This window comes from Lygodium microphyllum, chromosome 18 (genome assembly GCF_053477565.2).
Source record: "Lygodium microphyllum isolate KBCC chromosome 18, Lygodium_microphyllum_v1.1.10, whole genome shotgun sequence".
NCBI classification, from domain to species: domain Eukaryota; kingdom Viridiplantae; phylum Streptophyta; class Polypodiopsida; order Schizaeales; family Lygodiaceae; genus Lygodium; species Lygodium microphyllum.
In genome coordinates, this window is record NC_141152.1 from 6,334,358 (window position 1) to 6,478,536 (window position 144,179).

A 144,179-nucleotide genomic window follows, 5' to 3' on the forward strand; every position below is an offset into this window, starting at 1 on the left:
ACTTGATGACCTTCATAAATCATCTTCTTCAAAGCCTACAATCCTTGTGCATTTAATGTTGGTCCACACATAGAGCCACCATGGTAGTTGCTTATTTCAAGACTTGTATAGTTTAAAGCTTAGCACATCATATTTGGAAAAATTAATAAACTATGGCTAATTAACATGTCTATTTAGTCATCAATACGGCTTGTGATATATGTATGAGCATTCTTTGTACCCAAGAAAGTCATGCATTGTTCATATTAACATCATTCGAACTAATATATTTAACTAACGACTAGAATACTTGCTCATATCAATTATCGAAATACCTATCCATAATAGTTGTAGTTCCTTAACTAGAGGTTGAAGATAGACATCCATATTCTTCACCTTGTTCTAATCAAGAATCAACAAGATAAGAATGAGATGGTCCTTCTTGGTTGCAAATCATGGATGAACATTATAGTTCATTCACTAAGACAATGGGCCAATCATTGTATGTGGCCGCCCATTGGCCAAAGGGTTTGACCCCATCCATCACAAGGCCTAGTATCATGTATCGAGGCTCCTCCTCAAATTCACGCTACTAAATATTTTTTCAAGCTTTGCAATCCACATGGAAGCACAACACAGTGTTTGAAGAATGATTTTTTAAGTGCCAAGACATAAGAGTTGCTAGACTCTTCAAACTGAATATATGCTAGATCATTTTGCACCACATTTTGGACATGCAATCAACTTTTCATATTCATTTTTGAAGAGAATGCAGTCTCATTAGGGTAGGTTTGGATACTGTCGTAGTCAACACCCAACAATTGTATGATCTTTTTTGCCTCATCACGAGTATCAAGCATTATATTTGTTGCTAGTAAAATATAAATGTTTAATAACTTGCAACAAAATTAGTTAATAACTTTATGGCCTTGAACCACACAATATTATCAGATATGCTACAAAATTTAAATTGTATACTTGAATAAGGCCATTGCACTTGCATCACTCAATCTATAAAGACTTTGTAAGTTTAGTCATGATAGTGATACATTTAGCTTGGACATGCTTGTGACCTCGTAGAGTGGTGTATTTGCCTCCTTTTTCAAGGCATGCACAAAATCATCGTCATCAAGAAGATTATCTATCATTTCATCCATCTTTACCTTGATTGGAGTTGTCTCTACCTCAAGGGATTCATTCTCATTAGCGCTTGTACTAGATGGCTCCTTTGGTGGCTATCCTACTTGAGCATTTCTCTTGGAAGTTGATTGTGCATAGATCTTTATCCACCGTCATGTCTATCATCAAGATTGACCTCCACTCTTCTTGGCATGGTAACAAGTTGAGTATAGAATGACTTATAAAAGGAATCACATCCAAGCTCATCTTCATCCACTCGTGTAGTCTCTTCATGCTTTGAGTCATTCTTTTGGCTATATCAAGATCTAGATTTATTCTTGGGCTAATATATGTCTCTATATTTAAGGCCAAAACTTTTTCCAATGCCAAATTTGTGGCCAAAATCAAGCAACTACATCCCAAGGAAAAGTTGTTGGTGTGACCTTCAAGGGAATAGAAGAAGATGAAGACCCTACTTTAGGAGCTGACATGGAAAGAGCAAGAGTACATGCCTCCCTCAACAAGAAATGACTAGATCGCTAGTTTTCCATGATTCAAATACCAATGACTTACCAAGGTAGGGCTTTCAAGATTTTAATTGATTGTGGAAGCACCCACTCATTCATCTCACTAAAGTGTGCTAGAAGGTTAGGAATAGACATTGTACCTACATCAAAGTTGTGTTGAGAAACACAGACCTAGAGCTAGTTATCTATGGTGGACGCAAATCAAACACATGATACATTATCAGGATGAGAGATTGTAACTCAAGTGAATTAGGTTCCAAGATAGATTAGCTTGGACTCATAAAGACAATCTTGAGTAACTCAAACTGGTAGTTCCATTACATTGAAATGAGTGTCAAGTACATGCCTTTATAGCTTTTTGGATAATACCACTCTTCCTCAATGGCATCTCTCATAGAGCCTCTTTTCGGGCACACATCTAGTATCATTTGCTTTCTCAACACCCCCCCTCAAATGATGAGTTCCTACACCTGCTGGCATTTGCCCCCTACATGCGGACATGGACCGGGAGACTAGATCTTTGGCAGCCTTAGTCAAGTCAACCTTGAAACTTTACATTTTTGGTAGGGTTTGTTACATCCACTATGGGAAGCAGATCTACTAAGGGAATTCGAGATCCACTATGGGAAGGTTTTTGTTGTCAGCAGCGGAAAGTATCTTCTTCATCTTCATTATGCTTCTTTCTTTTGCTTGATCTTCTTGGTCTTCTTTTTCTTTAGGCTCTTTTCCTTTGTTGTGCTCTTTATCCCTTTTGTTGATGCGTGGTATGTGCGTTTTTCTCTAGTTTTCTTGACACATTTTTTTTTGCTCAATGAGATAGATATAATTTGATACATTGCTTTGACATAGCAGATTCTTTTTGACATACATGACTTGGTGATCCATTACATAGGTCTTGAAATACATAGAATTGGTTTTTGGCTTAGCATGTGCATTGCAATGCTTTAGGTATTCAAGATGGATATATATCTCTTTGAATAGCTCTTGGGCTTGTTGGGATATGTGGCTTGATATTACATTGATGTTGGATCTTCTTTTACCCTTTTGATCTTTTTGAAAATTACAATTTACAAGTATGAAAACACCTCTTAAGGTGATTACACAAATCGGTTCAAGGCAAAGGATAGTGTGAATAAGGGTTGAAGATAAATGCTTCTTTAAGCCTTAGTAGTAGGATTATAAGGCATTAATTTAAAGATGCTTATCTATACCTGTCAACCTGCACCTATGATTGTGTACTTGATGGCGTTGACTATCCATCAGATTCTCTTGTGAGCAGGGAACTTGTGACCCAAGCCAAAACTATGATCTTTTTGCTACAAGCTGGAGAATAAGGAGCTCGTGTTGCAATCGATGGTATCAATAGCTGGAGATGCTTACACTAAGCGCAAGCTACTTAGGATCTTTTTGTGCTTGACGGACAAAGCTTCGAAGCTTTTCACCATAGTTGCATGGGCTGGCAGAGAAGGAACAGATATTGTTTGTACCCTCTAATGTGCAGGCATTCGTCTTCTTCTTTTCCTCGACCTGCAGAGATGGGGGTGATGGCAAAGGTTGTGCCACTGGAAACTCCTCGAAAGTAGATTTCTACTCTTCCTAGTGGGAGACCACTATGGAGAACGCTTCACGAAGGGCAGAAAACTCTTTCATAGCCAGAGAACAGAAAGAAGACGTTGGAACGATCAACCCAACACCAGCTCTAGCCATTGCTAAGCATTAAAAATGCATGCGGAGTGTCTGCCGAGTGTCCAGCACAAATCCTTGATATCACCAAAAATTTTTAGTAGAAAATGGCAATGATAGATCTCTTCTTCATTCTCTTCCTTTGCTGCACATAATAAATCTCTAATTTGGATCACAATTTACTAGGCTTTGAAGGTCCCCCGAGAGTGTGATGTGCCACAACTGGCTCTAAGATAAAGTTGTTGACTGTGATCAAACTCATTTGGAGTAGAAGCCCTCTTCTTCTTTCTCTTCTGTGGTGGCTGAAACAAAGTAGCAACACCAATAGTCTTAAGCCTTGTCTCTTACTAGCGGCCTTACTGAGTCATTTGCAAGCCTGACCTATCTTTTGAAGTACCAAAACTTATGCTGGAGCAATGGACCGTTATAATGTTTGTAGATCAACCTCAGTGATGGGTTCAAAGCAAGGCGACTTCAAGCTTGAAGTAGATCCCTCAACTTGCCCCCTTGCTTGATAATAGCCACCAACCAATTTTAGCTAAAGACTAGCCTTCCTGTCTTGAGCTCTATGACCTTGGGCTGTTATAATGTTTGCAGATCAACCTCAGTGATGGCTTCAAAGCAAGGCGACTTCAAGCCTGAAGTAGATCCCTCAACTTGCCCCCTTGCTTGATAATAGCCACCAACCAATTTTAGCTAAAGACCAGCCTTCCTGTCTTGAGCTCTATGACCTTGGACCTCTTGAGCTACGTTACTTCATATGCAATGGTAGATGGCTTTGAGAGATATAGGAGATGATAAAAAAGGAGTTTGAGAAAGGACACACACTAGCTAACTAACTCAACCATGGCTCTGATACCATATTGAGAAACACAGACCTAGAGCTAGTTATCTATGGTGGACGCAAATCAAACACATGATACATTATCAGTATGAGAGATTGTAACTCAAGTGAATTAGGTTCCAAGATAGATTAGGTTGGACTCATAAAGACAGTCTTGAGTAACTCAAACTAATAGTTCCATTACATTGAAATGAGTGTCAAGTACATGTATTTATAGCTTTTTGGATAGTACCACTCTTCCTCACTGCATCTCTCATAGAGCCTCTTTTTGGGCACACATCTAGTATCATTTTCTTTCTCAACAAGTTGATTGTGGAATTGGAAAATGGAAAATAATTTCTATTTACTCAAAAGACTAGCAAAGTGGAGCTTAGCCTAGGAGGCAATCTTTCCAACATGGGATTTAGAATTATGAACTTGGGATATCCTACAAATGCTTGTTGGGAATGGACTAGTTGATTTCCAATGATGCTCATATTGATTGTGCAAAAGGACAAGTCCCATTTTAGAACTTAAAAGAAGAGCAAGTAACTACTTAGAGAGGCGCAGAAAAGCTAAAAATCCATTTGACAAAAGCTTCTTACATAGTAAAAGATTAAGAAAGGGACTGCTTGTCTATTTAATTTAACTCAATAAAGTTGAGTAGGATAATGAAACCGAGGGAAGAGCCATCTTGGCTAAAGGAATATGTATACATATTCCTAAAAGAGCTAACTAAACTCCCACTGCAGAGGGAAGTTGATCATGAGATCAAGCTTGTGCCAAGGGCCACTCCAATCCACAAAAGATCCTACCAAATGCTTATCCCTAAAGCTATTGAGGTGAAGGAGCAACTCAAGAAGCTATTGGATCAAGGTTACATTAGACCAAGTAACTCACCACGGGGAGCCATAGTGTTATTTCAAAATAAGAAGGATGGAACTCTCCATCTCTAGATCGATTATTGCGGGTTGAACTAGTAACAATAAAGAATAAGTACCCAAACCCAAGGATACTTGAGCTACTTAATCGATTTCAAGGGGCAATGATATTCTCCAAGATTGATTACAAATCAAGTTACTAATAGATAAGGATCAAGGATGAAGACTTTCCAAAGACTTTTTTTAACAAGAGATATGGCCATGTCAAGCTCATTGTAATGTCTTTCAAATTAACCAATGCTCTTGCTACCTTTAATAGATTAATACAAGATATTTTTTGTCCCTACCTTGATGATTTTCTCCTCTTCTTTGATGACATTCTGACATCCTCCAAGGAAGAAGAAAGACAATGAGCTGCAACTCTGCATCGTCCTTGAAACCATGAGACCACCTAAACTCTATGCAAAGAAGAAGAAATTTGCCTTCTTCAAGAGGCAAATTGAGTACATTGGATTCATAATATCCACGAAGGGAATCTCAGTAGACCCTGTCCAAGGTCAAGTGTTCAAGAGTGGGCACCTCCAATGTTTGTGAAAGATGTGCAAAGCTTTTTGGGGCTAACTAGATGGTATAGAATTTTTATCAAAGATTATGCCGTGATTGCTGCACCCCTCATTAATTTTCTCAAGAAGCAAATTGCCACAGTGCGGTCTCCCATGGAGTAGACTAGCTTTGAGAAGCTCAAGCATAGCTTGGTAACATCACCCATCTTGAAAATACTTGACCTAAGCCAAGTTTTTGAGTTTGTAACAAATGCTAGCTCTCTTGCATTAGGTTGTGTACTCATGTAGAAAGGTCATGTGGTGGCTTATTTTTCAAGAAAGTAAAGACTCGTGAGAAGAATTATATTGCTCATGATCTGGAGCTATTAGCTGTGATCCATGCTCTTAAGTTGTGGAGGCACAATCTGCTTGGAAATAAGTTATCTTATCCATTGACCACAAAAGTCTTAAATGGATATTTATTCAGCTAGATCTAAACATGAGACAATGTCGATGGATTGAAGTCTCACAAGAATTTAACTTTGAGATTAAGTACAAACCGGATAAAGAGAATGTGGTTGCAGATGCTTTGTGCTGCAAAGCATTTCTCAATGCTCTTATCCTAGAGGAAACCTTTAGAGGAGTAGATTCTCTAATTGGCATGGTGTCAATGACTAGCAATCCTATCATTGAGATGGCCAAAGAGGAAGCAACTAAAGACTCAAGGTATCAACAAATGCTAAGGGAAATCCTAGTCAAGGAGACACACCCTAAGTTCAAAAATTCTCTATTTAGTAAGGACTTGTATACTTCAAGATGAGGCTGTGCATTTCTTTGAGTTAAGTACTCAAGAAAAATATACTTTGGAAAGCTCATGATTCTCCTTTCTCAGGACACCTTGGCTACACTAAGACTCTCAATGTTGTCAAGAAGAATTACTATTGGGAGAAGCTCAAAGGTGGTGTACTTAAGTGAGTTACCAAATGCTTAACTTGTGAATGAGTGAAAGCTGAGGATGTTAAGATGCTAGGCAAGCTCTAGCCCCTTGACATCCCTCAAATGAAATGGGAATTCATTGGCATGGATTTTGTAGTTGGGTTACCTTCTGTGCAAGGAGGACGCAACTCAATCATGGAGATTATGGATATGCTAACAAAAGTTGCTCACCTTATCCTAGTCAAGAAAAATTACAAGTCTTTAGATATTGCAAGGATCTTTGTTAAAGAGATCTTTAGGCTTCATATATTACCCAAGAGGATTGTTAGTGATCGGGATTCACTTTTCACTTCTCATTTTTTGAAAGAGCTTATTTGAGGCTAGTGGAACCTAGCTTTGTTTCAACATGGCTTATCATCCCCAAAATAATGATCAAACAAAGTGGGTTAATCAAGTCATTGAGGAAATACTTAGAACTTGATATTACAAAGAGCCTAAGTAGTGGATATAATATCTACATTTAGTTCAGTTTGACATTCCTATCATCAAAGAACTTAGATGACTCCATTTTGTGCACTGTATAGGTAAAGAGTGTCCTGTGCCACTCAAATTTTTTGATCCTATCCTAAAGGTGGAAGCTTCTAAAAACATGTTAGAAGAAATGGATGATCAAGTCAAAGCTATCAAGCGAGACATTCAAGCTGCCAAGGATCGACAAAAGGCATATGCTGATCTAGGGAGGCAAGAATGGATCTTCAAGGAAGGAGACATGGTTTTTGTCCATGTCCATCCAAAGAAGAGTTTCTTATCTTTGGGAGAATTCAAGAAGTTGAGCCCAAGGTATTGTGGGCCATACAAGACACTCAACTATCTAGGATTGAATGTATATAAGCTTCAACTCCCTAAACACTTGAAAGTTCATAATATATTTCATATTAGCTTATTGAAAGCTTATGTAGTAAACCTTGACCATGCTCTTGATTATCAACAAGTTGTAATGACAAGCCAAGGAGTCCTTGATCTCTAGCCTAATATGATACTTAATGTACGTGAGAGGATCTTGAGAAGCAAAACCCTTGAGAATATCTCATCTAGTTGAAGGATTACCTTAAAGAGGATGAAACTTGGATTTATGAAGATTAATTATGTAAATAGTATCCCTAAATTCTTTCAAGATGAGGATATATTGATTCCTCTAAGGGGAAGAGGATGTAATGTCTCGGATTCGTAAAGGCTTTTCTCTCTTACATCGTGTATATCTAGGACTTTTTAAAACAATCTCAAGTTCTCTCATCCTTATTGCATGTACTTTGGATTTTATCCTTCTCAAAAACATGTGAACTAATATCTCAAAGCTCCATCCCATATGAGAATCCCCTAACCCTTAAATTCTTTCATTTTCCATCCTTGTAGAAGAACAAGGCTCATAATTAATAACCAAGGTTACAAATGAAAAGTTAAAACGTTTAAATATTTAATTAAACTAAAACTTACATTTCACTTATACGTAAGCTAATGCTGATTGATCACTACCATCCTCCTCTCTCCACGTCAACAATGATCATCTCATCATTGTCATCACCTTGATGATAACTTGCACTCAAAGCTTCTTCCTTTCCTGGTTGCAAACATGGCGGCCATGAAGATTGTCATTGATCATCTAGTGACATAAATGAGAAGATGTTGAGAGAGAGAGAGAGAGAGAGAGAGAGAGAGAGAGAGAGAGAGAGAGAGAGAGAGAGAGAGAGAGAGAGAGAGAGAGAGAGAGAGAGAGAGAGAGAGAGAGAGAGAGAGAGAGAGAGAGAGAGAGAGAGAGAGAGAGAGAGAGAGAGAGAGAGAGAGAGAGAGAGAGAGAGAGAGAGAGAGAGAGAACCCCACATCTTCCATGGCTCCTAAGAGAAGAAGTTCAAGAGTTGCAAGAGCCACGAGAGCTATTGGAGCTGCAATAGAAAACATGGGCAAAGATAATGTCCCAACCCCACCATGCAAACCCAAATTCCCCTAATCTCTATAAGTTGCTAAAATTAAATTCATTTTTATTGCTCAAAAGATTAGTTAGCTTGTGTATATAAAAATTAGTGTTAGTATATGATATTAATTTGAACGGTTGCATGTTAGACTTAAATTAGTAGACAACACTCATCCTTAGGTGTGAAGAAAAGGAAATGAGAACCAATAGGTGAAAAATCCTTTGTAAGTCACATTGTAGATGAAAAAGTCTAATACTTTTGCATCCCATTAGATGATGATTGAAAAATATTATTTTTTATTACATTCCATTATACAGATTCTAAGTCTAAATTTTCATTGCAATGCACTAAGAAGGATAAAGTCTAAAATTGTATCACAATGCCTAGAGGAAAAAGAAGTTCGAATTTGCATCGCACAACATTAGGGAAAGACAAGGGAACCTATTACTTGATTTTATGTCACACTACACGATAATTGAGACATAGCGAAGTGAAACTCCTAGGACCATCTTTAGAGGTAATGAGTATTCCAAATTTAAGGAAAATAACGAGTTAGGTTTTTTTCTCATGAAATGATTAAGAAAATATAAAAAAATCTCACTAAGTTAGGGAAATCTAATAAATAATTGATGGCATGATTTCTCCTAAAAGGGAGGGATCCAATTATCATCCTTTGCATCAATATGGATTTGAATAGCAATCCTTAGTAAGGTGAAACAATCACATTAATGTTAGAGATGTGAGTCATTGATTATCTTTAAATTACCCATGTGTCGAGAGACCTCAAGATCTTAGAGTTTTAAAATCAAGCAAGTAAAGGACTAGTTTTAAATAAGTTATGCTAAAACACGAGCGATACTAACCTAAATGGACCATCTCTCCAAGATGGATCTCGACTTGAATGTAGGTCAAACTAGGAAAGAAAAATCCTAATACATGAAATGTTTAATTACTAACACTTGAGAATGCAAGTGTTAGAAGGAAAACCCTCATTCAAAACTCTTAACCCTAAGCAAACTGTAAGGGGAATAGTGAATCCAAGCTTGTTAAGAAATTGCCTTCCAAGGTAAAACCACCTTAGAGTAAATGCTAATTGTGATTTTGATTGTGCATGCAATGGGATTGCCAATGCACCAATAAAATAAATGCTTGTGATTGTAAGATTAGGACTATGATTGGATTTGATCTTAATAGGATAAAATGAATGATATGTGCTAGACCTCCCCCCTGCTAGTTGCAAGAACCCTACTCCAAGGAGAGTTGATTCATTGCTTTGGAGAGCTCGAATGCCCCATTGCAAGAGGTCACTCCATAGGGAAATCATCAGATAAGAGGAGGCGAGGGTGCTAGGGTGGCTCTGGCTAGTAAATCCCTTATATTCTTAGGAACTACCTAACCCCTATGTGACCCAAGATGGACTTTTTAGGAGCCATGATATTGGTTTATGGGTGAAATCTTAGAGGATACCAAACCTTCGAGTTGAGGTCACACTTTCATATGGGTAGAAGAGAGATGGTAATAAGAATCCTTCAAAATAACAAAAGATTTGCAAGAGATTGCTCCGTAGGGAAGTCATTGGGTAAGAGGAGGTGAGGGTGCTAGTGTGGCTCTGGCTAGTAAATGCCTTATATTCCTAGGAACTACCTAACCCCTATGTGACCCAAGACAGACTTTTTGGGGACCTTAACGCTGGTTTATGGGTGGAATCTTGGATACCAAACCTTCAGGTTGAGGTTATACTTTCATATGGGTAGAAGAGAAATTGTATTAAAAATCCTTCAAAATAATAAAAGAGTTGTTTGACAATGATTGTTTGATCTTGTTTTTGTGTCATGCTCTAAGTTACATGAACAAACCCTGTGCTATAAAAGGCTAATTAATGAAGCTAATTTTAAGTGTCAAATATAAATGCGATAGTAATAAGATAACTAAAGATGTCCATAGAGGGAAGCGAGAGGGCATGACCCTTGAGTCCCCATCCTATGGCAGGATGGTCTCGATTAGCCGAGAGCTTCTTTCAAGAACATTACGTTAACAAAAAATTTTATGTTAACCAAATCAAAAATTTAATTAAACACTTGACTTTATGTCATTTTAGGGGGCTAGAGTGAGACCATGCCTTATTTGCAAAGGGGTCGATGTACTACACTCCCCCTCGTTTCTCACTCTCGTTGAATCAAGTTTGAATCAAGTATGACACGATTCCACTTTAGTTTGGGTAATTCTATGCAAAGTGGACACTTAAAGACCAATGCTTGCAATCTGAAAGGTGACCTTAGCTACTCTAGGAACTTGATTTTAGGTCAATCCTAGTGTATTCAACTAAAACCTTTTGTTGCAATGTGGACTTATGTGAACCTATGTGATAAGCCCCATGCCATTCTATGGAGTGTTGGGCGATGTCACTTAGGAATGCCTCTTGATGGGCCACAAAAATCGTGCCCTAAAAGCAATTTAGGCGAGCGCATTACACTAGTTGACTTGATAAGGGAAAATGGAAGAAGATTAGGGATGATATAAAGGAAAACCATGGCATGTGGAAGTAACAAAATGAGGTAGCATGTGCTCATGTTAAAGCAAGCTCATCATCACATCTTCGAATTGGTTGGATGGGCCTCCTTCAAGATAGACTTTGTAAGTTTTACGCTTTGATCACATTGTTTACATTCTAGTTTTTGGATTCAATATGTCATTTAATACTTTATCTATTTCTTTTAACATTCAATGCTATATGTCTATGTTTTCTAGCATGGCTATGCTGGTCATTCGGCAACCAACTTTAAGAAAGATTATCTAGGGGCCATGGGATTATGTGGCTTGTGGATAAGCTATTTTTGTGGAGAGGAGAGATAACAGTTATTATATACCAATAATCTTGCAATTTATGTTTCATTCTGGAATTCTTATTATCTATGTTTGATGTTTGTTTCTTCTTGTAGCATTAGGTTGATGAGGGATTGTGTGAGGATGAGATCTTTGATTATAGGGATTGCTTCTAGCATTACGAGTTATTACTTTATGGAGATGTCTTTTTGTGTCTTGTTATACTTGTCTCATTTGGACATACACTTTCATTTGCTACTATATAATGAGAACATCAATGTGTTTTCTTCCCACTTTCATGTATTTTGGAGTGTCTTTCATACTTTATGCTTAGTGTTATATCATAGTTCTTCATACTTGTTTATATAGGTTTCAATGATAATCAATGTTTGACAAGATAGTAGATATGAACAATAAGGTTCTGGTCCTGAAAGACCAAACCCTTGCATTTGTATTTTCCTTTAGACACATGAGGATAAGAATTGGTAAATTTTTCCTATAATTGTTATTATATTTATCGATATATATGTGTTTTCTTCCCGCTTTCATGTATTTTGGAGTGTCTTTCATACTTTATGCTTAGTGTTATATCATAGTTCTTCATACTTGTTTATATAGGTTTCAATGATAATCAATGTTTGACAAGATAGTAGATATGAACAATAAGGTTCTGGTCCTAAAAGATCAAACCCTTGCATTTGTATTTTCCTTTAGACACATGAGGATAAGAATTGGTAAATTTTTACTATAATTGTTATTATATTTATCGATATATGCTTGGTATAGTTTCTTACAATCACCAGAATAGTATGCCAATACAATCATCAAAATAATTGTTGGTATATGTTTATATTTTGCAACACATATTCTACTAATTTTATCAATGTACTAAATCGTAGCTTATACAGATGATTATTTTGATGGTAGGGCCAACATCTACATCAAGTTTCTTCTTGTCTTTATGTTGGAATAATGTTCAAAAAATACCTCATCTATTGTAGTGTAAATGAGAATGAGATATATATATATGGAAATATATGATTAAGATATCTTGGCCCTTCATGCAGTCAATAAATCAAGGACTTCCTCTCTCATTCTTATTCATAAGCAAAGAAATTGGTTTGGCCATTCCAAACCTTTGATGTTGATGTATCACAGGCAAAGGGGAAGGACATGTAATAGTATAGCATTATCAAGAATATGTACTTGCCCCCTAGTTGATGTTGGTAACAACTTAACCCCAAAAAATTACAAAAAATGTGTTGTTGTAGACCAACCATATAGATAGAAAAGATTATAATCATTTGTGCCTTGTAAGAAGCCAACTATTTTTTTCATAACTTGATAGTTCAAAGCATGAACTATGCTTAAGTTCTAGTCTAGTGTAACAAACATTAAAAGAAGACATACAAAAACCTATTCAAGGCACAAATAGCCAAATATTAGGTCCTTACATTAATAGTTTTGAGCTTGAGCTATGCTTAAGTTCAAGCCTAGTCAGTGAACGTTAAGCAGACACACAATAATCTATTCATGTTAAGATGCATCAAAAGGATCACTTGGATCTTGGGGCCTGAGATAGTTAAAATTTCGTGGAAGTAGCCATGGGTTTCACTGAGGTAAATTGGTCCCATGGTGATGAGGTTGTGGATGATTATTTTGCATTTGAGAGATGGATCCATTGTTGCAAGCTGAACTGAAGCTCCCTAGGTGTGAATGACACTTGAGGATCCAATTGGTGAAGACGTGAGGTATGGTGCAATGAATCTAGGGGTTTAAATCTACTGGTAATCTTGGGGGTGTCCAACCCTTCAAGTGCCCTAGATAGTGCGTAGAGGAGGCACTAGGGGGTTAGTGAAGGAGGTACCACCATCTTAGGCAATTGCATTCATTAAGAGGAATATGTTGTAAAGTATATCATTTCTTGTGAAACATTCAAAGGAATTGTTTTGGATTTAACAGAAATATTTATATATACATTTTGTTATTATGGAAGAGAAATATTTTCCAAGTTGAATAGCAAGTGATATGAAGGCCACCACAAAAGGCAAGATTTGCTTCTACAATAATATTCGGGTCAAGAAGGCTCTAGACACCCCATGCTAGGCCTATGACGGAGATAGAAAACCTCCATGGCTTAACACATGCAAACGTTGGAAGATCCTATTTATCCTATTCTAGATAAAGGTTGGATTATTTGTATTTATGGGGCTTGGACACAAGTATCCAAGTTCTTTGCATATGGGCCATGGTGTAAGGGATGAAGTGTTGGATTAATATTGCACCTTGGGAAAGGTGTGAATGAATATATTTTTACTACTGTTTTCTAAAGATTGTTTGATATTATCTTTGTATTGGTGCTTAAATTACATAAATGATCCTTGTATTAATGGGCTAATTAAAGAGGCTATTTTTATATGTTAAATTAATTGTGCTAGAAAATTAGAAAATTAAGAAAATCTATCATAAAAGAGAAGACAACAAGGGTAGATATCCAACAAATCCATCCTATGGTTTGATGGCCTTGGTGAACCAAGAGTCTAAGACTTAGGAGGCTTTAGAAAAGAGCTAGATGATGACTATTCTAGGCAATATTAGAGCATGACCTCATATCATTTTAGGGGTCAATTGTAAGACTTTCCCTTATAGATGGAGGAATCAATATGTTATCTCCCCCCCTCCCCCCCCCCCCCCCCCCTCTTTGATACCATGTCCAATGTGCCCTATCAAAATGCTCACTTCACAACATGATTTTGGTAGCCCATCAAGAGACAAACATAGGCAAGACTATTTGGAATTCCCTTCGAATATTGCAAACTTTGCTACCTAGGATCACTTGAGTCTACCTCATAGGGGAATCTCCACTCCATCCCCATGATGATTGACCTAAAAATAAGATTTGTAATTAATAGTAGAGTCGCCTAATGGTTTATCTAGTGTCGATCATGGGTAGCTACTTGTGCAAGTCAACCAAAACCAAAGCAAACTTATGCCACACTTGGTTCAAAGAGGGTTAGAAATGAGGGGGAGCTAGCATGTCAACTCCTCTATGCATAAGGCAAAGTCTCACCCTAGCCACCTAAAAAGACATGAGGTCAACTCTATAATATTTTGTAGAAGTCACCACAAGCTCTTTCTTAAAATATTGTACATCTAATGCTTTTGAAGGAAAATTCTCCAAAACCATCCGACCATTAGATGTTGAATCCATTGAACATTTCACCATAAAAGTTTTAGAACCACTGGTTTCTATTAGTCTCATGTGTTGACTTCTCTTTTCCCTTTAGCATTTCTAACCATTATTTAGTCAATGGTTCCAATAACTCATTTCCTATTTATAAATTTTCATGCCATTATGTTTCTGATGGGCAATCCATCCCATCTCTTCAAGAAGGTTGCATGTTATAATTCTCTTCTAAATGCAAAATAATTTCAAATTATTCAAAAGTGTTATTTGAAGTACCTGTTTTTCTTTAACCCTAGAAGGTCTCATAAGCTCAATCTATTTCATGCTAGCTAATGTTTAATCAATCATCTTAGTCCTTTGGTATTCTCTTCGAGATACAAGCCTCTAGTAATTGTATATGTAATCAAGGACTAAGTGGATACTTCAGTAAGTCATGTTATTAACCATAAAAATATTCTGGGGATACTAACCTAACCCTTTGCCCTTGCTAGTCACAATAGCTTTTAGTCATGCTAACCTAACCATTAAACATTTTTACGGATACTAACCTAACCTTTGCCCTTGTAATAGTTTATCTCTAACTTTTAGATTACTTATTCTTTTAAGCATTTGCTTAGGTAAAAGAAATCTCAACTTTGTAAGAAGCACGTGGAAGGCTTGCATTGTGACAAGGTAAGTTGTTACCATGTTGGATGCTCTAAACCCAAAGGTCTCTGTTTGGGCACCATCTCATCCTCCTTACATTGATGCTTTTGTCCCTTTGCAAATTCCACATGAATGGCTTTAGATCATCTTGGTAGCTTCCAGAATCTGCAAGAGTGGCATACCCAAGTAAGCTCCCTTAGATAGCATTCTCTTCCCTTTACTTTACTAATCTCATATGCTCTCAGCACTACTTTTCATTGCTTTAGTGGTGATAGACACTTTTGGTACTTGGGTACCCACCATGCAATAGTAGAATAAGAGTCGTGTAATATAGTGTTTAAGAGGAGGGTTGAAAATACACCGGCTTCATGAGCCAAGGCCTCCCTTCTCTATGCAAGTTAATGGCTCTCTCTCTCTCTCTCTCTCTCTCTCTCTCTCTCTCTCTCTCTCTCTCTCTCTCTCTCTCTCTCTCTCTCTCTCTCTCTCTCTCTCTCTCTCTCTCTCTCTCTCTCTCTCTCTCTCTCTCTCTCTCTCTCTCTCTCTCTCTCTCTCTCTCTGTATGCTTGAGAAAGAAATTAAGGTTGATGAAGATCCTAAAAGCCTTTAATACTGAGTTTTATATAGCCTTAATAGAGGCTCACTCTCTTGTAATCATTGGACTTTCTCTCCTTGAGCTTGATGATTTTCTTTGATTCCATTTGCAAATGATGATTATGATGCTGGTGACAATCCCAAAGTGGTAACTCCATTTGGGTTTGCAATCCCAAAGTGGTAACTCCATTTGGGTTTGATGTGATATATGCTATTCTTTTAATGTCAACAATTCATAGCTTGATCCAACTGGAGTTGGTGACTATGAGTGATGATGATGATGCTTGTGAGGATGATGGCTATATGATCGCAAGATGAGGATTTATTCACTATAGTTGATTATGGGGACCATAATGATGATCAATACATGAATGCCTTCAAGGATGATGATATATTTGTACCCTCAGTGATGACAATGACATTCATTTTCCCTCGAGGTGATCACCAGTCATATGAATGGTGGCTCCAATTTCATTAGTTTCTTTTTAAGCATTTCAAATATTTGCTTTCATCCCATCCTTCATAAGCATAGATTCACACATGGAGGGGGTAGGAATACTAAATCCTCTCCCTCTTAAAGGAATCAAGATATCCTCATATTGAGAAAAACGTAGTGGTTATCATCGTCTATGATGTTATTTCATCATAGGAATTGTGGATTAGGACTCACTATGCTTCAACTGTGCTACTCTTATTCTATACATGCACTCAAACCTCAAAGCAATATAATGAACTCAAAGACAAGTTCATTGCAGCCTTCATCACTATCATACTCTTGGAATAAACCAAATGCTGAACTTGTACTGCTTTGCTTCTCTACTACTACTTCATCTTCTTGATGTGCTTTGGTTCCATTTATAGATGTTGATTATGATGCTAGTGACAATCCCAAAGTGGTAACTCGATTTTTGTTTGATGTGATATATGCTATTCTCTTAATGTCAATTCATGGCTTGATCCAACTGGAACTGGAGTTGTGACAATGAGTGATGATGACATGCTTGTGAGGATGGTGACTAGATGACCACAAGATCAAGATTTATTCATTGTAGTTGATGATGGGGACCATAATGATGATCAATCCATGAATGCCTTCAAGGATGATGATATATTTGTACCCTCAGTGATGACAATGACATTCAGTTCATTCGAAGCGATGATCACCAATCAATATAAATGGTGGCTCCAATTTCATTAGTTTCTTTTTCAGAATTTCAAATCTTTGCTTTCATCCCATTCTTCATAAGCACAAATTCACACATGTACGGGGCGGGAATATTAAATCCTCTCCCTCTTAGAGGAATCGAGATATCCTCATCTCGAGAAAAACTTAATGCTTATCATCCTCTATGGTAAGTTGTTATTGCATCATAGGACTTGTGGATTAGGACTCACTATGCTGCTTTAACTACACTACTCTGATTCTATACATGCACTCAAGCTTCAACGTGATACAATGAGCTCAAGGACAAGTTCATTGCAACTTTTTTTGGTCTATCGGCCATTGCAAGGTAATGTTTATTACAAGTCTTATTGCATTTGATGAAGATATTTTTAGGGTTTCTAATTATCCTCAAAGGTTAAAGTGGGCAGTAAGCCTTCATCACTATTTGACTCTTGGAATAAACCAAATGCTGAACTTGTACTACTTTGCTTCTCTACTGGTACCTCATCTTCTTGATTCAATTTAGGGCAATTAGCTTGGATATTCCCTTTTTGCAATTGAAGCATCAATAATTTGGTTATCTCTTTCAAATATGCCCTATCTCACCACACTTGTGACACCTTTTCCTTGGTCATTTTAGTCATCATGGTCTTCTTTGGTGCTCTCTAAGAGAGGTAGCTATGACTAAGAATTTCGTCTCCATTTGGCTCAATCAAGAATTTGGCTCGTATGAGCACATCTTACAAGTTAATCACCATGTGTTGGATAGTATTCATTGGTGGTTCATATTTTTGAAGTGCCATGAATCGAGAATAATAGGCCTCCAAGCTTAATTCTAGCGAGCACAAGGTGAAGAAATCATTCATCTTGATAGAATGATAGGAAGGTGGCAAGTATCTCTACCTTACAGCCTTCTTGATATCTTTGCAGCTTACAAGGGCTTCTATGATAGTGTTGTCCCAGCACCACTACTTCCACCATAAGCATGCCTCACTTACCGGTCATATCTTTGTAATCATGGCCTTGTTAGCTACACTCATTCTTGCTACATAAAAATAATCTTCAAGGGTCTCAATCCAAACTTAAACATCAATCTTGATATCAAATCCTTTCCCTATACATTCAAGTGACTTGATTGCTTCAAGAGAAATTTCTTTTCTTGGAGCTCAACATTCATGGTTGTAGAAGATGTTTAGCAATCAAAGATCATATCATTTAGACTGTTTCTTTTAGGATATTTTCAACTCTTTTACTCATAAACTTGCAAGTCAAAATGTTAAGGTTTTTTGTTAACTTGTGTTTATTGTTTTACTTTCATACCACATATAATATGCTCGCCAAATACTCCCTAGAGGGCACATTTTGGTAGTCCAATAGACCTAGGTAATGCTATTCGTAACTCCTCAAAAGATCACAAAATTTAGGATCGCAATCTACCAGTCATAGGGAAAGTTCCATCCCATTCCCATGAGGATTGACCTAAAAATAAGGTTATTTATTAATACTATGATCACATAATAGTTTATTTAGCATTGATCATGGGCAATTGCTTTCACAAATCAATCTGAACCAAAGCAGACCTCTATTATGCTTAGTTCAAAAAGGATGAGAAATGAGGGGAAGATAATGCATCAATCCCTTTTTTGATAAGGTTTGTTAATGTAATTTGGGCACAAACACAAAGACAAGATCCAATAATCCTTCGAAAGCAATAGTAATAATGTATTCACCTAGACTTTCTTCAATGTGCAACACTAATCCAACATTCTAACTAAGATCCATATCAAAAGCACATGGATACCCATGACCAAGCCACATAAATACAATCCATAATCCACCCTTTTTCTAGAACAACGACTTCCAATGTCCATAAATGTTAGGCCACAAAGGATTTCCATTTCCATCCTAGGCCTAGTGTTGGCTGTCTAGAGACTCCCTAACTCACATGCTACTGTAGGAGAGACCCTACCTTCTATGATGGTCTTCAATCTACTCGATCTTCAACTAGTGTATTGAGAAATGCCCATCTGGGTCTCTTAGGTCTCTTGTCTTTACTAGGATATTTTCTTGCAGCGCAATCATAGAGGTGATCCACCCATGCATCAAAGCCTCATCTGATAAACCCTTGGAACAAATATAATTCTTCCCCTTAGGGGATCCTTAAGGTTCAACAAAAGCAAGACAAGAAGCCTACATTCAACTTGGAAAATTTTTCTTTTCCATAATAATAAAATGTATCTTAAAACATTTCTATTAAAGACAAAACAATTCCTTTGAATGTTTCACATGGAATGATATACTTTACAACATATTCCTCTTAAGCAATGCAATTGCCTAAGATGGTGGTACTTCATATTTTGATATATACGTTGTATAATCACTAGTTTCTATATGTGGATCTACTTTATTCTCATGTGTTTTCCCTTCCCAAATTACATCTCAAGACTTGCTCAACATGGAAACATCCTTTGCAAATTGACACTTTGCTTTTGTACTCTCTTGTAAAATTTCAAATATGAAGCAATGTAAAATGTGTAGTCCAAAAGAGACACACTATAAAATATTGTTTAGAAAAGGAAAGGTCAAATTCTTTTGTCTCATGCTAAAAATGAAAGGTCCTTACACCTTAGTCTATGTATGCAAATTTGAATTTTATAATATCAAGAAAAGAAAAGGAATAGGTTTCTCGGGTGATTTGAGGAGGTGGGAGGTTGAGGTGGTTACACCCTCTCTCTTCCTTTATCTTCTCCTCTTATGCTTCATTTCCTCCTCTCACGTTTTGGCACAACTCTCATCTTTCTTGTTTTTGCTCCTCTCTCTTGTGCTCCTTTGCAAAATCTAATGGAGAGTGAGGAAGAGGAAGAGGGTGAGGATGGAAGAATTGTCCAATTTCTTGTGAGCCTTCCTCTTGTGTGTCTTGAGGATATGGATTCTTGTGAGAAGAAGGAGAGTTTTCTTGCAGGTTTTTGTGGCCAGCAAGTGTGCTTGCAGCCTCTCTTGGCCGGTTCGTGGTTCTCATGGTGCCGTGGCAGGGTGCTCTTCATTCGGTGCACTGGTCGGGAAAGAGGTGGCTATGGAGCTTGCAAGAAACACAAATTTTGAGATTCAGCTACGGAAGGTTTCAGATAGTTTCTGTCTTCAACAATGAATGATGATATTTAGAAGAAAGAATAAGAAGATGATATTCTCCCTCTCCCCTTCTTGGTTGTATCTTTACAAAAATAAGATTCATTGTGTCTAATCAAAAGAACAAAACATTTCAATAAGAAGAAGATGGGTTGCTGGACCCTATTCCCATTGTGTAAAAGAATAGTTCAAACAATTCAAACCACATGCGGCGGCCAACAACCTCTGGACTTGGAAGGTGTGCCAATAGTGACTCCCTTCCTTTAACCCATTCTCAGAAACACTATGCCTCTCAATTGCCATGCTCTTAACTTCCATCTAGCCTTCCAAATTCCATCTCCTTCTTGCGGCAATACTCAGGCTTTTCTCCTCTCATCCCAATCTTCTTTAATTTGTTAATTTGTGCCATGTTTTGTACATCTTGTTTGCTCCTTTTGCCTCGTCCATTTCTATCTGTCACTTCCTCTTCAATCCTTCGCATCGTGCCATGTCCAATGCCCCGCCCTCCATACCTTGTCTTGGCCTATCCTCGTTCACCAACCCTACGCGTGTCTCCAAATGCTTGTAACTTTCGACAGCCATTCTCAGCAAATCGTTAACTCGCCCTCTTCTTCTACTCACTACCGACACTACTCCTGTACAACGCCTTGCTATCCCCTATCTACACAAAAAGTCGATATCTCTAGCGGTTAGTCGTCATGGTGTTTTGTGATCACAAATTGATTTATCCTGAGGCGGGTTATTTTTCCTTATCCTCTCACAATGAAATCTATTTTTCTCATATAAATTTGTGAACCTTAATGCATTAACCTTATGAAAGTACACTTATTAAAGCCTATTCATATGCAATATCTATCCTAACGTAACTTTCCTCAACAAGACATGCCTTCCTCAAATATACATACCAATTTTTATCCTTTTATTCATGAATTTTATTTTTTGTTGTTTCTCTTTTTAACATTTGCAATAAAACTCGTCTCTCTTTTCTTTCCAATATGAGTCGGGTGGGAGAGCTCCAAAGCATTATGTCTTGGAAGGGTGTGCTATATAGTGATATCTTTTTTAGAGTATTTATATGCTTCATGTTTGGTTGTCTTTCGCTCCATGTTAAGTGTGTAGCCATTTCTTGTGTTCAATTTGTTGAAGAGCTCTATCTTTTGGGTTTTACTTATGATGCTAATTTGGTGTGCCTTATAACCTAGGCTCAACATCCTAGTTGTGTATTTCTATTTTGTGTATTATTCCCTTCCTTATCCAATGGAAATTCAAAGATCCAAGAAGAAAATGAAGATTGAAGAAAGAAGATGAAGTTTGTTCAAGTGTTGATCGTGGTTCTTCTTCAAATTGGTTCGTGAGGACACTTCACACTTAAACATGGGAGGAATGATAACCAAGAAATATGTGCAAATAAAGGCACCAAAATGTGCTCAACATGGAAACATCCTTTACAAATTGACACTTTGCTTTTGTACTCTCTTGTAAAATTTCAAATATGAAGCAATGTAAAATATGTAGTCCAAAAGAGACACACTATAAAATATTGTTAGGAAAAGGAAAGGTCAAACCCTTTTGTCTCATGCTAAAAATGAAAGGTCCTTACAGCTTAGTCAATGTATGCAAATTTGAATTTTATAATATCAAGAAAAGAAAAGGAAGAGGTTTGTCGGGTGATTTGAGGAGGTGGGAGGTTGAGGTGGTTACACCCTCTCTCTTCCTTTATCTTCTCCTCTCACGCTTCATTTCCTCCTCTCCCATTTTGGCACAACTCTCATCTTTCTTGTTTTTGCTCCTCTCTGCTCCTTTGCAAAATCTAATGGAGAGCGAGGAAGAGGAAGAGGGTGAGGATGGAAGAATTGTCCAATTTCTTGTGTGCCTTCCTCTTGTGTGTCTTGAGGATATGGATTCTTGGTGAGAAGAAGGAGAGTTTTCTTGCAGGTTTTTGTGGCCAACAAGTGTGCTTGCAGCCTCTCTTAGCCGGTTCGTGGTTCTCATGGTGCCGTGGCAGGATGCTCTTCATATGCACATCTCCATGTCTTTGGATGTGAGACATTTTGCCATGTGCCCAGGGACAAGAGAAGTAAGCTGGATCCTAAAAGTGTCAAATGCATTTTCCTTGGTTATGGGGATGCAGGCAAGATGGGTTACCATCTCTGGGATCCGTAGGCACGGAAAGTCATCCGCAGTCATGATGTAGTCTTCCATGAAGACAAGATGCATCGGCAGCCTGAGAGAGTTGTTGAGATCCGTAGGGTCATATTTCAAGAGGAGCCGAGAGCTCCCGCACAGCTAGTTGGATAGCCTATAGGTGCAGCAGATGCTCATGGTCAGGGTGTTGGACAGACAATTGGGCAAGCAGAAGAGCCTGTCGTGAGACAGTCTACTAGAGACAGACGTCCACCTGATAGATTTCAGCCCTCGATGCATTATGTCTTGGTTACAGATGTAGGAGAGGCTTTCACTTATGATGAGGCTATGCGCAGAGGGCTATGTAGTCTAAGATAGACTCCTTGCATAAGAATGATACTTGGGATTTGGTTTCCTTGCCTATAGGCAAGAAGTCTTTGCCATGCAAGTGGGTGTACAAGCTGAAAAGTACCCCTAAACACCCCAAGCCAGCATACAAGGCTAGATTGGTAGCAAAGGGTTTTAAGCAAGAGAATGGTGTGGACTTTGATGAGGTCTTTTCTCCTGTGGTTAAGATGACCACCCTACGCTTAGTCTTAGATTTGGTTGCTCAGCTTGACTTGGATTTATACCAGATGGATGTCAAGATGGCTTTCTTACATGGGGACTTGCATGATGAAATTTATATGGAGCAGCCTAAGGGCTATGCAAAACCTGGCAGGGAGCACCTAGTGTGCAAATTGAAGAAAATTCTTTATGGCTTGAAACAAGCACCTAGGGAGTGGTATCATAAGTTTGATGCCTTTATGCAGTCACAGGGCTACAGCAGGAGTGCTATGGATCTGTGTCTTTATACGAAGAAAGCCCGTGATGGTTCTTTATTGATTTTGGTCCTCTATGTGGATGATATGCTGATAGCAGGGAAATCTCATGATGAGCTAGATGCTCTTAAGGCTCAGCTCAAGAAGAGCTTTGAGATGAAAGATCTAGGACAAGCCGCTCACATACTTGGTATACGCATTAGACTCGACATGCATCAGGGACTCCTCTACTTGTCACAGAGGGAGTACATTCATAAATTCCTTGAGCGCTTCCGCATGTAGGACATAAAGCCTATTGGTTGTCCATTGCCTTCTTATGTGAAGGTATCACAATCTAATTGTCCGCAAACAAATGAACAAAGGGCGGAGATGGCCAAGATTCCCTATGCATCCGTAGTGGGCAGTCTTATGTATGCCATGATAGCCACTCATCCAGATATTGCCTTTGCAATTGGTGTTGTGGCACGGTATATGGCTATACCTCACAAGAAGCATTGGGATGCCGTGAAGTGTATCATGAGGTACCTAAAGGGCACTGCAGATATGTGCATATGCTATGGCAGCCAGGATACAGGATTCGTGGGATACACTGACTCTGATTATGCAGGACATGCAGATAGTAGGAAGTCCACTTCTGGCTATGTATTCACCTATGTTGGATGTGTTGTTTCTTGGATGTCTAGGGTGTAGAAATGCACGGCCCTCTCTACTACAGAGGCTGAGTATGTTGCAACCACTGAGGCTTGCAAGGAGGCCATTTGGTTGGGTCGTTTGGTTGCTTGGTATTGATGCTATCCCTACATTGCATTCGGATTCTATGAGTGCTATTTAGTTAGCCAAAAATTCGATCTTCCATGCGAAGACGAAACACATTGAGGTGAGGTATCACTTCATATGTCAGGTTGTTAAGGACAAGTCTATTGATATTGTCAAGATCTCGACTGACTAGAATCCTGCAGATCTGCTCAAGAAAAGTCTCTCTACAGAGCACTTTTCCTTCCTCAGGAGGTTGATGGGCGTGGGATGAGATGACATCTTTCCTCATCCTATTGTACATGTGTATATGTCGTACTATCTTTTCCTTTTTCTTTTCACTCCTCACTAGGGCAAATTCACCTTTAAGTGGGAGGTTATTGGGGGTAAAGGCGCCTCTGCCTAGCCACCCATGTATTACTACACTGACAGTCATCACCACTGCACACTGCAGGTGGCGGGCGCCCATCACCGTCACTTTATTCTTTATTTTTTTAGTGACAGTTTGAATAAAGGAAGGCCCGGTCACACATTGTGACTGTTGGAGTTCCCATTTCTTGTCTCTCTCTTTCTTGCTCTTGCTCTCCCGCCATAGCTCTCGAGTGCAAGCTTCGATCCTTCTCACCTTTCAAAGCAGAATGTCAAATGTGGTCTTTCCTGGTTCCGTGGGCCTCTTATTGGCCCATCCCAGCCTGCTGTAACCTCAAAGCTAATCCCTCATACTCTTCCAACCAGAAATTTGAATTTGTGCCCCTATTTCCAGCAGTAACAGAACCCTTTCTATTTTCCTTCTTTTTCCTATCCTAATCTTAACTTAATGCAACAAAAATAAAAAACAGAGATGGAGATGGATGGTCCTACTCTAATATTCAACCACAAATCAAAATACTTATTTGCTCCAAGGATTAAAACCTCCTAAATCTCCTAACTATCTCGAGCACCGGTTCGGGTTGCAAACCCTACTTCTATGCTCGATTCGATGTGCACGGCACTCGAGGCTCGATTTTGTCGGTCTCGGCAACGGAATCAAAAGAAGGGGAGCTACAAATATCTACCCTGTGACCTACGGACTACTTATTGTCAAGCGTTTCAAGCCGAGCGGCCATTGCTACCTCTCACATAGCCGACACACAATGCCTACCTTACAAGTGTAGTGAGCTTACCTTGATTCTTGATCAAGTTCCCTCCTCTCTCTTGCACTCTGGTAGCTCCACGATCCTTGTGGCAAGCTCAAGCAACCTCAAGCCCTCTCCGTCAAGCTCCATCCTCCATAGCCACGCGAGAAAAGAGAAGAGAAGAGAAGATGAGAAGATGAAGAGAGAAGATGGGGAGCTTCTTCTCCACGATCCCTCACTCTCACACACTCACTCCCTCACTCCCTCACACTCCCTCAATCCCTCACTCAAGCACAAGCAAGAAAGCAAGAAACAAGAGAAGAAGAATAAGAAGCTTTGGCCACACACAAGAATGATCTTCTCATTTACTTTTGAACTTTATATACATGCCCTACTTTTTGGGCGGTCATCCCCACTTTTTACATGACCGGCCATTAGCCTAGGCCCTCTTTTCCTATTTCCCACCGTTCTAACTTATCCATTCCCAACTAGTGCATACAGTTTGCACATGAGTGAGCCTGCCACTCTTTCACAAGGATTCGGGAGCACTTTCACAATTAATGGTGCACTTTTACTCTTTTCTTTTCTCGAGGCAACATTGAGGCCTTCTGGAGAGGTCGTCATTCAAAATTTTCAGGGTTTGATTTCCATCTGAGGTGCCTTTTCCTTCCTTTGTCCTGTGCCCTTTCGGTTATCTCCTTTTTCCATTTTCCCGCTCCTCTGCTACATTTTCCCGCTCCTCTGTGTTGCGCTAAACAACTCTACGTAACTTTATCATATGAACCATTTTCCATGCAAGTTATTTTTTATCCTAATCCATTGTATGAGTGGTGGCAATACATGGTTACACCATAAGGGGGAGCAACTAAACTCCATTGGAATCCCACTGATTTGTCTTTTAACCTCATAGGCTAGTGTAATGTATGTGTTGTTGATGATCCAAGAGTTAAGATGAATGCATTCTTGGAAGGATAAGGTGGGATGTTTCATATCTTTTATGTTCATCTACTTACATCTCTCATTGTTTATGTAGAGATGTTTCTTTTGTTGATGGTTGAATGTCCATCTAATCAGGGTACTTATGACTGTAATGAGTCCACATTCCTCATTGTGAGGGATGTTTTCATAACATTTAGTAATGTTTGCTAAGCATACACTATAAATATTATCCTGAAGATTGATGAAGGTATCTAGGCTAGAGTCTATGATCCAAAAGGATTGGATGAGTCCAGTAAGTAAAAAGACTCTATTGTTAAGTCTCTTACAAAGTTTCATCAATACTTCGTTGCAAAAATTAAGAACATATGTAAGTATATCCATATATTGTGTGTAAATGCAATTTGCAACATTAGTAAGCCACCTAAAATCCTTGTTATGTGATAGAATTCCAAGCAAACTATGAACTTAAGATAATTAGCATATTTGAATATAATGAGACAAATTATGTGAGATAATTCTATGAACCTCGAATTTTTGTAATGATATGTCTTGATCGTCAATGATGAGAGGAGAGGGGAGCCCACCTAAAAGAAAGGGAGAAGGAGAGGGGAAGAGAGGGAGAGATGAAGAGAGAGAGGGAGAAAGTGAGGAATGACACTACACAATGATTTGTGTGTTTATCACAAATAGCTACTACATTTGTTAGGATGGTGCAATGCTACACAAACAAAGAGACACAATGCTTTCCCTAATTTGGGTGTTGCCCCTCTTACTTTGAGACTGAGTCCATCTGCAATAAAATATGGTGACCACCCCTCACTTCTAAACTACCACACCTCGCAAGCTCAACATACCTAAGACCCCTCCTAGAATGGCATACATGATCATTGAACAAGCATGCCAATTGGTCATGGAAAAGTGGACAACATCCAAGCCACAAAGATTACATCATACATATACTTCATATTGAGTTCCCACATTCATCTACCACCACCATTGATCAGTTTTCTAGTACTTACAAATGCACCTATATTTGTAGATGCTTAGCCCATCTTCACTCAGAGGCACGAACCAACCAAAATCAGACCACTCGGACTCGGACCATCCGATCAATAGATCGGACCCCAACCCAAAATCATACGTCTTATTTTAATAATCAGACTCTTGAGAATCAGACAGAAAATAGTCAAAATTGGATAGGAAATTTGACACATCCAACACCTAAAACTGACCCAAAGACCGTATAGAGCCGAAAGCACATCATAGATCTATCACTCGGATGAAATCTAGAGCAAGTAGTTCAAAACTTGGCTACGAATGGCGGTCCTTCAAATCGCACTTGGTATTTAGCATAACAGCCCTGTGGGGCCAGGGGGACCCCCTCTTCCAGACCTTGCAGAGAGGGGAATCTTCCCCCTCTGCACCTCCCCTAAGTAGGTTGGAGAGAAAACGTGCATTGTGACAGGTCCTCTAAATTAGATCCTAGTGTAGTAATGGCTCTGCACAAGCATAGATTCTCACTTGCAAAACAACAATCAAAAGCCCATACCCAAACAAAGACAAACACAGACCCTAGAACCTCAATGGGCCAATCTAGCCAACAAGGACAAAAAGACCACACCACAAAAACATGTATATATTGCATTCGAACTGCATCTAGTCAAAGCGGAATGCAACAATATCAAGCTACAATTGTGAGGATGACTAGACATGACAGTCGTGAGACAATAGATGCACCTTGAATGGCACTGCATAGATGACCCAAGACATCGGTAGAGAATCCACATCTGGTTGTGCACTTAGAGACTCAAAGGCATATCAGAAGGCTTAAACTTATAAGCCAATACTTGAAAGATGAAGACATAGTACCACCTGCTTATCTTGGGTCAAACTCACCACAAAAAGAGAGCATAGTATTGATGCTCTCATCGATGAAGAAGCATATTTTAATATCTTGACCTATGAAGCATGGACTCGACTAGGCCAACCAGAGCTCACACCGACTAATGCAACTCTTAATCCTTGCATCCACAAGCACTTATAGGGAAGTACAAAATCCTTGTAACTATTGAAATGAAAAGCTTGCTTATCCTATTCCATGTTCCTCCAAATAGTGCAAATTGTGGAAAGGAAACCTCTTGGAAAGACCCTTCAAAAGGGCAATGAAGTATGAGGGCGATTATGTGAAAGGGAGCGATGGATCGAAGGCTAGACTTGAGAGCTATGGTGAGAGAGCAAGAGCAAGAAAGGGAGAGACTAGAAATGGGAACTCCAATAGTCACAATGTGTGACTAGGCCTTCCTTTATTCAAACTATCACTAAAAGAATAAAGAATAAAGTGACGGTGACAGGCACCCGCCACCTGTAGTGTGCAGTGGCGGTGACTATCAGTGTAGTAATACACGGGTGGCTAGGCAGAGGTGCCTTTACCCCCAACAACCTTCCACTTAAAGGTGAATCTGCCCCAGTGAGGAGTGAAAAGAAAAAGAAAAAAGACAGTACAACATGTACACATGTACAACAGGATGAGGAAAGACATCATCTCATCCCATGCCCATCAATCTCCTGAGGAAGGCAAAGCGCTCTGTAGAGAGGCTTTTTGTGAGCAAATCTGCAGGATTCTGGTCAGTCGAGATCTTGACAAGATCAACAGACTTGTCCTCAAGGACCCCACATATGAAGTGATACCTCACCTCAATGTGTTTCATCTTCGCATGGAAGACCGGCTGAATAGCACTCATAGAATCCGAATGCAATGTAGGGATAGCTTCAATACCAAGGTCAGCAACCAAACGACCCAACCAAATGGCCTCCTTGCAAGCCTCAGTGGTTGCAACATACTCAGCCTCTGTAGTAGAGAAGGCCGTGCATTTCTACACCCTAGACATCCAAGAAACAACACATCCAACATAGGTGAATACATAGCCAGAAGTGGACTTCCTACTATCTGCATGTCCTGCATAATCAGAGTCAGTGTACCCCACGAATCCTGTATCCTGGCTGCCATAGCAGATGCACATATCTGTAGTGCCCTTCAGGTACCTCATGATACACTTCACGGCATCCCAATGCTTCTTGTGAGGTGTAGCCATATAGCATGCCACAACACCAACTACAAAGGCAATATTTGGACGAGTGGCTATCATGGCATACATAAGACAGCCCACTGTGGATACATAGGGAATCTTGGCCATCTCAGTCCTCTGCTCATCTATCTGCAGACAATCAGCCTGTGATACCTTCACATAAGAAGGCAATGGACAACCAATAGGCTTTACATCCTACATGCGAAAGCGCTCAAGGACTTTATGAATGTACTCCCTCTGTGACAAGTAGAAGAGTCCCTGATGCCTGTCGCGTCTAATGTGCATACCAAGTATGTGAGCGGCCTGTCCGAGATCTTTCATCTCAAAGCTCTTCTTGAGCTGAGCCTTAAGAGCATCTAGCTCATCATGAGCTTTCCCTACTACTATCAGCATATCATCCACATAGAGTACCAAAATCAATAAAGAACCATCATGGGCTTTCTTCATGTAAAGACACAGATCCATAGCACTCCGACTGTAGCCCTATGACTGCATAAAGGCATCAAACTTATGATACCACTCCCTAGGTGTCTGTTTGAGGCCATAATGACTTTTCTTCAATTTGCACACTAGGTGTTGCCTGCCAGGTTTTGCAAAGCCCGTAGGCTGCTCCATATAAATCTCATCATGCAAGTCCCCATGTAAGAAAGCCGTCTTAACATCCATCTGGTATAAATCCAAGTCAAGCTGAGCAACCAAAGCCAAGACTAAGCGCAGGGTGGTCATCTTAACCACATGAGAAAAGACCTCGTCAAAGTCCACACCATGCTCCTCCTTAAAACCCTTTGTTACCAATCTAGCCTTGTATGCCGGCTTGGGGTGTCTAGGGGTATTTTTTAACTTGTACACCCACTTGCATGGCAAAGCCTTCTTGCCCATAGGCAAGGAAACCAAATCCCAAGTGTCATACTTCTGCAGGGAGTCTATCTCACACTGCATAGCCCTCTCCCAGGAGTGACTATCACCCTTGTGCATAGCCTCATCATAGGTGAAAGGCTCTCCTACATCTGTAACCAAGACATAATGCATCGAGGGCTGAAATCTATCAAGTGGACGTCTGTCTCTAGTAGACCGTCTCACGGCAGGCTCTGCTGCCTGCCCAACTGCCTGTCCAACACCCTGACCATGAGCATTTGCTGTAGCTGTAGGCTATCCAACTGGGTGTGAGGGAGCTCTCGGCTCCTCCTGAAATATAACCCTACAGATCTCAACAACTCTCTCAGGCTGCCTATGCATTTTGTATTCATGGAAGACTACATCATGACTACGGATGACTTTCTACGCCTGCGGATCCTAGAGATGGTAACCCATCTCACATGCATCCCCATAACCAAGGAAAATGCATTTGACACTCTTGGGATCCAGCTTAATTCTCTTGTCCCTAGACACATGGCAAAATGCCTCACATCCAAAGACATGGAGATGCGCATAAGAGGGAGGTTTTCCAGTCCATACCTCCTCTCCAACCTGGAAATCCAAACCACTAGAAGGTAATCTATTTATGACATGCACAATTGTACTAACTGCCTCAGCCCAAAAGCTCTGTGGTAGGCTTGCATGGCTAAGCAAACTACGTTCACGCTCCTGGACGGTTCTATTTATCTACTCAGCCAAACCATTCTAGGGGGTGTAGGGGGCGGTCAACTGATGCTTAATACCCCTCTCATCACATAATTGCTCAAAAGCACGTGAGACATACTCACCCCTATTATCTGTCCTTAGGCATTTTAGCCTATACCCAGACTGTTTCTTAACCAATGCAAGCCATCTCTGAAACACAGCCAAGACATCGGATTTCAGCTTAATGGGATAAGCCCAAACTTTCTGTGAAAAATCATCTATGAACGTAACAAAATACTTTGCACCACCCGTAGACTGACAAGGCATGGGCCCACAGACATCTAAATGTACCAATGCCAAGGGCTCACTCATGCGTGGCCTACCAGACTTCTTATGCGTAGACCTAGTCTGCCTGCCATAAAGACCATGCTCACATGAATCAAAACATGCATAATCAAGGGGCGGTAAGTACTGCAAACTAGAAAGCATTTTCATTCCCTTCAAACACATATAGTCCAAACGGGCATGCCAAAGAGATACATGTGGGATAGAACCCACAGACAAAACATGATCAAGGGAAGAAGCTGATACAATCAAGGGGTAGAGACTGCTAGCCTTGGCACCTCTCGCAATCACAAGTCAGCCACGAGTGATCTTCCATGCAGAGTCTCCAAAACATATATGATATCCTGCGTCATCAAGTTGTCCAACTGACATGAGACTGCATGTCAAAGCAAGTACATGACATACATCCTGCATAACAAAACTGTTGCCAGAAGAAAACTGCAGCCTAACATCACCAATGCCCACAATATCAAGAGAGCTGTCATCACCCAAGCGCACAGAACCCGAAACAGTACGGTATGAATGAAACCACTCTCGGTAAGGTGTCACATGAAAGGACACACCTGAGTCCAAGAGCCAACACTATCCATACATAGAGTGTATCTCTGTCATTTGTGAAGAAGCACTAGAAAAAGCTGCTAGGATATAATCATCATCATCAACATTCTCAGGCTGCATAACATTGATCTCTTCAATTTTAACACTGGACTTTGCAAGTACTATGTTGTGATCAGAAGACTTATCCTGCACTTTGTCTTTCCCCTTATATTTGCACCTTTCGTTGCGCAATTCATGGCATTGTGGCCTAATATGGCCCTTTTTCCCACAATGGTGACAAGTAACATCTGCATTCCTGCCATGGGATTTGCTACGTGACTTCCTAACGAGACTTGGACTGAGATTTCTGAGAATCCCGTCCAGGGCCACTACCACTGCCATGCTTTCCATATCCATCATTCCTATCTCTAACTGTCATAGCATGAGACGCACGAGAGGCATCCAAATTCTTATGGTTAACCTCTTCCTGTAGAAGAGCACTCTCAACATCAGATAATTCCAAGGTAGCAGTAGAGGCACATAATGTAGTGCGGAATACATCCCATGACTCAGAGTACCAAGCAAGAAAAGAGGAGTGACATCCTCTGCAAAAGTGATGTCCTGCGAAGTCAAGTTATTGAGTATAGCATGGAACTGACTCAAGTGAGCAGACATAGTCACATTCTCCTTCATGCGCAGATCCATAAGCTGCTTCAGTCAATAGATCTAGCTCGCCGGACTTTTCTTGTCATAGAGATTCTTGATCTTTTCCCACAATTGCCATGCACTCTATTCTTCCTCAAAGACATTATAGTGAACCTATTTTGCGAGAGACAATACAATAGTGGACTTGCATAACTCATCAAGCTCAAGCCATTCCTCATCTGGCATAGTTGCAGGCGGATGCCTGCTTAACCTCAAAGGTTTGATCTGCGATTTCTGCACCAACACCTACCAAATCTGGCTCTTCCAATCAGAGTAATTTGTACCATCAAGCTTAGTGATGTTGAAAATAGCATGATCAGTGGACGAACTCGCCATAATGCAGGCTGGAAGACCGTAGACAGTGCAAAACTACTTGCTGTTTACTGTAGAAAATGACCAAAAAATCACCAAAATAGAGGGAAAATGGCAAGGAAAGTGGAACCAAAGCTACTGCCCACCAAGTACTAGTGAAAGTACATCATTTTAGAGTGTTTCAGCATGAAAAATCCATGTTAGTCCATACATATATGCTTGTTGTAATAAATTTCAGATTTCAGTAAAAGAGAGCTAACAGTGTCAAAATCGGATCCCAAGGCAATCAGATACTGCCAAGACCAAAGCCAGCATCATGCGGGCATAGCATAAGCATATGACGGTCAATAAACATGAATCCAACATCCCATTATGTCATACAAACATCTGCCAGTGAGTAGGCACACCCCCCACAGTCAACGGGGCAAAGTGTTCTTGCCACTACCAAAACTTGACACAATTAGGTGTCAATTCACAAAGATACGGATTCAAAATTGAGATTTACCTCATAAGCATACAGTGAACCAAGACATATGATGTATCATCCCAAAGGGTAAGAAGTCCCAAAGGCTCAAGTGTCTGTAACTGCTCAATAGCATGAAACGGCTCAATGCATAAAAGTACTGCTTGCTCAATGTCTGATAAGCATTCAAGAATGCTCCCACTGGCACAAAAGTCGTATGTACGAGCTCAAGAGCTCAAGCCAAGGAAAGACATAGTGCCAATGACATAAGTCCAAGACAATACATCAATAGTACATCCCGAACATGTAGGCGGTAGAGCATCCGTATGTAGCATTCGTAAGCATGTAAGACATCAAATACATCATTTGTAACACCCAAAACATAGCCCGTAAGCCATAGGCATAGAAATCCCTGATAAAACACCTTCAGCCCTGTCTATTCCAACATGTAAATCCATGTTAAAACTGAAAAAATAGTGGGTCAATCCATTCCCAAAAGCATATCCAAACAATGCATATACATCCCCATAGTGTCGAGCATCAATAGGCATGAACATACATCTCATAACCATAATCCATGACCGTGAAGCATCCAAGAGGCAAGTGCTACCCTATTTCTAGCTTGTGAATAGTGAAATCTGAGCAAACAATGGCTCAATCCAACTCCAAAAGCCTATCCAAACAATGGCACATCATCCCCAACCATATAGGCATTTACCGAGCACAAAAGGGCATCATCGGACCATCACCACTAACCGTAGGCATGAGAAGCAGGGGGCTGCCTTGTATTACAGCATGTAGACTTGTGATTTCTTAACCTATCTGAGAATGTGGAGCTCAAAGCTCAAAGGCTAAGTGCCATAGATCAGTACCAAAGGGCACAGAGCAAGGTCAAGGTGGTTATTGAGTGCCCAATGAGCTCCAATAGAAAGTGGGAGCTGGAGGAAGAGGAATGCCACGTTTGTAGAGTGTTGCCACAACAGGGCGCAGCTTGCGTGATCTCTTAACAGGCCTGGACTACCACTTGTGTTGGGGAAGATGAATGGGGAGGGTAGGTAGGCACTAGTAGTACTCTAAGAAGCCTTGAGTGGGCTCAAACCACATGGAGCACAAGGGGGAACTGCTGACGGCGCCCAATGCAAGGGCTCACAAAGCTCAATGAAGCCTAGTGAAGAAAGAGGCTTCAAACTCCAAGTAGAAGTTCATCAATGGCTATCCTTATTCCATGTTGTCCACTATTTGACCTATAAACTGAAGTCTGGGCTGAAAGAGAGGCTCTGGGTTGAGCTCACAAGAGCCCAAACAAGCCCTAAGGCATGGCCAACAAGTCCGAGAACAATCGGGGAGGGTGGGAGGAACAAGTTATACCTTGAAGCTTTGAGCTATGGCTGCCATGAGGATTGCAGGCTGTAGGTATTCATTTGAAAGCTGAAGTAATGCGAGTCGAGGTCGAGCTCCACGGGATTGAAGAGCCAAGCTCTAATACCGGTTGAAAAGGAGCGACGGATCGAAGGTTGGACTCGAGAGCTATGGCGGGAGAGCAAGAGCAAGAAAGGGAGAGACTAGAAATGGGAACTCCAATAGTCACAATGTGTGACCGGGCCTTCCTTTATTCAAACTGTCACTAAAAGAATAAAGAATAAAGTGACGGTCATGGGCGCCCGCCACCTGCAGTGTGCAGTGGTAGTGATGCCAGGAGGCATATTCCACGGTGGATTCCGTAAGATTTTATTACCAGGGCTCATACACAAAGTGGATTCTTTGTGCGAGAAGTCGATGGGGACGCCTATCCTTTTCGAGCGTTTTGTTAATTTTATGTGTACATGGGTGATTCCATAGTAGGTGATTCCGCAAAATACATATTTAATTAATAAACGTTTATGAGTTTAGAGTGCGCACTCGTGATAAATTAAGGTTAGGATTGATTTCTAACCAATTTATTTATGTAGCTGAAGACTGCTAGGTATTCACTCTTGTCGATTTAATCATATTATTTTCCTAACAATTGTGAATGCTTCAGTTGATGTGTAGAGATAGCAGCGGTGGCAGTGGAAAGCATTGGAGGATAGCGTGTATTCAAGTTATCATTAATATTTTGATGGGCGCGTGTCTTAGGCATGGCGCCTATATTTTGTCACGCTTATTTATCAAGGCGCTTGATATTTATTTATTATTTTTGTATGCGCATGGGCGCACGATTTAAATATTTGTATTGGACATTGTATTTGGGTACGCCTAACTTCTTGGGTGCCCATTAGCTTTAATTCTTTATTGGCACAAAAGCAAACTCAAAAGCTAAAGCGTGCTATTTTGTAATTTGGGCTATTATTTGAGCTTGAAGATTATTAATATATGAAATACATGCTTTGTGGAGCGCTCACACAAGGCATGGAGGGAGATTGCACCCAATTGGTCTCTTGTCCATGTCGTGCAAGCTTTTTACATTGATTTGTGTGCAAAAAGTAGAGTTCTTTTGTTCTTGGGGACCTTCTGATGCTCACTACGCATGCTTATGGCATCCGATCTGTGCACCAGTGGTATCAGAGCGAAGCTGAGATCGAGAGCTTCCAATCGCTTACCATCTTGCGTGAAGGCAGAGCTCCTAGAATGATCGAGCTCCATAGTCAGTTTCATCATGAACGATCGATACCGGTGTATTCCTGGCGGTCAAGAACCCCCTTCTGCACTCTTTGATCGCCAAGGACCAGCCTGTGGAGGCGGAGGACCACGTGGACATCTCCTTTATCAAGTCGTGAGTTAACAGTAAACTCCATAGCTCCAAGTTTAAAAGCTTTAACTTAAAGCTTATCAAGATTAATAGTAAGCTTTATAAGAAGCTTATAAAAGCTTCAACCCATGAAAATTAACGAACGGCGGCAGCAGCATCAACTGGGCAGTGTCAAAACGGCCGAGGACATATTCATGTCCCTAAAATCCACGACTGATCTCAGTAAGAGCCTTAAGCTCTTAAGTCTCTCAAGTCCACCAAGCCTCCTTAATTCTACAAGTTACAAGATTACTAAAGACTTACTCCAACCACTCTCAAAGGGGTAGTTTACATGCAGAAGCACAGAATTCATTTATTGCTCTCTGGTAGACTCTGTTCACACTTGCAGACTTGCTGAACTAGTTTTAGCAAACGCAGAAGGTCATACGCAGTTCATACATAGTTTCTACGAAGACAACGAATATTGCAATCGCAAAAGACAAAGACTACAAAAGCCCAACAAAATATATAAGCCTTGTATACCCGCCTTTGAGCTACGCTCATCCCGCTAATCAGATTTCGAGAGTGTGAGGTCTTTTGAATTTTACAGGATGACTGAACAAAACATGGATGATTTTATGGCTGAAGATGATTTACCCGAACCAACGATGGAACAAAAGTTGGATTTGATTATGATGCAGCTCGATGAAGAACGAAGAGCCCGACAAGCTTTGCAAGTTCAATTCGCCAATCTACAACGAACTACCACCGACAAAGATGGACCGCAACCCAAAGATCTTATACGACATACCAACGATGCGACGCTTGAAGCCCAATCCATCCGCAAAGAAACAAAGATAAGTAAAAGAAACTTCAAATTTCGTACTTTCACTGGATCTCCAGATGGAAAGACTGTACTTGCATTTATCAGTCAATTTGATGATTACTTCCATGAAGAGACATATGCTGAGAAAGGCAAAATTAAATGTGTCACTAACCATTTAGTCGATCGAGTATCCTTATGGTGGACTGTGGTCTGCAAGAGTATTGATTGTCCCACTACCTAGGCTAGTTTTTACAGAAAGTTTGTGCGAAATTTTTCATTACTTGCATTACCTTTGACTAAACTTTTAAAGAAAAGTATTGTGTATAACTAGACTGATAATCAACAAAAATCTTTTGATTTATTGAAACATGCATTAACCCATGCTCCTGTATTACAACTACCTGATTTCAATAGACCATTCTTTTTTGTAGTTATTGATGCTAGTGGATCTGGAATAGGAGCCGTCCTTATGCAAGATAAGCATCCCATGGCCTACTCTAGCTGTAAACTCAAACCATCTGAACTTAAATATTCTACCTATGATAAAGAATTGCTAGCTGTAGTACAAGCCTTACGTCAATGGAAACATTACTTAATGGGTTCTAAGTTTATGATCAAAACTGACCAACAAAGCATTAGACATCTCCTTAGTCAACCACAAATATCTGACCGACATATTAAATGGACAGCTTTTATTCAAATTTTTCATCCCCTTATACAATATCAACCAGGAAAAGAGAATGTTGTAGCCGACACTTTGAGTAGAAGACCGACAATTCATAATATTTATGTGATATCATTTGATTTTCTTATCCCTATGAAAGATACTTACCATCAGGATCTTACGTTTTAAGCTGATTGGAATAAATTAGTTGCAAACAATTGGATTTCTATTAATTCATTGTCTTACAATAATGGATTCATGTTTTATGAAAAGAGATTATGTGTGACAGTTCCATTTAGATCATTTGTTTTGAATGAAATTCATTGTCCTCCATATCAAGTTCATAGAGGTATTATATCTACTTTGCGTACATTGACTGAAGATTTTTATTGGCTATATATGGACACTGATGTATCTAACTTTGTATCTAAATGTTTAGTTTGTTAATGAGTTAAAAGACACCATGGTAAACAATATGGTTTACTAATGCCATTATCTATTCCATCACGACCATGGGAACAGATTTCAATGGATTTTATTACTGGTTTACCTAACATTAAAGCTAACCATGATATGATTTGGACTGTTGTAGACAAGTTTAGCAAACAAGCATATTTCATTCCATACAAGAAAACTTTAACTGCATCTCAAGCTGCTCAAATATTTTTGAAAATTGTTTTCACTAATTATGGTTTACCAAAAGTTATTATTTCTGATCATGATTCTAGATTCTGTAATTATTTTTGGATTACTTTGTTTGCTAACTTAGGAACAAAGATTGATTTTTCATCCGCATTTCATCCTGAAACAAACGGTCAAACAGAAGCTACTAACAATACTATTTTAGATCTTTTACGTACTTACACTATTTCAAAACCACACATGGGATACACATCTACATTTACTTCTGTTTACATATAATAATACACCACTTACAGCTATAAAGAAAGCACCATTTGAAGTTATTTATGGATATAGATTGCCTACACCTATTGCATCATTATCAAACAAAATTTAGACTGCTGATGATATTGCTAACATGCATGCTATTATTTTTTATGAAGTTAAAGACATGATTGCCAAAGCCCAGCAATCATATACAAAACAAGAAAATAAGAAAAGACAGGCGATGAATTTTAAAGTTGATGATTATGTTTGGTTACGCATAGAAAAACGTAGATTACAAAGTGTAGATAAACACCCAGTTGTGAAATTAGCACCTAGATTCTATGGACCATTCAAGATCATCCACAAAATCAATGACAATGCATTTAAACTAGAACTACCACAACATTGGAAAATCCACAACACATTCCATATCAGTTTATTACGACCCTTTAGAGGCCAATTACCTGTACACCCTATCTATGAAAACCCACCTTTGCTAGATGATGAGACTGAAATCCTTGAGCTTGAAACTATTATAGATACTGACTTTATGACCACTAGAACTGGCCGTAGATACTCTAGATATTTGGTCAAGTTTAAAAACCATCCTGTTGAAGAGGCCCAATGGATGCACACTAGAGACTTAAATGCTTTTCCCACTCTGTTAGCTCCACATTGAGCTAATAGCAATTGAGGACAATTGCTATCCCACCCCAGGGGTATGATGCCAGGAGGCATATTCCACAATGGATTCCGTGAGGTTTTACAGTGGATTCCATAAGATTTTATTACCAGGGCTCATACACAAAGTGGATTCTTTGTGCGAGAAGTCGATGGGGACACCTATCCTTTTCGGGCTTTTTGTTAATTTTATGTGTACATGGGTGATTCCATAGCGGGTGATTCCGCAAAATACATATTTAATTAATAAACGTTTATGAGTTTAGAGTGCGCACTCGTGATAAATTAAGGTTAGGATTGATTTCTAACCAATTTATTTATGTAGCTGAAGACTGCTAGGTATTCACTTTTGTCGGTTTAATTATATTATTTCACTAACAATTGTGAATGCTTCAGTTGATGTGTAGAGATAGCAGCGGTGGCAGTGGAAAGCATTGGAGGATAGTATGTATTCAAGTTATCATTAATATTTTGATGGGCGCGTGTCTTAGGCATGGCGCCTATATTTTGTCACGCTTATTTATCAGGGCGCTTGATATTTATTTATTATTTTTGTATGCGCATGGGCGCACGATTTAAATATTTGTATTGGACATTGTATTTGGGTACGCCTAACTTCTTGGGTGCCCATTAGCTTTAATTCTTTATTGGCACAAAAGCAAACTCAAAAGCTAAAGCGTGCTATTTTGTAATTTGGGCTATTATTTGAGCTTGAAGATTATTAATATATGAAATACATGCTTTGTGGAGCGCTCACACAAGGCATGGAGGGAGATTCCACCCAATTGGTCTCTTGTCCATGTCGTGCAAGCTTTCTACATTGATTTGTGTGCAAAAAGTAGAGTTCTTTTGTTCTTGGGGACCTTCTGATGCTCACTACGCGCAATTACGGCATCCGATCTGTGCACCAAGCGGTGATGTCAGTGTAGTAATACACGGGTAGCTAGGCAGAGGCACCTTTACCCCCAACATTATGTAGCACAAAGGATACACTTGACACTACCGTGGGTATGAGGATAATCACAACCTTTAGTAAGGGTGACCTCATCAAACCTCGAGGGAAAGACAATGAATATTCTGACATACCATGCAAGCTCAGTAACGAGAGCAAGGACTTGTTAAAAGAGTTGATACAAGCGCATGTTGAATAGAGAGAACTAGTGAGCGAGACCATGCTTGAAATAAGAAGGTTAGGAGACAATGCCAAGGATAGGCTTTAGACTTACAAATATCGTAGAAGACCACAAAAGAAGCCCAAGCCTTATAGATGAAGGTATTGATGGAGAGCTAGCACAACACCGCGATGGATATCCAAAATGTTGCTACGTGCTCAAGGGTATTATATAGGTAACCAATGGATTTGGGTACCAAAACCCCTGGCTAAACCACCTCTGTCACCTAAAGGCCAAATCGTATCAAAATCGAAGAAGCGTAAGGGGGAAATCGAAAAAAAAATCCAAGTCTCAAGTCAACAACATTGAAGTGACTGAGCCTAAAAGGCAAAAAGTGAATCAAGAAGCTCATTCTTGTGTGTGGCCAAAAGTAGCTCTCTTCTTCTTCTTCTTCTTCTTTCTTGCTTGAGCTTGTGCTTGAGAGAGGGAGTGTGAGAGTGTGAGAATGAGGAACCTTGGTAAAGAAGCTCTCCATCTTCTCCTCTCTTCTTCTCTTCTCTTCTCTTGTCTTACTCGTGGCAATGGAGCTTGGAGCATGGAGCTTGAGGATCGAGCTTGCTTGAAGCTTGCACTTGGATTGTGGAGCTACTGGAGTGCTCAAGAGAGAAGCCAATTCGATCGGCATGGAGGTAAGCTCACTACACTTGTAGGTTGAGAGCGCGTACAGCTAGGTGAGAGATAGACATTGCATTCGGCTTGAAATGCTTGAAATAATAAGCTTGCACTTTGGGGCTCTTTCCTTGATTTTGCTTTCTTGCTCATACAAAGTACCTTCCACTAAATCGAGCTTTATATCTCACACATTTCTTGATGTTGCTACCAATTGTTTGTATCCTTTGTTAGATTTATCCACATTATTGAGTAGCATTGCAATTACTTCATCTGCTTTGATATCTTTGCCTATAAAAGATAGTTGTACTTTCACACTTTTAAATATGTTTATTAATGATGTCAATGAGTCATACTAGTTTAGGTCTAGCTTGAAGAATTCCATTAAAAGATTAAACTTGGAGTTCTTTACTTGAGAGCCAAATATCTTATCCAAATCATTCCATGTTTTCTTTTCACTTTCAAATTTTGAAATGTGGTGGAGAATATCAAATAGACCCCCATGCAATTATCTTGAGGCCTTTGTTATTTTTTCTTCTTCACATTGGCTTATTAGGATCCTTAGGTTCTTGAAAAACCAAATATCTTTTATCATCAAATGATATATCATTTTTATTTTCTATGTATGAAGACCATTACCATTAAATTTTCAACAACTTTGATTTCTAACATTGGAGAGACCCTTATTGGTGCTCACACAACAATGCCTAACTTCTTTTTACAAAATGTTTAGCAAAAATTACAAGGACTTTTGATAGAACTTCTTTAATATTATTGTGGAACTTACAAAAGGATCGAGAGAGCTTGCATATGATAACACCCTTATATCATTTTACAACATCAATCTCCAATCATTCACAAGTGTGAACTGCCTTTTAAAAATAAACATGATTGAAAAACCAACAATGTGAACTAGATTATGGATAAACCAATTCAAGGAGAATTGGTAGTCTCTAGTGTGAATACAACCTTGTAAAGGCTAGTTAGAAGAGTTGGATAGTGTGAAAAGAGGTAAATGTTACTAAGGTTTAAAACATTATAGGAGAAGAAGATTAAGAATGAGATTTTGGATACGTTGTGCAACAAGTGGCAAATTTTAGTACTTGCACCGATTCTATGTAGTCCTAAAATATGTGCTCTAGACAACTCAAATGATTCAGGGATGTCCTCATACAGCAAATTGCTAAGTTTGCTGAACCATATCCATTGCTCTTTCTTCTCTTCTCCTTCTATGTCTTAGACTCGAAGCAGGCCCCCAGCTTCTTTGAATGAGCAACCCCTATATGCTCGATAAAAGCAACCCCCTTGAGTAGAGGGTTTAAGCATCCCCCTTGCTTGGCAATAGCATTGTGAAATAAATATAATTCATGATACAACATGTTCTCATTTGTGGCATGTTTTTATTGGGTGGTTTATCATTAATATTTAATATTGTTCTATTACATGTTAATGTTGGATAAATAGGTCTATTAGTACTAGAGAATTGATATTTTAAGAATGTACATTCTTTGTCAAAGTGTGTTACTTGGCACAAAAATGTCCAATTTTCTCTATCTTTCATCTACAAGAAAGATTATCCTCCACATATTTGATCATACACATGAGTGCATACTTGATCCATTTCTTACCAATCTCATTGAAACATCTTGTGTTACAAGCAATCGTATTAAGAATATATAATATTTACATCGTCCCATAGTGTGGGGGATGCTACATAGCTAAGTTATCTTCTACCAAAAATATGTAGAGTACCTTAAAGTGACCCTTCCTCCTAAAACCTTTAAAGGCTATAAGTATTTCATCCTTGTACTCAGATACATTGGGTGGCCTAAAATGTGACTTCCCCCCAAAGACTACTATGTTCCTATGCTTCTAATGTACCTAATCACAATTTCTCTTATCACATTACAAATTTCCAACTAAATGAGAAGTTGTTGCCTACTATCCCCAAAAAGAATAAATTTTTCTCTCTACTTTCTCTATCCATGAGCCAATTTCCTTTCAAAGCCTCATCATTTCACTATATTTTTGGATCAAGTGACTCATAGTTGCATTAGCTCTTTGACATTGAGGGCATATTGGGGAGACTAGCATGTACTTGTGGAGCCTTTCTCTTATAGACAATTTATTGACCATTCAGTCTAATCAAGGGGGTGGCCTTCCACACCCTTTGCATCCTTATTTTCTAGGTTCATATCTTAGTCCTTGGGGAGTTCTTTCCCCAACACTCCATTATTTTTTTTTAAAAAACAAGGTGGCCCTTATATGACTAGAAGTCTGCTCTTTTTGCACACTCAATCAAAATCTTACTGGTTTCTAGTTTTAAACAATGAAGTAATGGGGCTTTCTTCTTAATATAGAAGGTTAGCCAATTTCCTTTCTTTCTTGATCATATTTCCATTCTCCATTATTGCTCCTCATCTGATAGCCTCCATCTTTATAGGACTTCATACTCATTTAGCAATCTTGATCACTTTGAATGTGAAAAGGTCCTTCCACATTGGTATGTCATTGTAGTAGAGATAGATAGGGTTTTTCTAAAAATAAAATTTTGACTCCAAAGATACCTATATGAACTCTATTCTAGGATTATTTTTGGTTGATATGCAATATGCATAAAAGTGGGCATATTCATCACGCCATCAATAATAAGCATGATGGTTGACATTTATAGACCTTGTTTTATGTGTTTCAACTACAACCATAGATTATACAAATGTTATGGATATTTTTTCCACTTTATGCTAGGTAGATTTTGACTAATATCTATACAGAGCAAGGAAAATCATCTTGCCACCAATTATTGGCATGATAGTGGCATTGATGACTCCTTAATGGGCTCTAGCCTTATCTAGACTTTGCCCAAGATTGTGCAAACGTTTTTAATATTAGCTCTACATTTGACTCTTCTATTGGCATATTTGCACTAATATGCATCACACATACTAAGCACTAATAGTAGGCAATAAAAATAATCCTAAACATCGAATACAAACATAAAGGTCTGCATTGATAATTCATGTGTCCTGACCTTGTTTGAAGTTTCCCACAGATTATGAAAATGGTCTTTGTATTAGGTCTAAGATTGATTTATAACTTACACTATGATGCTTACTATGATATGTGCACTCGAATCACTCCCTTAGCAAGGCACAAAAAGGTAACATGATATGTGAGAATAAGGTATACTCTTGTATTACTCAATGAAAGAAAAGGTACAACATGCATATTTTAGGACTATACCCTCGTGATGTCGCACAAGTCAAACGTAAAGTAAAAACTAAGCAGAGCTCAAAGTCACTACTACTCCCTATATAGGTGCATTTGGGCATAACACCAATGAATAGCAATAAAGCCCCAAAGTGGAGAAGTGCGAGAGGGAACCTCACACTCACCCCTCCTTGAAAGAGCTTGAAGTATTTTCAAGTTGTTGGGCATGGAGACCACTTATTACAATACTTTGCTAACCTAGTACAAGCTACATCTAAGAAAATATGCATTGATTCATAGTCCTATTACAATCTAAGTAAGGGCTCAAGATACATTGGGAGTATTGTTGGGATTCTCCTTGAGCCAAGTAGCCAAGGCCTCTTTGTCCCATATGCAAGCCTCTGCTTTTGAAATCCCAATGGCTTCTTTGAGAGGGTGCCCTTGCTACTTGGCAAGGGAGTAGTGGAATGTGCTACCCCCACTCTATATTTGGGTAGAACTTGCACAAAAGGCATGCGTGGAAAGTATTTTAAGAATACCTTATCTAGTATTTTCCAAACTTTGGCTTTCCTATTTTGAGCATGTCTATTATCATCATGATTCTAAACTACATTATGTAGGTATTTTCATTGATTGTATTTAATGGTTGAGCCACTATTTCTAGAGTTTATCTTGCTAAGGTTTTCCATGAAAGCCTAATAATCTTCTAGCCTTCACCCCACCAATAGATGGCTTTTTGGAGACAGAATTTCCATCCTTGGACTTCTAAGGATCTAGTTCAGTGACAACATTACCTCCTTACAAATCAATTGTATATAAAACTTGCTTGATCTTTGTTATAGCATTCTCTCTAGTAGGTGAAAAGGGCTTTAGCTTCCAAGCAAAGCCTATGTAAAGATGAATGTGCTTTTCAATCATTTTGCAAAGTACATGAAGTGTGAAAATGTTAGTGTTGGCCAAAGGAATGTCTAGAACTAGCTTGAAGTATGGGTCTTTGATGTGCTTAGAGGGAGCTCTATTCCAGTTGCTTGAGTTCAACTCTGCAACTAGAGACAATTAGAGTTGGCTCACTTTTATGCATTATACATGGATTTGAGTGTCTTTAAGTCACTAGCTATGTGTCATTCAATCTTGTAGTCCCAAATCCCTTAACAAATAGCTCTTCTCTTGCTTGTTGGCTCTTAATCACATAAGGTATTGAAGTCTACTAGACAACCTAATATAGTATATGCCAATCCTTTGTATTTATTTCAAAAGCTCTTAGCTTCTACACTAGATCAATATCCAAAGAATGATGCTTAGTGAAAGATTCCAAGCGTTGTATATGCTTTTTTGAATTTTTTTTCTTTGAGACTAGAAGGTAGAATATGATAATAAAACTGAGATGGCTTTGAAGCGTCTCTCTTACTTATATTTGGCTAAAGAACAGACATAAACAAGATCAGCACCAGAATTCAAGTATAATTATAAAGAAAGTCATATTTAACATTTTCAAAGTAGAAATGTTGTTTGGTATTCACTTTGCTATGGAGCGTGACAATCACATTTGGCACTCTACTTTAGCATGGATGTCTTTCACTATCTCCCTATTGGGTAGATATTGAAGTTGGGGCTCTAGTAAAATCACCTGGAAAAGTGTTATATTATTGCCCCAGCATCAAAGAGTGCACTTACGCTCGAGAGAAAGGTGTGTATTCTTTGTGACTACCATGTAGATTATCTCTCAATCCTTGGAACTTAAAGATACAAACAACTTTCACATTATCTGCATGTCAAGTTTGGGACATTTCCTCTCACATGTCACCTTGGAAAATAATACATCCACTTTGCAAAGGACTGCCCATTGAAGCGTAGGAAAATGCTACATCCCCTAAACCCTAAACCAATCTCTAAACCTTACACCCTAAACTCTAAAACTTGAACCCTCAACACTAAACTCTAAATACCAAATCCTAAATCCTAAATTGTATACTGCAAACTATAAACTCTAAAGACTAAACTCTAAACCCTAAACCCTCTTCTATAAAGATTCAATGGGTAAATTACAAGTGTATAGAGAGTGCTCAACCACCATTGAATTCCTTACCACTCGATTGTCCTTGAAAGTCTATGGTCTAGTACCACAACTGTATTGCCACATTCCCACCATGACTGAGTGCATTAAACTTGAGTAGCTTATATTTATAAATATATTTATGTAAGCTTATGTATAAACATTCTACTAAACTTGTATTGAAATTCTCTATTAAAGTACTTCATAAACATGCCCTTAAACGTTCCCACACATGTGTTTAAAAATACACATATAAATGCAATAAAGGCCAAGCTACCTAGCCTCCTACAAAGAGAGAGAGAGAGAGAGAGAGAGAGAGAGAGAGAGAGAGAGAGAGAGAGAGAGAGAGAGAGAGAGTGTGTGTGTGTGTGTGTGTGTGTGTGTGTGTGTGTGTGTGTGTGTGCGTGCGCGCGCTATAGAGCATGTGAATAAGACTATTCAGGAATGTCTATTGTTGCTGCTTAGTCATGTAGGCTTACCAGAGTACTCTTAGGTTGAGGCAATTACTACTACAGCTTATTTGATTAATAGATCCCCATGTGCTCCACTTGGTGGTAGAGTTACAAAGGAGGCATGGTCTAGTAAACCTCCCTCATATACACTCTTGCGAGTCTTTGAATGTGAGGCTTTCTACCATATTCCCAAATATAAACACAAGTTGGATCCAAAGTTTGTTAAATGTATCTTTCTTGGATATGGTGATGCAAGTGAGATAGACTATCCCCTTCTCACTTTAGAGTCTTTTGGAGTCATGCTTACACCCACACTTCTGATACTAAAAAATAGGTAAGTTCACTCCCTGAGCTGATCTCTTGAGTTTTGTAGGACACTCCTTCAAAGAAAAAGCCTATCCTTTACTCTATCCTCAAAAAAATAAGGTGATCGTTAAGAGGGACATTGTGCAGTCATCGGTACCAAATTATGTGCCCTTTCCTCACATTGTTCCTTTTGAGATAGTGCCTTCTAAGCCCATCTACTACCCACACTTGAGACCCACCCATAGATTCTTCACCTCACAAGCCCCCTCCATGAGATCTATTACCTCGCTAATACCATCAAACCATGTAGGATTTAGGGATCCTTCCATTGGCTACCACTCCAAGGGGTCCTAAAGATCTGCCTAGCTTGCATCTAAGGCTTCATTTGCATTGCTTTTTACAACTGATCACATAGTGCATTTTGATCCAGATAGTTGGCAAGAGGCACTTTAGACACCCCAATTGTGAGAGGCCATGGAAAAGGAGCTAGAGAGTATTGACTGAAATGAGACTTGGACCTTGGTGGATCTTACGAGCCATAAGAAAGTCATTGGAACAAAGTGGATTTTTAAGACTAAGTTAAAAGCTAATGCAACTTTAGACAAGTACAAAGCTCGCCTTATGATGTAAGGGTTTCGCCAAAAGCAAGGTATTGACTATGAAGAGACCTTTGCTCATATTGTGCGGCTGACATCCTTTCATCTGTTGGTTGCATTGGTCGCTCACAATGTTTAGTCAATTTATCAAATGGACATCAAAAGTTCTTTTCTGAACAGTTATTTGGAGGAGGAAGTCTATGTGGAGCAACCTCTCAGATTTTCTTCACTAAGATTGGAGAAATAAGGTCTTTCACTTTATGGAAAGCTCTTTCCATGCTAAGCAAGCACTATGATCTTGGTTCCAAAGGATGGATGAGCTCATAGATACATTCCACCCCTTATTATTAGAACTTATATGTTTGCACTATTCTATAGGGGGTTAGCTATATCCTATTGTACATAGACAATTTACTTATCACAAACTCTGATTCTACTACCATAGCAAAAATAAAGACCCAACTTTGTTTCACTTTTAAGATGATAGTCCTTGCTCTGTTGTCTTATTTTTTGGGGATGGACGTAGTTCGATCTAAGGGTAGGATTTTTGTGTCACAACAGAAGTACACTCTTCAGTTTAGCAAATCAATATGCCATGGAACAAACACGGCCTATGGCCATGTCTCTTATCCCACTATCCATCTTTACGTGCAGATATCCTCAATCAACCCTTCGATGAGCATACATATAGGTCTATAGTAGGGATGCTTCTTTAGTTGATTCACACTAGGCCAAATTTATCTTTACTTAGTTAGTTTTCTTAGTTAGTATTTCACTACATCTAGAATGTCACATTGGATTGCACGTATTCATGTTTTGAGGTATTTTTGGTGTATCTATTCTTATGGCCTAACTTATAAGCCGAATTTATGTTTGCAGGGCTACATTGACTTTGACTGGGCAGGAGATCCTGACACCCAACATTCCCATGGTAGCTACCTCTTTATCTTGGGCACGACACCCATCTCTTGGGCTAGTCATAAGTAGGAGATAGTGGTGACTTCCACCACGGTCAAGGTTGAATGCCGGGCTCTTTTTTATGGTACCACGAGAAGGCTATCTACTTGAGGAGCTTATTACTAGAGGATGATGACACTTTCCATGTGACTCTCTCACTCTTATCTACTATGACAGTCAAAGTGCCAATTTTCCTTGCGGACAATCTGATCATTACACCACATATGCGACATGTGGGGGTCCACTTCCACTTCACCAGAGAGTAGGTTGAGCTAGGCACCATATGCCTAGAGTTTGTGTCTCTTCCTTCAACAACTTTATAGACATATTGACCAAGGTGGTCAATCGACTAGTGTTGCAATATATTTTACCCAAGTTTAGCTCAGGTGTACCCTCCTCTACTTCTTCAATTTGACACAAAGAGAATGCTTCCCTCAAGCTTTCCCTTCCAGTTTGAGAGGGGACATCTTTTTTCTCTTGGTGGTGATAGGATGTTGTTTACAGTTTCTTTTTTAACCATTATTGTGCTTTGTATCTTCATACGCATCATAATGATGACACGATTGTAAAAGGGTACTTGGGCAAGTGAATAATTACCTTGTGAGAGCACAGTCCAAGTAGCACCATTGCATAGCAGTTTGCATGAGCATGATTGCACCTACATTGCCTTTTGCATACCTCTAGTGCATTGGCATTCTATTCTTGTAAACATGCATATATGTGCATTTATCCCTTTTCAGCCTTTCTAAGTAGTTGACTCTAAATTCACCATATTTGTGGCATTCAACATGGTAATCTCCAATGCAATCTCCCTTGCTTACTTAGCCTAGCTAGCTTGCTTTCCACACATCTTTTTTGTCTCTCCACATACCACTCATATTTGTTGCACATTCCTTCATCTCATCAACATCCAATAGTGGTAGGGATAGCCTATTTATTTTGTGAAAGTTTTTGGGTTTCTGGCTATTAGTCTCCCATTCGTTACTTAATTGACCGCCACATCTCCTTTTTTGAAACACTCATTTTCAAACCACCCAAAAAAAATCATTGTGGTTCCATCTGCCTTTACAAGAGAGACAGATGGCATGCACTCTTTGTCCAATGCCATGGCCTCTTTGGTGTGACCACTTGCACTCCATCGGTAAGATAACCATCGCTTTGTAGTCTTGGTAGGTCACAGGTTAGCCACCATGCACCCTTTGTCCCATGCCCTGGCTAATTTGGGGGTGGAAAGCCTTGGGATAAAAACATATAAAAACCAAAAACACTCAAAACTTAGTATAGAAATGCCCCAAGGAGTCCTTTTTCAAGAGATTATCAAATTTTAGTTTTAGCTCCTTCAACTCTTCTATGTTGAACTGATAAGGTGCTCTAGAGTTGGGTTATGTTCATGCATACAGTTCTATAGCATGGTCAATCTAGGAGGAGACATACCTAGCAGGTCATCAAAAAAACATCATTGTACTCATCAAGCAGCTTCTCTATGTATTTAGACTCCTCTCCATCTCCTCTAGCTTCAACTCTCTAAAAAAGATTTAGAATGTCTCACATCCTTGTTTGATTTTCCTCTTGGAAGTTTTGTGGCTAAAATAATTAAAGATTTTCAATTTCTCTTTGAAAATTAAATATCTCTCTTCACAATCAATTCAAACACTATATTAGGGAGTTTGGAAATTTTCATATACTTTGGGAATTTATAGGATGGTCAATATTTGGTCACATGGTCAAATTGTTGCCCCCTTCCTTGAAAGGTGAAACTTTTTCTAGATACTATATAGATGATAGTACCAAGTTTCATCTTTAAAAAAGGGATTAAGATTTAGCCACATGGTCAAATCTTAATTTCTAACTTGAGAGTAGAACTTGGGAGATTCCCAAATTCTCTAATATATTGTTTTAAGGCATGATTTTCTATTAACTAATCCATTCCAATTATCACATCTCTTTCCCCCATGTCAAGTACATAAAAATCTCCCTTATGTGCTTCATAGTTTAACATGAAGAATAAGTTTTGTATCAAGCCCTTTGTAAAATATTTTCCTTTCAAGACAATGCAACCTTGGAGATCATGTCATGCAGTTTAGCTCATTCAATGCACACATAGCAAAGATACATGCATAATATATTGTGCCTAGCCTAAGCTAATAATAAATAATGCTCAATGCACACACATACATCAAAGGTTCGTTGATTAATTAGAGTCCTTTAACTCTCTCAAAACCTCATCCATAATTGAAAACGGAATGCACCCTACCCCCCACTCTCACATGCACTGATGATAATAGATTGATCAAAAACCCCTCTTACAACCGATGTAGACCTACATGGCCCTCAACTCTTCCAACCACCCCTCTCACCCACATGTTTCTAAAGAGTGAAATTTTTCCCCTTCATGTAGTGCCAAAGATGGGTGCACAATGATGGTGCTCTCTTTGATTCATGTGCAACTAAGTTTACATTTTATAGCTCGAGTGGCCCTCATGCCATGATGTGCTAGATGATGCTACTTAGTGCATCTCTCCCCATTGCATGGTCATACTTGAAAGAAAGGGGCACTTGAAGCCTCATTGGAGTGCAACAAAAACAATGGAATGTAGTGCAAAATGTAGTACGTAGGGATCCGCACGCTCAAAAGGTTATTTGTAGCAATGATATTGTATCCATAAGGAAAACATGCATATGAGAACAAAGTAGGTAGTTGAGATACATAGGGTGATCTTTCTAGAGGCCCCTCCTATTATAATACAACCAACCCCAATTAGATAGCCTACAGCTACTACTGATGACATAGTGGCCCAGGATCCGTTTGTTGTGTAGGATCATGATACTAGATAGAGAGGACATGTAGTACAAGCCCCACAGTCAACTTTGAGATGATCTATTAGAGCCTCATGTCCTCTTGATCATTTTGAGCCCTCTTTGCATCATGTAATGGTGACATATTCTAGTGTGCTCCTCACTTATGAGGAGACTATGGGCAAAGGTGATAGTCACTCTCTTGGGAAGGGCCATGCAATCTGAGTTTGACTCAATACAAAAAAATCATACTTGGGATTTGGTTTTCTTGCTAGATGGTAGGCATGCATTGTCATACAAGTGGGTATATAATTTGAAGAGCACTCCTGATCACCCTAAGCTAGCATACAAGACATGTTTGGTTGCTAAGGGTTTTAAATAAGAAAAGGGAGTTGACTTTAATGATATCTTCTCCCTTGTGGTCAAGATGAATACCAGTTGCTTTATATTGGCCTTGGTTGCACAGACGGATCTAGACTTGTACCAAAGGGCTATTAAGACATATTTTTTACATGGGGATTTGCATGAGGATATCTATGTAGTAGCCTATGGGCTTTGAGAAAAAGGGCAATGAGCACCTAGTGTGCAATTTGAGAAAGAGTATTTGTGGACTTGCGCAGAAACCTAGGGAATGGTATCATAAATTCGATGCCTTTATACATTTACCAAGTTATTTCCATAGAAATATAGATCTATGTGTTTACACAAAGAAGGCATACGATAGTAACCTTATCATTTTGGTGCTATATGTTGATGGCATGTGCTGCTAGGAGTGCTCATGATGAGCTAGATACTTTGAAGACTCAAGTCAAGAAGAGCTTTGGGATGAAAGACATGCAGTATGTCTCTCACATACGTGGTATGTGTATTACACATAATCGCTCTAAGGGACTCCTCTACTTGTCATCATAGAGGCAATACATTCATCATTTTTGAGCGATTTCACATGCAAGGTGGTAAGCCTATCAATTGCCCACATTACATTCTTATATGAAGGTTAGTCTGGTCAATTGTTCCTAGTCAGATGATGAGAAGGCCAAGACGGCCACAATCCCATATGCATCAATAGTGAGTAGCTTTATGTATGCCATGATAGCCACTAGACTTGACATAGCATTTGTAGTGGGAGTTGTGGCTCACTATATGGTGACACTTGGATGGCAACATTGGGATGTTGTGAAGGGTATGATGAGAGATACCTTAAGGGCACCACAAATATGTGCATCATGAAAAGTATGATGGACATTTGGGGAATTCAATAAAATCCTATAGATATTTTAGTAATTTTTCTTAATTTTCTTATAGACATGACCCCCATTTTCTAAAGCTCGCTATCATACATGCCTCTCATAATACACAAAACTCAATTTTCGCTATACTCTATTGTTTAGAATTTTGAAAAGAAGCTTTTTTGGATTGGAAGAATCATCTCTCTCTCTCTCTCTCTCTCTCTCTCTCTCTCTCTCTCTCTCTCTCTCTCTCTCTCTCTCTCTCTCTCTCTCTCTCTCTCTCTCTCTCTCTCTCTCTCTCTCTCTCTCTCTCTCTCTCTCTCTCTCTCTCTCTCTCTCTCTCTCTCCCTCTCTCTCCCTCTCTCTCTCTCTCTCTCTCTCTCTCTCTCTCTCTTTGCATTATACCTCAGTATGATATCTCAAATTGATATAAATTGAATCCATCATCTCCTTAAACATTCATTTGTTTCTTGGCCTAGGATGGTCTACTTAAGTAACTTTACTTACCTAGAGATATGTACAACATGGACAATGATTTTGTAAAATTTCTCACATAAACATATAATTTGTTATAGCTTGTGGAGTTTTTAACTTGTATCAATTTGACTATCCACATAGGCTCCTAACATTGTGGTATTATTCAGGATGTATACTAGATACAACTATGAAATATTATCTAAGTTACAACATAACAGCTATCCACTACTTCATAATATTTTGAATGGCATGTTCGCTCCAAGAATTTATAATTGGGGGAGTTTTTGACCAGGTGCTTTCTAAGATGGCCATTATTTATAGCTAAAATATGTTCATATGTGCAAACATAACTCCAGCCTTCACTTTCATCCACCCTCTCTTCATTTGCATTACCACCTTTTCCATTTTGTTTTCCTTCTTTACCACTATCACCCATGAAGTCTTTGCCTCATGCATATTGCAAGCCTCCCCTTCTTTAGTTGAGAAGCACTCCTTGTAGTAGGGGCCCCCATATGCCATAGTGATGGTGGAAAGTCCATGCGAACTTGTTCGAATGGGATTTAAGTCATAGCTCTTCCACATAAGGCACATTGATGTCCATATATTCATGCTTTTACTCTACATTATCCCAAACAAGACATTGTGTGTTCATGAAGGGACTCGCCCAGGGTGGAATGTGTAAGGGCTTACCCATTCCCATTGCAATATCTAGAAGAAGATTCCAAAGGTAAGCAGGTAGGTCTATGATCTTCACCCAAACCAGGTTATCTTTTTTAACATGTGAGCCCTACCAACTCCACACGTTTGACTCTACACGTTGCCACATTTCCATTAGAATGAGGTTCCTTCACATAATCTTAACTACAAATACAAAGAAAAAATAATTATTTATTCCAGTGGAGCAATATTATTTTATTTACATCAATATATCTATCCAAAATAGGACTAGCGTGAAGATGTTACCACCAATTTCCCCACTTCGCTAGCATTAGGGCCTTTTGTGAAGCCATCCTAGGCTCATAAGAGGTTAGACTAGTCTTTGTTGCTCAATGAGTTTACGACCAATCCCCCCTTAACACCTTTGCCATCTCCTAGATAACTACGCTCCCTATGGAGAGACCTCTCGCTCTTGAAGCCGGTCTTAGCATTTAGAGCAGCAAATATAGCCCCTTGTGTAGGGCTCCCGCAACTACCCTTGGGGGAGGAGTAGTGCATCTCTAAGTTTATCCTAATTTTTAGATAAAAGACCTAAATGAGTACAATTCAAGCACAAACACTCTTGCTAATGCATCATCCCTATGCATCAAATAGCCCTTTGGTTGCAAATCAAAAGAGTTGGGACTTATTCTAAATAATCTCCTCAATATCAAGTTCCACTTAGTTATTGAGTGTCTAAAGTATGTAGTAAAGGATTATCCTAGCCCTTGGAAGGGAAAATCGACCTTTTTCCATTTTATCTAAAGTCAAAAGCTCTAGGGTCTTAACATTCAATAGTCTTCCAATGAGTTTCATTCCCTCAATTGAGGATTTTTAGCCCTTCTAATCATCTGAGCATTTGGGGTTTAAATTTATCAAATCCCTTTAGGTATGATTGTTTGGATTATAACTCCCTCTTGAAAAATCTATTTAACTTACATCCTTGTAAAGTTCTGAAGTGTACTTCCTCAAGTGGATAGAAAGAGAGACAGAATCCCTAACTTCCTCTAACATAGTTTTCTTATTTAGTTCCTTGGTCTTAATTCCTTATTGTATTAAAATAGAAGACTAGCGTCTTTGATAAATAGCATGGAGCTTATAGACCATTATCAACTTTTTTCTTCTTCTCTGATTTGGATAATCATTCAAGTAATTGGAACTTTATTGAGACAAAGGTGAAACTTTCCATACTTAGGCCTATCGTCAAAAGAAGATTTGATCCTATAGATCCTCTTATGTATAGATCTAACCTTTATTTGATTCAAGCCTTCATAATGGTAAACTTAGACTTGGTTTCACTTCACTATAGGAATTATCTACTTACAATAAGCCTTATGATTCCAGTATTCCTTTTTGTCTAACTAAACTTCTCACATCTATTGCATCTTGCCTTCCTTTCATTGCAACAAGTGTGATCATCAAAAAAAATTTATGTTAGTTTGTTAAGATCCAATCTATAGAATTGCTTCAAAAGAACTAATTTATGTTTTTTCCACTAGAGGGCCAAAGATTTTATGAAGCTATTTTCAAAGTTTCTATCAAATGCAAATCAATCCATTCAACTTTCCAATCTAGAGTATTTTACCACAAATCTATAACATTACCTAAGCAATGTTTATCTTTGGTACTTAGCTAGCTTTATGAAACTAAGGATAATTGATATGTGACCAATTTGCTTTAGACATACGGATCACATTGCAAACGAACATACTCTTATTTTTTTAATAAAAAGAATAAAAGTCAATTGAAACAAATCCAATAAGCATATACCTTATCTTGTGGGCCAACCATTGAATGACTCAACAAGATAAGCTAGCCTCACTAAAAATCATGAATAACACTATGATCAATGAGCCATCAAAGGGATCTATTGCAAGACATTAGCAACATTCATCAATTGAACAAATTCTCATGTCATACACTTGGCAACAACAGTTTTGGTATCATGTTCTAGTAGCATTAACCCAACTTCTTAGTAGCAAATCCAAGTGATGTTCTTCATGTTGATGCAAATGGTACACATTAACCAAGGTGTTTGTCAATTCCATAGTGTATATTAATGTAACCGCAATTTAGTGCTCTCAACTCACAATACCTTCACTACAACAACTCACCTTTCATACACTTACGTATGTAGCATGTATTGATTTTCATGTCACAATCCCTAGGAATGCATGACAAGGTCTTTGGTTCAATTTATACTATCTATTAAAAGAATGATAGATTAAGAAATGATTTTAAGAGGTTATAGAGTAGGCTCACCATATACAAATGTCAATTCAATAGTGTATATTAACACGACGACAATTTAGTGTTCACAACTCACACAATACCTTTAGTGCAACGACTCACCTTTCATACGCTTACATAGGTAACATGTATTCATTTTCATCTATCACAAACCCTAGGAACGCATGACAAGGTCTTTAGTTCAATCCATACTATCTATTAAAATAGATGATAGATTGAGAAATGATTGTAAGAGGTTGTAAAGTAGGCTCACTATACTATCTATTAAAATAGATGATAGATTGAGAAACAATTGACACAGGTTATAGAGTAGTCTCACTATAATACTAAAACTCTTTACAATGTTTTCATTTTCATTTTCATGTCACAATCCCTAAGAATACAAGACAAGGTCTTAGGTTCAAGTCCTATACTACCCACTAAAAAACAAGACAAATGGGGCAATGATTGTATGAACTTGGAGTATGGCTCACCATCATACAAGAGCTTTCACTATAAACATCCTAAGACGGAAAAAAAAATGGATAAAATGGTCTACTTAAAACCTAATAGCTAACCATGGCTCATCACAACTCTACTCCCCTGCTGAAAACATGATGATCTAGAGTAATACTAAGTTACAATTGATAGAAAATGGATAACAAGTGCATTTGCAACTCTGAGGAAAGTGCAGTGGATGTGGCCATGGATCCATCCTACGGATGGGTGGTCCCAGTTAGCTAGGAACTTTTCTCAATCGAAATGAACAGCAAGGAGCTCTTCTCAAAGGAAATGAACAACAAGGATGTTGACCTAGAGTTTAGGTTACTAGAATCCCGATTTATGTTGTTTTAGGGGAACGGAATGGAACTATGCCTTATGGGCAGAGAGGTCGAGCCTTGCATCCCTCTCATTTCCCATTCTCCTTGAACTAAGTGCAGCATGAATCTGCTTCGTCCCTGGCGTTTCTACATAAAGTAGTTCGCTTGGGGTTCAACGCTAGCTGTCATTTAGGAAAGTGATCATTAGGGGAAACCCTGATTCAAGTCAGTCCTAAGTGGGAACGGCCGGAATACTTCCGCTATATGATAGATGTGGAAAGTCCTAGATCGCAAACCCCGTAACTTTCCATGGGAGTGCCGGGCGGAGCTTTCTAGACTCTCTTTCCGATGGACTGCTAAGACGTGTCCTGAACGGGAACAGGTGGACAAACAATCTACTTTTCAAAATTGAAGAGTCATTAAGAAGCTCCACCTCACCTTATTTGCTTTGAGCCAAGGATATCAACACATGGCCCGTTTTTGATAGCCACCCTTCCTCTATTTACTTATGGGATACAACTCAACATACATAGAAAGGAATATTTATCATCTTTTTTAACAATGGATATAGCATTCGTACAAGCATATGGTTTTTAGCAAACGAATTTTGCAGATTGACCTATTGATAGCACACTAAGGCACAAAATCATGAAGTTATGCCTATATCCATGAAATTGATACATATATTTGTGTTTGTGGCTATAAATGAGTTGTGATCAACATTTATTCTCTCAACATTTCAGATGTATTATATAAATCATTATACATTTTACAAATCTAAAGATAATTAAATCACACCAACAATTCACTTTGCAAATTTGTTAAGATAAATACAAGCAAAACAATAAAAACTTACCTCAAACGATATGCTTGATTATCGAGGTCATGTTTGCTTCATATCCATTTGAAGCTCCACCACTATAAAATCACACACTCTCTCTCTCTCTCTTTTTTCCCTAAACACACACACACACACACTCTCTCTCTCTCTCTCTCTCTCTCTCTCTCTCGGGCTTATTGCCTGACGGACACATATATAGCATGTCTTATTGCCTGACAGAGTGACAGCCAGCAACATGATCCCAAAAATGGCCATCTTGCACTTTTGAGTGTAAGATAAGGAGTTCATTTTGCAAATGTGTCATAAGGAATATGGCTAATTAATTAACCAATGTTGTTTAAAATTCATTTGAAGCCCTGCCTCCCTCCCTCCCTCTCTCAAATAGATGGGAAGGGTTAAAATAGTCACCCAATTCATAATCGGATATGACTGCAATTATGCATAAGAACAATGATGACCATCTTACCATCAGGCTTCTACAAAATCGGATGTATGCAATTGCTTGCATGGCTTATCTAGGATGAATTTAGAACTCCTACATGCTCTAGCATTTGATCAGTATGTTCCACACCAGATATATTCACACATTGTGGTTCACGTTCTTGGTTCAAACCGATCTCTGTTGCAACAATAGCATCTGCATGAAAAGATGAGCCATTTGGCTCTGTTGTTTCTGGGGGATCAGATGACAGTGAATCTACATGATCAGTGTTGATTCTTTCCTGCATCACTGTTGGCTGATTACGCCATTTGCGCTTTGCTGCTCTTTTTTCTTTGTAATAGGCAGCTAAAGGTCTACCCTTTTTTCTTCCATTAGATTGAGATTTTGACTTTACATGAGCTGGTGCTGTTGCTGCTGTTTGCTCGCTCTGCTGATGCATGCGTTGTGAAAAAGCCTGCTGTGTAGACCCGCCTGCATGCAGGAATTAAATATTTAATAGATGTCAAGAAGTATTCTGAAGTGCAAACTAAATGTCTATAAATGTCCCCATGCTACAATATAATATCCTTAACTAGACAAAACCATTAAGTTGTAAGTCCGGAAAAACATCCTTTACTATTAAATGGATACCACAAGTAAAGAGGCCACAACAGAACCATATTATTGTTATTTAACCTCGATCTGTTGCATGGGTTGGATAGGTAAGCTGAAAGTATGTTTGGTAGTAAGACCCAACAATCCATAACAATAGCATAGGATTACAACTACACATTACTTAGAACTATAATGCAAATAGAAAGTGAGAAATTGATATCGCTATCAAGCAGTGGGGAGTTTATACAAGTATTGGCCTGACCTGAATCAGCAAAAATTGCTATCAAAGCAGTCTTGGCAGCCTTTATCTCAGCTTCCTTTTTGCTCTTGCAAGCGCCCCCTTGGTACTGCACACCAGCTATCTCCACACTGGCACTGAACAGAGGTGAGTGCGTCTCACCAGACTTCATTAATTTATAGACTGGTAATGCCAGCTGGCACTTCTGTGCATACTCTTGCAAAAGATTCTTGCAAAGGCCAGACTCATGCTGCAGAAAAGCTCACTCAAATACAGATCTTAGACATCTGAGGGAAAACTTCTCATAAAAATATAAAAGATAATTATTTTTTGCAGTAAAGAAAGTGCTTCTTATAATCACTTGGAGGTATACCACATGACGTAACACACATCTAATGGATCACGTTACATGAAAAAACTAACATATTCTGAAAATTGAAATCAGCATTAGTGTTGCCACTCGAAAAATACCAGTGGGACTGAGCTAATGTTGGATTCCTTTGTCAAGGCTTGCAAAGCCACTTCTGCAGCCGCATGCTCAGCTTTCTTCAGATTTGCACAATAGGATGGAGACTCATAGGTCAGGTCTCGAATGGTGACCATGGCCTTAAAACATGGACGGTGAGAAGGTCCCTCCTTTGTAATCTCATAGGTTGGAGCTGGCAATCCAGCCTTTTGTGCATATTCTTGAAGCTGACTTTTGAACATGGGTGAACAGCTTTGAAAACTTTAAACCCTGAAACAAACTGCAGGTTTTCCTGGTCATCTTTACTTAATCAGACCCACTTAGCAATGTCAGTGAGAGTCTGCATACATCTTAAAGCACAGATTTGTCTGATAGGGATCTGCTTAGTCTGTGCATACATACAGGTACGTCTAACAGCAAGTTTAAATCTACACATAGAAAAACATTCAGGAAAATAAACAACTAAAAGGCAGATTATATCGCTCACCTTTTTGTCATGAGAATCTGCTTGTCAAATCAACCAGGCACATCCCATAAAAGTAAGAACATGATTACTAAAATCCTTGGTTGTTTGGAATACAATGGTGAGGCATTTTTCAGGAACTATAGGCCAAGTTTAGACCTCAAGGATATTAAGCGCTTAAATATGCACAAAAGATAGCACAACAATGTCATACAATATCTGAGGTATCCCTCATGCTCAACAATGAAAATCATTTTGAGCCAATCAGCATCACTAGTTTGATTTGCACATATAAACATGTCCCAGTTTTCAGTAGTGATAGTTTACCCTCATACTGTGTGAAATCCAGATCAGCTCTGGATGCACTAATGTGCTAACTTCCTAATACCTTAGTGCCCAGAGCCCTTCTAGACTGAGTGTAGCGTGGGGCATAGGAAAACAAATTTTGACAGCCTGGTTATTTGTGTCCACTGCCTTTAAAAAGGAGAATTTCATGAGAATCTGGAAAAAGCAGACATCGATAATGAACCAACTCACAAACCTTCAAACCAAAGCACCCCCCCCACTCCCGCCGGGCACGGAAAAAAGTTTGATTTGCACATATAAACATGTCCCCATTTTCAGTAGTTGTCACGAGGACATGAAATCTTTTTGCTATGCTTAGCATTTGAACTAAAAGTTAAATCAAACGTGCAAATGTAACTTGCACATGTGAGGTGCAAGTTAATTATATCACAATGTAGGACCTAGGACCACAAGATATCAGTTGGTGCCAAAGGGGAAAGTTATAATAAGTTATGCTTGATAGTGACTAGATGGTACCGAGTGTCAAAACTTGGCCTAGGACATTTAATTGCCATTAGTGTCAGTGGTGACACTAGGGAATTGGAATTATTTCAATTAATTAATGTCAATTCTAGGCTAATGAGTGTTGAACATCATTTGGGTGATAAATTGGTTAGGATGATAAATTAGCCTACCCAATTTAATTGTTGGCTGGTTAGATTTTTTTCTAGGTACAAAAATAACTATTAAAGTAATTTTCAAATTTTATATTTTGAAAATTAATTTAATTGGCTGGATAATGCTCGAAATTCAGTTTAAAAGGCTGCCACTGGGACAAAGTTGCCCATGCAAGTTTGGGAAAGCTGAATTGGAGCTGAGGGAGAGGGAAACCTCATTTTTGCATTTTGGAGCTGTTAGGAAGAGAGATTGGGCTACTGTTGCCTGCTTTTGGGGCCATTTCTTAGCCATTGGAGACCATTTTGGTAAAGGCTGCTACATATTCATGACCGGGGGAACCAGATGATTATGGCTAACGCACTTTCTCCTGAAGACTACAACCTCTAATGCACCCATTGCTAATGGTGAATCCATTTGGGGCTAGAAAACTAGGTCAGCAACTCAATTTGACCAAATTCTCACAACATATCTTTGAATTTTCTCTCTCATGGTTGCCAGGTACGAAAGGTGCAATACGGTATGGTACGATAAAATATGGTACTAAATGGTACCTTATGATTCTATAAGGTACAGTATGATATTAGTACAAAAAAAAATTAACTTAATTTCTCTTAAAACTATAAATGATAAGACACATGTTTAAAGTGAAACTACAGCAATGCCATAACAAAATGAGATCAATGATCATACATGATACATCATACAATTGTCATAGGAATTAGGAGTCTGATGAGCCACGACGAACTCAAGAGTCACGAGTGGAATCTGTCAATCTGGATATAATCATCAATGATACATTATACATCATCATCATCATCATCATCATCATCAAAGAGCTCATCAAGAGGAGTCTGAAGGTGACATCTCGGCATTGAATGATGAGATGCTCTCATACTCATCCTTACTGATGAGATTACCGTCATCATCAAATGATGGCTCCATCATCAAGCACAGGATGAGTGCTACTAGAGCCCTGCCTCACATATGCCTACAAACCACTCGAACCACCCCTCATCAATCTCAAAGGGTGCCGAATGACCATGCCCTTGCTAGCAACTGTTGTAACTTGAACTCACACTCCTCGCCCACGAGCATGTTGATTGTGTGTGTCACGAGTGTCTACTGCTATGAACTCTCTATAGAGCTCCGCAAAGATTTACTCCTCCGCATCAACCTCCTGGTATACACTCGGAAGAGTGTCGCCCGTCAACTTGAATGTATCAACATTCACCGACACAATACACATGACTTGACATAAGATTATAAATACTAAATTATTAACTTGTATAAAATTGAAAACAACAAATTTAAACTTGACTTAACCAAAATAATAAGTGTTTACCTACTTTGGACTACCCATGGTTATCATGGCCTTCATCATGCGTAAGTTAGTGCAACAACAAACTAGACACTCTAATTGTCGTGTGCTAAGCCGATTGTGAATCTTCGTGTGAATGAGAGAATAGGCACTCCAATTTCTCTCACATGCACCCAAAGAGCAATCTTGAGCAAGAACTCTCATTGCCAAGGTTTTAAGAGTTCGCAACACATCCGAAATTCTGCGACCAAAAGAGAGGCTTCACAAGTGACTCTCTTCTCCAACAAGTGAAAGAAGCAAAAGCCACATGCCCTCTCTGATTCGCATAGCATCCAAGCTCCTCTAGAATTGTGTTGTGGTTATCCACGGAAACCACATGAGTAAGATATGCAAGCTAGTTAGAATACAGCTCTCTATCATCCATGACTATCGGAGACTTCTAGACAAGATGTAATAGTGTCGCAAATCCATGGATGGCCTTACGCATCCATATCCATCTCTTCTCTGCTATGTCAATGATATATGGATGTTGTGACTTCGTAATCACCGTGCAAGCCCATGCCTCTATCAATGATGCTCTAAAGAAGTGAACGAGAAGACCCATGGTGGACCCCTCACAATCACTCATACGTAGCGCACTATAAAAGGGAGTCACAGGAATCACGATCCCACAGACTCTCTGCAAAAACTACTCATTGAGGCACAAGCGTTGCATGGCTTTCGCCTCCTCTATCTCATGCTCATTTCACTCATTCCATAGAGTGGACACCACTCTAGTGTAGGGAGATAGACCGTACCACATAAAGGCACTCCAAGAGCAACTACATATAAGCAAAGCAAGTTGAAAAAAGCTTCTTTAACTCAAGCATGCTATGCTCATGATACATCGCAAGCACCTTCACCTTCACCGTGAAGAAGGTGACAACTGACGTAGCCTTATGCACCACCCTCTTCACCCACTTGAGCTTCCCAATGTCCTCCATGAGCAAGTCCAAATAATGACTTGCACATAGAGTCCACACTATTGAAGGAAACTCAACCTCAAGCAAACAGCCCATGCACCAACAATTGGATGCATTGTCGCTTACAACTTGCACCACATTTGACAAGCCCACCTACAACCACATCATACATAGAACAAATTCAAAATTATGAGAAGGAAAGCTTCGGACGGACATGAATTAAAAATTATAATAATGAAAGCAACAGCTTAAATTTTTAAAAAGACAATGTATATCTCAATGATAGCTTGCCGAATGTGGTGGCAGATGAATGTGTTGGTCATTTTGCTTTTCCTCTTGCTAGTGTCTATGGCCCGCAAAAAATATGCGTCGAGTGGACATAAAATGAGTATATTAAGTGCGCTCAAGTGTTCGTGGGATGCTTCTTTTTATGCATAGTGTGAAATCGGGCTTTTTGCTTTCTGAGTAGGAGAAACCGGATTGCACCACTTGTGTAGCGCTTTCCGCAATACTTGCACATCCAATGGTGGAAGTTGGATTTCTTTGCGTCCTCCTTCACATGAATGGCGTGCAAATTGAAGGCCTCGTGCTTGTCACGAGTCACGATGCTGATGGAAAGGGAGAGTAATGAGTGAGAGAGAGACTTGAGAGACAGAGGCCCATGGGATAGTAACAAGCTGAGTCTTGAATCTTAAGCCTTGAGCCTTAAAAAAGAGAGAAAGAAGCTTGAAAGTTAGAGAGAGAGGGTGGAGGACACAAAGAAGTCCAATGGTGGAAGTTGGACTTCTTTGTGTCCTCCTTCACATGAATGGCGTGCAAATTGAAGGCCTCGTGCTTGTCACGAGTCATGATGCCGATAGAGAGGGAGAGTAATGAGTGAGAGAGAGACTTGAGAGATAGAGGCCCATGGGATAGTAACAGGCTAAGTCTTGAGTCTTGAGCCTTGAGCCTTAAAAAAGAGAGAAAGAGGCTTAAAAGTTAGAGAGAGAGAGAGGGTGGAAGTTAAAGAGAGAGGACGTACAAAATCGAGATAGGCTTGAATCTTGATAGATAGATAGCTTGCTTGAAGAGAGAGAGGCTTGAGCAATGAGAATACTTGTTGATTTGTGTAAAAAGATGGAGGAAAGGAGCACCTTTTATAGGCTAGAGAAGAGAGTCGAACAAGAGAGGAATCCAAATTGAAAAAAGAGAAAATGCTCAAGAGTATGGAAAAGAGTATCCAAGACTTGAGCATCGAATCCAATGGCAATTGGCATCCAATGAGCAATGGTATCCAATGGTAAGTGGCAATGGGCTGGTAAGTGTGCCACACAAGCAAAAAAGGGGACAAAACCGCAGGCAAAGTGTGCAGATTTGACTTTGCACTAAGATGCAAAACGCGCCAAATGCAGTGGCCCAAAAGCAGCAATTTTTTTTTAATCAAAATGTACGGATTCATATCATACCGTACAGATTGTACGGTACGAATAGATCCGTACTACATACAAGGGAAACTATGAAACAAAGGGAAGTCATGGTAACCATCAAACTCAAAGGGAAAAGGCAAATCGACTTCTTCCATAGACTCTTCAGGCACTAAGAATGAGGGTGTTTAGAAAAAGGAGATGCAATTAATGCAAGAAAAAGAGGCATGTTATTGAGCAATGCAAAAAGAGGATTACAATTGAAAAAAGGAAACAATCGAACATTATTGTAGCTAAAAATTCAACAAGTGCGAAGGATGCAACAACGCATTTAGCAAGTCTGAACATGATGAAGCCTGACGGATCTGGACTATGTGAGCTGAGGATAAGAGCGTCAGATCTTGCACAGAGAGTAGAGAGAAGTAGAGAGGAAAGTGAGCACGACACGATAGATGTTCGGTATAAAGACGTGTACCACTTTTTAGGTTTTGATAATATATAAAGTACAAGAGTGTAAGGGTGTGTTCACACCCGAACACTATGAAAGGCACAGTAAGCCTTTATTTCCAACAACCTCCCACCTAAAGGTAACATGCCTGAAGGTGAAGAAAAGAATCGGCTAAGTCTATGTATGTATAAAGCTGAAAGACACATATACTATCCAACCTCCATCATCTGGCGGCAATGAGCAAACCGATCAGCTGGAAGACCCTTCGTGAGAAGATTTGCAAGGTTATCATCTGTATATATCCTGACAAGCTCAATGCCCTTGTTGTCGAGTACATCCCTGATAAATTCATACTTCGCGTGTATGTGCTTTGTCTTTGCGTGAAAGACAGGATTCCGTGCTAGCATGATAGCACTCTGACTGTCACAGTGGAGGATAGGAACCTCTATAATACCAAGCTCTCTCACCAGACATAAAAGCCATAAAGTCTCTTTGCATATCTTAGTGTGGCAGCCACATATTCTGCCTCGTAGTAGTAGACAATGCAACATACTTTTGCAGCCTAGATATCCAAGAGATTGCTCCACCTATCAACATGAGCACATATCCTGAAGTAGACTTCCTACAGTCACGATGGCCAACATAGTCTGCATCTGTGAACCCAACAACAAAAGACTTCTGCTTACCAAAGCAAATACACAAATCCTTTGTGCCCTTAAGATATCTCATGATACTCTTCACCTCTTCCCAATGCTTTTTGCTAGAATATGCCATGTATCTGCTAACCACTCCCACCGCAAATGCAATGTCAGGACGTATAGCAACCATAGCTTACATCAAGCTACCAACAACTGAAGCATAGGGTATCTTGGCCATTTCAACCTTTCCATCATCTGATATAGGGCTATCATCTGCACTAAGTTTCCGATATGGAGACAATGGTACACTAATGGCTTTCCCCCCCTCCATATTGAAACGCTACAAAACTTTAGTGACGTATTCCTACTATGACAAATAAAGAAGACCCTTCGATCTGTCTCCGAGTATTCACATACCAAGAATATGATTGGTCTCACCAAGATCCTTCATATCAAAGCTATTGTGTAAACTCTGCTTCAAGGAGTCCAAGGCATAAACATCCTTGCCTACAATCAGCATGTCATCCACGTACAAAACCAAGAGAATAAGATTGCTATCTAATGCCTTCTTGGTGTATAAGCAATGATCAACTTGAAATGATGAAATGTCCTGAAAGGCTTTGCACACATTTTCCCCACCATTGTCAAAGAGAATGCATTTTAATGTCTTGCTGGTCTGATTTTTAGCAAGTGCCAAGAATTTTTTAAATTTATCCAAGGCCTTGTCTTTGCAACGGATTTGATAAACCCATACTTTGCGTGTGGCATCATCAACAAAGGTAATGAAATACTTCTTTCCCCTATAGATAATCATGGCATTTGACATACATCTGAATGTACCAACTCTAAGGGTGAAGACTTTAGAAAAAGAGATTTTTTATGTGACATTTGAGCATGTTTACCATAAATACAATGATCGCAATGTTCAAAATCAGCATACCTCAAAGACACTAAATAATCCAAACGAGAGAGCACTTTCATTTCAAATTGACTCATGTGTCCCAACCAACTATGCCACAAAGAAACACTTGGCTGCTTAATTATAACAACTACATGGTCACGCACACTAGATACATGCAAAGGATACATGGTATCACTTTTGGACCCCTTGGCAACAATGCGAGAGCCCTTACAGATTTTCCATTTGCTATCCCCAAAGGTGGTGTGATAGCCATCATCATCTAGTTGCCCTATGCTTATCAAGCTCTTCTTGAGTTGAGGTACATGTCTCACATTATGCAAAATAAACACAAAGCCGTACTGAAATTCCAATTTCCCATTGCCAATGCCTGCAATTTTACATGCATAGTTATCCCCCAAGTAGACAACACCACGTACAACATCATTGTAGTCAAAGAACCACTCATGATGTGGTGTGACGTGAAAGAACGCACCTAAATCAAGTATCCAAGCGTACATACCATCCTCAAAATCTGCAATCGATGCATGTGCACTCAAAGAAGAAGCAAGAAGTATATCACCATCACTATCAGTATCATGAGTGACTACATTAATCTCTTCTATTTTCACATTACTTTTCTTTGCGGCTAGCTGTCCTTTTTTTCACCCTTGTTGTCTTCAATGTTTTTGTTTTTCCCCTTCTCTTTCTTCAATTGAAAACAGTCCCGTTTGTAGTGCCCTTTTTTGCCACAATGATGGCACCACATTTTTTCCACAAGACTTACTACGTGCTCTATTTTCAGAACTGCCCTTGTGCTAAAGTCTGCCTCTAGTGTGTAATGCATTAGAAGACTTGTTTGCTGAGTTACTCTGCTTATTAAGTTCTTCCATCAGCAAAGAACTCTCCACATTAAAGTATAACAGCTGAGTATTCGAATTACTCAAAGATATCCTGAAAGTATCCCAACTTTCAGGGGAAGTACATAGCAAGAAAGTAGCCTTGAACTCTTCATCAATATGGAAATCCAAAGCAATCAGCTAACTGAAAATTCAGTTAAACTCATTCAAATGTACAGACATGGCTGTACCTTCTTTCATGCGAAACTCCATTAATTTTCTCAATGTTAAAGAGCAAGTTGTCTGACATTGACAATTGTATGGTAGAGCGAGCAAGTTTGTCCAAGTCATCCCACTCGTCTTATTCCATGTCTACTTGTTTGATTCCCTTTGTTTTGATGGGCTTTACATGTTTCTTCTACACCAAGACATTGTAGCATTGTTTTTGCCAAATTGCAAAATTATGTGCACCCTCAAGCTTCTTAATGTGCAAAATATTATTGTTGTCACTGTTTCCAGCCAAATTTTGCAGTCCCAAATTGACTAACCAGTCACCAAAGGTAAGCCCAAATGTCACAAGTAACCACCGTACACAAAAATACCAACTAGCATTAAAAAAATCCCAAGATTGCAGAAATTTCAGATATGCAAATAGATTTTCAAAGTTAAAAGGTGTCTATTGCTGCACTCCTCAAGCAATTACTGACACATTTAGGGACCAAGCTGCCAGTTACATGTGCAATTCCCAAAATTTCACTGCAATTTCTGCTCCAAAGGCATTCTCCGGCACAAATTTGACAATTTTGATCAAAAGCCCCAAATTTTTAGAGGGCAATCGGTCCAAATTGCATCAATACATGTACCCAAGTGCATGTACCAAACATTTGTTGCACACGTTGAAGGGATTTTGCAAAAGCCCCAAATCTATTGGATTCAGAGTGCACAAATTTTAGTGAAATTGAAGAAATTCCACTAAAATGTGAGAATTTCCAAAATTTCTAAAGCAAATGTGCACCAAATGTGCAATTTTTGAGTCGGATTGTCTTGTCCCACGACTAAAGTCCCCAAATTGGAGAAAAGCCCCAATTTTCTTGGGCAAAATTTCACTTTGCGCGGCATGTGAACGCTCGGTAAAAAAATTGTAGAAATTGAGGAGAAATTTTTGAAAAAAGAAAAGATGTGACGGGTCTGTCCTGGCATTGTCTTGGACCCGCCATCAAATCTGACGCCTAGCCTACGACTTGTCACCAAACTGTCTCGCTGCCTGCCGGTGTACCTGCGTCGTCCTATCGACTGCTTGTGGAAAGTGTTGCCTGGGCTACGGCCTATCGCCCACTGCTTGTCATGTGCCCTGCAGCATCTGCAAACTACCGCCTACTACCCATCGAGCCCACCTGCGACACCGCCTGCTACCCATCGAGCCATCTTGCGACACCTGTCAACTGCACGAGTCTACTCGTCTTGACAGTCTACTGCCTACCAACGAGCCTGCACACCACGTGTCAGTGTGGAGATGCTCGTCTATCCTATGGCCTGACACGCATCACTCGCTCTGATACTAGTTTGATGGAGCCTAACGGATCTGGACTGTGTGAGCTGAGGGTAAGAGCGTCAGATATTGCACAAAGAGTAGAGAGCAATAGAGAGGAGTGTGAGCACGACACAATAGATGTTCGGTACAAAGATGAGTGTACCACTTTTTAGGTTTTGATAATATACAAAGTACGAGAGTGTAAGGGTGCGTTCACACCCGAACACTGTGAAAGGCATGATGAGCCTTTATTACCAACAGAACATTGGTCAATCTTATGCTTTTGTTGTGCATTGTTCATATGATCTTTCTTTTCATGCACATGGCTTATCAATGGCTGAAAACAACAATACATGGTATTTTGATAGTGGTGCCTCGAAGCACATCACATCCTTTCATGACTTGTTTTTATCTTAGTAAATGTACAAAAGAAGAGGGTTTGTTGTATGTGTAAATAATGCTTCGTATGCAATCCAAGGCATTGAACAAATCCCCATTGTTGCAATAGATAGGAAAACTATCATGCTTGAAAAGATTTTGTATATATGCCTAGCATTTAAGAAACTTACTTTCAATTTCAACCATTGCATGTGTTAGTTCTGTGGTTAAATTCCATACAAATCAATGCAGTGTGTATACTTTCATCATCATTCTCACATAGTGGATGTGACCTTCCAGCACTCTCCTTTCTCATATTGTTCACTTGTTCACTATGACTATCCGTGAGTATGTGTCTAATGCTATTGAATCCTAATCTAACACAAGGGATCCCATCGACCAGCCAACAAGTAGCATAGAAACTCTCATCCAAATGTTCACAAGCTAAGGACGGGTCCTCAAGTTCACATACAGTAATCAAGAATCTCCACACAATCAATCAAGTCTACTTTCCAATGGATTTAATGATCACACGTATTATTCATCAACAATAAGATTTTGTGATTATTCTAGATGTATTATATGTGGTGAATTAATGTACTTGTCAATATGTTTCTATTGATGCCTATTTGCTTGAACATTTTGATATTTGATGAAAGTTACCCACAGATCCCTATTGTTACAGTAGATAGGAAAACTATCATGTTTGAAAAGATTTTGTATGTGCCTAGCATTTAAAGAAACTTACTTTTAATTTCAGCCATTGCATGTATTGGTTCTATGTTTAAATTCCATGCATATCAATGCAATGTGTATACTTTCATCATCATTCTCACATAGTGGATGTGACCTTCCAACACTCTCCTTTCTCATATTGTTCACTTGTTCACTATGACTATCTGTGAGTATGTGTCTAATGCTATTGAATCCTAATCTAACACAAGGGATCCCATTGACCAGCCAACAAGTACCATAGAAACTCTCATCCAAATGTTCACAAGCCAAGGACGAGTCCTCAAGTCCACATATAGTAATCAAGGATCTCCACACAATCAATCAGGTCTACTTTCCAATGGATTTAATGATCACACGTATTATTCATCAACAACAAGATTTTGTGATTATTCTAGATGTATTATATGTGGTGAATTGTCAAGATGTTTCTATTGATGCCTATATTGCTTGAACATTTTGGTATTTGATGAAAGTTACCCACAAATCCCCATTGTTGCAGTAGATAGCCAAACTATCATGCTTCAAAAGATTTTGTATTTGCCTAGAATTTCAAGAAACTCACTTTCAATTTCAGCCATTGCATGTATTGGTTCAATGGTTAAATTCCATGCACATTAATGCAGTGTATACTTCCATCATCATTCTCACATAGTGGATGTGACCTTCCAACACTCTCCTCTCTCATATTATTCATTTGTTCATTGTGACTACCTGTGAGTGTCTCTAATGCTACTAAATCCTAACCTAACACAAGGGATCCCATCGATCAGCCAACAAGTAGCATAGAAACTCTCATCCAAATGTTCACAAGCCAAGGATGGGTAGAGTCCACATATAGTAATCAAGGATTTCCACACAGTCAATCAAGTCTAATTTCCAATGGATTTAATGATCACACATATTATTCATCAACAATAATATTTTGTGATTATTCTAGATGTATTATATGTGGTGAATTAATGTACTTGTCAAGATGTTTCTATTGATGCCTATATTGCTTGAACATTCTTGTATTTGGTGAAAGTTACCCAAGGCTTAACAACCTTTGGAGAAACAAAGGAAAATTACTTAATTGAAAAAAACAGGAGGGCTTGAGGAGGTATGCCACCCAATAAAGCCATGCGCTATAACTTTTCATGCTAGAAAAAGATGAATGAAGATTACAAAGAGAAAGTTCACTTCTTGTCCAACGTGGCTCAAAGGCGCAGTACACGCGACTAGATGCCCAAAGTTCATGTATGACTCTACGCTCAACACAGAGGTAATGAAAATGTGGTCACGACACACCCCCTCCCCCCAAAAGATAACTCTTCATAAAATCATAAAGAAAAGGAAATATGAATCTCTTTTATTAAAATCCCAAGAAGAGTACCCCACACATTTTTTGGGAACGTCTTAATGCATGTATAAGCATACATAGTGTCTTATTCCAAAAAAAAAAAATTCAACTTTAAAATTCACCCTCAATGTCAACCTAGGCCATCGCAATCAATGTGGATCACTTGCCATGACATCGCTCAGCACTAGATAATTGACAAGTCATTCTTTGCATAATGTCAAAGGCGAGCATCCAATGGTCTTCAACACATCAATGGAGGCCTCAATTTGATAGCAAAGCACTCCAACATGGAAAACCCCAAGGTTTAATGAAGAAATCTAGTGAAATTTAAATCCAAGTTGAAAAAAATCCAAAATTGCATTCAAACTGTCTCTAAGGAATAGATTAAATATTAATCATGGTTTAATTTAGACCTTACCTAGACGATATGTTAAGGCAGGTGATATGTGCTTATGGCAAGCAAGAGAGTTGTCACTGATGTGGCACCACACATGGCGATGATCCAATGAACACGTTAGTTGATTGAAGGCAATGGTGACGCCATGTGACTAATACCAAATCTAGTGATGATGTGGCACAGGGAGAAGAATGTGCTAGTGATGGCATCACTGTTGATAAGGCAACAAGCTGTAGGCTAAATAAATTGGGAAAGGCAATGGATTGCAAGCTAAAGCGTGGGACAAGCATGTAGGTTAATGAGCTAGAGAGAGAGAGAGAGAGAGAGAGAGCACATTAATCGAGATACTCAATAGTACTAAACAGTGAGAGAGAGTGAGAGTTAGTCGACGGATAGGTATTTACCAGTGTGGAGCACACAAAGAATAAAATAATGTATTTATACTTGGGATACGGTATACTTACGCTCGCTAGGGTGAGTTCACGTGTGTGAAGTAATATATACACAGGAGAGCGTAAAGGGCCTTTACACCCAACAATCTCCCACTTAAAGGTCTGAAGCGAACCTTTAACCAACTCCCACAAGTCTAATGCAATGCTCATGTTGAGCCTTTGCAAGACTTTTAGTGAGAACATCTGTAGGGTTATCCTGTGATATGATCTTAGTCAGGATGACTAGACCATCATCCAGAACCTCTCATAAAATGATACCGAACATCAATATGTTTGTTATGCGCATGGAACATGGCATTCCTAGCCTGGCTATCACATCCAGGTACAGGTGTTTTGGTGGGCAGCCCAAAATCCTTGACCAAACGGCCAAGCCAAACTGCTTCTTTTAAAGCTTCAGTGGCTGAAATATATTCAGCCTCAGTGGTAGAGAGTGCTACTATCTTTGGCAATCTAGAGCACCAAGAAACCGCCCCACCAGTCAAGGTAACGATGTACCCGCTAGTAGACTTGCGAGTATCCAAGTCACTTGTCATGTCTGCATCACAATACCCATGCAGATCTAACGTACCCTTGCCATAGCAAATACATTTTCTTTGTGTGTCCTTAAGGTATCATAAGATACATTTCACTGCTTCCCAATGTGCTTTGCCAGGATTTGACATAAACCTGCTTACAACTCCCACTGCATAAGCAATCTCAGGTCTAGTGGCAACCATAGCATACATGACTGAACCACAAGTTGAAGCATAAGAAACACCCTTCATAGAGCTAGCTGCCTTATCATCTTTTGGGCAATCTACCTTGCTAAGCTTAAGATACGATGGAAAAAGTACACCAAAAGGCTTAGCATCAACCATAGAAAAACGATCAAGTACTTTGCTTATGCACTTTTCTTGTGAGAGAAATAAGAGCTTCTGCTCTCTATCTCGTGTCACACCTATGCCCAAAATATGTTCAGTTGCACCCAAATCCTTCATGGAAAAGGCTGAATTCAGCTGTCTTTTCAATGCATTAATCTCGCTTTTATGCTTACCAGCAATAAGCATATCATCCACATAAAGTACAAGTATAATAAGGCTTCCATCATCAGCCTTCTTAATATATAAGCAGTGATCTGCACTACTCCTTTTAAAACCATGTGAGAGTATGAAGGCATCAAACTTTTTATACCATTATCTAGGAGCCTGTTTCAAACCATGCAAGCTTCTCTTAAGCTTACATACCAAATGCTCCTTTCCTTGTATAACAAAGCCTTCGGGCTATATCAAGTACAACTCTTCTTCCAAATCACCATGCAAAAATGCAGTTCTAACATCTATCTGATCAAAGTTTAAAATCCATTGATGCTACAATGGCAAATAGCGCTCGAAGAGTGGTCATTTTGACAACAAGAGAAACACTTCCTGAAAATCAATGCCCTTCTTTTGTGTATAACCCTTAGCCACAAGTCTGGCTTTGTATTTGGGTTTGCCATCCACACATTTGATTTTGTAGACCCATTTGTTAGGAATGGCTTTCCTATCCTTGGGCAATGTAACCAAATCCCAAGTATCATTTTGATACAATGACTTCATTTCTTCTTGCATAGCTAGCTCTCACTTTTTCTTTAATTCACATCATAAAGCCTCTTTAGACGTAAGAGGCTCACCTTCATCTGTGAGCAAAATGCAGTCCAAAGAGGAATCAAATCTTTGTATAAGTCTTCTGACACGTGTAGACCTTCTTACCCAATAATCTGTGTTATCAGGTAATGGATCCACATCCAAGGGAATGTCAATGACCTCATTGTTTGGCTGCTGAACTGCATGTTTAGGTGGCTGTAGTACAATTTCAGGCTGCTGTAATTTATTTTCAACATGCTGATTTTGGTGCTCAAGCTGATGTTCAGCATCCCCTTGCTGCCCATTTTCATCTGGCTCAATAATGATACACTGATTGTCATAATAACCATCAAAAGGAGTTGAATTTTCAATGGTTGATGGCTGCTCAAGTAACTGATCATGCTAAAATTTAACATTCTTTTTGTCTGAGTCATTAGATGTGACATTTTTTCAGCAGCTTTGACTCATTAAATACCATATCCCGGCTGCGTAGCACCTTTTTTATGCTTGGAACCCAAACTCTATAGCCCATTTCACCTTCATCTCCATAACCCATGAAGATGCCTTTATGAGATTTCATATCAAGTTTGGCTCTGCTATCAACAGGTACATGTGTATAGGATTCGCAGTCAAAGACCCTTAAGTGGTCATATGAAGCAAGTTTGCCAGACCAAACCTCTTCAGGGATACCACTTTCAAGTGCACGATGTGGAGATCAATTGCAAATATGCACCATGGTTTTAAGTGCCTCTCCTCAAAACAATTGCGAGAAATTAGCTGTGGACAGCATGCACCAAATCTTCTCACATAACGTGCGATTCATTCGCTCAATCACGCCATTAGATGATGGATTATAAGGAGTTATAAGCTCTCATTTAATCCCAATGACATCACAAAACTTATTGAATTCTTTAGATGCATACCGTTATCTGTTCTTATGTATTTTAACTTTAAGCCCCTTCGAGTACTAACCAATGCATAAAACTTTTTAAAAGCATCCAATGCCTCACTTTTCTGCTTAAGCAAGTAAAACCATAGCTTCCTAGAATTGTCATCAATAAAAGACACAAAATAACGGAAACCACTATGAGTTTTTATTGGCATGGTGCATACATCAGAATGGACTAAATCCAAGATACATGCCTTCCTAGAGGCTCCATGAGAGTATGGACTCTTTATATGTTTACCAAGAACACAATCATCACAAAAGTAAAGCTTTTGAGTTTTTCACATCAACTCTTCCAAGTGAAGAAAGTGTCTGCAAACCCTTTTGGCTCATGTGTCCAAGACACTTGTGCCATAACTCCATGTATGACTGTACTTCAGCAATTGCAACAAACTTTCCAAGAAGTGCCTTGCAGTAGAGATAATACAGAGCTCCCTTTTTACCACCTCTAGTGACTAGCATAGACCCTTTTTATATTTTCCACTTTCCACCACCAAAAGTAGTGAAGTAACCTTTGTTGTCTAGCTGCCCAAGAAAAAGCAAGCTCCTCTTAATGCCAAGTACATACCTAACATCATGAAGAATCAATTCTTGACCATTTTCTAGAGCCAAGTGTATGGTGCTCATTCCTTCAATATCACATACATAATTGTTGCCAAGATAGACTTTTCCAAGATTACCTTCTGCATAAGAAGAAAAACACCCCAAAGATGGAGTTACACGAAATAAAGCACCACTATCAACAATCCACGATTGTGACAAACGATCATGGGCAGACAACAAAGCATTTATCACATTCATTTCAGTGATATACATGTCCTCCACTGTCATAGCAAGCGGATCTAAAAATACAACCAGCAAATCAACATCTTTATCCTCTTCTATTTACTCAATAACAACACTAGATACCACATTTAATTTTTTTGTCTCTTTAGGGGTAGAGCTATCATCCTTGTCATTCATTTTGCCTTTTGCATTAGCTTGCTTCTGGCATTCTTGTTGCCTTTTAAAGTACTTGCAATCGAGCTTTTTATGCCCTTTACAACCACATTGATAACAAGTTACATCTTACTGTTTTTCCTTCCTTTTGATGTGATTTTTGTTTTTATTTGCAACATTAGATCTTTTTTCAGTTCTTCCTCTTACATTGTAGGCTGATCCACTGTTTTCCCCACTTACCTTGCGTCTAATCTCTTCATTGAGAATAGAACCATGCACACCATCAAATGTCAAGTTGGGGTTATTGCTCAGTGACACAGCCAATGCTTCCCATGAATCGAGCAAGGTCATGAGCAAGAAGATAGCCCTCAATTTAGCATCAAAAGTTGGCAAACCTACATTCTATAACTAACTCAAAATACCAGTGAAAGCATTCAAATGCTCTGAGGCAGGCTTGGACTCATCAAGCTTTAAGTTGACCAACTTCCGCATGAGATGTACCAAATTGACAAGAGTTGTATTCTCATAAGTAGCCTTGAGTTTCTCCCAAACTACATAGGCAGTATCAAGCCCCTTTATATCAACCAAGATATCATCTGTAACAACCATTTTAATGTAAGTAATGGCATTTTTATTCATTTAAGCCCAATCCTCATCTAACAAAGCAACAAGCTTATGTTCTGCTAAAGCATCATCATAATCCTTTAGAAAGAGTATACCCTGCATACGATCTTTCCAAAGATCAAAATCATTGTCATCAAATTTACGAATCTCAAAGAAATTTATTTGTGTCAGATGTAGATGCACTGCCAACCATCTTCAGCAATACACAACTGAAGGGCTAAATGATTTCAGCCAATAGCAAGGTTGCTGAATTGTAACAGCAAGTACACACTCTTGTATTTCCAAGGTGCCAAAGAAGCAAATGTTTAGCTGCAATTTCAATCTCAAGTACTGATTTCAACACCATAATACCCAAATGCAAAGACCCAAATGCTGTATTTACCACTGTTTCACTGCATAGTGAGTATTCAGTAATACATATACCAAGAGAAGCTACCCTTTTTCAACATTTGAAGTATCAAAAGCTCAAAAAACTCCCACTCAGCAGTGAATATGCTGCAAATTTCACAATCCAGTCTCAAATCAACTCAAAATACATCACCAATGTGAAAAGCCCCAAAATTTTTGCAATGAATCTGCTATAATTGCATCAATACATCTTCCCGAGCATCAAGTACAGGCTAATGTTGCAGAAATTTCATGAATTCTGCAAAAGCCCCAAATTTCGAGATCCAAGATTACAAAATTTCCAAGAAATTGGCTCAAACAAGCAAAAATTTCACTTGCATCTGAAAATCCCCAAATTTTCCAAGACCCGTGCACTCAATGTCTACAATTTGTGAACCATGAATCACTGAAACTTTTGTCCGGCACCAAATTTGGAAAAACCCCAAAATTTTAAGGAGCAAATTTGCATAGATTCGTGTTTTGTGCTTGCTCGCGCGAACAGCTGCAAGAGGGGATATAAATTGAACTGAAAATTTCTGAATTTTTAAAATAAAATGAGGCCATTGACTTACCCGTCTGACAGTCATCAGTCCATCCAGCCCGCGTCGCATGACCCCTATTGGCCCGTCATGCCTGTGTCGCCTGTTGTCGGCCCGTCACGCATGCGCATCTGACACCTAGCCTTGTCTTCACGCGCTAGTCAGGCCGTCAATCCCCGTCGAGCCGTCCGTCTAACCTACTCATGATAAATGGTCTTAAAGTGTCTTACTATAAATCAGAATGTCATCAAAGAAAACCAAGACAAACTGAAAAAGAAAAGGCTGCAAAATCTTATTCATCAGAGTTTGAAAGGTAGCTAGACATTTGTTAAGCCCAAATGGCATCACTAGGAAATGATAGAGCCCTCGATCAGTCTTAAAAGCAGTCTTTATTTTTTATCACCCTCTTGCATACAATTCTGATGATACCCTGACCTCAAGTCAATCTTCGTAAAGAATCTAGCCCCCTTGAGCTCATCAAGAAAATTATCAATCCTGGGTATTAGGTATTTGTTTTTCATTGTGATCTTGTTAAGATTGCTGTAGTCAATACACATCCTGAAAAATCCATCTTTCTTTTTGACTAACAAGACCAGAGATGCATAGGGTGAAGAACAAGGTTCAATGAATCCCATTTCAAGAAGCTCCTTGATTTACTTGGCTACTTCTTCCTGCTCACACTTGGACAATCTATAGGGAGGCTTATTGATTGGCTACTAGTCTCTTGGGAGGCAATGAAGTAAGCACCTCAAACAAATCCCTATACTCCTCAAGAAGAGCTTTCAAGTTTGGGTGACTTTGCTGAATTTATGGACCGATCTTCAATCTCTATATTCAAGTGCAAAACAAATATCTGTGAGTGCCTCTTATACTCCTTTTTGAGTTGTGAATGGTGATGAGTTGAAAATCTGATCTACTAGGAATTTCTTGTAAATGGATGAGTTGTCCATTATAGATAAACTCCATATACAACTGTGAGAAATCCATAGTGATTTTGCCTAATGTTATCAACTAGTCACAACTGAGTACAATATCTATAGGCTCCATTTCCAAGGTAATCAAGTTTACTTTTGCTTCATAATTTTCAGCCAACTGTAAAGAAACTTGGGGATATATTTGGATGCTCATTTCTTCTTCACCATTGGCCACCTGAACTCTTATGGACTGTTGTAAGTCAGTGGGAAGACGATTCAACTTGTCCATAATGGACTTATTCACAAAACTATGTGTATTGGCACTATCCATCAAAATGAACATGGTATTTCCATGAATGTTACCTTCTATGTGAAGTGTATTAGAACTCTTAGATCTTGTCCAAGCATCCATGAAAATGGAGCAACTAGTGGAAACAAGTAGCTCATCATAAGTTCCATTTGGGTCGAAAGGAACACTCCCACCTAGATCAAAAGGAAAAGAGTCAGTCGGATCATTAAAGTACTCTTGCCCAACTTCTTCCTCGAACTATCATTTTCAGTAGCAGTAGGTACAATTGCATTAGCCTCATTAGTGTCATCTTCAGAATCCTGAAAGACTAACATAATATGAACCTTGGCTTTTCCATTTTTATATACGCACTTTGTGGTATGATCAAGTATATACTTTTCCCCACATTTGAAGCATGAGCCTTTTTCCTTTCTTTCTTTATAGAGGTCCACAAGAATAGACTTGGGATTCATATTGACTAAAATAGATTTAGGCTTGCTATCCCCTTTACTTGAAATCAACTCTAGGACTATTTCTTGTTAAAATATTAAGGATGCATGCTAAGGAGGATCACTAATGAGCAAATAGACAACCATAATGAGACATAAGCATTGACAAAGAAGAACAATTGATATTATCCAAGCATAATGCAAGTACAACTAATGAGAATGATTGATAGAATGAGTGTGGAGATGAGTGTCTTTGATCGGCTTATAGTAGGTGGTATTGGTAGGTGGAGAAAGGTGAAAAGTGACCATGGTATTCACCAACTATAATAAACCATGCATACACGATCTAGTTTAAGGGTTTATTTGCAATGTGTTTCTTTGCCTTGTTTGTTCCATACAAAGAGCCTATGGTGGATGTGATTGCACATTTCTCAACACCCCTGCTCAATCACAACCAAGAAAGACACTGAGTATACAGAGGCTGTCATGAGTAGAACGTTGCTAAGTGTAGACATAGAAAGAACCAACCATACAAAGCTAGAGGCTGTCACAAGGCCTCACTAAGTGTGTAGAGACTGTAGTGTGCAGAGGTTACTTGAGGAGTATAGGAGTTTATAGTGGGAACATTAGGCAAGTCCACATTTTAAACTTAAAAAAATCTATCAAAAATGAGCTTCAAAAGAGGGACTAGTAAGTCCTATCCTTTTGTTCTTGGGTGTCTTCTTCTTCATTGTTGTCTTCATCTTCTTTGATTGTAGCAAGATATGCTCTTTGAGACCTTTTCTTAGCATGATAAAACTTCTCAATATGCCCAATTTTCTTACCAAAATCACAGACTATGCTCTTCTTCCCTTTCACATAGAGGAGTTGTTGGTCTCCTCTTGGAATTCTTGTTTCTCCCTTGCTCTTGATCTTCTTTTCCTCTTCCAAGGAGAGGCTTTGATATCCACAAGCTTTGGCTTTGACATGTTGATTAATGTGGTAGACACATTATCAAACTCAAGTGGAAGACTCTTGAGAAACACTCCAATGCAAATGTCTTCATCCATCTTCAAGTTGATCCCTGCAAGTTGTGTCCAACAAGATTTCCATATAATTCAAATGAGTTGCAAGTGAGGTATTGCTTTTCACATCAAGCCTAAAAAATTCAATTAGTAAGCCATATTTGGAGGATTTTGAATGAGCTCCAAACAGGGTTTCTAATCGATCCCATGTTGCTTGAGAGGTTTCACAATCATCAACATGATGAATGTAGCTGTCATCAAGTTCGAGCTTGAAAATAGCTTGAGCCTTATCATCATTTTTATCCCATATGACTGAAAGTGCAGCTTCCCTTGGTTTTTCTCTTGACCACTTGTGATTGACCACAAGCCTTTCTTCATCAGGATTAGTTTGATCCTAGTTTGCCATGTATGGAATCCAACACCGTTGAATCGAGCTGTCAGTGAGTCATTTCCCATGTTGAGGTTACAAGATTAGCAATTAATCAGCTCCAAAAATTTTAGATTTCAGCAAGCAGAAGAATTGAGCACAAGTGTCAAGAAGCACTAGGTGATTAGTATCAAGAGATACTAGGTGATTAGGTGACTAGTATGCCCTTTGAACTTGGGATCTTCAAGTTCTTGCAAGGCCATGGTCTGATTCTTCCCTCCTTGATTTGATGTTGGAGTTGCAAAAAAAGACTAAGAATAGACCAGCAGAAGAGTTGAATTTGAGTGTGTCAAAGGACACAAGAGGATTAGTGTTAATCAACACTAGTATCAAGATATACTATGTAGTTGAAGCACTTGATGTTGAATCTTCTTCTTGCCGATTTGAAGTGGTAGCTTAGCTGAGAACTCAATGTTCTAGTAGATCAAAGAGTCGGTGACATTACTGAGCCAAAGGAAGTAGGAACATGAAGTAAAATTTGAGCTTTGAGATTAATGGCTATGGCTATCCTCTTTAGGGTTTTGACAGGCGATTGGTTTTTTGTTGATTGCAGCACGTAGACACAACCATTTGATAGACCCTCTGAGCTGGAGATAGCTTAGTTGTATATCTTCAATTGCCCTATGGTAATGGACAAAATCGTTCGAGTGCAGGAAGAATAGATGGTAGAATCACAGCTGGTGCAAAGTGGGCAGCGACTAAGAAACAATGCAATGTTGGAGCATAGAGTCAAATAATGTTGAGCTTTGAAGTGATAGGGAGGAGTGCCTAGAGTCAAGGAAGATTTTCCCAGAAGGAAGCATGAGCTGAAATGGGTTGGGAAGAGAGATTCAAGTCCTCCAATAAAGGTGGGTGGCTATGGAGGTAGATGAGAGATTCATGGGAAAGTGAAGGGAGCCAAAATTTCAAACTTAAGTGACCCAATTAATGGCCTAATGACTCATTACCTTGAAACCCGCTATGATACCATGTTAAAATATTGAGGATGCATACTAAGGAGGATCACTTATGAGCAAATAGACAATCATAGTGAGACATAAGCATTGACAAAGAAAAACAACTGATATTATCCAAGCATAATGCAAGTACAACTAATGAGAATGATTGATAGAATGAGTGTGGGGTTGAGTGTCTTTTATAGGCTTACAGTAGGTGGTATTGTGGAGAAAGGTGGAAAGTGACCATGGTATTCACCAATTGTAAGTCACCATAGAGACCCACATTGGTATCGGTATGGTTTTGAGAAAAACTCTAGGTTCAAAGATGTTCCACAAGGTAATCCTTCATCCAGTTTGGTGCTTCAGACTCACCTTCAAGTGCACTAATCAGTTCTACACACAACATGAGGCGTCAGTTAGGGCACCAAACCAAACTGAAAATGATGATGGCAGCACATGAGACAAAGGGTGGAGTGTACAAATCAACAACCTACAGAATACAAAGATAAGAATAACCTACCAACTGGGAGGAGGGATATAAATAGCATAGGACCATCAAGCCTTGCTATATCTAGTAAACAAACCTTGTGCTACAGGACGCATAGCTCGATGGCTCCTTCTGCTTTTAGAGTTCGACTTCTCCGTAGTGGTATGGAAGGAAAAACAGCACTACATGGCTGATCACATGTCGCGCATTCCCACCGGAGAGGCCGCTGGACAAGGTGTTATTGATGAACTGCCCGACACCCATCTGGTTAACCTCTCCAGCGAGAGAGACCTATTTAAGGCTGATCTAACACCATATTGGGCAGATGACATAGTCCAAGTGCTTAAGCACGGACTGCTTGACCAACCAATCGAAAAAGCCCGGCTTCGGTGATTAATCCTTAAGATCCAGCCCTATCAACTGATTGCAGGCCAACTCTATAGGCTGGGGTGTCTGAAACAGCATTAAATCAGTTCTGATTCTGGACTGTTCAGAGGTTATTTCAGAGCCCAATTGATGTCAGAATCAAGGGGCACTTGGCCCAGATGATGCAGGACAGTGCAGGGATCAATATAAACTGAAAACAGGTTTCAAAACAGGTCTGAACCAGTAATTACAGTGGGCTGAACAGTACAGGGAACAGTATGAGTTGTAAACAGGTCTCAGAACAGGTCTGGACCAGTAATTACAGCAGACTGAAATGGTCAATTCTGCACTCCAACCAGAAGTTTCAGACTTGGGCAGAGTTTCCCCTCCTGGTCAACTTGATTTGGGTCGGTAATTGTACTGTTATGCTGTCAAATTTCACCCAGAATAGGTGAAAGACAGCCCATTGCACTTTGGTGAAAGACAGCCCATTGCACTTTCTCTTTTTAAAAATAAAGAAATACCGCAAGGGGCGCCTAACTTAGGGGTCAACAGGGTGTATGTGCTGCAACAGGAGCATTCTAGCTTCCTGTACGTCTTCTTGATTTTGTGTCTTTAAGTTTAGGTAAAGTGGGCGATTGTTAATTGGGTGAAAGCATTTATATATTTTGGTTGTACACTACCGCCCTTCCCAGTGAACAGGCCGGTTTCAAAAACCCCCTCTCCATAGAGAAATCTGATCAAACGGAAGGCCACAAGAGGGCAATGGAAATGGAGAGACCTCGAACAGATCACTCCTGAAAACTCCAATCAAGGATAGGTCAGCCAAGCCTCTAGCCCAACTATGAGATGATAGCCAGGAATTATCAAAGGCGTCATAAGCTACATAGAAACAACAAGAACAAAGGGCCAAGCGGCACAGGATGGTGGCTTGATAATGAAGAAAAGAGCTAGCCGTATACAAAAAAGGCCCAAAGTAGAGTAGAAACTCTTCACGATCTTGAAAAGCCCCTTTGAAACACAAAGGGCCAAGAAATCCATAGCCACATCACCAATATTGTCCCTCTCTGAAAGGGATGGGAAGTAAAAGAGAACCACTAGAGGAGAGGTTAGGGGATGGGATGGAATGTCAAATAATGTAGGCCATCTTGCACACTACAAGTTGATACCCTTTGATCCATGATGCGAGCTCCATGAGCATTTAAACTGTCATTAAATGTAGTTGTTGGCCCTAGTATCCTAGTATCCTAGGCACTAAGTGACAAATACTTAAGTTGTTAGGGTTTCATCTTATTATAAATAGACACTTTGTTCCTCATTAACACTTAAGTATAGCATTATTCAGTGTGACCACCTTGAGCGTTGTACTCTCTTTCACTCATTAATACACTGCTTCTCATTCGAGATCAAGTATCATTGTGCATCAATTAATTCTCTCATTCTCATTTATTTTCCATTAAATTAATCACCAATTGCTCCACACCTAGACCAACAATGGCATCAGAGCCATTTACCTTCATCACCCTCGCCGTGGCTCACAATCCTTTGTCACCAACCATTGCCGTTGATCTTCTCTCACTCGGTCAACAATCCCATGAGCCATGTGTCTACACCTTGTGTGTCTCTCTCGCCTCGTGAAAATTCAACAATTTTGCCCATCAATAATTTAGAGCCACTTTTCTTTCCGCTCGTGGTCAAGCCACAATTCATTGGTCATGTTCCTATGCCCTACTTTGCACGCCTTCATCAGCACCTATGGTCAGCTACCTTCATCAAGTTGCAACCGCCCACGTGAATCAACAAACCTAGATCTAGCGATTGTTGTACTACCTTTGTCATTGATCAACCACTTGGAATTCACTGCCAATGGGCCCCTAGCTGACGCCACACCAAACCTACCCCATCCCTGTTCGTTACCCCTGCCAGTTGCATGCCTACATTGCCACCACCTAACCTGTGCACAAGTGCCGTCTGTCAACCCTCATCACCAACCTATCACATCCCTGCCAACAAGCTCCCATCATGCCACATGCCTCTTCTGCCTTTCCACCGATCAGCTAGCCTACCGACACGAACACCTACGACTTGCCACATCAATCACACATTTTTGCTTTTGTCATGGGTGCGAGGGGGGGGGGGGGGTGTGTGCGGAATTTTTGAGGGGGCGTCATGGTGGGTGGGTGTGTGTGTTAAGGGGAGGGGAGCACGTCACGTTGAGGGGGGGGGGGGGGTGTGTGCGGAATTTTTGAGGGGGCGTCATGGTGGGTGGGTGTGTGTGTTAAGGGGAGGGGAGCACGTCGCGTTGAGGGGGGGAGAGAGGGGGGGGGGGTGTTAAGGGGAGGGGGGCACGTCGCGTCGTGTCATGTCAACTACACCTTTCAAATACAAATTGCGCCAAATTTGGGGGTTTTCACCAAACTCGGTTAGTTTGATTCATTAAAATGTAGAGATTCTCCATCAATTTCACCAAATTCTTCTTCGAATCGAAGAAATTTAGCATTGTCATCAACAAATTTGGGGCTTGGACAAATTTTGCCCAAATGTCGCTGAAAAAATTAAGGCCTTTTAAAAATTTGGCATTCTTCATTGACATTGAGGTCCAATTTATCAACGGGTGTGACATTCGGAATAATTTGAGTAGAGTTGCATTCCGCGCACATATGGAACATTCCGTACAAATATGGTTCCATACGGCTATACCATGTCGTTCTGTATAGGATCCATGCATTTCAACTATTCCAAAAAGATGATTGTTGCCTACATGCACAATTGGATATTTTTGGGACTGTTTAGGCTTGAAGTTTGAATTTCACTTTTTCTTTCACACTCCTCCCTCCTTCTTGAACCATATTTCCTCTTCTCCATCTATCTTCTTTTGCCCTTAATTGCACTATTTTGCAACATGTGTTAAGGCTAGGAATGTTACTAGAGTTGCGAGCACCAAGACCACTGTTGCACCACTCATCAAGACCTACGTGAGGCGAGGCTCAGTGAGTCCTCTACTACACATACAGTTGTTGCAATCTGGAGAGGATGCTCCAATTAGAGAGCTTGAGTATGATGATACAAAAACGTCCTCAATAATGGGGACTTTGGAGAGGTGTATAAGGCGTCTTCTAGTGAAAGCGACTCTCCACCTTTTGATGAGCATTGTGTGATAGGCTATAGTATCTACCATAGCAAATGTCATTTTATATCTTTTCTCTCACTCAATCAAACATGTTACAGTTTACCCAACTCTAGTTTTAAGTTTCAACACTTATATGGCCTTGCAATTGTTGTCTAAACCCAAATCCATAGAAAGTTTGTGCTTTCCATGATCTATCTTTAAGTTGCACAACTTATATGTATGTAGGCTAATTTTATATATAATTTAATATATATTTTTCAAATGAATATACGAAACAACGTATTTTATTCTTTTAAAAAAATTGTACATACTAAACCATACAAATTTACATACTTACGGTATTGTACTAAACATACAAAACCACCTTGCGTTTGGGTATAAACTTCACAAAATTTCTTTGAATTTCTCTTCAATTTCTCATAAAATTTGAAACTTTTATCATTTGAACTCAATTACATCTCAATTTCTTCACAAACTTTGGGGGTTTTCTAAAATTCATTAAATTTCTTTATCATCAAGGCTCAATTCATCTTGAGGCACAACATTTGACATTAACTGGGTAATAATTTTATCCAATTTCTTTAAATTTTCAGTAAATTTTAGGGCTATTGCCCAATTTTTCCTTGTTCGGCATACAAACTACCTCTCCCAACATTGACTTCATGCTACCTCATCATTAGACTGCCAAAATTTGAGGCTTTTGCTTCAAACCATCTCCTAGATTGAAGACAAATTATCTTATTTTGGTGCATTTATTGGGTGAATCCATTCAAATTCTATTGATATCCACATTATTGGAGCATCTCTGCCCTTAATCTCTTATTGCAGCCTATTGCTAAGAACCACCTCAATCGCATAATATTTTATTTTTGAAAATATTTATTTTTGCATATTTTTCTCTCCTAAACAAAAAACAGCAAGAGAAAATACTTATTCTTCATATTATTTGTATCACAAGGATGTGAAATTTTATTGCTTTGCTCAGTATTTTATTAAAAGTTAATCAAATGTACTAAAGTGACTTCCACATGTGAGGTACAAGTCAATTATTTCAGTGTGGGACCTAGAACCTCGAGATATCAATTGGTGCCAAAGACCAAAGTTGCAATAAGTTTATGCCTCACAGGTACAAGGCAATACCCGATGCCAGATTTCAATCTAGACCAATTTATTGGCCACTAATGTCAATGGTAACATTAGAGACTAGGCATTAATTGATTAACTGATGCCAATCTAATGGATAATAGCTACTCCAAGATATTTGGATGTTTGGTGAAATTAATTTTTTGAGAACTACAATAATTATAAAATTAATTTTCAATATTAATATTTTAAAAATTAATTTAATAAGCTGAATAATGCTAGGAAATGGAATTAGAAAGCTACCATTTGGCAAAACTTGCCCATGCAAGTGAAAAAAACGTTTTCAAAGGCTAGTGGAAGTCTATTCCAATCATTGTGAGAGCAAAGGTAGCTATTAGAGAGCAAGGAGAGGCTACTAATATGATTTGCAACCACCAGGGATCGGTCCTACAATATGTAACAGCAATTTGGAGCCCTCTAGGAACAGGTGACAATAGCCCGAGGTCCTTTTGCTATAGAGGACAGCATACAAGAGGAGACAGCAATCTTTCTAGTAGTCCTAAGCTATAGATGGCAACTACCATGGTTGTTTGAGCAAAGGCAGCACTAGTTTTTCAGCATTTCTCACGATGAAACTCTAAAATTTCTCTCTCTACAGCATTCTCTCTCATCCCCCAACCATCTCTCAAGTTATCTCAGTATTTTCTAGCAATTTGTGCCATCAGAGGAAGAGATTACAGTCAATATCTGCTCTAAATCCTAATTTACAGCAGAATTTAGTGGATGCATGCTCAAAATTGAGGGCCTAGGACTTGAATTCCAGCTACTGAAATTGAGGAATTTCAAAAAGATTCAAGAGGTCAAACCAGCCAAGGTCAAATTTGGGACTAAATTTGTCTTTCAAGGAGGAGGACGAAAGCCAATCCCTAAGAAAACCAAAGGGCAAATTGGTTTGGAGGCTTATTGGTTAGTTTTAAGAGTAAGAGACACTTGAATTAGCAAAGGAGACCAAAGGATCTCAATTGTACTCCATCTATTTGTAATAAAAGTTAAAGAAATACCATAAGGGGCACCAATTTTGGAATCAACACGCTGTCCGTTGTCCAAGATTAAGTGGCAACATTTGCGTTTGCAGTTTATGTGAATTTTATGCTTGTATTTAGTATTAAATCAAGTTATCACCACCCTTTCAAAGAAGGAAGGCTGGTTTCACGGGTCCATCATCAGAATACCGTCAACTCCCTTGAATTGGTCAGCTCAAGGTACCTGATTGAAGGTCAAAAGCTTTGCTCTAGTACTAAAATTGTATTCAGTTGAGCATTACATCAAAAATGTCTTTAAATAGTGAGATGGGATCAAGCAAGGATGATAGCTCTCAATCGGTAAATTCACAAAGTATTGGAGAAAATGCAATGCGTGATCTTGGACAAGGCGCAAAGCATGGGCAGCAAGCTGAGAATGAGAGAATTGGACAACAAGTGGATTCTTCTAGGTCTCTTGAAGCTAATGACCAGCAAGAGGAAGAGAAATTTGATAAACAGTGTAAAGATCAACTGAGGATAACAGTTGAATGTAAATGCAATTAGCAAATGATCCTTTAGTTCATATGCTTTTTAAACCCCTTAAAAGGAGGGCAGTAAAGGCAAGAAGAGAAAATTGTCTTCAAGAGCTTCGAGACAGCAAATGCATTGAAGGAAGAGCCAATACAGCAGCATGATATTCTAAATGTGGGTAGTGAGTATAAGCAAATGATACCGATGTGGAAAATGATGCATATGCAAGGCCAACTTGAAAGTGCCAATCCAATGCTCTTGGGACAGCGAGGGATACATTGAATTATGGCACTGCCAATTTACTTTGGTGGTGGCACTAGTTTTCATGCTATGGTGGATTAGGGACCGCATACAGGGATGTGTGACACAACTCCTTATGCATGGTGTGCAAGACCCAATGTATCCAAAGATGGCTCGTAATATGATAATGAAACCAGCCTTTCTCCTCGGATAGGGTGGTAAGTCCATGATTACAACTTAATTACAGCAGCAAAAAATAAATGCAAATCTGAAAATACAAATTTACCTACTAATCTTGAACAATGCACACTCGATTGGCCCTAAAATTGATGCCCCTTTCGGTATCTTTAGCTTTATTGAAGAAAAAGTTGACTTACAATGGGATTCGCCAATCCCTTTCAATATCTCAACTCCCCTTGCTATCCTAAGTGACCAACAAGTCTTCAATCTATTTTGCCCCTTGATTTGGACACTCAATTGGTTTTCACCCACTTCATAGACGATGAAAATGCACCGAATTCGATGGCTGGCTAGTCCTCCACCTGAATTCAGCTGAAATTCACCTTCAGCCTTGTTAAATCCAAGTCTTGGAGCTTCCAATTTCTGGCACACTTCCCAAGGTTGTTGCTAAACCCTAATTTTTGCTATAAATTAGGGTTTACAACAGAGAAATTTGCAATTTCTCAGCCTCCAAGGATCCAAATGCTAAGATCTTCGAAACAGAGCTGTGAAATGGCTGGGAGATGAGAGGGAAAGCTGTAGAGAGAGAAAATTCAGAGTTTTGTCACGAAGAATGACTGAAAATCAGTCAAGTGCAGCTGCTGCCCTGCCACAACAGCTTGTAGATGCAAAGAACTGAAGAAAATTAGTCATTTATTGCTGGTTCCTATCTCAACAACCTATAGATGCTGTCTCTATTTGTTGATAGGTCTTCTTTTGCCCTGGCTGCCTCAAAAAGTCCTCCAATGGCTGCAAATCAGACCAACAACCCCCCCTCCCTCTCTCTTGCAAGCTGAATTTATAGAAATGCCTCTCTCCAACCTCTAAAGACGTTTTTCAATCTTGCATGGGCATTTTTCACAAGTGACAGCCTTCCCAAATGGTTTTTCCAACATTTTTCATATTTAAATATTAATTTTCAGCCTTAAAATACTGAAAATTAATCTAATAATTATTTCAGAGTCTTGAAAAATAATCTGACTGACCAATAATTAAATAGGCTAGGCTACTTCCATTCCCGAGTGTCTCTGCGTAATCTTTGACTATCAAATTGGCGTTAGGTACCATTAGACGCCACTTCTCTAATGTCACCAACTGACACTTATGGCCAAATGGATGACCTAGGCCAACAACTGGCACCAGATACCACCAAGTACCTGTGCGGTATAACTTATAGCAACTTTTGCCTTTGACATCCCGTGATTTCTTCGGGTCCCGAGATCGTAAATTTACTTTAACCCCAATTGCACCTCACATGTGCATCATTTACTTAATCATGTAATTAAAAATTAATCCACATGTTAAGTGAGATTTCAAAAATACATATCCTCATGACAACCCTCCCCCTTGAAATCCTTGCAATTGTCCTCAATTCCACTACCAAATGCATCAAAAGCAGTACTACATAGCAATTTCCATAGGGCATCATACTCAACATAACATTACACACTGTTGTTCAACCATTCCATATGCCCAACATATGCTGAAAATTACCAGCTAACATTGTTGGGCCAGGAGAGGGCACAACAAAGAGAGAGAGAGAGAGAGAGAGAGAGAGAGAGAGGTCAAGCTGGAGTAAGTGTGAGAGTGTGATGGCTGGAGAGAGTGTGAGCAAACTGAAAAGTACGAGTCGATAAGAGTGTACCAACCATGTGTTGGTATACAAAGAACAAAATGTATTTATACTTAGTGCACATAAAGGGTGCGTTCACATGTACAATGTGCATGTACTATACACGGAGGTTACCGGATCCCAACAACCTCCCACTTAAAGATCCGATATGAACCTCTAGCTAACCAACTCCCACTAGTCGAATGCAATGCTCGTGCTGAGCTTTACTTAGACTTTTAGTGAGAACATCTACAGGGTTATCTTGTGTTTTAATCTTGGTCAATGTGATTTGACCATCTTCCAGAATCTGTCTGATGAAGTGATATCGCACATCTATATGCTTTGTGCATGAATGCATGGTATTCTTAGCCAGATACACAGCACTCTAGCTACCACATCCCAAAACTCCAGTACCCATAGACATGCCGAGATCATCTACAAGTCTACTCAACCATATAGCTTCCTTAGAAGCTTCAGTACTGATATGTATTCAACTTCAGTGGTACTAAATACAACAATGTTCTACAACCTGGAACACCAAGAAACAGCCCCACCAGCAATTGTAAAGACATACCTGCTGGTGGACCTACGAGTGTCCAAGTCACCTGCCATGTCTGCATCACAATAACCTTGCAAACTAAGTGCACCCTGCCCATAGCAAATACTTTTTCTTTGTGTACCCTTAAGGTATCGAAGAACACACTTGACAGCCTCCCAATATGCTTTGCCAGAATTTGACATAAACTTGCTGACAACTCCCACTACACGAGCAATGTCTGGACGAGTAGCAACCATAGCATACATAAGAGAGCCACAAGCTAATGCATAAGGAACTCCCTTCATAGCATTTGCTTCCATGTCATCTTTCGGGTTGTTGGCTTTGCTAAGCTTGAGATAAGGAGGTAAGGGTACCCCAAAGGGCTTAGCTTCAACTATGTTAAATCTATCTAGTACCTTTCCAATGTACTTTTCTTGAGATAAAAACAGCAATTTTTGCATCTCGACGAATCCTCATGCCCAAAATATGCTCTGCATTTCCCAAATTTTTCATGGAAAAAGCTGATTTCAGCTGATTTTTGAGAGTAACCAAGCTATTCTTTCTTTTCCCAGCTAGTAACATATCATCCACATACAAAACAAGTATGATGGAGCGGCCATCTGTATCCTTTTTCATGTACAAGCAATGATCTGCATGGCTGCGTGTAAACTCATGAGATAGCATAAAAGTGTCAAACTTTTTGTACCACTGCCGTGGTGCTTGCTTCAGCCCATACAGACTGCGTTTTAGCTTACACACCATTTGCTCTTTTCCAAGAACTACAAAGCCCTCGGGCTGTTTCATGTAGATTTCCTCATCAATGTCACCATGCAAGAAAGTTGTTTTTACATCCATTTGATACAATCTAAATCCAAAACAGCAGTAAGAGCAAAAAGCACACGTAAGGTGGTCATCTTCACAACAGGTGAGAAGACCTCTTGGAAGTCAATCCCTTCCTTTTGTACATACCCCTTGGCAACTAGCCTTGCCTTATACTTGGGTTTCCCATCAACTGTCTTGACTTTGTACACCCATTTTTTTGGAAGTGGCTTCCTTCCCTTGGGCAATGACACAAGATCCCAAGTATCATTTGCATATAGAGATTTAATCTCTTCTTGCATAGCTAGCTCCCACTTATTGCTGAACTCACATGACTTGGCCTCTTTGTATGTAAGAGGTTCACCCTCTTCTGTAAGCATCACATAATGCAAGGAGGGGTCAAATCTATGTGGTTGCCTTCTTACGCGTGTAGACCTGTGAACCCAATGATTAACATTTTCAAGAATTGGGTCTACATCTGGAGGTATATTATTTTCAGCATTTATAGGCTGCTGTAAACCATTTTCAGCATGCTATTCATGCTGACAGCACCTTCATTTTCATTTCCAAAACCTCTATTTTCATAATCAGCAAGCCTATCTTGCTGTCCATGACCTCCTTGTGCTTCTATTTGCTGTCCATCATCGTCTGGGTCAAAAATAACCAGTTGATCATCAGTTTCAGCCTGTGGTACAGCACCTTGAGGCTCATTTTCTAAAGTAATGGGTGGCTGCAAACTCTGAAATTTCACCTTTTTCAGATCTTCATTCGAGGCTAAGGTGCCTTTCAGCAATTTTGCCTCATTGAGCACAACATTACGGCTGCGAATAATTTTCTTGGACTGAGGTAACCGCACTCTGTAGCCAAATTCACCCTCATCACCATAGCCCACGAAGTCACCTTTGGTGGATTTTGGGTCAAGTTTGTTCCTCACCTCATCCCTAACATGCACAAAAGCATCACAACCAAATATGCTTAAATGGTCATATGAGGCTGGTTTACCAGACCAAACCTCCTCAGGGATGTCATTATTTAAGGACCTGTTTGGAGAGCGGTTGCAAATGTGAACCGCGGTTTTGAGTGCCTCTCCCCAAAATGCATGAGGGAGATTAGCAGTGGACAGCATGCACCGCACTCTTTCACATAAACTCCTATTATATCTTTCAGCCACCCCATTTGAAGAAGGGTTGTAAGGGGTTGTAAGCTCCCTCTTAATACCATGCAAGTCACAAAAGGACTTGAATTTAGTCGATGTGAGCTCACCCCCATTATCAATTCTCAAGCATTTCAGCTTTCTACTTGTCTGAGTGGTCACAAATGCATGAAAAGTTTTAAAAACAGCAAACACTTCACTTTTCTTTTTCAGCAAGTACACCCAAATCTTCTTGAAACAGTCATCAATGAAAAAGAGAAAATATGCAGCACCACCCAACCATTTCACGGGCATACTACATACATCAGAATGCACTGAGTCCAAGACATTGGACTTACGTGAGACACTAGAGTAAAAGGAATTTTTTATTTGCTTTCCAAACTGTCACTCATTACAAAAATCAAGTTTAGAGCCTTTTCCATCAACCCTCTTCAGAGAGGTAAGGACATCAAGTCCTTTTTGGCTCATATGGCCTAATCTCTTATGCCATAGCTCCAAGTGGCTGCAAATTTCAACAACTACAAGAAACTTGCCATTCAAGGCTTTATAGTGCAAACAATACAAAGTGCCCTTCTTGGTTCCTTTTGCAATCAGCATGGAACCCTTTTCCACTTTCCACAAACCACCACCAAACTGTGTGGTGTAGCCATGCGAGTCAAGCTGACCAACAAATAGTAAACTCTTTTTAATGCCAGGCACACATTTGACATCTTTCAACACAAGCTCTTGACCATTGTCTAAAGACAAGTGTGCTGTGCCAATCCCATCAATGCTACAAGCATGGTTATTTCCAAGATACACCTTTCCATAACTACCTGTATTGAACATAGCAAAAAACTCCAAGCAAGGAGTTACATGAAACGAGGCACCAAAGTCTACAATCCAAGTCTGAGTGACACAATAATCAACTAACAAGAGTGCATCAAACACATCAGCCTTGGTAATTTGCATATCCTGCATGTGACATACAAGGGCAACATAATCAACTGCACATAATACATCAGCCTCTGTATCTGAAAGCTCTTCTATGACCATGCTAGAGACCACATTAGCCTTCTCTTTGCCTTTGGTTGTCTCCGATGCATCTCTCTTTTCTTCCTTCTTTTTATCTCCTGTATTCTTCTTTCTATCTTATTCCTTCTTGTAATACCTGCAATCAGGTTTCTTGTGGCCCTTCCGACCACAGTGATAGCAAGTAATGTCACTCTTATGCTTTCCTTTGCTCTTGCTCCTATTTCTGTGTCCTGCACTTGCATTTTTCTTTTCAGCCCTGCCTCTAACATTGTAAGCTGAGTTGCTACCTTCTCCACTAGACATACGTTTAATTTCTTCATTCAAGATAGAACCCCTCACCCCATCATATGAGAGATTGAGGTTATTGCTGAGTGAAAGCACCAAGGTCTCCCAAGAGTCAGGCAATGTCATGATCAAAAAGATCACCCTCAACTTATCATCAAAGTCCAAATTTGCATCTTTGAGCTGATTTAGAATCCTTGTAAATGCACTCAAGTGCTCAGCTGCAGACTTTGACTCATCCAGTTGCATATTCACCAACTTGTGCATTAAATACACTTCATTAACAGGTGTGCTGATCTCATAAGTAGTTTTCAGCTTCTCCCATATTGCATAACCTGTATCTAAACCCTTAATGTCTGTCAAAATGTCATCAATGACACCCATCTTTATGTAAGCCACAGCCTTTTTATTCACTCTGGCCCAATCTGCTTCAGACATTAGTGCCGGTTTATCTTCTTGCAAAGCATCCTCACAATCTTTTAAGAACAAAATGCCCTGCATACGGTCTTTCCAAAGGTCAAAGCCATGACCATCAAACCGTTTAATCTCCATCGAACTCTTGATGTCTGAACTGGAAAAAGTTGCAGCCATTTTATCGTGAACACAAGAGTAAATGCACGAGTAAATACACTAATCTGCAAAAGCACAAGCTGAACCAGCAAAATGCATTGATGTTCTTTCTCAACCAGAAGTAAATTTCTGTTGTTTGTACATGAACTAGCCCCACCACACAAGCAAAAATGCAGAAAATTTACCAAATTCTGTGCAAATCCCCAAAATCTCAAGTCCGAATTTGCATAAATGTCAGCCAATCTGACCCAGCTGGAGCAAAACTTTGACAAACATGAAAAGCCCCAAATTTCTTGGATCCAATGTTAGGAAATTTTGCTCAAAGTGGCAAATTTTTGACTAATTTGGCAAAATCCCCAAATTAATTTGGGTCACCTCTCACAATGTCTGTAATTTCTGACTCAAAATTTACTGTCAGGCCTAAATGAGATCAAATCTAGGAAAAGCCCCAAATTCTCTAACTCGAATCCTCACAGATCTGTGATACAAATCTGTGATCTGTACTTCTAGCATGTGAACTCCTGTCAAAAGTAAGTGATGGCTGAAAGGATTAAGTGTAAGATTTGATTTTCTTTTTTTAACTTTTGCGTAACTTGACGTGGGTCCCTTGACCCGTCAGGCGTCGCGTGACCTGCCAGGCGTCACGCCGCCTGCAGTTGACTGCCCACTTGCGTTCGTTTGTGTTTCGCCCGCCTACCTTGGTCACATTGCGACTGACACAACACCTGTCGTCACTTGCCCGTCGGCAGTCCGCGACCGACACTTGTCTCCTCATCCGCGTTTGCTGGACGTGACCAACTGATCCACTCTAATGCCCAGTCGCCTGGCACATGGTCATTGTTCACCTACACCCGGCTACCCTGCACACGACTATCTGTCAATTTTAGGTCGTTGACTTGAAACTGCCCGTTGGCCACTACTACTTGGTTTCTCTGCCACTTAGTCAACTAGACCTGACTAGCCTTCTATCTCGAGCTGCCTCCACGACCTGTCAGATGCGCCTTGGTCTCAAGAAGCGTGCAACACCTTGGGCTCTAATACCAGTTGTTGGACTAGGAGGGGGCACAGCAAAGAGAGAGAGAGGAAGGTTGAGCTAGAGTGGGCGTGAGAGTGTGATGGCTGGAGAGAGTGTGAGCAGAGTGAAAAGTACAAGTCAATAAGAGTGTACCAACCATGTGTTGGTACACAAAGAATAAAATGTATTTATACTTAGGGCATGTAAAGGGTGCATTCACATGTACAACGTACATATACTATACACGGAGGTTACCGGGCCTTTATATCCGAACAAACATAACATAACATAAGACTCACAAAGAATCTCAAAAACATTGCCAGATTATCATGTGACATGTCTATTTCTCATGAGCTCAACTCATCTGGCAAAAGCAAACCATAGCATAGCATAACCAAGCATAAACCATGGCTAAAACATCAATGGCATCATAACATATGCTGTTGTCCATGAAACTAGATGTAAACCATTGAAAACTGAGCATAATTTGTTCATAAACTGATCACTTGCTGATTTGAGAACTAATCACAAACTATTGCAAATGTGACCCCAAACTGATCACAAACTCATTGCAAAAACTGACCAACAATCTGTGCAAAAACTGATGCACAACTGATCCAAAAAGTGACCATAAACGGTTCTCAAGCTGATCAAAAACTGAGCTGAAACTAATCAAAATTTTTGTCTTAAAATTAAGGCAAAGTTCATGCTAAATCATTCATAAGCCAATGCAAAATTATAGTTCCAGTGCCCGGGTGAAACTCATACTCATCTGCATACATCTCATAGTGACTAGTACATTGAATAGTGATCTCTTGGCAAACATACTGTTCAGCTACAGTACCTTGAATGCATGTTGAATACATCAGAGATCCACTACATACAAGAGCTGTCCATAACTGGAGGAGTGGAAGTGCTACCTCCCCCTTGAGTATCAGGCAATACTCCGGACCCTTGCTCTGCTGAACCTGACGAAGCCCGAACTAAAGTCTGCTCTAACTGAAAGGCATCTAGGTAAAGCTACAACAACTGAGGATGGTCTGCCAAGTCATCCTCTTCCATCCATTTCGCATCCATTGGTGAATAATTCTAAAACTTCACCAAGTACCTCTTGGAAACTTTACCTTTGATCTTTCTTTCCTTGTGTGCCAAAATCCGCTCAGGTACCAAAATCTCATCTAGCTCCTCAACCTCAAGCTGAATTTCAACAAACATGTCCTTTTGGCACATCACCACGAAAAGACCTCAACAAACTGACATGAAAGGCATTGTGTATCCGCCAATGTGGAGGTAATTTCAACCGATATGCCACATCGTTGATCTTCTCCAATTACCTGGAAGGGCCCATAGTATCTCATACTCAACTTCGGATACAATCTTTCTCTTCCTTTTATCTGTTTCAATCTTGCCTTTTCAAACGCAGCAATACATAATCACCCTCTGCAAAAACTACAAGGCACATCTATAGCGATCAATTGCCCTCTTTTCCTTATCCTATGATCTTTGAAGTGCATACTTAATCTTCTGATAAACTGCATCCATACTTTCCACATAGCGATCAAACTAAAAGATCATATCTTTTGTGTGCAAAATAGGGAGTACTTTCTTACCACCCTCTACCACCTCAAATGGAGCTTTGCCCGTAGAACTATGCACTATGTTGTTGTAAGCAAACTCAACCAAGGGCAAATATTGCTCCCGTTGTGTCTTGTGGTCTAGAACATAGCACCTCAAAAAATCTAACACTGTGGAATTTGCTTCCTCAAACTGACCATTTATCCACGGATGGAAGGATGATGAGAATTTCAACGTTGTGGTACCCATATTCTTAAACAAGCCCTTCCAAAATAAACTAGTCATCCAAGGGTCTAAATCACTAATGATCGACTCTAGCATACCATGATACTTAAAGATGTGCTGCAAAAACAATCCTGCCATATGATCAACCTTTATTTTCTTCCTCGCCGAAATGAAATGGGCTTGTTTGCTAAACCTGCAAATGATAGTCCATATCCCATCATTCCCTATAGGTGTCTTAGGAAGCTCAAAAATAAAGTCCATTGCAATGCTCTGCCAAGGCCTATTTGGAATAGGCAAGGGCTGCAACAAACCCAACATATTTTGCCTATCATGCTTTACCTTCTGGCATACGATGCATGTTTTAACAAACTGTTCTACATCATGCCTCAAAGCTGGCCAATAAAGGAAATGCTCCACTGCCTTGACTGTGGCATCGATACCTCTGTGTCTTGCATACAGAGGAGCATGACTTTCAATGATAACTCTAGGCCTCAACTGCTTTGTGACACAGTCATCCATACATCATCAAAAATCCATCTCTTACACAAAGTGTCCACACCTTTGGCCATTACAAAGTTGATCATAAACATTAGCAAAGTTTGAATTAGCAACATATTGCTCTTTCATAGCATCCAACTCAATGTGATAAACTATATTGACAATCGACAACTGAAGTTTACGTGACAGTACATCACTTTTCCCACTCTTTCTCTGCGATGTGTTCCTCTTTTCAGCCCTATTTTTCAAATCTCCCCCGATTTTCAGATTTATTTTCAGATTTACCCTTTTTCTCAGCCTTTGCCTCTTTGACATGTGACTTGACATCATAATCGTGGAATCCTGCATCCTTCCACGTAGCAATATGTCGGCTGTAGTAGCATTTTCTATAAACTGAGACATGTTGGAAACAGTGGACTTAATGCAAAAATCCTTGATTCCTTCGGCAAACCACAAATATACTTCTCCACCTGCTCATGGAGAGGTACTATGCAATAAGAAGTAACTAGCAACAATGTATCCCAAAACTGCTTATTATGCTGATCCAAGTTCTTGCAATCTTTGGAATTCAACTGATTCCAAGCTGTCATTATGTCTACTTCAAAGGTACTTGTCAACCAATTTGAAGCAAACATTTGCTTCAACAGACCCAAGTGGTAGGTGACTTCCCTTGAATAAGGAGTGTAGACCACCACTGCAATGCATTTCTCGTCAAAAATGTGGTTGCCTTACGTATCTTAGATGCCTCTGTGAAGTTGCCTCCAAAATAGGCTCCATCAAACTGCTGAATAAAAACAAGTGCTTTCAGCCTATCTTGTGCACCACTGAAAGGCTCAAACTTCACACTTTTGCCATCTTCATCATGATCCTTCGACGGACCTATGGGAGTCAAGTTATCATAAATGGGCAACTGCAAAAAGGGTGCATTGGCTGTATTTGCATGAAAACCAACAATATCTGAAGCACCTACATGACCAGCACCAAATCCTTGTGCTCTAACAGTCCCTGGGGGTGCCGATACATATCCATATGGCCCGCTTTGTGCCCCAAGCATCATACTTATGCTTCCATACATGGGATTAGGCATTCCACTTGCATTACCTGGATACATTGGGTGTTGTGAGCCATGCATTGGCTGCTGCATACCATAGGGATTTGTGCCATATATTCCCGTATGCGGTGCTTGTCCAACCATAACATGAAAAATGGTACCACCACCAAAGTATCCTTGCTGTCCCATGCTTGCATGTGCATAATTGCCTTGCTGCCCATGTTCCCATGTATTGGCACTACCGAGTTGGCCATGCATTTGCACTTTTTGCCCCACGGATACCAATTGTTTGTGCTCATCAAGCATTTTGGGCTCTTCTAAAGAAGGCTTAGGCATTTCCTTCGGTTCTTGTCGGTGTCCTGAAGCTGTAGAAGGTATCTTCTTCTCTTTGCCTTTACTGTCCTCCTTTGGGGCATTCAAAAATCGAGTAAATTGGGGATCCTTTGCCAATTCAGCAAAAAGATTTGCTGCTGTACACATTCAATGCTTGAAGCTATCATCAAATTCTTCAGCCCCTTGCTGGTCACCAACCTCTTAATGCATTGAACTGCCAACATTTGGGTCATTTCCCACATTTTCAGCATACTATCCATGCTGAGAACCATACCTGACATTAGTCATTGCATTTTCCCCTTCACCATGTGATTGACCAAGGAGTGATGCATCCTCTCCACTTGATCCCGTATCACCATGTGAAGACATGCTTGTTGTAATTCACTTCTGAGAACAATTTCAGCAATAATGCAATAGTCCCAAGTTGCAATCAAGTAGCACGGGCCCACCAATTCAAAGGATTTGATGGTATCCCGGCAATGGAACCATGAAACCAGCCTTCCTCCTCGGATAGGGTGTTAAGTCCCTAATTACAACTTAATTACAGCAGCAAACAATAAATGCAAATCTGAAAATACAAATTTACCTACTGATCTTGGACAATGCACACCAAATTGGCCCCAAAATTGGCGCCCCTTTCGGTATTTCTTTAGCTTTATTGAAGAAAAAGTTGACTTACGATGGGATTCTCCCAATCCCTTTTAGTATTTCAAATCCCCTTGCTATCCAAAGTGACCAATAAGTCTTCAATCTATTTTGCCCCTTGATTCGAGCACTCAATTGGCCTTCACCCACTTCATAAACGATGGAAATGCCCCAAATTCAATGGCTGGCTAGTCCTCCACCTGAATTCAGCTGAAATTCACCTTCAGCCTTGTTGAATCGTCTTGGAGCTTCCAATTTTTTGCACACTTCCCAAGGCTGCTGCTAAACCCTAATTTCTGCTATAAATGAGGGTTTACAGCAGAGAAATTTGCAATTTCTCAGCCTCCAAGGATCCAAATGCTAAGATCTTCGAAGCAGAGCTGTGAAATGGCTGGGAGATGAGAGGGAAAGCTATAGAGAGAGAAAATTCAGAGTTTTGTCACGAAGAATGACTGAAAATCAGTCAAATGCAGCTGCTACCCTGCCACAACAGCTTGTAGATGCAAAGAACTGAAGAAAATCAGTCATTTATTGTTGCTGCCCTGCCTCAACAACCTGTAGATGATGTCTCCATCTGTTGATTGGTTTTCTTTTGCCCTAGCTGCCTCAGAAAGTCCTCCAATGGCTGGAAATCAGACCATCAGCCTCCCCTCCCTCTCTCTTGCAGGCTGAATTTATAGAAATGCCTCTCTCCAGCCTCTAAAGACGTTTTTTAGTCTTGCATGGGCATTTTTCACAAGTGGCAGCCTTTCCAAATGGTTTTTCCAGCATTTTTTATATTTAAATACTAATTTTCAGCCTTAAAATACTGAAAATTAATCTAATAATTATTTCGATGCCCTGAAAAATAATCTGATTGACCAATAATTAAATTGGTTAGGCAACTTCCATTCCCGGGTGTCTCTGCGTCATCTTTGACCATCAGATTGGCATCAAGTACTATTAAATGCCACTTCTCTAATGTTACCAACTCACACTTATGGCCAAATGGATGACCTAGACCAACAACTGGCACCAGATACCACCAAGTACCTGTGCAGCATAACTTATAGCAACTTTTGCCTTTGACATCCCGTGATTTCTTTGGGTCCCGGGCTCGTAAATTTACTTTTAACCCAATTGCATCTCACATGTGCATCATTTACTTAATCATGTGATTAAAAATTAATCCACATATTAAGTGAGGTTTCAAAAATACATGTCCTCATGGCACATAACCCCATGTATAACAATGTTGGCATGATGTTGAGGCACAAAGTGGCCAGTTTGGCAATGCATATATACAACCCACTGTATTTGGGATTCATGGTATTAATGTTGGTCATGCAAATGCTCAGTATAGTATTAGTCATGAGAAAAAATGCTGCTAGTAATACATGCAAAGTATGGGAAAATGTGTCTTGGAATGGCTGGTAATATGCAAATTCCCATGGATAGTCACATTGCAATGGTCCAAAGTATGCAAACAAGAATGTTTTCTTATGCATCTAGTGCTCCTAGCATGTCAGCTACACATGAGGGGCTAGTCAACTGGATGCAAAGTTGCATATTAGTTAGGTTGGAATTGCAACAATGTGAAAATATAAAGCCTCGTAATGCTCAAGGGGAAGAAAGGCCTACAATCTATTGGAGGTTTCAAGGCAAGTAAAGTTAGAGGTAAAGTTTCCATATGCTTCTTGGTGAAACAAGGCCAGCATTGTTTCACCAATAGACGCAAAGTGGATGGAAGACAATGACCTGGCAAACCATCCTTAATTGTTGCAACTATACCTAGATACCTTTCAGTTAAATTCAACTTTGATTTTGGGCTCAATCAGGTTTAACAAGGCAGGGGTCTGAAGTTTTACCTAATGCTCAAGGAGGAAGTAGCACTTCCACTTGTTGAGAAACCCTTCACCCGCACTTTGCGTTTCTGCGTTTTGCATTTAGGGTTTGCAGCCCCAAAAAGGAGCGCCATCCTAGACTGACTATGCCTGTTTATAGGCCACTCTCTCATTCATTCCTTACAGTTGATTCATTCAGTCTGTCACCTCTTCTCTCCAGCCTCTCCACTACCCTCACACCCCTTCAGGAGGACATTGCGGTTCATGGTTCGTGGCTGTCTTCACCATCTTCCTTGTGCTACGGCACCCTTGTTCCCTTATATCACATTCACTCCATGATTCGAAACTTCATCATTCCATTCATCAAAGTTTCTTCTCTCTTCTCTTCTCTTCTCTTCTCCATGTTTGCCAAGTTCACTCCATGTTCCTCCCCACAAACCCTACTGTCTCGCTGGTACATCATCTTTTGACATGGTATCAGAGTTGGATCTGCTCAAACAGCCGCAAAGACCCTCCACTCCAGTGAAGGCAAAGACCGGTGGTGGGTTCGGCATCCACTTCTCTTCTTCTTCGGCTGCATCAAAATCTCGTTTTTGCAGGTTTCAGGTGTTTTCAGCTGTCCCTTGCTGTCATCTACAGTCTAGCACCTATTTCCAGCCTTCCACCCGCAGTTTGCAACTGTTTACAGCAAAACAATTATTGTTGATCACTCTCCATTCAAAAAACAATCTTGTTTTTGCATATTTCAGGTATTTCAGCTTGCTGCACACACCCCGAATGCGGAGGACATCGAGGTCCAAGCTGGCCATTGCTGTCTACAACAGTTTGGCACCTGTTTCCAGCCTATCACACACTGTTCGGAGTTGATTTCAGCATATTGATTGCTGCTGCTGTTTTTTCCTACGTTTTTTGTCTCTCTCCTGCAACCTACGTTTTTAGTCTTTCTCTCTCCTGCAGGCTGTCCTACCTACGTTTTTAGTCTTTCTCTCTCCTCACCTCCGTTTTTCTACTGGTTGCAACCTCTTACTAGCTGGTCGCATCCTCCTCCCACTGGCAGCTTAGAAGCCTTGCTAGGAACGGCATCACAATGTTGTTTTCCATGAATGCAAGATATACAAGGCTACTAACTCACGACTATGTCCGGTAAAAGTTGCCGCTTAGACACTTGCTAAAGATAGTCATAATTCAGGTGGCCAAACGGAGCATGCCATAGCTCAAACTCTGTTTGTGAAGTAAGAATAAAAGAACTCAAAGACAAAAGTAGACTTCAACTTGTAGACCTCATCCTCCTTGTAACCTATAGAAAGAACCTTTCTCAAGCCATACTCAAGAATACAAAAAGAATCTATATGAAACTCAACCAATAGGCCAATAGCACAAATCTTGTGCACCAAAAGCAAATGGTAACCCAAACCTGGCACATAAAGCACCTCAAAAGTATTGAGTCCCAAATTGTCCATCAAGAATCAGCTCCCTATCACCCCTACCCTATATGGAGATGGAAGAGCTAACTCCTATGAGAATCTGCCCATGCGGAGGCCCCAAATGGGCAACACCTACAAAAAAAGGGGTCATGTGCCGAGAGACACTACTATCAACAATCCATTCACAAGGGTATGGGGCCATCAATGCAACATTATAAGCCTTCAGGTTCGATGCATGAACCATCTCCAAATGGAGAAAAGCAATTGATGAGGAAGCGGCCATCGCTCTGGAATCCTTTGAAGCCTTCTCCTTCTTGGTGTCCTTCTTATCCTTGTCGGGGCAATCCTTCAAGTGACATGTCTTGCCACGGATGTGACAAGTAGAGTCCTTCTCTTTGTCCTTTAATTTGTTGTCCTTCTTCTTGTTGTTGTCCTTCTCCTTCTTTTGAGAGGACTGACCTGTCAATGGCTCCGACTTGAAAGCATTCTGTCCTTTAAATTATTCCTCTTGGTCCAAGACCATAGGAACCAACTCCTCTCACCGAGGAGTCAACTCTCGCCCTAAAGTAATCAAGGCAAAGTAAAAAGCACCAAACCTAACTGTGACAAAAGAGTTATCGCGATGTCTTCAAATGTGATCACCTTCCCTACATTTTGAACCTTCATCTGAAGTTGTTGTAGCTTGTTCGCATGCTCACGCATAGAAGATGACTTGAAAGGATTCAACGTCCTCATCTGCACCTCCAAAGACACCAATTTCATAATGATCATTCGCTTGTACATCTGATCGAGCTCCAACCATATGGCCCTAGCCATTGTCAAGTGTTCAATATGCACGATTATAGCTTGAGTACATGAAAGAAAGAGAAAAGAGCGGATGCAGACATTCAGTTTCCACACGATCACCTGCAAGAAGTTTGGACTTGTCTCTTGATGTAGGACAGTCAATGGCTTTCATAACAAGCTCCGCCAAATCATAGGACTCCAAGATGGCAAGCATCACAGCACGCCAGATGCAGTAGTTTTCACCATGAGCTTCTGATCTAATGGAAGAGCCGGTAGAACAAGAACCTTCCGATCCATAATCACCTGAAACTCCATATCAACCTCAAAAGACATCTTCACTTGAAATGCCCACAAAAACACAAAAGCAACCCCCTCTAACTATGAAAGCCCAGTCTGCTAAGGCTCTTCTCTGCTCATCTCGCAGCTTTTTTACCTGCGAGAGGCAATGAAAAGGTAAAATCTATAACTGACAACTCAAAACACAGCCTTGTACAGCAAAAATCCGCAACATAATCAATAAATTCGCTCCTTTTCCACACGCCTATGCTCATCTCAGCCTTCTTTCAATGCGCAACCTTCACACTCGCCCTTGAATGCTGAAAACGGAGCCTTGTGTCGTGCTTGAAAACTCCTCTTCAGGTTTGCACACGGTCAATCAGTCTTTACGTTGCTCTAATACCATGTTAGAGTGTAGCGGTGCACAAGTATATGGCCGAGACTCAGAAATAGAGTGAATACGAAGAGAGGAGAGGGAGAGAGAGAAACATGGATTTGTATGAAGAATGCTGAGTAAGGAAAACAAATATGTACATAGGCGCAATTCGTATATTTGCGTATCTCCACCTCGATGATGTCACCCTGTTGTACACCTTTAAGTCTACAACAGCCAGCACAATATTTGCCTCGAATTGAGCTTGAATCTACAATTAGAATGAATGCCAAAGTGTGCTGGAAATCTGCTATTTACAGCAAAAAAAAATAGGCAACAAAAATAATAGTTGGCTTGCCAAATTTGGTCGACTACAGCACAATTGGCCAACTGCATGTCCGACTGCTGCAGCATGTTGATTTGATGTGGCTGCTGACATGGCACCATTGACTTGCCTGTCCGCAGGATGACCATATAACCAAATCTCTAACACAGTTGGCCCCAAAACTAGCACCCCTTTTGGTATTTCTTTAGCTTTATTGAAGTAGAAGTTGATTTACAATGGGATCCTCCCAATCCTCTTCGCAATCCAAACTCTCCCCTTGCTGTCCAAAGTGACTAGCAAGTCTTCAATCTAACTCGCCCCTTGGTTCAAGCAATCATTTGGCCTTCATCCACTTTGAGAAGAGTGGAAACGCTGCAAATTTGATGGCTGGCTGGTCCTCCACCTAATTTCAACTAAAAATCACCTTCAACCTTGGATAATTCAAGTCTTGGAGTCTTCAAAGTCTGGCACCGCTTTCCAACTAGCTGCTAAACCCATTTCTGCTGTAAATTAAGCTTTATAGCAAAGAAAACTGAAACTCCTCGGCCTCCAATGGTCCTATATTGGAGTGGCCCATGGAGTGTGTGGTGGCACATCATAAGAAGAGGATGTACATCCTTGAGTCAAAACGGTTGTAGATCCATGTCCAACACAACCATCCCATGATAGACACATGCTCACTTACGAGTGTGTGTAAGATACAATGTTTATGGGTGGTATTTTCAACAAAGGTATACTAAGGTGGTATTCATCTGTGGATCATGTGTCCCTCATGAGCCCTACATCTGGCAAAGATGATGTGTTGGCATTCATCTGTGGATCATATGTCCGTCATGAGCCCTACATCTGGCAAAGATGATGTGTTGTCTACCTCATTGAGGCCATAATATCTCCTCAAGGCCTCCAATGATGAGAAGCTTAAAAAAGCACCATAGCTTTCAAAGAGGAAGGAGTCTCTACCATTGTGAATTGGTTTCATATCGTTCATGTATCTCGCACAAACCAAGCCTCCACAATAACTACAAGATACTCTTTAAAAGAGCACTAGCAATGATACCATGTGAAGATATGCTAGGGTACACAATGAGAAAGCATGGCTATACAAAGACGACTAAAATACAATAACTCAAACAAAAACATAAAAACACAAACATAAAAGAAAAATAACTACGAAGTGACTAGATGAATGTTGTAAATGAATGAAAGTGTATACAAAATGCTCAAAGGCAAAGCTGTCCAACAACTGATAACTCTTGTGGGAGTGGGTTGACAAAGAAGTCAAAGTGTGCTATCCACTAGAGACAGCTCCGAAGTGCTGTAATTAGCAGGATGGAGATGGTAAACACAGCAATCTACTGCCAGAAAAGGATAACAAGAGAGCACCCGACAAGAATCAGCTGGCCCACAACTCGAAGAGGTAGATCTAATGTTGGGCAACTTGCATACAAGCAAAACACATGCTTGGACAGGTCATGGGATGAGTTGGATGCTATTGCTAGGTAGTAGGGCAGCTAAGGCAACAGCTTGTGCACCTCTATAGACTAGGGGACAGCTAGAAAGAAGGCATCAAGGGCTGGAAGAAGTGGCAGCAATTGGAAAAGAGCTGAACAACCATGTGCTGATGAGGACCTAATGGCTAGAATCAAATGAGGATGCTAAATAATTGAGCACACCATCTATTTATAAATGAGAAACCAACCAAGTTATGGGAGTTTGCTTATAGGATACATAAACTCTTTGTAAAATTTTAAGTTGAGTTTTGAGGCTTTTCAATGAGCTAAATAAGGTTGAATATGAAATGCTCCTTTTTTAGCTTAAGATAGGTGAACCCAAGCATCGAGAAGTGGAACGGCACATTAAAAATATTTATGTAGGTTTATGTAGGTTTAATAACAATAATTCACCATGAGCTTCAAATGGGATACCCCCGACATACTACATTTTAGATCATTTTTTAATATTTGTTGCATTGTTACAAAAATAAAGCCTTTCATTTTCAGGAATGCTTTTTATTGCTTTTTGGGGTTACTTTAGGAAGTCTAAAATTATGCATTAATGCATGAAAAATTTGAGATTAATGCATGCCTTGATATTAATGGCTCAACAACCCTCACTCCCTTCGACAAGCCCATCAGTAAATAAACTTGCATCTTGCCACCTCTACTACAAATACTCATGTTGTTACCCTTTCCCTTGCACTTGAAACACTTGTTTTCCTAGATTGTCTAGACTCCTTGTGCTTCTCTTGCTCTCAAAGGTCATAGCCAATTGCATGGCTCACTCTAACAAAGTGCTCCAAATCAACTAATATATATATGTGCAAGTTGTCAAACTTAGATACAACCTCATTGTTAGAAAGAGCGTGAGAGGATACTTGAGTGGGAATTTGTTGAAGAGTGTGAAGTACATTTCCACATCCACCTCTTGCATCTAATAAGGATTTCTACTCTTTCTTTTGTTGCAACTTGTAGTCCACCAAAGTAAAATGTTGGAGAATAGTCAAGCACATGATACATCAGCCAAAGTGCTCAATGCATGTGTCTCGAGATACAAACCACCCAAAAGAGCCGCTCCATCTATAAGACTCTTCTACACATGAATCCTAAATCCTTCTATTTACCCCGCATAGTCAAAGGCACTATCCACCTTCTTTGCCCAAGTGCATGCAAGCGTCCCATCTCACTTGCCATTGAGCTTCAAGATGGCAAGTTTATTGCCAATGCCTCTTCCTTCTCAGCCTGTATGAAAAACCAGGCCATCCAGATTTAATGATATGGCAGGCTGCAGAAAATGCACATTTTAGGATGCAACAACAACCTAAACCACTAAGGCATCACTCGAAGCAAATGTGGTGACGTGACAACAATTTAAGTGGCTAGAGCAATCGCAAAAGTCATTTCAAGCCGGCAGTAGGCAGCAAAAATCTGCATTTTGTGGCGGGACAATAATATCTAGCAACACAAGAGGTTGCTAGGGCAGCTGGATGGTTGTCAGATGAAGCTTGTGTGTGCTGCCTGATAATGACGAAAGGAAACTCTTTAAACACTTGCAGTTTCCTGTTGCTTATTCTATATGCCTAAGATTCGTTTTTCATTGTTGTCATATAGATGAATCTAGAACTTGCAGATTTACTTCAGCTTTTCTTCCCGAGTCAATGTTTCTAGAAGATCCTCATTTGGAATCCTCATTGTACTTTCAACGGTCATATTTTGTCTAAGCAATGAAAAATTTTGGCCAGAATTAATATTGACTGGTTACAAAATTAGCCAATCTTTCAGCTGTAGAATAGTCTCTAAACAAGAAAATGAAGCTATTGATTTGAATTAAATTTTAGTAGGACAAATTTCAAGAAAACTCTATAGAAGAGGCCGAGGGGATTGCACACTCCATCCCATACCCTTGTATCGTCATGCTTCAATGCCATCGTCATCAACACCTTACTATGGTGCCCAACCTCCACGAAAGCACACATGTGATTGTATTCTCTGGTCACATAACAGAAAGTGCAGCATAATCGTCTTTCCAATTGAAAATAGGAAGGTCTAGAAGTTCATGAATTAAAACAAGAAGAATGGGTTGTAGTAAAGCAAACTAGAGAAAGGTATTAAATTGTGTAGTGATCACAAAATGGGAGATAAAACCTTGCTTAGCAAGATCCACATATAGAGTGAAAACCCACCATTTAAATAGCCACTTTGCCGAATAAGAAGCCCTTGCTATTGTTAATAATCTATTGAAAAACAAGAAGACTAAAATGCAAAGCCAAATAATTTCTCTACAAACTCCTATGTGCCACCATGCGTTTGCATAACGTTTGAAGAGTGGAGTGCTTAAACTGATTGTACAATTTGACAGTCTGAAATATCTAGGTCCAAAATAGGGTAAAGAGTCAGGGAACAAATTAAGCAGACAAGTCCGTGCAATTTAAGCTCTAAAGGACAACTATTGGCATGTGAACAGACAAGGCTTGAAACGCTTCCATGAAAACGCAAAGATGATTCGACACAGCTGGATCTGAGAGTACCTTGTAAGCTGCTGCAGAAAACTGCTTGATCCTCCCCTCACGCCAGAGCCAGTAGCAGTCAATGTAAAAAGAGTCCTGACAATTAATCACCGCGCAATAAGAAAACTATCAGCACTGGCAAATACAAGGATGTTAGCAAACCTCTACCTAATGGTAGGGCAAAATCATTCTCTCCCTCTGAGCTCTGTTGTTCTTTCTCTCCTTATTAGCTTTGTTCAACTGGGGTGAAAGGAGCGCGCACGACATCTGTCTGCATCACAATGTCAAGAAGCAGGCTAATTTGCCAGGCTTCTTGTTTCACATGTAGGCAGCCTGTCGTTTATGCGAGAGCGAGAAAGAGAAGAGAAGAAAATGGTTTTTTTTGGGCTGTGTGTGTGTGTGTGTGTGTGTTGCGAGCGAGCGCGCGGGTGATGTAACTGTCCGGAGAAGGCCCACGACTGATGGCACCCCCTTCCCCTACCCCCTCGCCCCCCGCTCCTCTCTCTCTCTCTCTCTCTCTCTCTCTCTCTCTCTCAAAGCTGAGACGAAACTTGATCCAAAGATAAAAGGCATACCTCCAGTTCGCGGACAGCGAGGAAACCAGACCACAGAGCGCAGAGCCGAGGTTAAAAAGGCCTTGATTCGGAAGGGAGCTAGCTAGCCTTCACATTTATTTAATTAATCGTTATCTGCATATCGAATACACGACATTCGGAAGTCGCAGATGTTCTTCCATTTATTATAAGGGTGGTGCCATATTGGGAGAAGTAAAGCTCGCACTACTAACATTGAAAGCTTCCTAGAGCAATACACGACTCGAGGGGCTAGAGGTTTTTTTTAATGTAAAACAGAATTCATATAAGTGTGAAAATATGTACAACCTTACAAAAAGGAGTCAACCTCGAATAGAGTAGTCAAGCTTTGACAGAACTAACTCCAAGCCAAGCTCTTTGCATTTTAACTTTTAGTAGACTTATGACCCAACTATAAAAGAGAAAATCTTTGTTGAGCTTCATCGATAGAATCCAATTTAAGCTACACAGGTCCCACAAATCCACCCAAGTAGAGATGCCTTTAGTAAAGAGCTTGAAGGCCGTTTTGAGGGCTCAACCAATACAACTCCCTATTATCTTCAGTTGTTGTAGGAGTAAACCACACTAATGTATTTAAGGAAAAGTCTCCCTTATCAATTGTATGCCACTTCATTTGAGAAAGTAAATTCTCCCAAGTATTTATTATTGATTATGCTATTTCATAATCTTCCCCTAAATTTTGATTAGCCTTTTCTTGGAGCCATTTTTTACCGTTAATAACTACTAGGTAGCCAAAGTCAAAAGTTTGCCCATTTCTCCAAAAGATAGTTGGGTTATCAAGGTACATGCCTTTTGCAAAAAGACTCATCGGACTCTCTCTATCAAGAACTTAAGAAGTCTTGTTACGTAACCTTGGAAAGCGACATTGTTTTCCAGACTTAAGCTTATGCTTTGGAGGGTACTAATGGTGAGAATGCCCATGAGAGGTGCTAGAGTTCCAGCCTCTACCTACTCAACTTTGCAAGAAAGAAGAAATCATACACAAATGGATATGACGTGTTAACAAAAATGCTCTCACACATCATTAAGGTATGATGCATAAGCCAACTCAAAACAAAGGCTACTTGACTAGGCCTCTTTTGTCTAATTTTCTTATAATACTTGCAATACACCGGTAAGTCCAAGGTTTGGCTTTAATTACTTCCATCCAAACTCTGGCATGATTCCTTGGAACAAAAATTTGTTTCCTACCTCCCAATTTTGTTGAAGGGTCAAAATTTTAAGCATATTGAACTCTAACAAATTATACTTCCCCCAGCCTCTAAGGCAATCTTCAAAAATGCATAACAACAAACTAGAGTCATCCATGGTTCTCATGCCCAAGCGAGACATAATGTTTCTCCGTGCATCAACTACCATACACCCATCCCAAAGCATGTGTTTTATAGGTTCTTCCTCCTCGCAATAGCATTTTCTACCTAGTATACCTCTTTCTTTCTTCATAACTACCCCCTTAATAGAGCTCCAAGCAAAAACTATCATTTAGGGGAAGGTGGTGGATCCAAATAGTCTCACTAAAGCATTAGGATTAGCATGGGAGTTTGTAGCAATGAGCCTTGTCAATGAGATGAACAGAATAGCTCTTGGAGCTAGTCAAGAGGTGTTTCTCTAAAACTATTATCAGCATCTGGCTAGTCTTTGATTTTTGCTAAGTGCTTCTTTAGCCAGTGTGAGGAGCCTCTTTGGCCCATGTCCACCATCACTTAAATCTAGCTTTGAGAGAATCCTCCTCCAAGATGAGATTAATTTTAGTGTAAAGTCTTGTGCTTTAACTCAAAAGATAGCCTAGAAGATAAATATGTCTAACCAATTTGAGGTTTAAGCTCACAAAATTATTATTATTACCAAAAACAATTTCCCCTGATAAATCTTACCCAATGCATGTTTTGAAGATCTACTTCCAACTCTATCCTCATGAGCTAGACCACCATCTCTCAACATATTTTTCAAGTGATCCATGCGTATTGGTAGTACCAAGTACCTATTGTTCTTATATTTACCCAATAGAAAATTGCCAATGTAGGAGTCCCAAGTTTTGATCAACTTGTTGTTCCAATTGACTAGAGAAAGGTAGAATTTGAGCACTAGATAGATAAACAAGTTCAATATCTTAAGAGTAACATGGAGTGGCCACATTGTTGATCGCCAATAGGCAATTTTCTTCTTTAGTTTTTCTAGGATCTAGCAAGCTCTTGATCTCTAGGACTCCTACTCCAGTCGAATGTCCTGAGTACCTGAAACATTTCCCCTATTCACTAACTTCCCCTTCCAACCTAGGTCTTGGAGCATGTCCTATGTTGCATTGAATTAAGATGGATTTGTGTAAGTTAATCTTTAGACTAGCTAGCTTCTCACAATGGCTTGAGACATGCATGGCCCACTTCAGATTTCCCTTGCTTGCTTTAAGCATCATTAATAAGTCATTTAAGAAACCTTAGCCTACAACTTTCTTTTTTACTCAATTCCTTCCAGTTCCCCATTTTGAGTTACTTTGTTTTGCCAACGAAGCAAAATAACTAGTAAGTAGCAATTGTGAATAAGAGGAGACTTACAGGCATCCTTGCCTAACTCCCCTCTACACCATGAATGGTTGGAGCAAGAAGCCATTAAATGTAATGAATGCAAGTGCATTTTAGCAATGTGGTGATAATATTCAAAAAAATTCTACAAAACCCATCTTTTCCATTACAAGCCTAAGATACTTCTAGTTGACTAAATCAAAGGCATTTTCAACATCAAATTGCAAGAAAACTAACCTTTGCCCCAAAATTGAGGCCCATTCTGAGGCCGTTATAAGATTAAGTACATTGTCCATCAAGAACTTGCCCTTAATAAATCCATATTGGCATGGGTGAATGTGCCATTACATAATGGATGCAAGCTTATTAGCTAAGGCCTTTATCAGTATCTTGTAGGTGGCTCCCATTAAAGAGATGGGTATCCAATGGCTAAGCATAGTGACATTGCGCTTGATTGGGAATCAATGTTATGATACTCATTGTCCACAAGTCATGGAACTCTTTTGCACTCCAATGTCTATTGATCATAGAAACAATGCTTTTCTTGATTTTAGGCCAGAAATGAATCATTATATATGTTGTGACACCATCAAAGTCATGAGATATTCACTTTCCCAACTTGAGTAAGACTTTCTCTAGCTCATCCTCATCAAACTCATGTGGTAAAAGCTTGTTATATTTTTATGTGATACATCTATTGATAGAATTTAGCAAAGTCTTTGTAGTAAATCATAGGACATTTCCTTACAAGTGAACAAAAGTATGGCCCTAGGGACACAATCTTCCTATCCAAGTAGGCTTTCATAGTCTCTTGTTTGCTTTTTATGCTAGGTTTCCTTAAGCTCAAGTTTGTTATATTGAGCTCCAAGTATCACTTGTTTGAGTAGATGTCTAACTATGCTTGGGAAAGGATAGCTGTTGTGATGGGTCTTTTTGGCCCTAGGGACACAATCTTCCTATCCAAGTAGGGTTTCATAATCTCTCATTTACTTTTTACACTAGGTTTTCTTGAGCTCAAGTTTATTATAGCAAGCTAGGAAACTAAAATTGTTAAGAGTTTATCTAAATTTTTAATTGAATGGTGTTCTTGTGGCAAAGATGGCAAGTTCCTCAAGTGATATGAGAAGATGCTCATGCCTATATAAGTGTTTACAAACTAGTCAAGGATGGCAGATGGTTAGCTGAAGTACTTTCTACCATCATAGTAGCCAAGATTCACTTGGTAATATGCATAGGAGGACTGGTTTACAAATTCCAAACTTGACTATGGTCCAAGATGTGGAACAACTAATTAGAACTATAGATGGACCCATAAAGAGGAGACAAGTTTGGTGTGATTTGCCAACCAATCGGCGTTCATTCGTTGGCTTCCAACTCCACGATAAGGGGAATTCAATCACCCCCTTTATGCAATGCAATCAATCCAACCATGCCCAATGCATGAGATGGCCAAGTGAGTTTAAGATGAGGTGCACATCACTTAGTTGAAGAAATTCTTCCACAACAATTTTCCTCTACATTCATGCACACTTGTAGTTTCTCTCGTTGCGAATTCGTAACATTAATCGTCACCCAAACCAAAACAAAAAATCTGGTAGCAACAACCTAGTGTAGTTGCTCAATCTAAGGAAAAGGATCCACAAGGGACATCTACAAAAACATCAAAAGAGCGATGATCTCCCTCTACAAGTGTTAGAAAAGCCTTTGACATGGTCAGAGCAACCACAAATTTGTTGGATTTACCTAGTAGTCGTGGGAGAAGTTATAACACTTGGAAGCATACATCAAGTTGGGAAGATGTTGCAGCATTGACCAAAAAGCAAAAGGACAAAGTGAGTCTGAACACAAATGATATTCTAGTCAAGGGTTAGTTGCATGATATGGTAGCTGCCAAATGACTATTGTTGAGCAAAGAAAGGCACTTTGGACTTCAATACATGATCCTACATATGTTGCTCCTACATCTCTCCGAGTGCTTGTACTTGTCCGTGGTATCAACATTTCTAAATTGGCTAAACTTGATCCCTTGTGTGACAAAATTCTTTTAGAGGAAGAGCTACACATTGCAAGTCGATTAGGACAACAAGGCACAACGATTGATGTCACTAGATATATCTTTTGTCTCACCCATGACAAACAACTTCTTGATGACCATGCTTTATATTAGAGTACAATCCTAATTTCTATGAATGGTTTATTCCAAGGCTGAGTGATACAACACCAAATCTTACCTTTGCTTCTAGTACTACAATGACTAAATCTTCATCAAATGATGTGAAGCAGAGTGATGTGCATAAACCTTCTTCTAACCCAGACATAGTGGCTGGAAGAGGTATGCTTGCAACTCCAGATCCTAGGCACAACACCATTGATGTCCCTACTAACTCACCCCACTAGTTAGTCCAAATTGAGCTAGTTGAACCATAGGATGCTCCAGAGGAGGTTTCTGAGACACATCTCCAGATCAGCCCTACTAAACACGACCCTCCTTCTAGCATCAAGTCTTTGCTAGTATATTCACCATTGAGTATCATGGATGCTCATTTGGCAAATAAATTCAATTCATTTGAAACAAAATTCCTACTCCAATTTGAGGCCATATGCACTACTTATGCCAAGTTGTTTACAATGATTGATCTAGGCCTTGCTAATAATGAGGCAGTTCTTCAAGCTTGCTTCTAAATGGCATTCCACTTGGGAGGACAACCAACATATTTTCAATAAAAGCCTCTTAATTCAGGAGTATATTAGGACTCTCTCTCATGAGCACTTGCTATCATGTCAATTTATTCCTTCTTATGCTTCTATGAATCAAAATCCAAGACTAATCAGCACTTGATGAGCTTGAGTAGAATTGTCATTCCTTAAGTGTGTTCTTGCAGAAGTGGTTTTCTCGTCTACTTGAGATTGCTTGTGATGGCATTCATCTTATTACCACAGTTGAGCAACATCGTACAATTAGTACACTTCAAGAGGACCCAACTTACTGTGAGACCACTTCACTGCGCTCTATCATCCTAGCTCGGAACCTCGCCTTACCACAAAAGTTGATAAATCACCCATTGCTTGACAAGATTATGATCAAAGAGGAACTACACATTGCCAGTTGCTTTGCAGGATCCTCTTTGCTTGGCAATCTGATTACTTACATTTGTGGGCTAGATACCAAACCACTTGACTTGGATGCTTTTGCCGAATTGGAGTACAATCCAAATTTCTATGATTGGTGGATCCCAAAAACTGTAAAATGCTAACTCTTTTTCATTTCCAGTCTTAGTTTCTTTATACATATTTTTATTTAGCTCAATTTATTGCATACTGACAATAGCAAAAGTCCCTCCGACTTTAGAAACAACGCTACATCTTATGCGAGGGCAAAAAATAAAAAAAAGAGGTACAAGCTCAAACCCTTTCACTCCTCATGTGATGGTGAAATTCAAGGAAGAAGAAAGTTGTTTGTAATTCTTTATATCTTTTTCCCTTGAATCCACTACATGGTACTCTCAAAGTTTCACCAAGTGAATGCAAGAAAACAATAGGTGACAAAGCAATGCAATGAACCTCAAGGCTTGAAGACAATATCATCGGCAATAGAAGCTATCCATGAATATCCTATGATGTAACAACATTAAAGACTTGAAGCTGACACTAGCATTAGAACTTCCCAGAATATCCCAAGCTCGAGAGATATCACGTCAAGACATTTACTACAATATCTAGTGGTCATCTACTTCCTTAGGAGTAGTTGCAAATTGCTTTATCAATGAGCATACCATTCTTCATCGACAAGTTCAAGTCTTTCTTCAACAACAACTTCATCAACAATGTGGCAATGTGCTTCAATGTCCAGGCTCAATGTTCAAATCTTCATTGTACTCACCTTAGTGCACCAATCATCTTATGCGCCAAGTTTTATTATTTGCAGTTAGCCTTCTGATCTTACTTCCATTTCTCCTTGTAAGGTAGCATGCCTTATTGTACATCACTGTTGTTACTTGACTTGCCAAAAGAAAAAAACGAGAGAGAGAGAGAGAGAGAGAGAGAGAGAGAGAGAGAGAGAGAGAGAGAGAGAGAGAGAGAGAGAGAGAGAGAGAGAGAGAGAGAGAGAGAGAGAGAGAGAGAGAGAGAGAGAGAGAGAGAAAGAAAGAAAAGAAAGAAACTTATATTAACGTCTTCTAAAGACCAAAACTGGCCTATGAGACAAACTGTGATACAACTGATGAGGTCCAGCTATCCAAAATAAAAGTGTTGAATGAAAAGCTAAAAACTGGAAATTGAAAATACGGTGATGTGAGTGTGATAAGTGTCGTGTATGTGTATGTGCGTATGTAGCTCTGGTACTCCAGATAATGGCTACAAAAGGGGAACAAATGTCGGCTGTGATAGGGGAACAACTGTCGGCTATGATAAAGTGGTGCGATGTGTATATGTAACAGATGCAGGGAGATATACTATCCTGGGATGTAGTAGCAGCCATCGAAGTCGCTAATAGCAGGTGATCCCTCCTGGATGCAGGATGTGGTACATCGGCGGTGGAGAAAGAGCAAACTGGAGATATGAGATCCAATGTGTCGAGTGTCATCGGATCTCAGTCTACTGTCGATGTAGATCAAGAATCCTCCGGATCTCCTGTCGGTGTGGCTATGGAGTCCGAAACCCACGGATCCTCGTGCGGTGTTGGGTACGCTGGTCCTCAGCCTGTCGTAGTGTGAGCCCGGAGGTCTGGCTGGAGGCTAGTACAGTAGCTCTCACTCTGTCTGTCTGAAAGAACTGTGTAATAGTCGTCTGGGTGGGCCCCTCTCTGACTGGGACCCGCTTTGTGCTCTACTCTTTGATGTGCCATGCCTCTCCCAGAAAACGGCCAAATGTTCTCTGATCCATATCAATCATACATCCCTGAAGTGAGCTACTCAATGTGTGTCTAGATCTCAACTCTGAGTATGCCGGGCATCTGAGAACAAAATGCTCCTCACTCTCCACCTCTGATCTGCAAAGGGGGCATATCCTCTCCTCCCGTGGGATGCCACTGGCTCTGCCACTCTCAATCATAAGCTGATGTGATGATATCCTGAGCTATCCAATAAGAACTCTCACTAGATGTGGCATATAGATCTGCATATATCTCGGAATCTCTATGAATCCCTGCTTTGATATGCTCAAGAACTGTGTATAATAATGTGCCATCTTCGATGGCAGTGGCTGTGCAGGGCTGACCCATGTCCTTTGTATATAAATATGCCATATCTCTTGTCTGATGACTCTGTTCCTCTCAAAGAGAGAGAAAGGGTGTAAGTGGAAGCCTGAGTATCATATAGAAGAGGTGGGAGTCTATCAATGTCCAGCCCATGTCTGTCAAACCAAGCTCTAGTCTGTGCATACCATGATGTGGTATCCCCCGCTCGAGCCATCTCCTGAGATGCCATATATGCTCTGTATGCAATGCGATCTTTGTCCATATCCTGAAATCTGTGTAGGAAGCAAACTGTTTGAAATAATGCCTCGACTAGCATGGGCGGTGTGGCAAGCTCTGCTCGCACAATGTCATGTGGGACTGAGGCCTTGCTGCGAATCAATCTAGATATCATGATCACCTGAGGTCTCTCCATCAATGTCCATACATAATCGGCAAGGCATGGCCCCCATATAGCTGCTCCATACATCAGTGCTGGAGTGACTAGAGTATCAAAGAGCCACCCCTTGGTGCGGGGCTCCTGAAAATGTGCCTGATGACACTGTCGCTCCATAAGAGCCAATGCTGAGTATCCTCTAGTGAGGCGGTCATGAGCTGCCTGTGTCATCGAGAAAATCCCTGAAGCTGCTGTAAAGGTGACTCCCAAATATACATATGATCTAGTGACCTCAATACTCCCTCCTACTGCCATGAAAATACTCTGTCTGCATATCTGAGCTGATGTATGGAATATAAGAACCTTGGTTTTACCAAGGTTCGCTGTCATGCCTCTTTGTATGCAAAAATCATCCAATGCTAATAAATGCTGCTGTAATCCCTGAGCTGAATCTGAGACCAACACAATGTCATCTGCATATAGTAAGATATGAACTGTGGCTCCACTGAGATCTATACCTCCACCGGCTCGCTGTTGAATAAACTCTGCTATCTCATCAATGTATAGCCCAAATAGAGTCGGTGAGAGTGGGCATCCTTATTTCACACCAATGGTGCTCACAAGGGGATCTGATATACCTCCTGGACATCTGACTCTGCCAGTAACCCGCTCATAGAGAGAGAGAGAGAGAGAGAGAGAGAGAGAGAGAGAAAAGAATAAGAAATATGCACATACATGCACTGCACCATACCTAGGGGTCCTCAAGTTGGATGCATCTAGTGACCCTAGTCGGTTGGCGTCGTCTCTAACCCCCTAGCCCTTTTCCCATTTTCCCAACTCCTTACTTAGGGCACATCAATGTCAGGACATACCTAGGGAGTCTTGGCTCGCCTTGGTTGACTTGTCTCCCTGAGTCACTTGCACATTTCATCCCTTCATTTGATTCATAAAGTTTCATCAATCCTTACTAATAAGAAATGTGGAAAAGGTTCTTCCACATAAAGACAATAATTGCATCAGCTACCATGTGTGGTTGATCTTGTGTAGAGACCCATGTTCTTCAAGGGCTTATTGGATTGAACACCTGCTCATGTCCATCCCATATTGCTTTCTCCCTAGCATATTCATCAATAACTATCTTTTTCCTCAACACCCACAATTCTTCCCATGTTCATTAGATCAATATCCCTTGCTTCATCGAGCATCAGTCTCATCACTCCTCGTAGCATCCATGAAGCAGTCTTCTAACTATGTATTCAACTATGTATGCACGCGCACTCATTATAGTATTTGTGTAATAACATATTCATAGTTTTGGGTCCTAAAGTGTGGGCAACACTTCAAGCTTGCTTGGAGTTCAACTCATCTCCCAAACCGAGAACATCATATGTCATATGCACGAACATCAGACTAGCACTTTCCCCTTAGGAAGCGATTGCACATGAGGTTTACTTTGCACGTACAACAGTTCACAGAGGATCATGAGCCATCACTTCTACATCTACATTGAATCTCCCATCTTCTGCAATCTCCCATTCAACTACGAGGGCCATTCTACCTATCTCCATTACAAGAACCATTAATCAAGTGTATCTTTAGCACAATCAACTTCTATAGGATTTGTCACCAATAACAACATCAATCACCACCTACCATAGTATGAACAACATCATCTATACTCGTTGTAGGAAAAAAATCATTCTCTTTAGCAGCAACGAATTCTTCATTAGCAGCATTCATTTCTCCTTATCATGACTACTTCTTCAATCGACTGTTCCCAGCATTCCTCGGTGCAAGCTATAACATGCTACCTACAACGTGAGTGCCATGGGACTGGCACTCATCTAGGGGGGAAATAATGTTAATGGTGTTTTGAGAAGACTTCAAAAGCGGAAGTGTCGGCTACTATTTTTTGGTGGATATTATTTTTGTGGAGCATTAGTGCCTTATTTTTTGGGCACTTAGATTATATTTGTATTATATGGACATCACCACATTATCATGGATGTATTACTTTATGAGAGTTGGGCTTACTCCCGTGCACATTGTATTCACCACTTGTAGTTGTATTTGTCACACCCACAAGTTTTGTGTGGGTTGCACATGTGTATTTGTGATTAGAATATATTAGGCTTGGTCTAATTAGGCTAAGGTTGAAGCATGCAATAATGATTGACCTGGCCTAGACCCACAAAGTGGGTAGAATGCCCAAGGGAGGATGCAAACCCTAAATGCAAAAGGGGCATAAACCCTAACTCTAACCCTAATTATTGGTCTATATGTAAGGGTGGGAGGTCTCAGTGTATTCACCTTTTTGCCACATCCATGTAGCAGAAGCTCTATCAATGTGACTACTCAAGCTTTCTATTCAGTCTTTCTAGTCTATCATCTTGCTTCCATCATGTTGAGAGTGATTGAGAGGGAGAGAGTGAGAGGTGTGTTGAGCAAGGGACTAAGGGAAGGTGAAGCTCTTTGCCATCATCTTGCTTTTGTCATCTTCTCTACTAGGTCTTCAACTCGTTGGTGTGCTTAAGTAGTGGATGCAAAGGAGTTGACGGCATTGAATCGTATTCAATGTGGAACTATCTTCGAGTCTTTGAGTCATCAAATGCAAGAAGGTAAGTTAGGTGAGTTCACTACAACTCGAGTTGGTCTTGTGTTCTTGCTTTCTTGGGTTGGAGAGGAGGATGCTTGGTTAGTTAGAGTGGAGTTGAGAGACAAGGTGAGAGATTGTCGTCGAAGTGAGTTGTAGCTTCTAAAATAATAGAAGTCCATTCAAAGTCTTGATTGTTGGTGCATTAGGCTCAACATTTTAATAAATAGGACTTAAACACGCGCGATATATAGGGTTTACACATAGTAAACTCCTTGAGGGGTGGGGGACCATGAGTTCATAAGGAGCTTCATGCTAGATGGGAAGATTGGGTATCTATTGGTCTACATTGAGCAAGGAGTGATCCATTATGGAATCAACCTAACCCCTAATCTAATGGAAGAGGCACTAGCCACCATAAGATATGGCAACTGTAGTTATGGCAAGGTAAAATAAGCTAAGAATTTTTTATATACATGGAAGAAGGCTAGATTGAGTCAAGATGGTGTATTTGTTAGTGCTATTTTAAATATAGATTTGCATATGAAGGCACAATTCTTCCACACTGTGTTCACAAACATAAGGTTGGATGCTTATGTGACAAGAATTCCCAAAATCTTTATGGAGGACTTTGTAAATTGAAATATTGTAAATAAAAAATTGAATGATTTTTGGATAGGTGTTGTCCATGAGGCCATTATGAAAGCTTAAAAAGCCATCTCATAAGATCCAAAATGAGACTAATAGTAGGTGTTGAAGCAAAAGAAGCCATGATTAATGGTGGTCATGCTTGATCCAAGGCCATCAAGATGGACCTACAACTCCCTCTCCTATCAAGACCATCCAAGAAAACCTATCCATCCACATCAGTCCAAGTAGACCACTAAGAAGCTCAAGGCCATCAAGGGAGCACTCATCAATTGAAGATTCTAACTCTTGCAAAGGAAGCTCTACCGCCTTTGATAACAAATCCAAAGGAGAATCCTCAAATTTGAGAGGAGCAATGGTCATAGAGGAAAGACAAAGGAAAAGATAAGTTAGAAAACCAAAAAAAGCAAAGAAGAATAGAGGAGAGGACATTTGTTGAGGAGAATAAAAAGAAAGCCTAGGAAGAGAAAAGACTAGCTAAGGACAATAAATGTGACAAAGGAAGCACGTAAGAGACAAGAAGGTAGGATGAAGATAGGCTACAAAATGGCTTTGAATCCAATAGGAGTGCTATTTGAGAAGAGCCAACTCCATGGACAAGCTACAAACAATAAGCATCTTGTGGCTATGTAGCAAGACTCTACTTGAAGGCCATCCTTACTACCACAAAATCATCATATGATCACGTGGAAGACTTAAAAGGCAAGCTATCCATAGCCACATTGCGTCTTCTACATAAATTTGGCTAGAAAATCAAGCAAAAACCTCTAAGTCCAACTTCCAACTCACACAACAAAAACAGTTGTCCAAGACCCCTTGGAGCAACTGCAAATGGTATCTCCTCCACTAGTATTTGATGACCCATGGGTAAAAAAATCACATTTTTAAGGACTTTATGAGGAGTCATACACACACTAAAGAGGAGCTTCAAGCTACATAGGAAGAATTAGAGATATTTGCATACACTTAGGAGCTGTATGGCAAGATGGTCAATATCTTAAATTTTCCAACACAAAAGGTACTAGAGTCCTACTCCACTATCGAATTATTGCATGTAGCAGAGGAACAAAATGAAGAATTTAAAGAAGCCATGCAACAACTTTAGAACAAGTACAAATAAGATGATATTGTGGTGTTTGACTTCAATGTCTTGTAAAAATTAGGCATCAAGGAGGGGGTTGGATTAACAGATTAAGGAGGCTTTTGTTGAAGTTTGCAAGGGTGTAGAGATTGGAAGGTTAGTCTTAGCATGAAGTCCCAAGATGCTTGGACGATGCAACCAAAGTGGTGCTACATTGTCCTAGAGGTAGATGACAAAGCCTAGTTTGGATTCTATTATATTCCTCCACACATTAGAGGGATAAAATAAACCTTTGCCCATATCCTAGATGTCCAATTTCTAAGTACAAGCCATAGGAGTATAGAAGATTCAACTTCCCAAGGATGTCTAACATCAATATCAAGAATTAGAAAATACTTATCTATTCTACCTTTTGGAGAGCCGAAGGAGTCTTTTGTTATTTTCATTAGAAAATTTAACAATTGTCTTGGTTGCGCCTTCCTCATCACATCAAACTACATGTGAGCAACTAGTCAACAAGCTATTTTAACAAAAGGATATAGTGCACGAAGGCAAGGTCCTTGAACTATTCTTTGATGTCAATATTGAAATAGACCACATCGATGCTAATGATCTATGTCCATCTTTTTTTCCTTCCATATTATTCTCATAGCTAGTAAAACACATGGTGGACAATAGGCTCACATGCTATTCTCATTCCTTCTTCTTAGATTCTTCAATACCTCTATGGGAACTATTCAAGGAACACATCTTGAGGAGAGTTGCTTCTCACATGTACTATGTCCCTCCCTTGGAAACTATCTTCAAAAAAATTAAAAACAATAAAAATAGTAAAAGATCCACTTTAGAATAGGGATACCCCCTATCACTAAACCTAGGGGTCCTCAAGTTAGAGACACTTAGTGGACTAATCAGTCGGCTCCTTCTCTAACCCCTTAGCCCTTTCCCACACTAAATAATTTCATGGAACATTGAGGGTAATACATCTCGGGCTTGTTTGATAGACCTATATCCATGTCATTGACATAGGGGTCCTTAAATTAGAAGTGCTTAGTGGCTTGACTACTTTAATAGGTTTTCTATGAATTGTTTTTCCTTCACCGTTTGATAGACCTATATCCATGTCACTACACATAGGGGTCCTTAAGTTAGAGATGATTAATGGCTTGACTGCTTTAATAGTTTTTAAATAAATTATTTTTCCTTCATCATTTTCATTATCTATGAAGAGAAAGAGGACAAAATGATCAGGCAAACCATGTTATGGCACATCGAGTTGAGGAGGAGGGGAAATGATGAACTAATCAAATTGACAAAGAGAGTATATAATCTACTCATTGTGATCTTCATTCTACCCCACCTCCTCATGAAAAAGAGATAACAAGACTTGGGCTAGCCACCATCCAAATGAGAGAGAGAGAGAGAGAGAGAGAGAGAGAGAGAGAGAGAGAGAGAGAGAGAGAGAGAGAGAGAGAGAGAGAGAGAGAGAGAGAGAGAGAGAGAGAGAGAGAGAGAGAGAGAGAGAGAGAGAGAGAGAGAGAGAGAGAGAGAGAGAGAGAGAGAGAGGGAGGGAGGGAGTAGTTGATCCTCATGATGAAGGAGGGGGAGAGGAGAGAGCCTCTTAGTTTCATGAATCACACACACACACACACGCACACACACACACATGTATGTGTGTGTGTGTGCGTGCGTGCATGTGTAGAGAGAGAGAGAGAGAGGGAGAGAGAGAGAGAGAGAGAGAGAGAGAGAAGTGCCAAAGCATCATCAAATTGGAGCTCCTCAACCTCATATACCAATCAATCTTCCCGTAACTCCATTCGCCAACTCTTCAATTGACTTTGGATACCTTACCTTATGGATGCCAACTGTTCTCTTGTTCATATTCAAGCTCACTATCATCTCCATCAGAATCACTACTAGATCCCCATCCCTTTACCCTTTACCCTCTATCATCATCCCACTTAAAAATGTATCAAGTCCAATTTCTTTTCCCTAATCCTAGAGCATTGTATTAGCTTCTTTCTTATCATTCCGTCAAAAATTTCCCCAAGAAGCATTTTCATCACCAAGCTAAGATATCATTTTTGCCTTACCAAGCTCCACTTCAAAGGGCATAGGAGTTAGAGAGTACTATAAGGATCGAGGAAGGAACTAAGGAAGGAGCATGTTTAGAAGAGTTTGTGTGCTCATGATGTCTCCCAAGAGAAGAGTTGGAGTTGAGGAAGAGATCGCATAAACAAATTAGACACCATCTATAAAGGTGTTTATATTTAGGTTATACGTTCTTCACTATAATACTAGTTGAAGTAGTGATTGTTAATAGAAGGATAAAATAGCATAGAATAGCTACTTGATTCATAGATCCTTGTGGTACCTTGGATTTGAGTAGATAATAGATAGGTTTTCTAGGAGGGAATTTTTGTAAGGACAATTCCCTCCCATGATGGAGCCTATATCCATATATAGTGTGCCATCCAAATTGGTTAAACATGAGACCATGGAATAATTATCTAGTTATCTATAGAGAAAGCCATTGTTTTAAGGCTATAATTCAAAAGGTAGTAGAATTCATACCTCAATCTTTCCTTAAGAAAGGCTAGTATCACAAATAATCTATTATGAGTTCTTGTGCAATCAATATCCTGATAGTTATACTCAAAGGGATCCTTTCATTTAGGAGATTAACAAGTAGAATATTATCTTTGTGATCAGGAAAAATATAATCTTATTTGACTAGTAAGATATTATGCTTGTTATAAGGCCTAAGATGGAATGTCTAGTCTATACGTTGGAAGACCTTCTTCCAAGATTTCATCATGAAGGAAGGATTTCCATGACCTTAAGATAAACCATTGAGATGAATCCTAGTCAATTTAAATTAGACACTAAGGTTGAGAATAACCTAAGACCTCAAATGGGTAAGAACTTATAAGGTCATGCATTCCCCACCTCTATGTGTGAATGGGGACTTGGGGGGTTTTAACTAAAGGGTTAAATTTTAGTTTTAGAAAAAAACTAAAATTTTAGTTTTAGAATGGGGACTTGGGGGGTTTTAACTAAAGGGTTAAATTTTAATTTTAGAAAAAAATGAAACTTACCTTGAAGGGAGAAGGCCAAGTGGGAGCACGAGCAAGCAAATGTAAGAGAGGTGTGAGCTATGGAGGATGGAGCAATAGAGTAAGAGAGAGAGACTCAAGATATGGGAATTCCAATGGTCACAATGTTGACTAGCCTTCCCTTATTCAATAGTCATTGAAAGAATAAAGAATGAAGTGATAGTGATGGGTACCCACCACCTGTAGCATACATGTGTGTAGGTATTGTAAGTGTAGTCAATACACGGGTGGCATAGGCACATGTGCCTTTACCCCCAACAACCTCCCAATTAAAAGTGAATGAATGTGCAAGGAGAGAATAAGAAAAAGTGACATAGTATAAATGTACGTAGAGTACAATAGGATGAGGAAAGATGTCATATCATTCTATGTTCATTATCTTCTTAAGGAAGGCAAAACATTTCGCTGAGAGTGTTTTAGTTAGTAGATCTATAGAATTTTGGTCATTTGAGATCTTGACAAGCTCGATGGACTTGTCCTCAATGTGATATCTCTAATAAAGTAGAAATGCATCTCAACGTTCTTTGTCTTTGCATGGAAAACCGAATTCTTAGCAACTAAATAGTACTCATAGAATCTGAACATAGTGTAGAGACTAGATTAGTAATACCAAGGTGTTGCCACTAGATGGCCTAGCTAGAGAGCCTCTTTGTAAACCTTAATGGATGCAACATACTCTACCTCTATAGTAGATAGGGCCGTGCATTTCTAAACCCTAGACATCCAAGAACTCGTACCTCTAACAAAGGTGAAGACATAGCCAGGATTTCCTATTGTGTATATGTCTTGTATAATCAAAATCAATGTATTCCATGACTCCTATATCCTGGCCACCATAACATATGCACATATCTACAATGCCGTTAAGGCACCTCATGATACCCTTCATGACATTCCAATGTTGCATGCCAAGTGTAGCTATATAGCATGCCACAACTCCCACTACAAATACTATATCAAGATGAGTGGCTATCATGATATACATGAAATTGCTCATTGTGAATGCATGAGGGATCTTGGTCATCTTGGCATGCTGCTCATTAGACTATAAACAATCGGCTTGATTAACCTTCACATGAGAAGGCAAACAATAGCCAATAGGATTAACATCCTGCATATGAAACCACTCAAGGACCTTCTAGATATACTATGCCAAGTGTTGCGTGCCAAGTGTTGCGTGCCAAGTGTAGCCATATAGCATGCCACAAATTCCACTACAAATACTATGTCAAGATGAGTGACTATCATGATATACATCAAATTGCTCATTGTGAATGCATAAGGGATATTGGTCATCTAGGCTTGTTGCTGCTCATTATATTGTAAACAATTGACTTGACTAACCTTCACATGAGAAGGTAAAGAATAGCCAATAGGCTTAACATCCTATATATGAAACCGCTCAAGGACCTTCTAGGTATACTCCTTTTGCGACAAGTAAAGGAGTCTCTTAAAGCGATCACAAGTGATGTGCATCCCAAGAATATGTGAACCATGTCCCATATCCTTCAGCTTAAAGATCTTCTTTAGCTAATTTTTCAAGGCATGCAATTCATCATGAGCTCTCTTAGCAATCAACATAACATCCACATAGAGTACCAAAATCACAAAGTTGCCATCAGAGGCCTTCTTCTATATAAACACAAATTCATATCACTATGGGTATATCCTTGTGAATGCATGAGAGAATTAAACTTGTGATTCCATTCCCTAGGTGCCTACTTAAGGTCATAAAGGCTCTTTCTCAACTTGCACACTAGGTGTTTCTTTCTTTTTTCCTTTGAGCCCTTAGGTTGTTGCATATAAATCTCATCATGTAAGTCCACATGTAAGAAAGTCATCTTTACATCTATTTGATAAAGGTCCAGATCTAAATGAGCAACCAAAGCCAGTACCAAATGTAGGGTAGTCATCTTCACCACATGAGAAAAGACCTCATCAAAGTCAACACTGTGCCCACATTTGAAGCCCTTAGCAACCAATTTGGCCTTCTATGCTAGTTTGGGGCAATCAAGGATACTCTTCAACTTGTATACCCACTTGCATGGCAAAGCATGCTTTTTACTAGGCAAAGGACCCAAATCCCACATATGATATTTCTGGAATGAGTCATACTCTAACTACATGGCCCTTTCCCAAGAGTGACCATCATCTCTATGCATGGCCTCATCATAAGTAAGAGGCTCACTAGCATCTATCACCATAACATAATCCATGGAGAGTTCAAACTACTCAGGGGGATGTCTATCTCTACTAGAACAGCTCAAAGCAAGCTATGGGGTCTGGGAATTTGGTCTAACATCATGGTCATGGACTATTGGAGCATCGATTGTAGGCTATCTAATTGGCTGTATGAAAGCAAGAGGCTCCTCCTTATCACTCTGCATACCTCGACTACTTGCTTAGGTTGCATATGTATTTTCTCTTCATGGAAAACAACACCATGGCTGTGGCGGCGGCGGCAAATGACCTTTTGAGCTTGTGGATCCCATAGGTGATAGCCTATCTCATATGCATCCCCATAACTAAGAAAGATGCATTTCACTAACTTAGGATCCAATTGTCATTACATATTTTATGGCATTATGGCTAAATATGACTTGGCTTTCCACAATAATCACAAGTCTATGTAGACTTATAGCCATGAGACTTATTGAGACTATCCCGGGCCATGTTTCTTAGAACGAGACTTTTGAGAGTCTCTCCCATTGTGTCCCATGATTGAGACAATGTAACTAGTAAGAACAATGGTGGAAGATTCTCTTTAAAGTCAATCCTTTGCAAAGACAAGTGGCTGAAAATATAATGAAACTCATTTAAGTGGGTAGACATGGAAATCCCCTCCTTGATATAAAAGTCCATGAGTTGCTTTAGCCTATACATCTTAGAGGCATGGCTCTACTTATGATAGACATCACAGATATTCTCCCATAACTACCATGCAGTCTGCCCTAGAGATAACATTATAGAATACCTACTTAGAGAGTGACAAAATGATCATAGATTTACATAACTCATCTAATTCAACCCCATCCTCCGCATCAAAGAGTTTGGGCTTTACACCCTTGTGTCTTAATGGCTTAATTTGTAATTTCAGTGCCAAAATTTTTCATATTTGTGCCTTCTAGTAGCTATAATTAGTTCCATCCAATTTGTCAATGTTAAACATAGCATTGTCATTTGATCCCCACTAGCCATCATATCAACAAATGAAAGCACAATACAAGAAGATAGGTTGTTGTAAATGATTGCAGATCAACCCCAAATCACAACCAAGATAAAGTCTAGATAGAAGAAAATACCAAAGTGTAGGGCTATCTATACTTATTGCTAGTAATGAACTATCAAATCAAAGCATATGCTCTCATAAGTAATGCATAAACTTGTAATCACAACATTGTTATAATAAATCAATAGAGAATCTAATATAAACTATGAAAATTTGATCATGAAAATCCAATCTTGCACTACTAGGTATATGCGCAACGAACGAGATATATAAGAGCAACTAGTAGTGAAGGTGCATACAAATAGTGCCAAGATCTGTCGCAACCTCAATATGTCAATAAACCATACATCTAGTAGGCATAGACATCATGTATGTAGTAGGTCTCAAGAGAAACAAAAAAAGAACTGCCAAACGTACAACCGATTGAACAAGTGTAATGAAGCTCAATACATAGACAAGCAATGTGTATACATCAATGACATCACTCTGATAGAGATAAGTGCCAACATCTAATACATGAATCAAATCAGCCCAGTAAAAGGTAATTGCATGTAAGAAGCATCAAGAGAGCATATACATATCTCAAGGAGTCCCACCATCTCAATGAAAGTCCATTGTATAAATCCAAAGCTCTTTCCAAATATCCAAGTAACATGTAGCTCCCACTAGAACAAAGATGAATATTCAAATTAGCTCCCACTAGAATAAAAATGAATGCCAATTGAGCAAGTGCAAGCTCAACACATGAAATACATAAGCATTCGGAAGCTAAGATACATCAAGACCATACATTTGAAAGCAATACATATAGTAAATCCTCAAGCCGGTAAGTATAGGAGCACTATGTCAAGCAAACACTACCAATACAAATGTCACCAACCTTAAAGTCAAAGCTTAAAAGATTCCAAGAGCATATCTAGGTGTGTAGCCTCAATGCCATACATCAATACATCCAATGAAGTACTTGAAGGGCATCAAAAAGCAATAGGCATAACCTTCACAGCCAAATAGCTTGTTGCCCACTATATTATAGTAGTGAAATACCTTGCTAAAGTTGAGCTAATCCAAGTCAAATCAATCCAATAAACACCTCAAGGCATCCACCAGGCATTCGGACACCGAAGTACCATCACATAAGCATCATATAGGCATTATGGAACTCAATATATGCTACCTTGTAGTCTATACAACAAACTATACAACAAACTTGTCATAAATAGTGAGATAATGGTTGATCCCAAGGGCTCTAAATGATACCCAAACATATACCAAAGATGTTGGGTACAAAGCCAAGTGATTATCCAAGCTGAGAGCAAGTGCCCCAAGCTATAAATGAAGGTGGAATTGATCATGAGCAGAGACATGGCTATAGGCGCAAACACACTGCTTGTAGGTAGAGAGACTATAGGCAGGGTTGGGTATAATAGAGTTGACATAGCTCCTCTTTAACCTTAGTACACCCCACTTGAAGGCTTGGAACAAGTTTTGATAAGTGTTGAACAAGTTGAGGTCAATGGTTACCTTGAATTGAAGAGGTAATGACTACCATAAAATGAATTGCCATAGGTATTTCCATGGGCTAAAGTCAAGCTAAGGAAGCTCCTTGATCAAAGGGCTCTAATACTAATCGAAGGGAGGAGTCCGAATGGGAGCACGAGCAAGCAAAAGCAAGAGAGGTGTAAGCTATGGAGGATGGAGCAAGAGATCAAGAGAGAGAGACTCAGGATGTGGGAACTCCAACTGTTATAATGTGTGACCAGCTTTCCCTTATTCATTAGTCACTAAAATAATAAAGAATGAAGTGACAATGCTGGGCACCTGCCACCTGTAGTGCACATGTGTGTGGTTACTGTAAGTGTAGTGAAGTATAGTAAATACACATGTGGCATAGGCACATGTGTCTTTACCCCCAACATACTTATGGTTGTTTGTTGCCTAGTCCCTGCCAACCATTTTTGTCATGCCACCTCTATACTCCATGTCTAAGTTGCCATGCAACTCGACCTTCTCCTTACAATCCCCCCTCCCCCCTTGGCAATGAACACATCATAATTGATGGTAGTTTTCTCCTTGACGTGGTCACCTTGGTGAGAACAAGAGGGAGAGACAACAAAAGGAACAAGGAAGAGAGAGGTAGAGACACCCCCTACCAAGGCTATAAAAAGCCTTAGTGTTTAAGGATTTGGGAATGATTGTTGGGATAGGAAACTGGGCGCATATATATATATATATATATATATATATATATATATATATATATATATATATATATATATATATGAGAGAGAGAGAGAGAGAGAGAGAGAGAGAGAGAGAGAGAGAGAGAGAGACTGTGAGAGAGAGAGGGAGCAATTGAGAAGGATAGAGAAGGAGAGATAGAGGAAGGTAGATAGTGTAGAGAGAGAGAGAGAGAGAGAGAGAGAGAGAGAGAGAGAGAGGTGAAGAAAGGGAGAGATAGGTTGTGAGAGATAGAGGGAGCAATTGAGAAGGATAGAGAAGGAGAGATAGAGGAAGGTAGATAGTGTAGAAGGAGAGATAGAGGAAGGTAGATAGTGTGAGAAAAGGACTTATTTGACTCTCCAATAACTATTTTGGCCTTGCCCAATACACCTTTCTTATGTGGCTATTCTTGCAAAGTCACACTTTTAGCCATTATCAAGCACCTCCTCAAAGCAAGCTCAAATAAATTGCTAAAGATCTATTAGGCAAAGATCAATAAGGGGATTCTATACATGGAGTCCAACCCTCTGACAAGAGGTAACATGGCACCCAATAAAAGCTTTTCGGACTCAAAGCACACAATTGTAACTACAACAACTATTCCACCGTGTCGCAAGCTTTCTAGGTGCCTTTTATAAAGCTGTACTTCCTTTTATCTAACCAAACACTGAGAAAGATAAGTGATCTAGTAGTTGAAGAGGGCTAGTTGTGGAATCCTACACCAAAGGGGTTGGTTTTACCACATTGGAGAGCTTGGACTAGTCCTAATGGTGAGAGGTCGCTTCATAGGGAGGAGTTGGGTAGGAGGTGGCAACAGTGTCAGCGGGGCTCTGCTCATAAATTTGATATGCACCTAGGAACTACTTAACCCTTATGTGAGCTAGAATGGTATTCATAGGAAGCCTTGATATTAGTTAAGGGTGGAATCTTGGTGGGATTGAATCATTAGGTTGTTACTTTTGTATGGATGGAAGGAGAAATTGTAATACTCTTGTATGGGTGGGAGAAGAAACTACAATTAAAAAATGAATAAATGAACTTTTTGGAACTGCTTGACAAAGGACTATTTTATCATATTCGAGTATTGTGATATAAAATATGTAAGCAAACCTAGTGACCTAAAAGGTTAACTAAAGGATCTACCTTTATCTATTGAAACATAAGCGTGGTAGGTAATTAGACAATTAAAGATGATCCAAAGAGGAAATTAGGAGGGTGAGATCCCTAATGGATTCGTCTACCTTTATCTATTGAAACATAAGCGTGGTAGGTAATTAGACAATTAAAGATGATCCAAAGAGGAAATTAGGAGGGTGAGATCCCTAATGGATTCGTCTACAGGAAGGGTGGTCTCAATTAGTCGAGAGCTTCTTCAAAATGTGCTAGATAAGAATTTACACTTGAACCAATGAGGAGATTAGACAGAATCTTGACTTCATGCCGTTAAGGGGATCGAAGTGAGACTATGTCTTATTAGTAGAAGTATTCATGTACTACACTCCCCCTCGTTTCTTACTCTCCTTGAACCCAATACGACATGGTCGACTTCAGCTTGAGTGATCTAAAACAAAGCAAACACTCGAAGACCAATATCAGATGAATCAACAGGTGACCTTTGTCTCCTCTAAGAACCCATATTCAAGTAGATCCTTGTGGGTTATGGCCAAAACCTTCCATTGTGAAGTTGACTCAAGCGAATCTATGTGACAAACCCTATGTTATACTAAGGAGTACTAGGCAATGTCACTTAGGAATATTTGTTGATGTGCCACAACAATCATATCACTGAGAGATTCTTAATTGAGCACATTACATGTGGTATCAAAGCAAAACAAAATAAATAAGTTAGTAAAAAGCTATTGCATGTGATGCCTTAACATTTAACTTAGAAATTCAAGAGCAGAAGAGTTGTAGCTATCCTAAAGAAACAACCTAAATGATATGATCTTGATTATCATGCACCTTCTATTGACATGGATATTGAGATCCAAGAAAAGAAATATCTGTTGAAGCAAATCAACATGGGTGCTAAGCTCTAAGGAAAGAAATCCCTCTTAAAGAAAATCAAGTTACCTGAATTTACAGGAAGAGGATCCAATGTTGAGATTGACGTTGGAATTTAGATTAAAACCCTGAAAGATTATTTTGATACACTTAAAACAAGTGTTGCTAATAAGGCTATGATTGCCAAGCTTAAGCAAATAGATAACATATGCTTATGGTGAAAGGAGTGGTACCGAGATAATGCTACCACCAAAACCCTTGTAAGTTGGAAAAATATCAAGAAGGCCATAAGATATAGATACTTGCCACCTTATTATTGTATCATCAAGGTGAATGAGTTCTTTTCCCTATGCCAACTAGGATTAAGTCTCGATGATTATTATTCTTGGATCCTGACACTTCAAAAAGATGTGCCACCAATGAGTATTATCCAACATGCGGTCAAATTCAGCTATGGATTGAATCAATCATTGGACACTCATGTAGCATCCTAAGGTTGACAATTTGCAAGATGCTCTTATATGAGCCAAAGCTTTGATTGAGAGTGTAATGGATATCAACATCTTGAAGATGGCTACTTCGTAACGAGCACCAAAGAAGACTATGATGGCTCAAAGGACCAAGGAAAGAAGTGTCATAAGTGTGGTGAGATAGAGCACATTCAAAAGAGATGCCCTAATCACCGATGCTTCCTTTGCAATGAACTAGGACATATCCAATCTAATTTCTATGAATTGGATTAAGAAGGGGAGGAGCTGACAACAAAGTAAAGTCACACTCAAGAATTGATTTCCCTCAAGAATCGGATAATGATGAAGACCTAAAGTCCATTGAAATCTTTGGAGATGATTAAAGTCATGGAAATGTCTTCATGAGATGTAGCCTATACTTGAAATTATCTCCTACTATTGTAATAACAGTTGAGTTATAATACGTTGCAATAAATTCATCTTTTATTTCATTGAGTTATCTTGAAGTTTGAGTGCTTGTGTGCAATCAAAGTTGTACAGTGGAAGCGTAATGGATCCTAACCCACAAGTACTAGATGGACTAAGACTTTATCCTTGAGATTAATAAACCCAAAGTCTCTTTTGAGATGAAATTATCTTGATTCCTCTAAGAGAAAGAGAATGTAAGGTCCAACATCCCCCCTCCCCATGTTGAGGGTTGAAATAACTTGATTTTTTGGTTGATTTTTGTTGTTTTTGTGGACTGAATGGTTGACTTTTGATGGATTTTCTATGATGTTTAGTTGTTTTGGAAGTGTTTAAGAGTTTTTTGGATAAGATTGATTATGTTTTGGAACTCATGATGGTTTATAATGGAGATATAATGTTCTAACATGTTCAGTTGATGTCCTGGTAGTGTTTGATTGTGCCTGTTTGAGTATGTTGAGCTTCTATTTTGTTCTATTTTCCTTATGTATGAGGGTTGGAATAATGATTGATAAATTTTGAGAGTGATTTGAAGCTTATTTATTTATTATTGATGGTTTTGAATGATTTAAGTGAGCTCAAGGCTTTTTGATGACATTTTGTATGCCTTCTGTTGACCCTTTGTTGAGCTTCTATAGACTCTATGTCTCTGTTTTGTTCTGCTATGTATGTCTCTGTAAGTGTGATGATGGATGAATGTGTAGCTTGGGAAAATTTTCCAATATTGGGAAGAGATGAATATAAGTTCAAAATAGCTCGAAGAAGCAGATGCTGAAGACTTGAAGTAAAGGCTAAAGTGACAGTGACACTGTGGAGCTACGAAGAGACATTGTAGTGGCTTTGATGACCTTTCATATCAGACATACCTCTTGGGAGGGGTATCCATGATCTAAGAGGGGTTATGAATTATTATTCTTGATTATCTTATTGTACAGTTGAGAGAGAGAGAGAGAGAGAGAGAGAGAGAGAGAGAGAGAGAGAGAGAGAGAGAGAGAGAGAGAGAGAGAGAGAGAGAGAGCCAATTCTATGCAAAACAATGTATCTATGAGTGAGAGATTGTGAGAGAAAGCTATGTAACTTTTGAAGAAGAATACTATGAGATGATTTCCATTCAAAGTGGTGCATTCTCTTCTATCTTTGTGGTTTCTTGATGAATTCTATAAAGAATATTAAGAGAATAATTAATTCTATTCAAGTTAAAGTCATGGGAGAACTATTTCTATGAAGTTGCATGAAGATTTCTTGTTCTTGGTGTTCTTTTCCTTATTGTGGACATATCAAATATGAGAAAGATGTTTATTGATGATACAATATATATTTTCTTACAGTAGATTCTCCATTTTCTTGGTGTTCTTCATGGGGCTCCACCCCCTCCAAACCATGTGTGAATGGTTCCTTGGAGGAGAGAAATAAACCAAAGGTTTAGACTTTGTTTTTTTTTTTTAAAGAAGAAGAAGAAAACTTACATGTGGTCATTTGTTACATGCCTCCTCCATACTCCTCATCCACATTGCCATGCAACTCGACCTCCTTCTCTTAACATGGATATTGAGCTCCAAGAAAAGAAACATCCTTGAAGCAAATCAACATGGATGCTAAGCTCCAAGGAAAGAAATCCCTCCTAAAGCAAATCAAGTTGCCTGAATTTATAAAAAGAGGATCCAATGTTGAGATTGACACTGAAATCTAGATTAAATTCCTTGAAGATTATTTTGATATGGTTGGAACAAGTGTTGGTAATAAGGCTATGATTGCCAAGCTTAAGCACATAGATAAGGTATGCGAGTGGTGAAAGGAGTGGTGCTGAGACAATGCTACCATGAAACCCTTGTAAGTTGGAAAAATATCAAGAAGTTTGTAAGATAGAGATACTTGCCACCTTCTTATTGTATCATCAAGATGAATGAATTCTTTTCCTTGTGCCAACTAGGATTAAGCCTTGAGGATTATTATTCTTGGTTCACGACACTTCAAAAATATGTGCTACTAATGACTATTACCTAACATGTGGCCAAATTCTGCTATAGATTGAATCAATCATTGGACACTTGTCTAGAGTCCCTAAGGTCGACAACTTGCAAGATGCTCTTATATAAGCCAAAGCTTTGATTGAGAGTGTAATGGATATCAACATCTTGAAGATGGCTACTTCTTAGCGAGCACCGCAAAAGACTATGATGACTCAAAGGACCAAGGAAAGAAGTGTCATGAGTGCGGTGAGACAATCCACATTCAAAAGAGATGCCCTAATCACCGATGCTTCCTTTACAATGAATTAGGACATATCAGATCTCATTGCTCTGGATTGGATTCAGAAGGGGAGGAATCAACAATTAGGCAAAGTTGCACTCAAGAATTGGTTTCCCTCAAGAATCGGATAAGGATGAAGACCTAAAGCCCACTGAAATATTTGAAGATGATTAGAAGTCTTATAAAGCTCTTCATGAGATGTAGCCTATAATTGAAACGATCCCCTACTATTGTAATGATAGTTGAGTTATAATACATTGCACTAAATTTTTCTTATATTTCATTGAGTTATCTTGAAGTTTGAGTGCTTGTGCCCAATTGGAGTTGTATAGCGAGAGTTTGGGTCCTAACCCACAAGTCCTAGATGCAGTAAGAAATCATCCTTGAGATGGATAAAACCTAAGTCTCTTTCAAGTTGAAGACATCTTGATTCCTCTAAGAGGAAGAGGATGTAAGGTCCTGCATTTCCTCCCCACCCCCCAATCATGTGTGAATGGTTCATTGGAGGAGAGAAATAAACTAAAGGGTTAGCCTTTGATTTTTTTTAAAAAAAGAAGAAAACTTACATGTTGTCATCCGTCACCCATTGCTGTTATGCCACCTGTACACTCCCCACCCAAGTTGCCATGCAACTCAACCTCCTTCTCTTAACATGGATATTGAGCTCCAAGAAAAGAAATATCTCTTGAAACAAATCAACATGGATTTTGAGCTCCAAGGAAATAAATCCCTCCTAATGCAAATCAAGTCACCTGAATTTACAGGAAGAGGATCCAATGTTGAGATTGATGTTGAAATCTCGATCAAAACCCTTGAAGATTATTTTGATATAGTTGGAACAAGTGTTGCTAAAATAAGGCTATGATTGCCAAGCTTAAGCTGATAGATGAGGTATGCTTATGGTGAAAGGAGTGGTGCCGAGACAATGCTACCACCAAAACCCTTGCAAGTTGGGAAAATATCAAGAAGGCCATAAGTCCTTGAAGTTCTAGTTGTAAGTTCTATTACGATGCTCTAATTTCAAGGTTCATGCAATGGAAATAATGCACTATTGCAATGGCTTAGTCGATAGCTTGAAGATCTCAATCTATTCAATGTTGTGGGTTTAAAGGAGTCTAGTTCAAGTCGAAATCTCAAATTTGCGACAGCTATTAGGGTTCATTTTGGAAGTTTCAAGATGTAGCCCTAATTTCAAGTCTTTTGGTTTCTTCTTCAAAATTAAAATGTCGATAGAAGAAGATATGAGAGTTGCAAAAGAGGATGTAGTCTGTTGAGAGAAAACTGGAGATGATGAGAGAAAGGCGATCTTTTTTTCTAGGAGACATTATAATTCATTTCTATAAACGGAGGGTATCAAGTTATCTCTTCTTTAAAATATCTTGCATTTTGTCTATTTTAGAGCAAATAGATATTCAAGTAGCTTTAGGGTAGACATGCATTCAAGCAGATTCCTACGATTCAGAGAGTTTCTTGCAAGTCAGATAAATTCCTACAACTCAAGTACTTTCCTACAATTCATGTAGATTTGTGCAATTTAGGTAGATTCATGTAATTTGGATGTTTAAGAGATAGTGGAAAGGAATATGAAGAAGACTCGCCAAAAAAGTGCTATCAACAATGAAGGAGATGCAATAATGAGGAATGGATTTGCAGGAAATACTTCTTAGGCTAAGTTGACGAATAGGAAGATGTAGAAGAAGATAAGATAAAGAATAAGGAAAAGAAAGGGTTTTGCTTTACTGGAATCAACGCTAGGGGAATAATCTAAAGTGCAAAAGTGTCAATGATTTGCAAAGATGAAAATTATATCCTAAATTATAGTAGTTTCAGGTGTAACCTAAACTGCAAAAGTGCCAAAAGCTATAGAAATGGCAGGAGTAACTTGAATTGTGGAAGATCTATTAGAGATGGACCGATAATATATAGAAATCTAATCACTATAGGAGTTTTCATGCAATACATGCAAAATAGTTTTTCAAGCATCTGTAGAACTACAAGAATTGTAGGAATAACCAGAATATCATAGGATGAAAATCTACTAGTTTATCATTGCAAAATATAGGAGGTTGGTTGAAAGAAGAGTAGGTCATTTGCAGATTGTAGGTCATTTTTGCAAACCGTAGGCATGTTTCATTATGGATAAATCTAAGAAGAAGCAAAAGAGATGCAAAGTCTACTTTGAGCATGGATATACCTCAAGATTTTGCCCATATATTTACGAGTCTTGTGAAAGAGGGAAGTCTTGCAAGTATTTTTGCATGGTTGATTTATCTACACAGTTCACTAGCATTTTCAATAAGATTTCTTCAGTAGTAAAGAAAGATGTAGGTTCAAGGATGGACAGAGCATGGGAAGAGTTGAGTTATTTTGAGAATGTACTTGATGATGCTTATGAATGGCATGATGACCATGAAGGCCATAAAGTTAAAAGTTGCTCCAGTTTGAAGTATGTTTGGAGGTTGCTTAGAGTAGTTGAGAAGATCAAGGAAAAATGTGAAGATGTTTTGGTCTCAAATTCGGATTCAAGTTCAAGCAATGATGATTATTGCTATTCTTTACCTATGTTTTGCTAAAGATTGAGGTTGAGGGAGGGAGACAGGATAGGAGCCAAAGTAACCAAGGATCCTTGAGTGCCCCAAACCCAACAAATGAGCTTACCAATGGAAGAGCGGAGCATAATATACCTTGCATGGATAGCTTGAAAGTATGTTCCATATTTTGATCTCTTGCAAACTGTCATAATCAATCTCTAATTAGTTTTCTTGAAGAAGGAAAAAGTAATGAAGTTATCTTCAAGAAGTTTGATCAATTTGGTGATCAAGAAGATTAGTTTTATGTTCAAGAAGATGATATTGTCATGGATGAAAAGCATGAGGATTATGGTCTACTCAATGAAGTTACTACTATGGATAATTTTCTTGGTTCTCTTATTGGATTTGAGAAGGATATTGCAACAAGGAAGTCAGATTTTAGTGAAGAGGCTTTGTAACTACTTGAAATGCCATTACTTGTAGTGCAAAATGCATTATTTTTAGATGTAGTTTTTTAGGATATCTATATTTCCAGTATGCTAAATATTATTTCAAGACATTATACTATTCAGCCTAAATAACTTCAACAAGTTTATACTACTGTAAACTTTTAGGATATTTACCTATATGAGCAGTTTTTAAGATAGCAAGTTTCAAGACAACAAATGATTAGTTTTCAGCAATGTTGAGGTTTACAATAGTAGGCTAAATGTCATGGTTTACAAAAACTGGTCAATTGATGTGTTTTTTTTTGAATATTTGGAAGGGATATGCTCTATGGATCAATCTTCAATTGAGATGGTTTGATGGCTTTCTTTTGAGTTGGAAAAGAAAAGGAATGCATCAAAAATTGCAACAATTGAGGCTTTGTGTCTATTATCAATCGGCTTCAAGAAGAGAAAGCTTTGCTTCAACAAGAGGTTTCTTATGTCAAGAATGCAATGCAATTGCAAGTTTCACATTGTTTTGAGGTAATTAATACTCTTGAGGAAGTTGTTTTGTAGAAGGATAATGAAATTGTTGATTTTCATACTCAATTAGCATTTTCTCATATTGCAAGTTAGGATGTTATTCTTGAGGATCTGTATGCACAAAGAATTAGTTTGGTGGATGATGTAGACGGTGATGAGGAGGAGTTATTTCTTCAAGAAAATCCTTCAGTAGTTCCAGTGTTTAAAATAGATGTTGATAACACAATTCAATGTTATTAGAAGTAGCCCAACAGTGCATGAAATGGAGTTTCTAGATAGCAAAGTATGCAACCTATAGATCAAAATGGGTCAAGATAACATCCTAAAGATCCATTTGTAGGTTAGAAGTAGTTTGATTTTTAGGATAGGTCAGGATGTGAGTAGTATAAAGTGGTTCAGGACCATGAAATTAGTCATCCTGAATTTGGGTAGTAAAGGAGACCTAAAAATCAAGAAATTGAGGAGGACCAGTGTATGGACAATTTAGATATGCAAGATGAGGAAGGATAGAAGACTATTATTTAGATTAAGCAAAGATAGGAGCATATTATGAGAAGATTTGCAAGAGTGCAACAGGATGAAGTAAAGGAGGTCAATTTGAATGAGGAAGGAGAGACTAAACCCATCAAACTAAGCATGCATGCTGAGGAGAACTTTAAGAAAGATCTCATCAAGTTGTGTAAGGAATTTCAAGACATATTTACATGGAATTACATTGACATCAGAAGAGGGTTTGATCTAGCGATCTATCAACATAGAACTAACTTGAAGAAGGATGTCAAACTGATCATATAAAAGCAAAAGTTGAATGTAGCAAATGAATTTTGATATGTTCTCGATTCCAATCATGGATTTTCTTTTTGATGATATCATGGGACATGAGATGTCACATTTCCATCATATTTTAATAACTTAGGAGTATTTAGATTTGCTTGTAGTACTAGAATTACAAGATGGATTGTAGAAACTTGAATTCTTGCAATGTGAATTCCTGAAACAATAACCTGAGTTCTTACAACAACAATGGAAAATATTACAACATTTTAAAATGCATGATATGCAATAGAAAGTGTGACATCAAACTCAAAAACAACAATTACAATAGCAACTTGAAGATCACAAGTTTGAGGAACTTGAAAATAGTCATGAAAGTCAACAAATACAGGTTCTATCAGTGTGGATTGATACCACGTAATACTTTGCAGATGCCACAATGTAAATTGAAGTTATGGAAGATTATGATGTAGATACGAATGCAATTCTATATTTTTCTTTTGTAGGTTTTCTTGGAGTATCTTGTATATTTCTTTGGTGATGTTATTTCTTGTTTGAGATTCAAGTTGTGTAGTACATTGACATATATCTCTTATGATGCAGATACTAGAGTGTCATTGACATATTTCTTCATTGATGCAACTACTCTTTTGTCATTGGAGTAGTAATCTACTTATTCATGCGATCAGTAATATTTAGGACAATGGTTATTCTTGGTAGTTTATGATGTGACTTGAAATCTTATATTTGTTTCATAAAAATTAAATGTTGTTTTCTATCATTTTTCATTCAGGAATAATGTAGGCTATAGTATTTTCAAGAGAGCTATTTCTTTCTATTGTCTATGATGTAACTTGAATTTCTTTTCTATTTTCCTAAAGAATATATGTTGTTTTCTATCATGTTCTGATTCAAGAATCTATGGGCTGAATTATGAGTATTCAAGGTAGATTTATGTGTTGGCTATTATTTTTGTTTTCATGTGGTAAAATAGGCCAATATAGCAACATGGGTTGGCTTCAGCTTGGGTGATCTAATGCAAAGCAAAAGTTTGAAGATCGACGCTAGATGAATCAATAGGTGACCTTAGTCCACTCTAAGAAACCGGATTCACGTTGATCCTTGTGGGTTATGGCCAAAATCATCCATTGTGAAGTGGACTCAAGCAAACCTAAGTGACAAATCCTACATTATCCTAAGGAGTACTAGTGGCATGACTTAGGATTGGGCTACTAAAATAGTGTCATTTAGAGCTTCTCAACTGAGCATATTATAGAACTTATGAACAAATAAAGTTCTAATGAAGGACCTAGGGTACGTTAAAGATGACATAATGACCCCAAATCTTTACTTATCTCCAAGAGGTTAGCTTAAGGCCTATCTCAAGTTCATGGCAATTTGATTGGTGAAACAGAACCCCATGCTAGAGGGAAAGGTACTTAAATAGATCCTATGCATGGATTTATATTACAAAGGATTGCTTGATTGTTTGTGTATTAAGGTGGTATGGCTTAGGAAGATGCCAAGTCTATACACTTGCAGGATCTTTTCCAAGATCATATCACAAAGAAAGGCACACCATCTTCAAACTCAGGTTATACATATTATCCATAACATAGGAAGCATATTCATGGAGGGACATTACCTCTTACCTGTAAAATCGAGTAAGCAGATTATTATTAAGGACTAAATAACGTAACTTACATTGTAGCCATTGACAATAGTATCTAGTTGCTACCTTTATCACCTACATGAAACACATTTACCTTGTTCATGTCCATGGAGCTACTCAAATAATGCCTCTCCAATACTTAAGATGCATAGAGCAACAAAAAAAATATAGCATATATTGAGCTCATGGGCTTAGAGCAACATGAGAGTCCACAAACTTAGTTAAGAATAGTATTCAATAGCTATCAAGCTTATGTGCTAAGAGCAACACAATAATTTGCAAGTCCTTTGCCAAGAATACTATCCAACTAGAAGGGGTTTTCTCTTTGTTTTTTGGTTCCCTCTTAGTAGAGAAATAACAAGGGTTTATTAATTATACCTCTTCAAGGAAACAAGCTTTCGTACATAATTTCATGCTACATACCTGCTATAAATCAGTCTTCAAAAATTTATGAATAATTTTTATTGTAGTACTATCAAGGGGTGCACATAAAATTAGAGTTATTATGAGGGCATATTACAACCCCACTGAAGTTATATTATCTTCTTAATAAGAACTTAATACTTAGGTGGAAGGGAATATTTAATTCCATCGAACACTATCATGTTTATTAACACAATGTGACAATGATTTAAGAACCACATATTCATGGCCTATATTAATAGAATAGATGCTGCAGTTATTTAGAGCTACCCTTGTGAATGTTATAAAAAGAATAACATTATTTCTTAATCCAAAGTTATAATAATAAATTCTTGGTATATGACATAATATACAAATTCCATATATGGGTACCAACATTGCCATTTTTATATAGCAGTTAATTGTTGTAAGAATTAGCAACTTAAACCATGACTAGAGCATTAAAGGAGTTTTTCTCAGTATTACATTGTAAGATAATCAACAATAACTAGAGTAACAAAATCCTTACATGAATATCGTGCTTCTAGTAATAGTCTATGTGACCATGAATTAGGTTAGGCCTTGACCATCATTGCCACAAGATAAGTTTCATATTATTAATTGTTTTATGAATTTCCATTAAAGGAGAAGGGGAATGGTATAACCTTCATTAGTTGGTTCCTTTATCATTATAGGGAACAAAAAACCTAACCATATCAACTAAAAAGTGATTGCATTTTTAACCTTTATTTTGGGTTTCTATTAAAAGGACACGAGAGCATTCATCATTTGATTCCATTTGATCAAATTTACATTACGATTGTCCCATATAATTAGCATGATTTTATAGTGGACATGACACCTAATTAATAGTGCACAGTCTTGCTAGTATCCTTGTAGGTATATTAAGCAGTTAAAGGGAAGAAAGGATTGAAATACATAAACTAGAATCAAAAGTACCAATCAAAGTGATTTCAAGTAGATTTTGAAAGTATTTCAAAGGAGATAAAATAATAGCTAGACCAAGGATGTCCAACCATACCGAGAACTAGGGGGCTATCAAAGCTTTAAAAGGTTGGGGATAAATGAATCTGACAAGGAAATAAAGATAATTACCATACCTAGCTCCTGTAAAATCAAATTGTGGCAAGAATCAATGCATAGCAAACATATCCCAATACATGTAAGGAGTATTCAACCAAAAGTCTGCATTGATCGATCCATGCACATGCAATATCTATCCATCATCAATATTGAGAGCAAGGAAGGGTGTTCTACTAGTGAAATTGTCATTATCAGACAAATAAGCAAGGCACCATAACTATAGATAGCCAAGCCATATTTGTGGGGAAGGATAGCCATAGCAATAAAATAATAAAAATGGAAGAAGGGGAAAGTAAAATCCTATTGTACCTGTTGTGGTATCAAACAAAAGCTAGGTTTGTAGTAGTCTTACAACCACATGACGAACTAAGAGGAGAATAGGAAAGGGTAGCCACAAGAAAGGAGAAACCTAGTTTTTTGCTATGGGCTTATAGTCAAGGCTAAGAAACCCCACAATGAAAGGGTCTTCACACTAGCTTCTATTTTTGAGGGTCCTAGGTAGGTCTAAAACATATCCTATATAATCAACCTTTGGCAAGCATAGGGGGTTTATCGAGTCACTTCTATTTTTGAGGGTCCTAGGTAGGTCTAAAACATATCCTATATAATCAACCTTTGGCAACCTTTGGCAAGCATAGGGGGTTTATCGAGTCACTTGTGTCTAGTGCCTAAATGAATAAAATTTCAATTAATAATCATTGTAATCAAAGAAAAAGGAAAGCAAGAAGCTTAGAGCTACTACTATTTTTATTATCCCAAGCAATCATTAGCGAGAGTTTGAGGTCACTTTTTAACCTTTTAGTGGGAGGAGAGAGAGTGTGCTCCACCAATGAGAAGGCTTCCATTACGCAACTTTTTTTTCTAAAAATTATTTTGATATTTTTCAAAAATATTTTTGGCATTTTAGATAAATAATTTTGGTATTTTTGGAAACTGTTAGTTTTATTGAAATAGCTTGAGTAATTGTCACTTTTCAATAGTAACATGGATCAATTATCAATTCCACTGAGATAGGAGTGATTGTCATTTTCCAATAGTAATGTTTTGGAGTCATGTTTTAGTTGAATAAAGGAAGGCCCGGTCACACATTGTGACTGTTGGAGTTCCCATTTCTTGTCTCTCTCTTTTCTTACTCTTGCTCTCCCACCATAGCTCGCGTGCAAGCTTCGATCCTTCTCACCTTTCAACTGGTATCAGAGCGCTTTGCCTTCCTCAGGAGGTTAATGGGCGTTGGATGAGATGTCGCCTTTCCTCATCCCTTGTACCTATGTACATTTGTACTGTCTTTTCTTTTTCTTTTCTCTCTCACTAGGGCAGATTCGCCTTTAAGTGGGAGGTTGTTGGGGGTAAAGGCGCCTCCGCCGTGCCACCCCGTGTATTACTACACTGACAGTGCCGCCCCGTGTATTACTACATTGACAGTACCCGCCACTGCACATTGCAGGTGGCGGGCGCCCGTCATGTCACTTTATTCTTTATTCTTTTAGTGACAGTTTGAATAAAGGAAGGCCCGGTCACACATTGTGACGGTTGGAGTTCCCATTTCTTGTCTCTCTCTTTTCTTGCTCTTGCTCTCCCACCATAGCTCGCGTGCAAGCTTCGATCCTTCTCACCTTTCAACTGGTATCAGAGCTTGGCATTCTCTTGCTCGAGCTCGACTCGGTGCTTCCCGACCTTCGCATCGACTCGTTTCACGCATTGGATCTCCATCCCGGCAGCCATATCCGATCTCCCCGAGCTCCCGTCACTCCCCGGCTTCCCGAGCACCTTCCCAGCCTATTGAGGCACCTTCAAGGCATTGATACTGAGGTAGTTGTTCATTCTTTCAAGGTTTTATTTCAGTCTACAGGTTGCAAACAACAAGGGCAGCCATGGCTTCAAACCCTTGAAGCTTATTCCCCTCATATTGTGCCTTACACCTATCAGGGCTCAAAGAGGCTTGTCATAGGCCTTTGATAGGCCCTTCTTGAGCCCCCCATTACCAGTTGAAAGGTGAGAAGGATCGAAGCTTGCACGCGAGCTAT

At 39.3% G+C, this 144,179-nt stretch overlaps 1 protein-coding gene across 6 annotated transcripts; it reads right to left on the minus strand.

The window, feature by feature from the left end:
• Window positions 1–57,359: 57,359 nt before the first annotated feature.
• Window positions 57,360–108,655, minus strand: LOC148020544 (double-stranded RNA-binding protein 7-like). Of its 6 annotated transcripts, none has more exons than XM_087698324.1 (5): window positions 108,522–108,655; window positions 107,968–108,042; window positions 58,713–58,977; window positions 58,266–58,491; window positions 57,360–57,880 (listed from the first exon to the last, which is right to left on the minus strand). In XM_087698324.1, the coding sequence occupies exons 3-5, from the start codon at window positions 58,947–58,949 to the stop codon at window positions 57,483–57,485; spliced, it is 861 nt and encodes a 286-aa protein (XP_087554450.1). In that variant the 5' UTR covers window positions 58,950–58,977; window positions 107,968–108,042; window positions 108,522–108,655; the 3' UTR covers window positions 57,360–57,482. The 6 variants fall into 6 exon arrangements, with proteins under 6 accessions (XP_087554450.1, XP_087554448.1, XP_087554444.1 ...); XM_087698322.1 differs by having other exon boundaries at window positions 58,713–58,999; XM_087698318.1 differs by having other exon boundaries at window positions 58,713–58,987; window positions 108,522–108,654.
• Between the last annotated feature and the right edge of the window lie 35,524 nt (window positions 108,656–144,179).

What these genes read in the sequence shown, in the direction of transcription:
- LOC148020544 (XM_087698324.1), bottom strand. Translation starts at nt 58,949, where the DNA reads ATGTTCAAAAGTCAGCTTCAAGAATATGCACAAAAGGCTGGATTGCCA. An exon ending in ACATTAGCTCAGTCCCACTG is followed by an intron (nt 58,492 to 58,712) that starts GTATTTTTCGAG and finishes GCTTTTCTGCAG; the next exon opens with CATGAGTCTGGCCTTTGCAA. An exon ending in AGCAATTTTTGCTGATTCAG is followed by an intron (nt 57,881 to 58,265) that starts GTCAGGCCAATA and finishes TCCTGCATGCAG; the next exon opens with GCGGGTCTACACAGCAGGCT.